The sequence below is a fragment of the Podarcis melisellensis genome, assembly GCF_964234715.1.
Source record: "Podarcis melisellensis genome assembly, chromosome: 10".
NCBI classification, from domain to species: Eukaryota; Metazoa; Chordata; class Lepidosauria; order Squamata; family Lacertidae; genus Podarcis; species Podarcis melisellensis.
The window spans coordinates 62,641,155-62,751,320 of NC_138542.1; the positions used below are offsets into that span (position 1 = coordinate 62,641,155).

A 110,166-nucleotide genomic window follows, 5' to 3' on the forward strand; every position below is an offset into this window, starting at 1 on the left:
ACTCGGTAAGGCCTCCCTAAGCTGTTCGGCTTCTGTCTCTGTCTCTCTGCTTCTGAACATGCTGTGGACAAGTGGGGGGCGTGACTCTTCCCCCTCCAGTTCTCCATCGGAGAGAAGCTGGTCTGCTATAGAATGCCTTCCCCAGTCCTCATCTTTAGACCATTCCCTGACAGTATGTATGCATGATGGTGACCTTTCTGTGGTTCTGTGACCATGATCTGGTGGAACACTCTGTCACAAGAGACTAGGGCCCTGCAGGACTTGACATCTTTCCACAGGGCCTGCAAGACAGAGCTGTTCCACCAGGCCTTTGGCCAAGGCACAGCCTGACTCCCTCCTTTGGTAATCCTCACAGAACTCTAGCCCAATGGTTGCCATTAATTTGATTTTGAATTGATTTTAGAATGGATTGATTTTAGAATGATGTGTTACTTTTATTGTTGTTAGCCGCTCTGAGCCCGGCTTCGGCTGGGGAGGGCAGGATAAAAATAATAAAAATATTATTATTATGGTCAGAACAACAGTGATAAACAAAGTAGGTCTTCAGGGTTTCAGACTGACATCTCCCACAACTCTACCTGGCGACTGAACCTGGAGCCTTGTGCGTGTAATGTAGATGTTCTACCACTGAGATGGGGTACTTAGCTTGACCTGATGTAAGGCAACTTTCTAGGTTTGTATGGCTACATCATTGACTGAATTGCAGAGTGGGTCACAGCTGAGATGCGTTGTTCCACACCATGTCGCCAGTCAGGAACTGGAGAGATGGAGTAATGGATCACACATCGGTGCGGCGCAGCATCATAAAACCTGTTGCGATCTACACACTCCAAAGAAGGTGAAACGAATACCACCATGTCAGTTCAAGAATCGGACTGCACCTGCTATGTAAGCTTCCAAAAACTATAACTGAGCAATTAAAAGCAAATGAGCAGGATTATATAAAGGTCATTTTTTTGTGGGGTGAAGGGGACCACCATCTAAATTCTCAGGAATAACTGAGTGAGTGGATGGTATCAACACTGGAGAAGATGACTGGTAATGGAGATATGCACATTTTCTAGTCCTGATTTCTCCCGCTACCCAAGAAAGAAAGAAAGAAAGAAAGAAAGAAAGAAAGAAAGAAAGAAAGAAAGAAAGAAAGAAAAGCTGCAACGTTGTTCAAAACATTGCAAGACCTAATAAGGAAGCTTCCCATTAAATAACGGGGGGGGGGGGGGTGTGCTGGCTTTGCAGACAGATTTCCGTGTAGGCAGAAGAAAGTTTCTTCGTTACACCACCCACCCTCCCCTTTGGTTGGCAGGTTCCCCCCCATGAAGTCTTTTATTTCCTGGGAACCAGCAATTAAGAAGATCAGGGCTTTAGAAGGAAAAGAGAGAGGGAGAGAGAGGGAGAGAAAGAAAGCTTTATCACATGCATGTTGTCCAACTTGCTGCATGTCGCTAAGAAAGATCTCAAGAACTTTTAAAACCATTTCTGCTGTGAAGAATTCCAGCTCCTGCTTTGCTCATGTCCTTTGTGTGTCCCGGAATTTGTAGTGGGGGAGAAGAAAGACCAGACTTGAAGGTGGAGGAGTAAACAAGAAAAGACCGAGTGAGAGGGTGATACTGACCACACAGGCAAAACAAAGAACTGTTCTCCCCACCCCTTCGGACTTTCTTGTCTCCTCTTTCTACCTCCAGATATAAGATCTACCTCACTGGATCGTGTCTCAGACTGGGGTTTTGCTCAAAATTCTTCCATTTTAAGGCTAGGAGAAGAGATACGTATTTGTTTCTGAGTTCACCCCCAGAAAAGAACTACCAGGGACTGGAGGTCGCTACTGCCAAGGTAAGGTTGTGTCTTCATCTGCTCTGCCTTCATCCTCTTCTCAAAAGTTGTCTGTCTTCTTTTGTGGACAGAGGCCTTTCTCCTCTCATCACCTGTGAGTAAGAAAACACACACACATTCATTCATTCATTTATTCATTCATTTCATTCAATCAACTAAGGGAACTGTCTAGAAATATGACTTTTTCTATAATGTCAGTGCTTACAAAGAAACGAATGGTTCTTTAGAGAAAGTTGTTGTCACGCTGGTGCCGAAGAACGAGAAGGAGGGAATGGGGAAGCTATCATTTGCAATCGTTTATTGGTCGTGGCAAAAGCTTGAAAATGATTCTGGTTAATGTGAAAGCCACTGCATGATTGGAAAGCTCCTGTGCCCTTGGCGTTCTCACTGATACTTTAGAATTTTTAGCAAAAGCACTGCTGTATGGTAAGCTCCTTGGAGACAGGGACCTGCTGCTTTTCTTTTTTTAGAACAATTTTTAAATTTATTTTTTTAAAAAATACAAAAAAAATGTTATCCTTTAAAGGGCAGTATACATTGATGGCACTTTAGAAATGTATCTTGATCATGGTTGCAGTCATCATCAGCATTATTATTATTATTATCATTTTTAACTGCAATCTTCTGAAGTGTTCCTTTAGAATTAATAACACCAGTAACCACAATTTATTTATTTGCTTCTTCTTTTATTAAATTTGCATTCCAGTTCTTTGTCCAAAGATTGCAGGGAGGTTTACAACACAGAACACAAAAGTCAGTACATAAAAACAGTACCTATTTAACACACACACACACACATCAGATGCAATTATAGTAAGAAATGCCTAACAAAATACAGATTCTTACAAAAATCACAGCATGGTCCACAATATTTTAACAATTATTATGTCTTCAAAATATGGAACTCTTCAGAGAAGTTTACTTTGTGAATAATAATAATAATAATAATAATAATAATAATAATAATAATAGGATTTTAAATTGTTAAAGGTTCTTTTTTAAAAAACAAACCCCCCAAAACCCATGGAGCTCCTCCACTCTTTGAATGTTCATAGGCCCTCTGTCCTTCTGTTTGCTTCTTGGCGAAACCGCTTCCCATTCAAACCACAGTTTGGGAACTTCTGGGGTAGGGACTTCAGGTGGGACACCACGTCTTCAGAGTGGCAAGAGAGGCTGAATTATCTTTTCAGCAGAGTGCTGGATACCCTTGAGAAGTGAAGGTGTGCGGACCCAGGAAGAGAAGGTTGCAGTAGTCTAGCAAGAAGTGGCCATGGTATGAGCCAGACTTTTTGTGAAGGGCCAGAACAGCTATATTTTTGTCAGGCTATCTATTGATGTTTTTACTGGTGTTTTTATTGACATTATAATTTTGTATGCTCTATACCACCTTGCTGTATTTTTATGAAAGTGCAGCCTATAAATATTCCAATAATATGATATATCCAGCTATTTCAGTATTGTCTATTCTGCTTATCAGGTCTCAAATGAAGCCTTTCTCATCACTTGTTACCTTATTTTAATTTGAGTAGTTGGGATGGCTACCGAGACCTTTCTGAATGCAAGTCAGGTGCTCTGCTACTGAGCTATGATCCCTGCAAAGGAGCCTGTCTGCTTTGTCTCTGCATGATTATCTGCTCTGGCTTTGAATCTTCCCTATCAGCCTTGGCTGGAGACAAAATGTCTCCATCTCCATCTCTGCATCCGGTGTCACTAGGTGACAGGAGCAAGCCACGCAAGAACTCTGCATAGACTTGTCAGAGCTTCAGCCTTAATGAGCACAGCATCTCACCCCCAGTAGGTCTTGCCCCATGGATCAGTTGCCGAGGCTGAAAGTCCCTGCCTACCCACAGCCATCTCTTCCCACCTCTCCAGGGTTTCCCCCCAAGCAATCAGAGACTGTGCCTATGTGAATTCAACCTCTCCTCCACCATCTCCATGCCTCTTCTGGTTCTAGGTGACCAGGGAGGAGGGAAGCTGGAGGGAGAGACACCCATGCCTCTTCACCAGTTGGACTCATCTCTGCCTCTTGGCCACCTTCTGCTTCAGCTTCTGCCTTTGATTCTAGACTTCTCTCTGCCACTGACTCTCCCAGCTCACTAAGTACTGTTACCTCTTCAGCTTCCGACACCTCCTCCTCCCAGCCTTCTCCCTCTTCTCCATCTGATCACTCGTCATTTCCCCACTCCACAGGCTCTAAGCCATCTTTGCTTGGTGCTTCCTCCAACCATTCCTCTGTGTCCAACTAGTCCATGACTCCTCGGGCAGAGCTGCAGCAGAAATGTCTGCCCTCTGAGGAGGTTGGCCACTGGATCTCTGAATGAGTCTTCCAGTCGGTGACTCCTGCAGAAACATGACAGGGAGAGTGTCCCCTGGGGGCAGGTCATTCTTCCTCCTATACATACTCAGAAGTGCATTTCCAGGTGTTCAGTTGATAATGTGATTCCTTAGGAAACATCTTTCACATTACGGAAAGATCTCCCTGGAAGCAATAATAATTAAAAGGGCCTATATAACCATTTATTTACGTCTTTCAGATTGATTGAAAGGGAAAATTCCGATGGAGAATTCATCCAAAGAAAACACTCAGCTTTTTTCAAAAAACACAATCCTGCCCATTGACAGGTCTTCTTCAAGATCAGAATCCTCAGCTTCAAAGGAGAAAGGAACAATCTGTGGAGGAATGAAGGTATAGTATAAAAGAGCTGTGGATTGTGGACTTGGCTCATTTGAAGGGGCTGAGAATTCGTCACTGGGCACATTATTTCCCTCATACTTTTCAGCCAAGCCTTTTCTTCTTGCAGCCCAACTCAAATACAAAGCATCCAATCCCAATCACAGCATCCATTTAAAGCTCACATTTTCTCCTGGGTACTGTTATTTACTCCCTCACAGAGCTATGCTTCCCAACCAACCTGGGAATTGTAGCTCTGTGAGGGGAATAGGGGTCTCCTAAGTTCTCTCATCGCCCTTAACAAACTACACCTCCCATAATTCTTTGGAGGAAGTCGCGGCTGTCGAAACTGGTACCATAGTTTTTCAATGTATGGTGTGACAGCGGCCTAAGTCTGTCCCAATACAAATGGAGCCAAAACTGAAGTTTGCTGCCACTCTGGTACTACAGAAGTGAGTTGGGGAAAAGAATTGTTCAGTGCCTGTCAGGTGTTCAGCTTGGCCGACGCAAAACAGCACTTCAGACTTTGAAAAGCATCAAGGCATCTCTGAACTAGTGTTATCGTTGGTGCAGCTGAGTCGTATTGCAAGACATGCACACAAAAACTCGCACACAGAGGTCAACACCTTTTCCCGGCACCAGAGCACACGCTGACACAAAGAGACCAAATCGTCTCGTCCAAGTCTCGGTGCAGAGTGGCACTTAACTACTTCCCTGGTTTGGAGAATTAAAAGCAAGTTGTGTTCATTAAACTTGCATTATGAGACAAATAAGATCATTCCTCCCTCTGCCTGCTTCTGAGGTAATCCGATTCCTTCACTGAATAAACCTTCAGTTGCCACTGAGCCATTAAGGAAGCGGCTTATTGCCTCCAAAAATAGACAGACAATCATATTAAAGCGCCAGCAATTTCCCCAGGGTTGGCGTTCTCTCTGTGCTGCATATAGGATTGCTGGCTAACCAGAAAAAAGGAGGCTTTTTGTTGTTGTCGTCAATGGATTTCAGCTATTTTAACAGGTCAGGGACATGGAAACTCAGGCCAAGGGGCCAAGCCTCTCTATCTGGCCCTCAGGACTCTTCCTATACCACATCCCTTCGCTAGCCACACCCCTCACTGGCCCTGCTCCCAACCCCACTCCACACCAGACCCAGGAGAAACTGGGCTTTATACCCCAGGAAACCTGGGGAATTTGCCACTGGGTCTTAACTCTTGGATTTGCCCCCCGTGCCCAGGAATCTCTGCTCCTAGGCATCCTTCAGATACCAGACCTTTATTTAATTTAATTCCTGCTGCTGAAAGAATGAGAAAGATTCAGTGCCTACTTGTGAATATTAGGGAAGATTACATATGGGGAAAAGTTCATATAGTACAATAAATTCACACTAAAATCCTAATGAATTTTCACGGTTATTTTAAAATTGAGGATATTTTGATGTGATCATGTAATTGTTATTTTGTAATTATTTTTTGTAATTATTTTTTCGCATTGATTTTAGAGCTGTGAACCACTTAGAAGCCATTTTGGCATCTAAGTGATATATTATTCATTCAATCAATCAATCAATCAATCAATCAATCAATCAATCCAACACTGGTGACACATTTTTAAAGCGCTGACCCGTCTGTTTGCTCATTGCAGATTTTTCTTGCTGCCTTATCGTTTGTTTACTTTGCGAAAGCTCTGTCAGGAAGTTACCTGAAAAGTACCATCACCCAAATAGAAAAAAGATTTGATATCCCTTCATCCCTGGTTGGCCTGATAGATGGCAGCTTTGAAATTGGTATGTGACACACACCAAGATTTTGTTGCTACATAGGCAGATGACGAGCTAAGTGTGCCTAAGTCAGTCTCTCCTTGCTTCTTAAAGGGAACCTTTTAATAATAATCCTGGTCAGCTACTTTGGAGCCAAACTTCATAGGCCAAAGATCATCGGAGCCGGTTGCCTGATCATGTCATTCGGAACATTTCTGATAGCCATGCCGCAGTTCTTTATGGGACAGTAAGTACGCCACAATTTGTAGCTGCCGTTTGGCAAACAAATGTGTAAAGCTTAATCATTCCTTCTATTTCCAAAGTTCAGGTGTGAGTGCCATTGCTTGTATAGATAAAATTGCACCATTCATGCTCAGGGAAACTCCAAGGTTTGCAGAACTATGGACAACTTGGGGGGAAGGGCACAATACGATATGATATTCTTTATTGTCATTGTCCCATACAGAACAACGAAATTGAAAAAATCTATGGGGAGGGGGAGCCAGAGAACAGTCTGAGAGTGCTGAATGGCCATGAAATATTGAGTGGCTGTTGGAGGGACACCCGCACCCAGAAAAACAGGTGGAAAAATAAATGGAATAGAGTATTCTTTTAAAAGGGTGCATGTCTGGCTGGCTTGCATTTCATACTGCAATGTTTTGCACTCTTTTCCTAGGACGCAATTTATATGAGGGTGACTTAGAATGGAGAATAAGATTCTATCCCTGTGGAATTCCTTGCCACTTGTGACACCATGCAGCTCATGTTGACAGCTGTGGAAATTCAGTACAGGGTACAATACGGCGACCAAGACTCAGGCCGGCTCTACCATTAGGCAGAATGAGGTTCACCAAAGTTGATATATATGAACTATTCATTTCAGTGTAGCCCTTGCCTTCAGTTCAGGTAGCCTTCAACAGGAGCCTGGAATAAGCTTAAATATATACCCCCCTCCACCATGTAACAGGTGGTAACTCTGTAAAGAAACTGTTGGTTTTTACACAGCTATAGGTATGAGATATTTTCTTCCTCCTCCAATTCAACTGTCAGCATCTCCCCGTGTCTCCAGGATCAGAAGCAGCTGCCTGTCTCAGTCTTGGAAAGAGCTCAGGCGCAAATTCATGCAGGTAAGGATAAAAAGATAATGGCAGCACTGCTCCAGGAAATACAATGTTGGTGCAATTTTGGCAGCTGCTTTGGTGTGATTTGATGGGAAAGGGTGTGTATATGTTGAAAGTCCCATTAGTTGAGTGTATTGGGAGAGAATGATGTCAAAATACAAACGATGGTCTCTTTGTGTGAACAGGGTGTGAAAAGGAAGCTGGAATTTCCATGTGGATTTATGTTTTGCTGGGAAATCTGCTACGTGGAATTGGGGAAACCCCGATCCAGCCTTTGGGGATTGCGTACATTGATGACCACGCCACAGAAGAGAGCGCAGCCTTTTACATTGGTATTTTGTTTTTCAAACCAGGTCATATTTCTTCTCGTTTCTCCCTCTGCCATACCAGATGGTTTGTCCATTCTTATTGACCAGGTCTGGGACGCGGGTGGCGCTGTGGGTTAAACCACAGAGCCTAGGACTTGCCAATCAGAAGGTCAGCGGTTTGAATCCCCGTGCTGGGGTGAGCTCCTGTTGCTTGGTCCCTGCTCCTGCCAACCTAGCAGTTTGAAAGCACATCAAAGTGCAAGTAGATAAATAGGTATCGCTATGGCAGGAAGGTAAACGGCGTTTCCGTGCGCTGCTCTGGTTCGCCAGAAGCGGCTTAGTCATGCTGGCCACATGACCTGGAAGTTGTACGCCGGCTCCCTTGGCCAGTAAAGCGAGATGAGCACTGCCACCCCAGAGTTGGCGACAACTGGACCTAATGGTCCAGTTACCTTTATATTGACCAGGTCAAAGTGTAACTTTTCAGTCTAATGTGCCTGTTCTGCTTCCTTTTCTCAGGGTGTGTGCAGACGGTTGCAATAATAGGCCCCATCTTTGGCTTCCTCCTGGGGTCCTTGTGTGCCACTCTGTATGTAGACATCGGCTTTGTAGACATGGGTGAGTCTGAGCAAGGCTGCAATGAGTCTGTTGAACACATCCCAATCTCTGAGGTGGGTTTGGCTGAAAGGCCCTGGGTCGTCCAGCGAGCTCCGTGGCCAAGTGGAGATTTTAACCCTGGTCTCCTCCGTCCTAGTCTTGATACTCTGACCACTGAACCGTTCCTACTGGTGGCTGATGTCTTCATTTCTTCTTCCCTCCCCAGACAGCATAAGTATAACTCACAAGGACTCCCAGTGGGTAGGAGCTTGGTGGCTTGGCTACTTAATAGCCGGGGTGGTCAGCATCCTTGCCGCTATCCCTTTCTGGTTCTTACCGAAACATCTTCCAAGACCAGACACTCGAAAGGATTCCAGCACTTCCTCTGAGCAGTCCAAGTTCATCAACGAAGATAACAGAGAACACCGCATCACCTACCAAGAGCAAGTGAAGTTTCTCGAGATGGCTAGAGGTGAGGCCATGTGGCTGGTGAACTGAGTCACATTCAGACTTTATAAAATCTCTTTTTTCAAATCAGCTAGTTTGGTAACAGTCTCTACTAATTACCCTGACTTGCTTTCCTACCCTTGGGTGATGAACCATCAAATGAGCACATTGAAGATGTGGCTGAACCACATTGCATTGAGCTTAGTGTGTGTTGGAATATTCTGAACCCTGCAAGGTCATTGAAAACAATTTTGCATTGCATGTTGTTTTCCAGTCACTTTGTCAACAGCAGGCCACCGTTTTGTTTTGCAGATTTCCTGCCATCACTGAAAAGCCTCTTTGGGAATCCAGTGTATTTTTTATACCTCTGCTCCAGCATCACCCAGTTCAATTCTCTCATTGGTATGGTGACTTACAAAGCAAAATACATTGAGCAGCAGTTTGGGCAATCATCTTCGAAGACCAATTTTGTCATAGGTATGAATGCCGTGCTTTTTCAAAATGATTACCGTAATTTTTTCGTGTATAACATGCCCCCATGTATAAGATGCCCCCTACTTTGGGGGACTACAAATTAAGAAAATAAGGGGAGATTGCTCAGAGTTGTTGAGCTTTTTTAGGGGGGATTGCAGAAAATAGCTCACCCGCATGATCTGCACGGCTACTCGCATGCGTTGCAATAGCCGCTTACCGTCTGTTCCCTCTCCGGCAGAAGCCGGGAGTTGTCTGCCCAAATGATGCAGCAGCAGCCAATCAACAACAGCCCTTGCCACAGCCACCAATAGCATGCCCAGTATCCACTAACAATCTCTGGATCGCGGCAGCAGCCAATCGCACATCCCCCCCCATGCACTATCTGTGTATAAGATGAGCCCAAATTCTGAACCTTATATTTTAGTAAAAAAACCCACCTCGTCTGATACACAGAAAAGTAAGGCATGTAAATAGATGCCACTCTGTGCTAGCTTTGCTGAATGGAAGCTAGGTATGGAAACAAAGCCTGGTTTTCAGGTCAGAGTTTTCTTTGGGTATGTCAAAGGCTGCAGAATTGCGAGGCAAACATGGAGCTTCTTATATATACTGAGGGTTGAAGCCCATGCTAGTTCTCTTCAAAATATACCCAGCTGAAATTAATACCCCTGATGGACTTGGGTCCATTAATTTCAGTGGATCTGCTTTGAGCAGAACTTAGTTGGATGCAACCCAAGTGTTTTATTTTTGGACCAGCTGCATTACACTTTGTTGTTCTCGTTCCTCGAAGATGGAAGTTGGAATTTCTTGGCATGGCACCTATTCAACTAGTATAATCTGTGAATGCTGTTTAGGAGGAGAAAAGGCACTCAGCAGCAATTATTGCCCATAACACAGTGCCTTCCATTGTATGTCAAGCTTTTCTTAGTGCTAAGCCTCTAGCTATGTGTGAAACAATTTAAGATTATGCAAAGCAGAGGAAGTGCCACTTGAGAAGAATAGGCAAAAGGTTTATTGCTGTTACTATAGGACAACAGTCACTGATCCGGTGCCCTCCAGACTTTTTGGACTGTTGACCATGCTGGCTGGGGCTGATGGGAGTTATAGCTCCAAACATCCAGAGGACACGAGTTTGGCAAAGACTGCTATAGCATAATAATGCAAGACACCCAAACAGGTCCCGATATGTTGTCTTTGGGCAGTAGGGAGATGAGAGGGGATGGGGGTGGAGAAAAAATGGTCCACCTCAGATATTTCCACATTCAGCAACTATAAAAGTATATTAAAGCTAGAGGGGGGTGCCCAGTGCTACCCAAACATATTGTGATTTTTAAATGGACAGTGCACCGTATTTTTTGCTCCATAAGACGCACCTGACCATAAGACGCACCTAGTTTTTTAGAGGGGGAATGCAAGGAAAAAATTTTTTTTAAGGGAGCGCTGAGCAAAGCCTGTATGCATCCCAGGCTCTGCTCAGAGCTTCCTTTCACAAGCTGCATGGAGCGTGTGTGTGACACCTGTAGGCTTTTCCCCAGGGGAGAGAAAAGCCCCCAAGAGCTGCACACATGCTCCACGCGGCTCGTGAAAGGGAGTGTGGCTCTTGGGGTTTTTTCGGGAGGTGGGGGAAGGGACTGAGGGGCTGCCCTCTGTCCCTTCCCCCACCTCCCGCAAAAGCCCCCAAGAGCCGCGCACCCTTTAAAGAGCGTGCGGCTCTTGCGGGCTTTTCCCCGAGGAGGGAGAAGGGACTGACATGGCCACGCTCTCAGGGGCTTTTCCCGCCTGCCTCCTGCCTGCATTCGCTCCATAAGACGCACACACATTTCCCCTTCCTTTTAGGAGAGAAAAAGTGTGTCTTATGGAGCGAAAAATACAGTAATTTATAAGCTTGGACCCATCATGCCAAAGAAAGTGGTGAAGTCAGACCAAAGTCACCATCTTGAATCAAAATGGCATCCAAACTTCAATTATCCTCTAGTCCAGGCACGTCCAACTTCCAAGAGACTGCATTCTACTCCCACTTTTAAAAAACAGTAATCTACCCATCAACGTTGTTGAGAGTTTTTTGGGGGGGGGATCAACCTGTTGGACACGCCTGCTTTAGTGGATATCAGGGTTAATTCAAACCAGAGGTGGGCAACATGAGACCTGGCATGAGTGCCAGCTTGGCCCTGTGGCTGTAGGTGCCTGGAGCCATGGGTGCCATGCAGCGTTCATGGCCCTAGCTCTGAAATTTGTGGGTGCCTTAATGCAAGAGCACCCAGAGCCCCGGGGAGTTGGCACCTATGAGGCCCAGGGACCAACTCCAGCCCTCCCAGCTTCTCTATTTGACCCTGAGAACTTCCCCCAGGCCACATTTCTTACTTGCTGTGTTTCATACCCTCTCTGAACCTTTCTTCCTGGCTGGAATGTATCTTAACTCTGATATTGCTTGTTGCTTGCCTGGGTAGAGACTAGAGAAGGGCCTCTGAGTGTGTGCAGGAACTCGACTATTGCATAAAGGCAAAACTGACATGATTTGCTCCACGAGTGTTTCCCTCTGGGTCCAATTCAGAAGGTATGGAATACCAAAATCATGTACAAGTGCAATACGGAATGTGTCTCAAAGCCAAAGTTCCATCCAAATGACCATTCATTCAATAAAGAGAATTGAATTTTTTTACACAGCTGAGGCACTGCTACTGCAATTTGGGTGATTGAGGGCAACAGTACAACACTCCCGGGGATGTGAATAGGTTTTTCCCGCCCAGTCTGCGGATTATCCTTTAGCAACAAGTACACTTGTAGGAAATCAGCCCTGAGTGATCACTGGAAGGACAGATCCTGAAGCTGTGTCTCCAATACTTTGGCCACATCGTGAGAAGAGAAGACTCCCTGGAAAAGACCCTGATGTTGGGAAAGATGGAGGGCACAAGGAGAAGGGGACGACAGAGGACGAGATGGTTGGACAATGTTCTCGAAGCTACCAGCATGAGTTTGACTAAACTGCAGGAGGCAGTGGAAGACAGGAGTGCCTGGCGTGCTCTGGTCCATGGGGTCACGAAGAGTCGGACACGACTAAACAACAACAACACTTGTAGAGATTCTTTGCTCTTTATGGAATGAATAACACTCATACACTTGTACCTGATTTTGACATTGCATACATTAGGTAAAGACTATATTTAACGAAACGGACACTTGGTGGAATGTAAATGTCTTATTTTTACATTTTGCCTTTGGGAAATTCTATATAATTACATACAGAGTTATGTGAGCTGTGTTTCTGTATTTCTCTATATTCCTTTATGTTGTGTTCCAACAGAAGGAGCAATAACTGGTACTGGCAGCTTTTTAAAAATCCAGAATTTTTCAGGGGAATTCTGTAGGTTGCTAAAAACGAGACCACGCCGTATTGATTTTCCTCTTTGTTTGAGGGGCTGTAGGTCTCATCAATATCCCTGCTGTTGCTTTGGGGATATTCTCCGGAGGGCTGATCATGAAGAAATTCAGGCTGAACGTTTTGGGGGCAGCCAAGTTGTCCCTGGGATCCTCTTTCTTTGGCTACCTCCTCCTGCTGCTGCTGTTTGCCATCAGCTGCAAGAATGTTGACGTGGCAGGCCTGACTGTCTCCTACAAAGGGTACGTTCAACTGGGCAGGGCTGGGGAGTGGCTATGATGAAATCCTGTTCTAAATGGGCTTTCAAGGGCACCTCCTTCTTATACAGTGGTACCTCTGGTTGAGAACGGGATCCGTTCCGGAGGCCCGTTCGCAACATGAAAAGAGCGCAACCTGCAGCAATACGTCTGCGCATGCGCAGGTTGCGATTCGTCGCTTCTGTGCATGCGCGAGCGGCGAAACCCGGAAGTAACCCTTTCCGGTACTTCCAGGTTGCCGTGGAACATAACGTGAAGTGGAGGTAACACGAGTTATGACTGTACTTGTGTGGACTAACTTGACCACTTTGATCTAGGGAACTCACAGCTTTCCAAGTGCCTCATCATTTACAATCTGCACTGGCAAGAACTTGTTTTTCATTAGTGTAGCGGCACCTGCTCTCTCGAACTCCCTGCCTTTTGAGATTAGGCAAGTGCCTTCATTGTAGTGTTTTTGATGTCTGCAAAAAACGGTTCAGGTTAGCTTACTAATACATGTGCTTTCATTACATACATGTGTTTTTAGAAAAATCTGTGGATTTTATCTGTATTTATGATTTTCTTGCTATTTTTAATGAATGTTTGGTAACTGCTTAGAGACAGGGTTTTGCTTTTTTCTGATTCAGTGATATATAAATTTTAGTAAATAATAAAAGAAAAAGCTTTGAAAATATACTGCAGCTAATGTGCTGCTTTTCACTGCTACTGAAGTTTCCATCAGTAACTGCAGTACACAGAGTTGACATGTGTGTGATCTGCTGGTTGTGTTCTTGGCCATGTGAATTTTTCAGACAGTCTTAGTATCAGCACCATGCATTTAGAGCACTCTTGTGCCACTTTAAGGGGAAACACATCATGCTCCTTCTGGGGTAGTTCGTCCACCTTTGGTCCCCATCCTGCACTCAGCTCAGCCCTCACCTGTGGTTCCTAGAAGCTATCACCATACAACAACACAGGAAGGGCTTCGACTGGGCAGCTAATCAAGTGAGGGTAGCTGATAGGTATTAAACTCTTGATGAGTTAGGGCAGGCATCTCCAAACTCAGCCCTCCAGATGTTTAATAATAGTAATAATAATAATAATTTATTTATTCCCCGCCCTTCCCGGTTCAAAAACCGGACTGAGGGCGGCTAACAACAAATTTAAAACACTTAAAAACACTTAATTATAAAAGCAGCATAAAATACAGTATAAAAACATGAATAACAATAAAATTCAAAAATTAAAAATCAATTAGATAATCCCCAGGGCTACAGTTTTTGGGGGGACTACAATTCCCATCATCCCTGACCACTGGTCCTGTAAGCTGGGGATGATGGGAGTCGTAGTCCCAAAACATCTGGAGGGCCGAGTTTGGGGACGCCTGAGTTAGGGGCTTCCCCTGCATGCATGACAGATGGAGTGGATGAGACCAATAGTGGGTCCAACATTTAAGACAGTGGTTTCTGCATAACCTGCAGAGGGAAATGAGGGGCAGATGGGGCTTGTCAAGCTGGAAATGTAGCCCATCTAGGAGAAGGAAAATTCTAATTCTCAACCTCCTTCACCTTGTGGGATATCTAAGGAGTAAACTCTGCACAAATCTGGGGTGGAGTCCCTAAGACATTTGAATGGCGCCTTGTACGCCTCCTTCTGGCAACTCCTGCAGCCAAGCTGGTGCCAAATGTCTTGCTCTGCTTTCCTTTGGACCACATTGGTAAGGTCGAGAGAGGGGGTCATGTCATATGGGCAGTCCAAGACCTCCATACACACTGCCAAGGCTTGCACCCAAAGAAGGTCACTTTGGTGCTGCTAATGCAGCAATTTGATTTCACCCTCCATTGCCTATCAAGACAGAAAGATGCCAACAATTGTTGTTGTTTAGTCATTTAGTCATGTCCGACTCTTCGTGACCCCATGGACCAGAGCACACCAGGCACCTCTGTCCTCCACTGCCTCCTGCAGTTTGGTCAAACTCACGTTGGTAGCTTTTATAATTCTGTCCCACCATCTCGTCCTCCATCGTCCCCTTCTCCTTGTGCCCTCCATCTTTCCCAACATCAGGGTCTTTTCCAGGGAGTCTTCTCTTCTCATGAGGTGGCCAAAGTATTGGAGCCTCAGCTTCAGGATCTGTCCTTCCAGTGAGCACTCAGGGCTGATTTCCTTCAGAATGGATAGGTTTCATCTTCTTGCAGTCCATGGGACTCTCAAGAGTCTCCTCCAGCACTATAATTCAAAAGCATCAATTCTTCGGCAATCAGTCTTCTTTATGGTCCAGCTCTCACTTCCATACATCACTACTGGGAAAACTATAGCTTTAACTATATGGACCTTTGTTGGCAAGGTGATGTCTGCTTTTAAAAAAAGTCACTGCTTCCCTCAAAGAATTCTAGGAGCTGTCATTTGTTAAGGGGGCTGCCGAGAGCTACAAGGCAGCCCCCTTAACAAATGGCAAACCCCTATTCCCCTCACAGAGCTACAATTCCCCGAGTTCCCTGGGAAGAGGCGTTGATTGTTAAATCACTCTGGGAATTGTGACTCTGTGAGGGGAATAGGGGCCTCCGCACAATTGTCTGCACTCTCAGCAAACTACAATTCCCTGGATTGTTTCAGGGAAGGTATAACTCTTTAAAGTGGTATGGCATTGCTTTAAATGTACAGAGCAGGAGGTTCTTTAGTCAGATGGTAAATAGCTTTTCAAAAGATTCCCCCCCCCCCCGGTACACATATTATATAAGCCTTCTAAAATTCTGACTCCGGGATCAGTATCCCGAAAGGAAAAGTGATTTCCTCAGTCAACCCCTGGTCTTATAAACACAGCCTCTGGTGTACTGGAGATGTTAGCATCTTTGCCTTCAGAGAGGTTGATGACAGCGCCTGGAACAGTAAACATGGAAAAGCTTTTCTCGGATAAAAGGATGTCATGTCCTTGAAAGCAGGCTTGTTGAGCATGTTCAACATTAGAGGCGGGGGACAAGGAAACAGAGCTTGAATTAATATCCAGTCCATAGGCCTTCCTGTAATCTTTTGAAAGGTTGTGGTAATCACTGTTGGCAGTGACCCCATCAAAAGAGACTAATATAGAGTGTCGCATGGCTTCACCTGGCTGCTATTGGCCATTCTTCGATGAAGCACTATTTCTGGAGTATTTTCTGATAACCTCTGCAACCTAGTCCTAGTCATTCATAGCCCTGTGCACCTAGAGCCAGGCGTAAGGAAACCTTTTGACTAGATAAAGACCGGTTCCCACCCCACAGTTGAACTCTGACAGGTGGGCTGTGAAACCCACTTGTCAATCGGGCAATGCCATGATGACATCATATACTGTAAAAATCCCTTGCGTGGATTTGGCGCTGCCTAGTGGACAACTGGGAATCACAGTACAAGGGGCAGAATTCCCCAGGCACTGATTGTTAAAACAGTTTTGGGAATTGTATTCCTGTGAGGGGAATTTATTGTTGTTGTTTAGTCGTTTAGTCGTGTCCGACTCTTCGTGACCCCATGGACCAGAGCACGCCAGGCACTCCTATCTTCCACTGCCTCCTGCAGTTTCGTCAAACTCATGCTAGTAGCTTCGAGAACACTGTCCAACCATCTCGCCCTCTGCCATCCCCTTCTCCTTGTGCCCTCCATCTTTCCCAACATCAGGGTCTTTTCCAGGGAGTTTTCCTCTCATGAGGTGGCCAAAGTATTGGAGCCTCAGCTTCAGGATCTGTCCTTCCAGTGAGCACTCAGGGCTGATTTCCTTCCGAATGGATAGGTTTGATCTTCTTGCAGCCCATGGGACTCTCAAGAGTCTCCTCCAGCACCAGAATTCAAAAGCATCAACTCTTCGGCAATCAGCCTTCTTTATGGTCCAGCTCTCACTTCCATACATCACTACTGGAAAAACCATAGCTTTAACTTTACGGACCTTTGTTGGCAATGTGATGTCTAGGAGCCTCCAAACAACTCTCAGAACCCTTAACAAACCACAGCTCCCAGAATTCTTTGGGGTAAGCCATGACTGTTTAAAGTGGTATCACCACAATTTAAATGTTTGGTGTGAATGGGGCCGTCGATGAAATTATGGACACCTAGCACATCATTGTTTTCTTTTAGAAAACAGATGGAAGACATGCTTTTTTCCATCAGGCTTTTGGATGTGGAGAACGTCAAGGGTTGGAATTTTATGAATAGTTTGCTGCTGTTGTTACGGGTTGTATTGAAAAGTTTGCTTTTCAGTTCTTGTGTTGTACAGTTAGGATGTGGTTTTGTGTTGTAAACTGCCCCACAGCCTTTTGGTGAAGGACTATAGCTGCGTCTGTTTTGGATGCAGAAGTTCAAGTTCAATCCATGACATCTCCAGGTAGCACTGGGAAAGATAATACTGAAGAGCCACTGCCAGCCAGTGTTGACAGTACTGATCTAGATCGGCCAATGGCCTGACTCCATATGAGACACCTTTCTCTGTATATTAATCAATTACATTTCCGTTGACCAGGCTGACTGGGGATAATGGTTACTGGAGTCTGCAATGTTGCCCACTTTTTTTTTAAATAATTTTTATTTTGCTTTAAACAAATACAGATAAATATAAACAACCAAGAATACAAAAGAAAAATCCTTAATAATAATAATGGAAAAGGCTAAAAAACTACAAAAATATCAAAGTACATGGCATAGAACATAAGCCATTATGGGAAAGAAAAAAGAAAAAGGAAAGGAGAGGGAGAAGGAAGAAAGGAAAAAAAGGGGGAAAGAAAAAAAGGGGGGAATGAGCCAAAACACAAGAAGGCTCATCTATTGTATGCTTCTGTCAAGGTCACAACAGATCATTATTCTTATCAATTCTCTCTATCTGCTTTCCATAGAATCCCTCATCTTGGTATCAGGGAAGATTTCCCTATGCGGTATCATTCAAAACATAACCAGGTCTTTATTGATGAACTCTTATCCCCTAGATAATTATTTAAACATTCCCATTCTTCTTTCACCATCTTTTTAGGTTTATCTCTTATTGCATCTGTCAGCTTCGCGAGCTCCAAGTACTCACACAATTTGACTACCCATTCATCTTTGTGGTTGCCCACTTATTTCTGTGACATAAGTGGAAATTCAGTGACTATTGGGTTGTATCCAATGGAGTATTAGTGGCAAGGAGACATCTCCCCTCCTCTCTCCCTACACAGACACAGCTGCTAAGTGGGGCATAGCTGCTATGCTATCTTTTTGGCTGGTGAGACCCTGTTGCTTACCAGGAGGGAGGCTGTGGGGAGGTCAGCGCGGTGCAAAAGCACCTGGAGGACTGCGGGACTGGCTCCTCCAGTGCATTTGCACCATGCTGACCTCTTTGCTGTCTTCCTCCTCTCCTTTCTGGAGAGCCCAAAAGTTTGCATAGTGGCTGCACCCCACCTGCAGAGCTGCTTCTCTCCCCACAGCAGCCTCCTGCAGCCTCCGAAAAGCCTCTCCTAATTATTTTCCCCTCCCCTTTCTCCAGCCACAAACAGGTGGAACGAACTCTGTTTTCGGAGTGCAACTCCGGCTGCATCTGCTCCAAGAATGAATGGGATCCCATATGCGGGGAAAACGGAATCACCTACATCTCAGCTTGCCTTGCTGGTTGCAAAACATCCAATGGAAGTGGGAAAGACATGGTATGTGGCTGGTCCTTCCTCTACTTTGATAAGTAAAGGACCAATTTTTGCAATGTCCTATGCTCACAAAGTTTTGGGAGAAAACGGTGAATTGTATAAATATGACTGCACACACAAAAAAGCTAAAAATTTTGGAGGATATATATAGATAGATAGATAGATAGATAGATAGATTATATATATATATATATATATATATATATATATATATATATATATATATATATATATATATGCTTTCGTAGATTTTCACGGGTACAGGAATGCAGGTTTTGGTGTCCTCGGGTGTCTTCCCGTGTAAAAGTTGGGGTGTCTAGGCGACGTTTCGACGAGGTCTCACTCGTCATCTTCAGGCTGGTGCTTTCGGCTTCTTGTTACTGGAACAGAGCAGGATCTCAGTGTTTGAGTTCCTATAAATACTGTTGAGGGGGTGTGGTGTATAGCCTCCAATGTTCTGGGCAGAGAGGAAGTTCCCAGGCTAGTGTGCCTTTTCTTCTTTTGTTCCTTAATTACTTGAGGGATATCTTGAGTGATTTCTTGAGTGATATCCTGAGTACCACTTAGGTGGGTCATTAGGTGTGGATTAGTTGCTAAAGTCTTTGTGTCTTGACCTCTTGAACTTTGTGAAGAGTTTTTCTGAGAAGATGGCTGTACTGCACTTAGTTGTGCTCTGGCTTGGCTTCGTGTATAGGGGCGAGCTGTGGTTTTGTGGCCTGTGTCAGCCAGATCTGTGTAGGGATTGCAGGGGATCACCTATGGGATCACCCCTCTCACCGGTCATCGCAAACCTGTACATGGAACACTTTGAAACCAATGCTTTAGACAAGTCAGAACACAAACCCAAACTTTGGCTCAGATATGTTGACGACACCTTTGTAATTTGGCCACACGGGAAGGAAAAACTGGATAGCTTCCTCACACATCTCAACAGCCTACACCCCAAAATACAATTCACTATGGAAATAGAAGCCAACAACCAACTTCCCTTCCTTGACGTCCTAATCTACAAAAAACCTGATGGCTCCCTAGGACACACTATCTACCGGAAAAAAACACACACCAACCGCTACTTACATGCACAATCACACCACCACCCTGCACAAATAAACTCCGTAGCCAAGACTCTCATCTCCAGAACCAAACGCCTGGCTGACAAAGACCACTTGACAACTGAGTTACAGAATCTCTCAAATGTGTTAATTGCCAATGGATACCAGCAAAACAGGGTTACGAAGCTAATCCAAAAAGAAACACCCCCCAAAAACCAAGACACAGAAGAAAACAATGGCATGGCCCTCCTTCCTTATATCAAGGGCACTACAGATAAAATTAGCAAAATCCTCCATAAACACAATATCAAAACAGCCTTTTGCACCAACCAAAAAATAGCCAATATCCTCAGAAACCCCAAGGATAAAATCCAGTTGGAAAACCAAGGGGTCTATGAAATACCCTGCAAAGTCTGCCCAGCCACGTACATTGGACAAACAAACAGACGAATAAATGCACGTATCGCAGAACACAAGAATGCCGTCAAAAAAGAAGAAAAAACTTCCTCTCTTTTCCAACACATGAAAGAAACAGGACACGAAATTAATTTTGCAGATTCCAAATTGCTCTTTAACATGGAACATCACCACAAGAGAATAATCATGGAAGCCATCGAGATAGAGAAACACCCTCACAACATGAACAAGCGTGACGACACATCCCGCTTGCCAGACATCTGGAAATTAGCCCTCCCCACAAAAACTGACACCAGATCCAGAGGCACACAGAACGCCATCACCAATCAACCACACCAGACCCAAACCCAGACCCTCTCCACAGATAAATTACAGACACCATCCAGTAGCCAAACCATGGTGGCACCTCCGGATGCTGCACTCCCCTGCAATCCCTACACAGATCTGGCTGACACAGGCCACAAAACCACAGCTCGCCCCTATACACGAAGCCAAGCCAGAGCACAACTAAGTGCAGTACAGCCATCTTCTCAGAAAAACTCTTCACAAAGTTCAAGAGGTCAAGACACAAAGACTTTAGCAACTAATCCACACCTAATGACCCACCTAAGTGGTACTCAGGATATCACTCAAGAAATCACTCAAGATATCCCTCAAGTAATTAAGGAACAAAAGAAGAAAAGGCACACTAGCCTGGGAACTTCCTCTCTGCCCAGAACATTGGAGGCTATACACCACACCCCCTCAACAGTATTTATAGGAACTCAAACACTGAGATCCTGCTCTGTTCCAGTAACAAGAAGCCGAAAGCACCAGCCTGAAGATGACGAGTGAGACCTCGTCGAAACGTCGCCTAGACACCCCAACTTTTACACGGGAAGACACCCGAGGACACCAAAACCTGCATTCCTGTACCCGTGAAAATCTACGAAAGCATATATATATATATATATATACTACATACCTGCTATATCAAATGTGACAACTGGACAATATCAATGGATTCTCTGTGACCTTACTGTGGTCAAAAGGTCGATGTTGCTGCATTGGAAAAATAAAAGTGTCTGGCTCCATTTATTCAGTGGATTGCAGGCATGACTACACTTGCCACCTATGTGTGGATTGCTTATAGACCTAGACTTTCCATGGACAAGTATAATGGAATTTGGAACTCATTTATATGAAATGCAGTAGGTGAAAATGGTAATTGTTAACTGTTAACAATTGGTATAGTGATCTAATACACCTTTTTGCATTTTTCTTTCTTCACTAAAAAAACCAAAACACCGCTTTTCATGTGTTGTATTTAAATTCAATTTAATTATTTTTTTTTTAAGTAAAGGAACAATTCTCACAACTCTTCTAATGCTCATTTGCAATGGTGGAATCAAGCTGGCTCCAGGTCAAGTATTAGCTGCCAACATGGAATTGCAAATGTCAGGGCTCAAGGGCTGACAGCTCCCCCTTTTTTTACAAGAACAGTTGGACCAGTGGCAGTCAGATACAGAGGGTAGAGTGAGACTGCAGCTCACCCCTGCACACACACTTCCTGTTCTCCAGAACGTCCTCTCCATAGTCTGCTGCCTTGGTCGTCTTTGTGCTCTGCTTATAAATGCCACCAGCCCTACTGCCCTAGCGTCAGGGACTGGACTGAAGGTGACAAGACTGAGGAGGAATGGTGGAGCTTGCCCCTGCCTCACTTCTCTTCCCGAAGCTTCCAGAGAAGATGAAGGCAGCATTGAATTACAGCAGTAGTTTGAGGAAGGTCACAGCTCAGAGACAGGCAGAGACAGAATAGTTGGGAGGTGTTGGGAGAAGACAAGCTGAGCAGCCAGCTGACAACTTGTCACTGGAGAGTATTTCTGACCCCCCTTCTCCCAGAACCCGGCATTTATTGAGAGTGCAAGAGCAAAGGACTCAGAGACAATTAGCCCCTGGTGGCCACCATAAGGGGAAGTGCTGTTGCTAGGAAGGGAGGGGGCAATGCCATTAACGGGAGACTAACTGCATTCCTTTGTCTCTCACTGTGATGATTGAATAAACTCATTAGTAAGAACTCTTCTTTGTTTTTCTCTGCTTCTTGCTGCCACTGGGGGAGGGATAGAATTCCTCAAAGCCTGACACCTAGTTAAGAAAGGAAAGAAAAATGGTTGTCCATGTCTGCTGATGCAACATCATCGGGTTTTTTATTAGTGAGGGGAGGTAAGCATCAAAGTGGAATAGGATGTAGGATCCACCATATAGAGGTTGGTTAGACCTAGAGGACACCTTGCTCAAGATCCCTTACAAGTGGCACTGGCCCTGCACAGACCAGGTTGATTCCACCCTGCCCTATAGCCATGGATGGCCATCTGTCATGGTTGCTTTAGTTGAGATTCCTGCATTGGACTATATGACCCTTGGGACCCCTTATGATTCTATGATTTCGGCACAATGTAGCTCATATCTGTGCTTGTTTCGGGATCTCTTCCCATTGCAAGTCCATTGGTTGGATCCAGAGACATGGATAAGACACAGTCAGCTCCTGTGAATGGATGGAGTGGGTGTCAATCTCTGCTCCCCACTTCTCTATGCCCCTAAAAAAATGTAATGGAGGGGACCTCAAACAGTGCTGGAAATGGCATTCATGAGGAATATGGAAACAGCACCTCTGCTGTATCAAACCTGATTTCATTCCTGGAAAGACAACTTTCTTCAATAGAAGGACATTTTTTAATCCAACCCGTTTTGACCTTAGTCAAATGTGATGGTGTCAAGCTGTAATGCCAGGACTTTTGCAAATGTGTATTGCTACCTGAAGTCGTCGCTGTGGCCCTTCTAGCATTCAAGAACTTCTCACAGTGTTTGGGAATGTTTTGCTTTTTAAACTGTTAGGAACAATGTGCTGGTTTAATTTTAATTTTTTTAAAGGCCTTGATTTTCTGTAACTTTGGTCCATGATTAGCCTTGCATGTCATATTTACCATTCACCAGTTTCTGAATCCATATTTTTATGTGCTTCATTCCAGATATTTTATAACTGCAGCTGTGTGGGGATCACGGAATTGTCGTCAAGGCAGTCTTCAGCTGTGATGGGACCGTGCCAAAAAGGAAACGAATGCCCCAAAATGTTCCTCTATTTTCTGGTTGTATCAGTAATCACATCTTTCACCCTGTCCATTGGAGGGACTCCTGGATACATTTTACTCCTACGGTGAATAGCTTAGTCGTTTCCACTGAGCGCAATACGTATCCCCAAGTGCTAAAGGGAATTATGTAGGAATGGAAATTTAGCAGGAGTGGACAGATCAGTCTATAGCTGTGTCATTGTCTCATGTGCTCATTGATTCCATCCTATTTCAGCATTAGTCTGCATTTTGTGTGTGTCATATTTATATATATTATTTATATCACACACACATTCACATGCATACCCAATTTTTCAAAAACCTTAATTTAAATATGTAAAAAAAAAATTGCCATATTTTTTGCTCTATAAGACTCACTTTTTCCCTCCTAAAAAGTAAGGGGAAATGTGTGTGCATCTTATGGAGCAAATGCAGGCTTCGCAGCTATCACAGAAGCCAGAACAGCAAGAGGGATTGCTGCTTTCACTGCGCAGCGATCCCTCTTGCTGTTCTGACTTCTGAGATTCAGAATATTTTTTTTCTTGTTTTTCTCCTCCAAAAACTAGGTCGTCTTGTGGTCTGATGCGCCTTATAGAGCAAAAAATACGGTATCTCATTGCACACAGCTCTCAACATATTTTATCCTAAAATGTGTGCTTTAATGCTTTGTGGTAACTTTTTTTTTCCCACCCAGGAAGTGTGGATCAGAAATCAAATTCCTTAAGCATCCTTTGCCATTGGTGTCAAATTCCCCCTCCTCAACAGCTAGCCCAGAAGTAGAGCGCCTGATCTACGTCTAGCAAAGGGCCTGAGGTCCCCCAGATTTTGTTGGATTTAAGTTCCCACCATCTGGCTGAGCCAACTGGGGCTTATGGGAGGTGGGCTCCAGCAACACCTGGAGGGCAACTGGTTTTCCAGCCGGGATCTAGTGAAACTTGCCTGATGTTGACGTGATGGTTTTCTGCATTTTTGACATGAGAAGTTGAGTCAGACCATTGGTCTATCAACTCAGCACTTATCTATCTCAGGGTTTCCCAAACATGGGCTTCCAGCTGTTTTTTGGGCTACAGTTCCCATCATCCCTCACCATTCATCCTGCTAATCAGGAGTGATGGGAGTCATAGTCCAACAACAGCTGGAGACCCAAGTTTGGGAAACTCTAATCTACACTGGTGGCGCTGTAGGTTAAACCACAGAGCCTAGGACTTGCCAATCAGAAGGTCGGCGGTTCGAATCCCTGCAACAGGGTGAGCGCCCATTGCTCAGTCCCTGCTCCTGCCAACCTAGCAGTTCAAAAGCACGGCAAAGTGCAAGTAGATAAATAGGTACCACTCTGGCGGGAAGGTAAACGGTGTTTCCGTGCACTGCTCTGGTTCACCAGAAGCATCTTAGTCATGCTGGCCACATGACCCGGAAGCTGTATGCCGGCTCCCTCACCCAATAAAGTGAGATGATCGCTGCAACCCCAGAGTCTTCCATGACTGGACCTAATGGTCAGGGGTCCCTTTACCTTTACCTTTAATCTACACTGACTGAAAGTGGTTCTCCTTGATTTCAAGCTGGGTTCTCTCCCAGCACTACCTGCAGATGTTGGGGGTTGAACCTGGATCATTCCTTATGCAAGACAGATGCTCTACCACAGGCATATCCAACTCCCAAGAGACTGTGACTTTTTGTATGTGATAAGAAGAAGAAGAAGAGTTTGGATTTGATACCCCGCTTTATCACTACCCAAAGGAGTCTCAAAGTGGCTAACAATCTCCTTTCCCTTCCTCCCCCACAACAAGCACTCTGTGAGACTTCAGAGAAGTGGGACTAGCCCAAGGTCACCCAGCAGCTGCATGTGGAGGAGCGGAGACACGAACTCGGTTAACCAGACTGCGAGTCTACCGCTCTTAACCACCACACCACACTGGATCCTGTGATCTACCAGGATCAGCTGCGCATCTACCAGTAGATCACAATCTACTGGTTGGACATCCCTGGTCTACCACTTGAGTTACAGCACTTCCAGCATTCCATATCAGTGGCTGTCAGTGGAAAGTGGGGCAGGAAACCACAAAACATTTTGTATTTATTTATTTATTTCACAAAATTTATGCACCACTTGATTGCAAAACGAAAACAGCAACTCCTCAAAGCGTTATACCGAAAGCTAAAACGAGAAAACTGAGAGAAAATTACAACCCTACCTATGAAGGTAAAATACTGAAGCTGATTAAGATTATCTCAACTTTCTAAACATCTGGGTAGCCTTGTTGGAATGAGAATGTCTTTAGCAGGCGCAGAAAAGAGGTTGGCAAAGGAGCCTGCTTGGTATCAATAGGGAGAGAGTTCCAAGGTTTAAGGCCTGCAGTTAAAGCCATGGTTATCCCAGTAGTGAAGTATTGAAGTGAGAGCTGGACCATAAAGAAGGCTGATCACCAAAGAATTGATGCTTTTGAATTATGGTGCTGGAGGAGACTCTTGAGAGTTCCATGGACTGCAAGAAGATCAAACCTATCCATTCAGAAGGAAATCAGCCCTGAGTGCTCACTGGAAGTACAGATCCTGAAGCTGAGGCTCCAATACTTTGGCCACCTCATGAGAAGAGAAGACTCCCTGGAAAAGACCCTGATGTTGGGAAAGATGTAGGGCACAAGGAGAAGGAGACGACAGAGGACGAGATGGTTGGACAGTGTTCTCGAAGCTACCAGCATGAGTTTGACCAAACTGCGGGAGGCAGTGGAAGACAGGAGTGCCTGGAGTGCTCTGGTCCAGGGGGTCACGAAGAGTCGGACATGACTAAACGACTAAACAACAACAACAACACCACACTAAATGATTGAGTTCTTACAAATGCGGAACATTGTGGGGCTGTGAGGCAAATAAGGTCTGTGAATTTGATAACAATGCTGCCGAGTAGAAGCCAGGCATTTATAGTAAAGGTAAAGGACCCCTGGATGGTTAAGTCCAGTCAAAGTCGACTATGGAGTTGCGGCACTCATCTCGCTTTCAGGCCAAGGGAGCCAGTGTTTGTCTGCAGACACCTTTCTGGGTCATGTGGCCAGCATGACTAAACTGCTTCTGGCACAACGGAACACTGTGACGGAAACCAGAGCGCACAGAAATGCCATTTACCTTCCTGCTGGAGCGGTACCTATTTATCTACTTGCACTAGCGTGCTTTCGAACTGCAAGGTTGGCAGGAGCTGGGACAGAGCAATGGGAGCTCACCCCGTCGTGGGAATTCGAACCACCAACCTTCTGATCAGCAAGCCCAAGAGGCTCAGTGGTTTAGACCACAGCGCCACCCACGTTCCTAGGCATTTGTAGGAACAAGGGCTGAACCTACCAAGTCAAAGTCTCTCATTATAGGCCTTCACTAAATGTATGGGTATCGGGGTGGAGCTAGCCAAGTGCAACATTAGGGGCAGAGGGTCTTCTTTTGCATGCAAGTGTCTTACAGACAAATCATAGGTTCACTGAGTTTCTGTTACTGGGATTTGCAAGGGGGGGGTTATATCGCATCTGAGCCGCCATTGGGCGATACCAACATTCTATCCGCATTGTCGAATGTGTGCTGTTTCCTAGGTCCCTGATTTGCCAGGCGCACCTGATAAGCTGATCAAAGTTTTACTGCAGGTGGTACATTTCTTTTGTTACCATTTGCAAGATTGGAAAATGCCCCAATCCCTCCTCTTTTAAATTTGAAGGCTTTCTTCAGTTGTGGAAGCTTTCTGGTTTTAAATTAAGCATTTGGGATTAAAAAAAGACTAGCAGACCACCTGATGGAAGCCTGTTTCTGAAAATATTTCTTCATATTAGATCTGAGAAGGGGGGCGGCGTTAATAATGTTGAACTTCCAAGTGTAATTCATCTTAGATTCCTAAAGGTGGCAGTATAACGCCAAGACTAACTCCTGGGACTTTCAAAGGGGAGGAAATTTTATTTAAAGATATAGCGTATGTGAAAAGGTTTATGCAGACGTAGAAGTGTAAACACCCCGATAAATTATTGGTTAAAAATTAGAATGAAAGGGAATCACACATACAGAAATCTAAACAGATCCAACAAGCCTGATGCCTGCGTACCACTGGGCTAGAGTTTACTAGCTTCTCTAACTCTCTTTCCACCTCTGCAAACCTCTCTCACTTTCTTTGCTGAGTCACAACTGTCCTGTAAAAAGTACAGGCAGTTCCTCCTCGAGATAAGCACACCTTTGCAGCTAAGTTCCCGCAACAATGTGTTTTGAACGTCATGCCTTTTATAAACGAAGGTTCTGTGCTTCGTGTATTTCAGATGCATCAACCCACACCTCAAATCTTTGGCATTGGGCATCTACACTTTAGCCATCCGAGTTCTTGGTAAGTATGAGTCAGAATTTGCGTCTCACTGGCATTTATTCATTTGTTGCATTTATCGCTGTTGTTAATTTAATTTGCATGCCGCCTGTCACCCGCAGGCCTCAGGGCAATTCGCAACAGCACCCATTGGCATAGCTGTCAACGTTTTCCTTTTTTTAAGGGAAACTCCCTTATTCCGAATAGGATTCCTTGCAAGAAAAGGGAAAAGTTGACAGCTATGCCCATTGGATGATGCCACATCATGACTCTGGATTGGCATGAAGTCACCTTAGTGGCCGCGTGGGGTGGGAAGGGGGAAGCTCGGGGGGGGGCAATCTCAGGGTTGTGGGTTCAAGTGACACATTGAGCAAAAGATTCCTGCATTGCAGGGGCTTGGATGAGATGATCCACACCGTCCCTTCCAACTCTCCAATTCTACACATGACTCTATGAATGGCAGGGGAGTTGATGGGCAGAGTGAGCCGGGACATGACCCCTAATATATATCTGTTTTTCTTTGTACAGCAGGAATCCCGGCTCCAGTGTACTTTGGAGTCTCAATAGACACAACATGCCTCAAATGGGGAAGCAAAAGGTGTGGAGGTCAGGGGGCTTGCAGGCTGTACGATTCGAATGCGTTCAGGTAACTGCGTTTGAGATTTCTTTTCTGCATTTGTAACCCTCAGGTCTTCAGAATCTTCTCTTAAGAAGGTAAAGGGACCCCTGACCATTAGGTCCAGTCATGACCGATTCTGGGGTTGCGGCGCTCATCTCGCTTTACTGACCGAGGGAGCCGGCCTACAGCTCCCAGCATGACTAAGCCACTTCTGGTGAATCAGAGCAGCACACGGAAATGCTGTTTACCTTCCTGCCAGAGCGGTACCTATTTATCTACTTGCACTTTGACGTGCTTTCGAACTGCTAGGTTGGCAGGAGCAGGGACCGAGCAATGGGAGCTCACCCAATCGCAGGGATTCGAACCACCAACCTTCTGATCGGCAAGTCCTAGGCTCTTTGGTTTAAACCCACAGCTCCACCCGTGTCCCTTCAGAAACTTCTCTTAGTTTAGTAATAACTGGAGAACCTAGATCCTTTGGGAATCAGCCGTCAGTCGGTTGCTGGTCGCCTCTGATGTTATAGAGGATGTGAATAAGCAAGAGTAGTCCCCTCTGGCTGCCATTGGCTTAGCTGCTCTGAAGTCACAGAAGGGCATGGCAGCCTACATATAAGCCAGCTAAATGCTGATAGAGACCTGGAGGACATTTGCCTCTAAATTCTAAGGTCAACAAGCAGGTCATGGCCTTGCGTGGCAAGTTCCCGCCTCCCACCAAGGATAAATAAAGACACCGGACACCAGAATTAAGGTTAAATGGGCAAATTAGGCCACAACTTTATTGAATTCAGGAATGAGAGGCATTGGCTTAGGCATTGGTCCTATCGACTATCCGGCTCCAGCCCATTTGCTGAAGACCGGGAAGGGTTAACACCATAGAGGGGGAGTCTCCTGCTGAGGCACGTCAACTAGGAGCTCCCCCGGGTCACCGCTCGGGGGTGTGCCTTAGGCCCACACCTCCATAGGCTTAGGACAGGGCCACGCCCCCTGGAGTCCTTTATTAGACCACCCTTTGCTCTCTGGGGGGAGGTGATGGCGTTCCTCCCCCCCACATCCTCTTAACCCCTTCTTACCAATGCCTAACCACCACACGAGTTCATGGCCTTACAAATAGCATGGGAAAGCCATTTAACAGGCAAGCATTTGCTTATTTCTATTGATGTGGAATATGTTTCATATTTCCTGGAGCGTGCCTGATGAAGCTGGACTCTCAGCAGAGTTGATGGAAGGATGTGCTGTAAATGACCTTACAAGAAAAACAGTTCAATTCATGTTGATTCAGACCATATATAGAACAATGGAATTGTTTTATTGCATGTTTTCAACATAGATCTTTACTTCTTGATGCTTGTGTAATTGGGTTTTTTCTACTTGTAAACTTCTCAGAAGCCCATTCTCATAATAATAAAAATAATGATCATAATCAATAATAATCACAATCAACAAAATATAACAATTATATTAAAATTAGTTTATAATTGATAAGTACAATAAAGAATAGCAATTTTATTACCATTAACTAATAATAAAGAATGCTTGTTAATTATGAATAATAATTAATAACAGCAGCAACAACAATACATTATATTATATATTCAACTCGAACCAATGGTTTCAAGTTACAAGAAAGGAGATTCTGACTTAATATCAGGAAAAACTTTCTGACAGTAAGAGCTGTTCGACGTTACAGCTGACTCCCTTGGAAGCTGGTGATTCTGCTTTTTTGAAGGTTTTTAAGCAGAGGTTGGTTAGTCATCTCTCATGATGCTATAGCTGAGATTCCTGCATTGCAGAGGGTTGAATTAGAAGACCCCCAGGGTCCCTTCCAACTCTAAAGTTTTATGATTCTATGATTCTAATATCGCATCTGAGAATTAGCACTAAGGCCAATCCATATTTTATGGTAGTTCAGGTAATTATGAGTTTTGGCAACACAATCAAGCAAAGAAGCACCAGTGCAAGTAATGGATTCAAAATTCTTCTTGCCTCACAGGTATATCTATCTGGGCTTGACTGTTGTTCTGGGCACCATGTCTACCTTCTTAAGTGTCGCTGTCTTGATCATCCTGAAGAAAAGATACACCCCACACAACGAAACCATCCCAGCCATTGGAGAGCGAGAGAGCACCTCTGTTAAAAGCAGGAAATGCGACTTCGTCAATAGTGACCACGTGATTCAGACAACCTACTGGCCAGAGAAAGAAACGCGACTTTAGGAAGACTATTTTTAAGCGGTCTCTCTTCCAACGTGGAAAATTCTGGCCTACGTTTCATTATAAGTTAACGAGTTTGAATGAGAGAGCTGGGTGGGCGGGCACAACTTTTTGCTAAATACAATAACCTTCCAAACACCTTTCTAGAACTTGTAGAGGCCTTTAGAAAATGCAACATTGCATTTGCCTTTCTCAAAATGCAGAACAAAACTCTTCCTTCTCCACATGAAACACAAATATGGCTTGATGTATGCAGCATTCCTTGAGAGAATCTTCCGTTTGGAGTGTTTGTGGCTGGTTTGCCATCTCAGCATGACTGAGAAGCCATTGTGCCGTTGTAGCAATTGCTCCCAGTTATTATTATTATTATTATTCTGTTGATGTTAGAGCAGGGACAAGAAACTTCCAGTGCTCCAGATGTTGTTGAACTACAACTACCATGATCCCTGGCCATTGACCATGGGGGTGATGGGAAGTGAAGTCCAACAATATCTGGCACGTCAAAGACTCCCCATCCCTGTTTTACAGGGCAAAATGTCAACTCCGAGGCACTCATAGGATGACGATTGCTCAACGCTACACTTAAAACGTAGGGCAAGCATCTTAGAAGCTTTCTGCGTCTGAGTGAATTCAGCCTATGGTGGACAACTTAGCTGTCTAATCAACTTATTTTTGGGGTTTGGTTTCATATAGCACTCAGTATGGTGGCCAGGAGGGACATGGGGAGGGGCAAGGCAGTGGGGAGGTCAGCGCAGTGCAAACACACTGACAGGAGCACTGGCTTGGCTCCACTGGGGTGTTTGCAATAGCATCTCCGACACCTCATAGCTCATCGTCCCACTAAGCTGCAGCAATTCCGCTGCCCAGAAGCTATCGTTGCAGCTGCACCCCACCTGACGAGCAGCTTCTGTGGAGAGGGTAGCTGCAATGTATCAACCCTTCTTCTGCAATAGGTCGTCATTGAAAAGATACCCCTCTTTGAAAAAAGAAGACTGGCGTTTTAATCCCAAGCCTATCTGCTATTAAGTAAGAACCAACTCACAAGTGAACATGGCTAGGTCAGGCTGATGAGGAAATAACTTCTGTGACTCTCCTACAGGCAGCTTGAAGGGCAGCTATTGTACTCCAGAAATTTGGAAGGGTTTGGGTGACTTTTTGGTGTGGTTTATTGGGGTATGAGGGTGTCGGCTGCTAACTAACAATGCAATTTCCAATCTGGGTTGTGTACAGTATATACTTTACTCCAAATACATAAATAAGCAACACAGTTCTCTTTCAAAGTAACCCAGCTTCTTTCTAAGAAAAGTTGCATTCTACAGTCTCTGTCAGTAATGCAAATTTGCACGTATTTTGCTATTATATATAAAGGATTGTACTTTCATAATTTGCAGTCTGATCCCATAATGTTTATTCATATGAAGGTCAGTGGGGCTTATTCGCAAGCAATTATTCATAGGATTGCTGCCTTAATCATTGTGAGGGACAGGAAGCCACTAGATCACTGAATCTTCTGATTGGGGGTAGGAAATGACTGAGAACATTTTGGTGGGTGGGGTGACCTGGGGTGCCCAATAAATCCCCCCTTTTGTACATTTTTTTTAAAAAAAGCTTTGTAGTTGCTCCATGCAGCTAGGATGCTTTTTATTTTAAAAAAAATCCTAGAAAGTAAAGATAAACACAACCTCTTGCCTATTATTATTCATTTGTCTATCATACTAAGCAAGGTAAGTCAAGCCTACCAACTCCATAAGTCTCTAAAATTCTCAGAAATTTTTCCCAAAGCAGCCAAAATTTACCCTCCAACTTCACAGGGGACAAATGGTCCCATGAAAATTGAGCAGGAAATAATAAGGCTTCCACGATTCTTTGTAAACTAGTGGTGTTTATCAGATTTAGATAAATTCCAAGGTGATTTTGGGCTTGTCAGAGGTGAAGTGGGATCTGTATGAGACAGCACACACTGAAATAGGGAGCCCTGAAGTGCTTTGTGGCCCCTCAGTGATCCAGGCATTTTTTTAAATGTTGCAGGCAAGTGTCTGCTCAAAGTGATTGTGGTTCTCTAAATGTACCATTGTGCCAAGGTGGAGTGATTGAAGGAAAAGAGAGTAAATGTCACAATGAGGAGAAAGTCGTGGAGGAACCCTGCTGACTGATCAACAAAGTTTGTAATCAGAGGGAATCATTTTACTTGGAAAGTGAATCCCTTTTAGTTCTTTCCAATCCCAAATCTATTTTAAAAGTGGCAATCACAAAAGCTCCTGGACTTATTTGTCTCAGCTCATACATTTCTTACTCAGGGGCACCTCGTGTCTGTAATTTTCAGACCAGTTGCCCACAAAACCCATGAGAAGATGAAGAGCTTCCATCCTACAACTGCAGTTGCTGTCCTTTGTCCAATACCACCTCAACATACAAAAGTTATCCATATTTCCTTTTGTTTTTTTAAAGAAACTTTACAGTTGCCCTACACAAAACCCGCTATTTGGATATAAATTGGCAGGTGGCGCTGTGGGTTAAAGCCTCAGCGCCTAGGACTTGCTGATCGAAAGGTCGGCGGTTCGAATCCCTGCTGCGGGGTGCGCTCCCGCTGCTCGGTCCCAGCGCCTGCCAACCTAGCAGTTCGAAAGCACCTCCGGGTGCAAGTAGATAAATAGGGACCGCTTACCAGCGGGAAGGTAAACGGCGTTTCTGTGTGCAGCTCTGGCTCGCCAGAGCAGCGATGTCACACTGGCCATGTGACCCGGAAGTGTCTCCGGACAGCGCTGGCCCCTGGCCTCTTAAGTGAGATGGGCGCACAACCCCAGAGTCTGTCAAGACTGGCCCGTACGGGCAGGGGTACCTTTACCTTTGGCAGGCTTTATCCACTCTGGAGGTGGTAGTATGCCTGATAATTTCATCCACTTCTGTCTAAAGGAAGGGGGAGTTATAGCCATTTTCAGATTTCCCAATTGTAAATGGGGTGTGTGTGAAATGGTGGACTCAGTGATGGCTGCCCTTGTGCGGAAACCGCTGCAAGCTATCCTTGGGAAATCTGACAGGATATATGCCTTTAGGAGCTGTGACCTTGTCTGCAAATTTCATCAAATTCTGCCAACCCAAAATAAAGTTATAGACAATTCAATTTTTTGGAGGGGGAGGCACATTTTAGTGGTGTCCAGAACAGAAGCCCCTGCAACTATATGCTTTCAGTTTGGCAGGCTTTATGTACCCTGGATGGGCTAGTATCTCTGAAAATTCAATCCACTTCTGTTCACCCGTAATTTCTCAATAGTGAAGGGGGACAGGACAGACCCCAAGCTGAATCAGGCAGCCTACAAAGTGCCTTGGGCCAAGATGGACTGTCTCATGAAGTGCTAAACTGGGATCCAAACAAAATCTTGTGGTTGGTGCACACCACTTTTGGAAACCCTAATTTCGCTTATGGAATATGAGGAATTGGTAAGGCTTTCAGTACCAATTCTTGCACTTTGGAACCATGACAGAAGAATGCACACAGATCTGGCTACATAATTCCACATCTTGGGGGTTTTTTGTATACAGTTTCTAGCTATGATGTAATAAGTGATTTTGAAAAAATCATTTGGAAACAAATTAAAATATATTCTAAGAGCAATGCCTATGATTTTCTTTTTCTTTCAATTCGCGTGTTCCATTTTTATTAATTTTTACATTAATATACACAGAAATCTCTGTTTATATTTGCAGTTCACCTTTCCCTAAAATTTGTAAAATCTCCTTTGCCAAATACAATCTCCTTTGAACAGCTGGATGGATAATAATAATAATAATAATAATAATAATAATACACCCTGCCCATCTGCCTGGGCGTCCCCAGCTACTCTGGGCGGCTCCCAACAGAATATTAAAAACACAATGAAACATCAAACATTAAAAACTTCCCTAAAATGGTAGAGTGATTTGATGGCATTGAAAAGATTGGAACTGAGCTTGAATCAAGCCATTTCATAGGACCTTGTCATATGCAGTTAGGCTAACACTCTACCCAGCCCAGTATTTTCTACAACTTTGACAGGCAGTGCAAGATCTTTCCAATCACCCGCTGAGGGCTATATTTGCTTAGGGTAAGTAGTTGGGGGCACATATTGGAAGAGAGCAGAGCCTATGCATACAGCCCTCATCTGTGTACATTTAAAGCAGTATAATACCACTTTAAGCAATCATGACTTCCTGCAAAGAATCCTTGGATCTCTGGCTTTTTTAAAGGTGTTGAGAGTACAGAGGTACAGAGCTACAGTTCCTAGAGTTCCAAGGCAAGAAGAATTGCAGCTCTATGGAGCGAATAGGGGTCTCCTAAAAACTCTCAGCTTTAAATGTACTATTATTGTTATAAGTTTGGTGCCATCTGCAAATTTGTTGACCTAATTAGTCTTTAGATTTGCAATTTGAACTCTCAGCTTTAAAGGTAATAATAATCTATCAGTATTCCTATTATTAAGGGACGTGGGTGGCGCTGTGGGTTAAACCACAGAGCCTAGGACTTGCCGATCAGAAGGTTGGTGATTCGAATCCCCACGACGGGGTGAGCTCCCGTTGCTCAGTCCCTGCTCCTGCCAACCTAGCAGTTCGAAAGCATGCCAGTGCAAGTAGATAAACAGGTACCGCTCTGGCGGGAAGGTAAACGGTGTTTCCGTGCACTGCTCTGGTTTTGCCAGAAGCGGCTTAGTCATGCTGGCCACATGACCCAGAAGCTGTATGCCGGCTCCCTCGTCCAATAAAGCGAGATGAGTGCCGCAACCCCAGAGTCAGTCACGACTGGACCTAACAGTCAGGGGTCCCTTTACCTTTATTCCTATGATTAGCTTGGTGTCATCTGCAATTTGATGACTTAATTAGTCATCAAACCTGCAACTTAAAAAGATTTGTGAGCCAATGTGGAGAACTGAACGTAAGGCTGCAAAAACGAGAAACCAAAATTCCCCCATCCCTAATAAAAGATTTGCTCGTATATATCTGGCCTGTCGTCTAATTTGCCAGCCAGCTTATTGAGACTGAAATTCCTCCAAGGTGAAAAATAGCCCACTCTGCAGCTGAAGGACGACTATCCAGGTAATCCCGAACACTTGCAGATTCTGGCACGACACAGTCCTGGGCTTCGGGTCCCAACCTCGTACACGTTTAATCTCAGCCTACCTCCAGCCTCAGTCAGGGCACCAGACATTGGCAGCCTTCCCAGTTCAGAATGCCAGGCATTAATTTACCCCCTGTTTCCAGGCCAAAGGGGTCTGGCTACCTTCCCAGTCTTCTGCTTAGAAAAAGTTCAGCTAATCCAAAAGCAACGAAACAACTTCAGATGGGGGGGGGGGCGTTTGGTGAAAACAAGTGCTTTGCTCTCGTTTGAGGGCCTCTGTATATACACACACGGCCGGGTGTTGCCTGCCCCCCATCGCCACCACTACCACCACAGAAAGACGCAAAAGGTAAAACTGATTTTGAGGTCTCTGCTCAAAACCTTCCTCCCCCTCCTCCCCCAAACACCTCCTTTGGCACCTCCTCTTCCTCCCACTGGTTACAGAAGAAGTAAGGGGCCATTAGGTTGCACTCCGTATTTGCCCTTGCATAAAATAATTGCTTTTCTTCTCATTTCATAACACACTAAACAGCAGCGCTCAGGACAAGGGACGACAGCTAAATGTTTGCCTGCTGGCCTTGAGTCTTAAACTGCAAAAGGCCTTCGAATTGGGAGAAAGTCCCATCCTTGTTCCTGGGAGATTGGACTTCATTTCTATTCCCCCTGCCCCCTTGGGGGATACCTATATATATTTTTGATAGAAGTGTGTGTGTGTGTGTGTGTGTGTGTGTGTGAGAGAGAGAGAGAGAGAGAGAGAGAGAGAGAGAGAGAGAGAGTTTCAGGGTGGTAATGCCCTACTTTACAAAGGACTGTCCTTTATTTGAATGAATCATCTGTCTGAAGAGTTGTCTGGTCCAAGTCCAGTTTCAAGATCAGGACCATCAGAAGGGAGAGCAGCCGGGGCCTTGAAGTTGCCCATCATCCCACCATCAACAGTTGGCACCTGGACAGCAGATTGAGCCACCTGGTCACAGGCTTCCTTACTCTGGTGAGATGCATTTCTATTTCAATCTTGCTTATTCTTTCAAAATGCACATTGATACCTAGCGTTTAGCACCTGCAGAGCTTATGCCCATCCTTCTCTTATGCTCACGATCCTCTTTCTTGGTGATGCAGTGCTTCTTTTCTGGTGAAGTGTTCAGCAGCAGCCCTAGAAAGAAGGCACATTATTGTCTCTGATGCACATTCACAAACATGCATGCGCAGGAACGCTAAAGCAACATGTGCCTTGAACACTAAGTCAGTGTGGTGCATTGCTGCTTGCCATCTTGCACACAGCAAGTGCAGGGGGAATGTTTTGAACCATGGTAGCCTTTTGTCTGACACTTACGCATCATTTCCGTTAGATTCCTTGGCTTTTCTGTCCATGGAGAACGGGATATTGCAAATAAGCGAACCAACAGGGTAGAGCCTTCAGCAATGCAGGATAGAAAGTGGGTCTCCCAGGCAGTGATCAGTTGCACGAGAGCAAGTTTGTCACAAGCGTGGATCTAATCTTCTTCTGCAAAATGGAGGGGATGTTGACTTTGTCAGTGATCTATAGTATTTGGATTCTAGCACCATTAGCCTTGCAAATTGGGGCCAGTCTAGGATGTGTTTGCCACAGAAGTGGAGCAAAAGGAAGTGGACAATAAGAAGTTTCTTGTGGCCACAAGAAAATAACTAAGGGTGCTAGCAGACGGTGGCTATTTTCTGGTGGGATTCAATTCCATAGAGGCAAACCCAAACACCCTTAACAAACTACAATTCCCAGGATTCTCTGGTGGAAAGCACGACTGTTTAAGTGGCACCATACTGCTTTAGGTGTAAGGTGAAAGTGGCCTCAGACACCCATTAAGCTTTGGAAGCAAAGAAAGATGGAAAGACCACCTGAGACCTTTGCTTGATTGATACCCCCAACCCATTGTCCTGCTTGGCTTTCAGTTTCTATATGCAAACTGACCCCATTCAGGAGTAGGCTATGGATACAACATGTTTCAGTGGCACCACAACATATCTGGGAACCTTCTGTGTCATCAGAAGCTCCTCTGTTCTGAAACTGCTTTTCTCAGTTTCCTTCGGTTTTCCATGTGTGAGTTAAAGTTTTCAGTCGGCTTGCTTTCCCTTTGTTTAGGGATTAGTTCCAGAAGGGTTTTAAGAATGGCCTAAATAAAGGAGCCAAGTTGCTCACTGCGGCGCTCTCTCGATGCCTGGCTAGAGACTGCAGTCGCGAACGTGACCGGCTTCCAAGTCCGCTGAAGTATGCGCAGGGGAACTGCTGGCTCTGGTGACCTCTCTCAGTAGGGCTGCGCTGCCACCTTCTGGCTGGAGGATTGTACTAATCACAGAAGTTCTAAAAGGGTTGGAACAGGGTCATTCTGCTACAGTGAGGCACTAGGCAGCATGATCCTTATGCAAGTCCTGCTGAATTCAGTGGTGACAGCTGCCAAGTAAGTGTGCACAGGATTACGCTGTAGTTATCAGGGTGAGCTCTTGAAGAGCTCCAGCTCTGGATTTTTCTGCATTGAGCTGGGGGGGGGGGGGTTGGACCGGGTGGACCAACTCTACAATTCTCCCATTTCTTGTTTTATTTTAGCAAGTGACTCCAAAATGACTCCCCCTCTCCTCCCAAAATAGGAACTGTGACTGACCAAACCAGGACTTTCCCGATAAATAGTCATTTGGGGGAAAATATTTAATAGGGGAGGTAGGGGACTTTTTTCAAACCAAGCACTACATACCAGAGGCAAAAGTCGGGGGAGCAACAGATACAGATTTTACCTCTTTACAGTAGGGTAGTTCTATAATGAGGCACCCCTCTGTCATCCAGCAATAAAGCAATGAACAGGGTGGTGATACAATGACTACTGCAATCGACACAAGATAATGTCACCAAAGCAACTATCTGTAAACAAACAATAAACACCCATAAAAATGGCAAACGTTGTTTCTTTCCCAAATAGGTGTTATCTTAAACAATAGCAAACACAGTAAATAAAGAGCTCACTTCTAATATATCAGTGGTTCAGTGCTCATTTCTTCACTTTCCAAAACAGATCTTATCTTAAGCATTTGCAAACACAGTAATAAATAGTCCACTTGTGATATACCAGTGGTTCAGTGCTCGGACGTCTTTCCAGTAATCAGACGTTTCGTTGCTAAAGAGCTTAGTCATCGAGCTTTGTAGTAAATAATATACAACTTAGGAGGTTTAACTAACTGAATGACACTGTTCTCTTTCTATGCTCCTCCCAATGGAAACATGAAGATGGGGACAAATATACCCCTGCTTTAAGTCGTTTACATACTGTCTTCTCTTGTGTATTATTTGGGAAAGAAACTACTTTTGCCATTTTTATAAACACTTATTGTTTGTTTGCAGATGGTGGTATTATCTTGTGTCAATTGCTATATTCAGCAGAGCAAGAGGCATTTTCAGAGTGCAAGGACATATTCCAGACAGGCAAAAACTCTGAAGGTTTGTGCAGGTCTGGTGAGGGGGTGTGGCTTGAGGAGAGGGGGTGTGGCTGAGGAAGAGGAGGAGGAGCCTGAGGGGAGTCCAGAAATAGATGCCTGGTGGGCAATTCTCTATCCTCACCTTCATTGTTCCTGCTTAAAATACCATTCCTCTTTATCTCCTGTCTCTAGAAACATAAGCACTCACATTCCCAGATAAAGCAAAGGAAATTGAAGCATAAAACTCAATAGAACACTCTAAATGCAACAGATTACCTGCCAGGACTGTAAACTTTAAAAAGCTATGAACTGCTGCAAAAACACAGGACTTTCCATTTTCCAAAGTCAGTAGGGGACTACTCTGGAGTAGCTGGTTTAAACACTTGTTTAGGCAAATGGGACATTATGCTCTCATCTTTATTTATTTTGTCAGTGATTAGATGGATACATCTTTTTATGCACTTGGGTGCAAGGAAGAATTTAGCCATAGAAAACAATGAGTGTTTCTGTCTACAAACAAACCACGGGGCGCTTTCAAAGCAAGGTTGCAAATATGCCAGGATCACATTCAGAACATTTTCTGCCTAAATCATTTTTTTTATACCAGAGAGAAATGCATGAATTTCCAAGAGTGAGAGCAGAAAGCTTGGGATTACACAAGTGGACCCTAAAAACAAATTGGTTTTTGTTTGCTTAGGAAGTCGGGAAAGTTAATGATTTCCCATATGGACCTCAGAACCACCTTGTTTTAGGGGGAAATGCTGTATTGTATTGAATGATGCCATAGCTGCTGCTGCTGCTGACAAGAATCCATAACGCAGGTAGGCTAAGCTTTGCTTCCTATTGGGCATGATGAAGTACACTGATTCTCTCTGGGAAAATGGCAAAGCCATGTGGGCTTTAAAAAATACTTAAGTGACCTATGTTGCTGAAGAAAGAAAGACTGTGTTCTTTTGTTCCTCTGGTTCAAGAGAGCAACAGAGGATAATAGGCTGATTCACACATGCAAGTTCAACACTTGATGTGTCATCATGTGATGGCTTCTCATTGGATGCCTTTCTGCATACCATGTGTGAACAACCTCCATGAAAAAGTAGTGTGTGAAGTTTCCTTGCCACCCACTTCCATATCCCCCCCCCCTTCTGTGTAGTGTCTTCTCAATAGGAAGCCTTTTCCTGGCTGAAATGTTGTTATGCTCACCCTAATCTCCAAGAGCAGAGAGATTTCGCAGGTGCCAACACTTACCTTGGGTTTGAGTCCCTTGGGATGAAGGTCACTGAACACCGTACAGTGGTACCTCTGGTTATGAACGCTTCTGGTTACGCATGCTTCGGTTTATGAGCTCCGCTAACCCAGAAGTAGTTGCTCCTGGTTGCAAACTTTGCCCCAGGGTGCGAGTGGAAGTTGCGTGTCAGAGGCGCATGCAGCGGGAAGGACCATTAGCGAAAGCGTGCCTCAGGATAAGAACGGTTTCAGCTTAAGAACGGACCTCTGGAACGAATTAAGTTCATAACCAGAGGTACCACTGTAGTGTCTTTCTGAAATCTAGCTTTATTTGCAAATGTGTACAACCTGAGCATAAGACGGTAGGGCTAGCAATAAATACTACCCATAGCTTTGGTTTTGACACAGAGAGCAAGTGTGTTGCCTTCACTGCTGCAAGTTCCAGGCCTACCTAGAATGTTGCCTGCAAAGTTCTGGAGAGCTCTGGAATCATAGACTCATAGAATCGTAGAGTTGGAAGGACCCCGGGGGATAGATAATCCAACCTCCTGCAATGCAGAATCTTAAAAAAAGCACCCATAGCCTCTGCTTAAAAACCTCCAGTGAAGGAAAATCTGTAACAACTAAGGGAGTCTGTTCCATAGTCAAACAGCTCTCCCTGTCAGAAAGTCCTTCCTGATGTTTCGTTGGAATCTCCTTTCTTATACAGTGGTACCTCGGGTTAAGTACTTAATTCGTTCCGGAGGTCCGTTCTTAATCTGAAACTGTTCTTAACCTGAAGCACCACTTTAGCTAATGAGGCCTCCTGCTGCTGCCGTGCCGCCGGAGCACGATTTCTGTTTTCATCCTGAAGCAAAATTCTCAACCCAAGGTAATGTTTATGGGTTAGCGGAGTCTGTAACCTGAAGCGTATGTAACCCGAGGTACCACTGTAACTTGAATCCATTGGCTTGGGTCCTATCCTCCAGAGCAGCACAAAACATGAGTGCTCCAGCTTCCATGTGACAGCCCCTGATCCAGCTTGGGATCCTTTTATTGACATTGTGAATTAGACTGTCTTTTATTGATCATTTTAATATTTAGCTTTATTTTTCTGTAAACTGCTTTGAGGTGTAATTGCAAGCAAGCGGTATATAAATTTTCTAAAATAAAAATAAATGCAAAAATCTGAATTTAAGATGGGGGGGGGGGGGAATGAGAAACTGAAATTGACACGATGCACCCATTCCTCCTTGGGATTAGGCAAATAATCCCACTCTATTCTGCACTGGTCAGAACACACCTGTAGTACTGTGTCCAGTTCTGGGCCCCACAATTTAAGAAGGATGTTGACAAGCTGGAATGTGTGCAGAGGAGGGCAATCAGGATGACCAAGAGTCTGGAAAGCATGCATTATGAGGAACGGTTGAGGGAGCTGGGTATGTTTAGCTCGGAGAAGAGGAGTTTGAGAAGGGGATAGGATAGCCATCTTCAAATATCTGAAGGGCTGTCACATGGAAGAGGAAACATGCTTGTTTTCTCCTTCTCTGGAGGCTAGGACTCAAACCAATGGTTTCAAGTTACAAGAAAGAAGATTCTGACTAAACATTCGGGAAAACTTTCTGACAGTAAGAGCTGTTCGGCAGTGGAACAGTCTCCCTTGGGAGGTGGTGGACTCTCCTTCCTTAAGCAGAGGTTGGAAGGCCACCTGCCATGTATGATCTAGCTGAGATTCCTGCATTGCAGGAAGCTGGGCTAGATGATGCTCAGAATACCTTCCAGCACTACAGCCATCATCTCAGTCATGATGCTGAGATAATAATCAGCTCTTAAAACCAGCACTAGGGAACCATCACAGTTTAGGTCTATTGTGCTGATGTCCTCCTGTGAGCTTTGGATTTGCATCTAGTTGGCTAGACAAGTACGGTACTAGATGATGCTCTTTTGGTGTTCTTACATCCACAGCAAGAAGGGACTATGATTGTACATGATGGGGTAGGTTTGTTTCCATCAACTTTATTTTAGGAAGTTAAAAGCAAGCATTCATGTACTATGAAATCTTGGCTACCCAAAGTCAAGGGCAGGGAGTTTAAGGGTCAGCTAAGGATTCAACAGAAACAACTCCCTTGCACAGTGGTCTAACTTTGCCTAATGGTAGGGCTGGTCCCAAAAGCAAAGTTTGCCGAGCTTGCAGTGGTGCTACGGCCCCACAGTCCAACTGCCAAGATGCTTGGTTCAAGACTTGCTCCCTCACTGCTCTACAGCATCCAGTAATTGGTTGCTCACAACACAAGTCAACACATGTTTCCCCTCCCAGTTTTCACATTATTCAGCATTAGTATGAAGAAAAGTTCTTGAGATGAGACAATTACAAGTAATTCCTGACCGAATGGTTTCGAAGACCCCCACTTCATTCCATGTGAAATAAAAAGTACAGGGAAAATGAGGTGTGTCTTATGTTCTCTTTGCAGGAAACGGGGAAATCACTGAAGATAAGAAATCGCAATCATGAAGGTTGCTGAGTCAGGAAATGTGAATGGAGTCGTTGTGGAAACTAAGGCAGCAGACCTGTCTAAGGAGGATGAAGGTCCCAAGGAACTCACAGCCAGGACAAAAACCTCGTGCTGCAAAGGGCTGAAGGTCCAGTGAATTCCTTACTATTACTATTTCTTTTCTTTTTTAAAGTCTAATTTTCTGCTTTGCAACAGTCTTTTTTAAAAAAGACTCTTCCATTTGGAAGTTTATGGTTTTCATTTGATATCCACCACTGATAGGGTTGGGGTTCTGCCTTTTTCAGTTTCATAGACCTGGGGAGTTACTAAGCTACAGATGAGGAGTCAATGACTCTCCAGGTGTTTTCAAATTTGGGGGGGGGGGTGGAGCTGATACCTGCGTAGCCACTCCTCTATTCACGTTATGCCTTCTCTTGTTCTCCTGAAAACATGAAAGGGGGTAGAGTTAATTTCAGGACATAGGCATCAAAGGAAGCCACCAGGGTGCCCTCCCCATGGTGTTGGGTTCAAACTCCCATCTGTCGCAGCCAGTTTGGCCAATAATTAGGGACGATGATGGTTGTTGTCTTGTAACATGTTCCCCATCTCTGTTCTAACTCCAAATAACCCTGGATGCACATCTTGTTGCTTTATGCGTGAGATGCAGAATCACCGCATGGGAATCATTAACGCAAAGGATCGTTAGATGTCAAGGCTAGGTCTGTGCACCCTGCCAAGGCAGTTCCCAGACACGGCATCATCAGCACACGACAGCCTTGAGCAACTGCCAGCCACTCATGATGCAGGCTCTATCCGCCACGCCATAAATATTTTTTTCACGAGGTTCCCTGGGGACTAAGAGTGCGGTTTTCATTTCCCTCAGTGCCCCAAAGCATCATTACAACAACCTCACCCTAATGTGGGTCCCTCCAAGCATTCGGGACCACAACTCCCATCATCCATGATTATTGGCCATGCCAGCTGGGGCTGGTGGAAGCCAGAGTCACAAACATATGGAGGGTACCACATTGGGGGGGGAGACTGGGTTATAATGATAATCAGCAAAGAACTGATCAATATGATCTATAAGGATGAGGCCAATGAATTTGCAGATGACATCAAACTGAGAGGGGTAGCTAACACTGCAGAAGACTGAATCGGAATTCAAGATGGCCTTAAATGATTGGAGAACTACGCCCAAACTAACAAAATGAATTTCAACAGGGACAAATTTAAGGTTCTGCACTTAGGTAGGAAGGACCAGTTGCATAAATATAAGATGGGGAACACATGGCTTGCCAGCAATATATGTGAAAAGGATCTAGGAGGTCTTAGTAGCTTAGCCTGTGGCAACAGTGTGAGGAAGCAGGAAAAAAAGCTAATGCTGTTCCAGGCTTGTATCAAAAGAAGTATAGCATCCAGATCAAGGAAAGTGATAGAATCACTCTGTTCTGCCTTGGTCAGACCACACCTGGAATACTGTGTCCAGTTCTGAGTGCCACTGTTTAAGAAGGATACTGACAAGTTCAGAGGAAGGCAACCATGATGATCAAGTGTCTGGAAACCAAGCCTTATGAGGAACAGTTGAAGCAGTTGGGTGTGCTTAGCCTTGGAAAAAGGAGACTGAGATATCTATCTTCAAATATCTAAAGGGGTGACAGTAAAAGCTGTTCAACAGAGGAATGGACTCCCATGAGAGGTGGTGGACTCTCCTTCCTTGGAGGTTTTTAAGCAGAAGTTGGGTGGTCATCTGTTGTGGATTCTTTAATTGAGATTCCTTGAGGTCCCTTCCAGCTCTACGATTCTGTGATTCCAGGAACAATAACAAAAAATATTGTTGAGCCTCACTTGTGGTGTGAAATATTTGAGAGGGAGGACTACCCACTAAACTTCCTAAATGGCTCTTCATAATACTGTTTCTTGGGCATGGCTTGATAGCTGCTCAAGAAGCATTTGCAGATGACTTAAGTCACACACAGCCTATCGGATCCTGGGAAAATACAGTTGAGGGACTACTTCATATCTCTGCTGCTGGAGCAGAGCCTAGTTCCTTTATTTCTTTCCGGGAGGAGGAGAAACAAATCTAGGGGTCATTGTAGTGGCTTAAGACCTGTCCCACACCTGTTTAAGACTTGATATTGAGGGACTACTCTGGAATCTAAGGATCTCAACATATCACAATTCTCATGGAACATCTGAAAGACGGCTTGTCTCCTGATATTTTATCGTCCCAATAAACCGAAAAATAAACCTGCCCGAGGAAAAAAAGCCTATGACCTTTTGACTGCAAACTCTCTTCTCCCTTTGCACAGAGAAGTCAACAGCGCCCCAAAGTTCAAAACCCAATCCATGCTGTTTACTCACTTGTAACTATGTTATTCAAGCACTTCTAACTTTTAACCAGTGCATCAGAACTTTGTTTGTTTTGGGACCAGATGAAATACCAAGAGGGCTGTGTTGACAAAGCTGGAGACTATTTGGATAAACATTGAACCCAAGACTACCCACCTGAACTGGCAATGGAGAGAAATCAGCTCAAAACATATATTGGCTTCTGTTTTGCATAAGTGTCTGTGCCTCTCTGGGAGAGGGAATTACTAGCTTGCAAAATACATCGGAGGTGTCTTGTGACAGCCAATCAAATAAGGATGTTGTAGCATTCTTGCATAGTTGAAATGCACCATCAATGATTGCATATAAAGAGTTTCTGACTTCCATCTCTTTGTCACACTGTGCCATTACCAAGAAATAGAACTCAGGGCAGGGCTATGCTAATGAGCAGGAGAGAGAGATTGATTCTCAGTTGTTTGCGTTTTTTTTCTTGTGTTAACAGCAAGGCTGTTGGAGATGATAGACATAACCCATTGAAATGAATGACCTCAGGTTTGTCACATGCATTAATTTCAATGAGTCTACTCTGAGTAGGACTGACATTGGCTATAAGCCATCGACTGCATAAAACTTTTTCTTCTGAAGGACAAAGGGTTACTTCTAGAAGGACTTTGATCTCTCAGAGAATAGGGAAGCATGGCTTCCATTATCATGGAGAAAGCTCATTGATGATGTGACATTCCCCAATCCCACCCCCTTTCCCATCTTTCATTAGGCCTTCCTTGCTGCCCTGGCATTCACCTACTTCAGCAAAGTGTTTTCTGGGGCTATGATGAAAAGTTCCTTCACCCAAATGGAAAGGAGGTTCGGCATCTCTTCCTCTACGGCTGGCTTCATGGATGGAAGTTTTGAACTGGGTAAGTAGTCAGAGAGAAGCCATGTAGTGGGGAGCAGGAGGGGAGAAAGCCCTTGGAGAGGTGAGCTGAGAATAACGTGGATCACCATCTTCCATTCCTTGCTCTTCCTCAGAACACTATATACACCTTCTGGGAGAGAAAGTTTCATTCTTGGTGGATGTTGATTCAAAGGATCGCGAGCGATAGGGACATAAAGAGAGTCCTGCTGGTTCACAACAAAGGCCCATTGTCATGAGAGCCAGTGTGGTGTAGTGGTTAAGAGCTGTAGACTCGTAATCTGGTGAACCGGGTTCGTGTCTCCGCTCCTCCACATGCAGCTGCTGGGTGACCTGGGGCTAGTCACACTTCTCTGAAGTCTCTCAGTCTCACTCACCTCACAGAGTGTTTGTTGTGGGGGAGGAAGGGAAAGGAGAATGTTAGCCGCTTTGAGACTCCTTAAGGGAAGTGAAAGGCAGGATATCAAATCCAAACTCTTCTTCTTCATGATTGGCTGGACACAAAGAAATGGTGGGAGGCACCAGCTGGGGAACCCCTAAAGGATGAAGGCTCAGAGCCTGGGGATTGATGGTGGAACAATGATGAGTGGTCACAGGGAGAAGAGGGAGAGATCTAGGAAGAGGAGGCATTGGAAGCTGAAGAGATATCAGTGTTTAGTGAGTGGGAAGAGTCTGTGGCAGAAAGCCAGAATCAGAGGCAGAAGAAGGAAAGGAGGGAGACCAAGAGGCAGAGATGAGTCCAGCTGGTGAAGAAGAGTCAGGGTGTCACCCCCTCCTGCTGGGACAAGCTCTCCTCCTCCCTGGTTTCCCAGGACCAGAAGAGGCATGCAGAGGGAGGAGCTCAGACAGGCATGCCGGCAGAGTCTCAGATTGCTTGGGAAGGGCCTGAGGGAGGAGGAGATTTAGGCAGCTGTAGAAAGGTGGGGACCTTCAGCCTCTGCAACTGTTTCATGGGGCAAGACCCACCAAGAAGAATTGCTGTGGTCATTAGGACCCTTTGTGACCGTTGCAGGGAACCCGTGTCCCTCCTCATGTTCCTGGACTACAACTCCCAGCAGCCCCAGGCAGCATGGCCAGTGGTCAGAGATAATGGGAGTTGCTGTCCTAGAACATCTGGAAGTGCATCCACGCCGTAGGATGTGATGCAACAGCCTCATCCACAATGGTAGCCAGTCATTGACCAACTGTGTAGGGAAACCAATTTTACCATAACTTTACTATCCCTGTTTCCTTGCAGTGCCCCCCCAAAGAACACCAGCAGGTTCTGAGAACAAGTGCTAAGTGATTTAGCAACGAATAAATACTCTATCATTATTTACATTGTTTTCCAGGGAATCTGTTGGTGATTGCTTTCGTGAGTTACTTTGGGGCAAAATTCCATCGGCCAAGGGTGATTGCTCTTGGATGTTTTATCATGTCTCTTGGGAGTTTCTTAACAGCAATGCCTCACTTTTTCATGGGATAGTAAGTACAAGCGTGTTTACATTTAGTTTGTTAGATTGGCCACACCGCTGTCTCTGAAGGACATTATTTGAGATGCAGAATGAAACATATTTAAAGATGAACAGTAGAGGTGAACATATATGTCCCTTTCTGGTTCATAACAATTTCAAATATGTATTGGGACATGTTTCATCCCAGTATAAACGTTTCTAAACATGTTGGTTTGTATCCAATGCTGGTTCAACTCAGGACAGACACATTGAAATGAACGGCCATGTCTAACTTAGGTCCATTAATTCTATCGGGTTTACCCTGAGAAGAACTTCATTAGGTACAAACCCTTTAATATTAAAATATGCATTTTTGTACTTTTTCCCAAAAAGAAGAAGCTTGAGGCTATATTGCAAAATTCAGTGAAATGTGAAATAAGAAGGATATAATTACATGTAGAGATACAGGACATTCACCACCACAAACGCGTCAAGGCAGCTTACAACAATCAAAACGCAAAATAGAGTAAAAATAACATTGCCGAAACAATAATGAAATGTAGCAGATTGGAGCTAGGATAAAACTGCAATCCTAATCCTCTTTGGTTATCCTTCCCATGTTGTCTGTGTCTGCTTAGAAATTAATCCCACTTATGACTTGGATAAGTGCTTTTGGTGTATCTCCAAGATGGCCAATGTCAGCTAGAGCTACCAAACTTCTTTCCAGCCACTTTGACTAAGCAACTCTTGACAATGCATTAAATAGTTCTGAAATTTAGAAAGAAATCCCCATTCTTTACTTCTCCTTATCTACATTGTCTATAATTGCAAATGGTCACCATGCTATTCCCACTCTCCAGTGCCAAGGCATCTCTCTGCATCTTTCTTCATTATTATTATTATTATTAATAATAACAATAATAATAATAGTTTATACTCCGCCCATTTGGGCTGAGTTTCCCCAACCACTCTGGGCGGCTCCCAATTGAGTGTTAAAAACAATACAGCATTGAATATTAAAAGCTTCCCTAAACAGGGCTACCTTCAGATGTCTTCTAAATGTCATATAGTTTATTTTTGACATCTGATGGGAGAGCATTCCACAGGGCAGGTGCCACTACCGAGAAGACCCTCTGTCTGGTTCCCTGTAACCTCACTTCTCGCGGTGAGGGAACTGCCAGAAGGCCCTTGGTGCTGGACCTCAGTGTCCAGGCAGAACGATGGGGGTGGAGATGCTCCTTCAGGTATATATGATTAGGGGCTTATCCAAACTTGCTTTTGTACCACACTTCTAGGCACAGGTTCTTGTTTTAACACTCCTCATCCAAACGCCTTTTTGGGGGGGGGGGAGTGTTTCCTCCATGAAAACCCACTCAACAATCTGTGGAAATCCCGAATTGCCATTTGCTCTGATTCAGCATTAAAGAGTGTGTTTTCTTGGAGAAAGCGGGTAGCTCATTTTGTCACAGAACCTTAAAGTGTGGACCTGTGCCTAGAAAGGAACTGTGGGTTGAACCTCTGGTTTACCTTTCTTTTCAGTTATAAATACGAGACATTATCACGAGGGTCTGAGAACTCGACATCCAACCTCTCTCCTTGCTTACTGAACCAAACAGATCCAGAATCACCAGGGATGTCTGTGTCGGGTAAGGTTGTGGTTTCTCCATGGAAGTTTGTAAGTAGCCCCTCAGAAGTGCTGGGGAGGGGGCAGAGATATGCTGGCCCTGATCCCAATATCCATGCATTGAGCATGAAGTTTGGGCAGGGGAGCTTCTAATAGTGCTCACTTGAATGCATTTGGTAGCCTTCCAACCTTTCCATTCAATGTGGGGAGATCAGGGGTTGAACAGGCAGGAGCAGAGATTTGGGGAGCAGAGCCGGTGCCTCTACTCAGTATTTGCCCACTCTTGTTCTTTTGAACACTTGGAGAAGGTTAGTGTAAAGCGCTGGACTGTACAACAGGTAGCCCACATGTTGCCCTCTGGATCTTGTTGAACTCCAACACCCATCAGCCCTAGCAATCAAGGCCAAAGGTCAGGGTTCATGGGAGTCGTAGTCCAACAATATCTGGAGGGTCACTCGTTTTCCATTCTTGCTATATGGTGAGCTCTGAGCGTTGATCCTTATGCAAGCAAAATGGAACCAATGGATGGCCTTAGGGAGCTCTAGACCCACCTCTATGATTCTCCATCCTGTCACTTATTCCATGTTATATTTTACCCCACACCAAGTCCATATCATTGGCTACCGCTAGTGGATGTGGGCATGGAACCGCAGATAATGACACGTGAAAGGGGCTGGATTGGGGTATTTCTTTTGGCATTTGCAAACACCAGGTTCCTCATCCCTCATCCATAACAGGTGCACATGTATGTACTGCTGTGCTCAGTGACTGAGGAGTGCTTACAGCTACTGATGGTGTGAAATATGGTGGCTCACTGGGACAGGACATTTCCACAATGTTATGATGCTGCTGAAAGAATTGCATTGGCTTCCAATTAGCTGAGTTCAATGTGCTGGTTTTACATCTACAGCTTGGGACCAGGGTGCCTGAAATATCATTTCTATCCATATGTGCCCTGTTAATCGCTGTGCTCTGGAACTGAGAGCATCCTGCAGATACCAGGAAGTCCACTCCACACAGCTTCAGTGCTGTGGCACTTTTCCTTTGCAATTCCCTCCTGTCAGAATTAGACGGACACTATCTCTCTTGTCTTTTTGGTGCCTACTGAAAACCTTCCTTCTGCAACAAACCTTTTAAACAGAGATCTTTCCTAGTCTGCATTATTTTTTAGATGTTTTCATTGTTCTGCAAAACCCAATTAAGCCTTCAGAACCCAGATCAAGGGGTTTCCTCCCTTCCCATGGAGACTGGTAGAACTTAGGCAGATGTACATTCTCACGCAATCAAGGATAGAAAGCATTTCAAAGGGTATGGTCACAGCTTCAAACACAGGTGTTTAACCTTCAAATTAGCCCAACAATTCCTTTCCCATAGAAGTCCTCTCACGCCCTTGGAGCCAGCGGGCCCACAAATTAAAGCAACAGGACAGCTCTCATATTCCTTACTGGTTTCCCACAAAGCCTCACTCTCCACTTGACCAAAGAATAGCTACTAGGGGAGTACTAACTTTACTACACCGGGAGCATAGGAATTGGACATCCCACCACCAGAACATCCTTGGTGAACATCTCCTGTTTGGGACTGCTTGGGAGGATATGTGTTTCTGTGCAAAAGGCATGACTACGTACTCCTGCTATAACTGCTGTTATTTGCAGGCTGTGCAAAAGAAGTTGTATCTTATGCGTGGATTTATGTCTTGATGGGGAATCTACTACGTGGAATAGGTGAAACACCAATAACTCCACTGGGCATATCGTACCTGGATGATTTCTCGAGAGAAGAAGACACTCCTTTTTATATTGGTAACGTCTCATAGGAAAATCTCATCTCTAGTACTAAATAAAGGTAACCACTAGGTCCAGTCGCGGACGACTCTGGGGTTGCAGCGCTCATCTCACTTTAGGGAGCCGGCGTACAGCTTCTGGGTCATGTGGCCAGCATGACTAAGCCGCTTCTGGCAAATCAGAACTGCGCACGGAAACGCCGTTTACCTTCCCGTCGGAGCGGTACCTATTTATCTACTTGCACATTGATGTGCTTTTGAACTGCTAGGTTGGCAGGAGCTGGGACCGAGCAATGGGAGCTCACCCTGTCACGGGGATTCGAACCGCCAACCTTCTGATTGGCAAGCCCAAGAGGCTCAGTAGTTTAGAGCATAGCGCCACCTGCGTCCCATGTACTAAGTAGTGCCTGACAAAAACAAAGGTAGATTTTTCAAGCTGCAGCACTCAGATTTTGCACCTGAGTTGTATAGCATGTCAAAAAGCTTCTTTATAGTAAAATCTGGCTTCAGTCATCGGCAGAGTTAGAAGCATTTTGCATTCATGTTGTCTAAATTTGAACTTTCTGTCATTATATTTTGACTCATTCACAATTTGATTTTTAAAACAAAATCTGCTTTGACCTGAGAAGTGTACAATTTCTTCAAAAAATTCTCAAGCTTTGGAACCAAATGAGGTAAAAAGTCATAAAGACAGTATCGCAATGCTTTATTACTCAGGAAAACGTTTGTGAATCTCTTTAAGATTCACCAGTTCTGACAGAGTTCCCCCTTGCATTATGACACCTGCTGAAGGACACTATCAATGTATGTATGTTGATAAGGCTGCAACCCTGTAACCACTTACCTGAGAGTAAACAACATTGAAGTCTATGGACCTTACTTATTAGCAGACATGTGTAGAATTGCACAGTTAAATGTGTGTTCGGAAATGCAAGCTTGATCCCAATTATTCATAACGTGATTCTTTAAACTAGGTGAAATATACTCGGAGTTGAGAGTGGATTTCATGCTCTTTATTCAGCTCATAGTGGTGAGGAGGAATGGAAGTTCCCCCAGAATGTCTGCTTTATATACATTATTTACACAATGGGCCCCACATGATTGGCTAGTTCCGGGGTTCACCTGTAGGCCAATCTGGTTGCAGATTCACTTCCACCTGTAGCTGGATTGGGTGGCTCCTGTGGACCAATCAGACTGCTGCATTCTGAATCCTATTGTTCTAGGACCAATCAGACTGCTGCATTCTGAATCCTATTGAACTCAGTACATAACACTAGGGCTGTGCTACGTTTTCATCAGTGAAGAGTGGTCTTTCAAAGAGCATGAAATATAGGATATCCCATCCTGCTCTGCAGTCCCAACCTGCTCTGAAGCTTGTGTGCACTGGAATATACTGATAATATTTTCTTTATAACTGCAGGCTGTTTGCACACAATAGGAATGATTGGCCCAATGGTTGGTTTCCTTTTGGGATCTCTGTTAGCCAGACTGTATGTTGACATTGGCTTCGTGGATCTAGGTGAGTTGCAAGCTGAAGATTGGTGATTGTAACATGTGGCATGCAGCGTAGCTTGACTTACGGCTTTGAATCATATGGAGCTGTGAGCTCTGTAGCCTTCACATTTGGATAGCTCCCAAGCCCAAGTGGGATGCTTTGGAAAGATTCGGAGTTCTTGTTATTAAATATACCAAGAAAAAAGCACACCAAGAACTTAGGCCAATATAAGTTTCAGTAGTGGGAGATTACAAGCTCAAACAGAGATTACAAACTCAAACTCATAAGGATACGTATAACACAATAATTTGTTACAGAATTAAAGATAAGAGTTTATGAGTAGAGATAAGTTCATGTTAGTGCATAGTCAGATTCGATGTGAAGGTCTTAGTTTCAATCATTGAGAAGAAGTCAGAAGTCAATTATGGATCAGAAACCAGGACAGGGCCCTGCTTTGATGTATTCACCTTCATCAGCTGGAAGTATCAAATATTACATTAGAATATATTTAAATTCTAAATTATCATAAATTATAAAACATTCAGTATTATACAACATTTGGTTCCTTACCTAATTTTTAAGGGGTCGTGTAAGTTTGAAGAATTTGTATAAATATATCCTGTTATTTTCTACATTTCTCAGAGATAACAACTGAAAATAATGAATATTAATAATTACATGTGTTGAATCAAATTGAAAACTCTAGGGCAGCATATAATCATAGGATTCCTCACCTAAGTATGGGTAGATCAACGTGTATTTTGAGCTTTTCTGTGTGTTTGCATTTTAGAAGTGAGCCTATTACCTTTTATATGCCCTTAAAGGTGTAAATGGGATCCCCCTAGATCTTCTTAAAGGCATAGAGTTCTAAAGTTCAGAGGACAGCTGCAGTTTGATTTAAAGGTCTTAAAGAAATGGTGTATAATCCTGATAACTATTCAGACCCATAGGGGCCGTGGTCTTAAGTAAATGAATGTACCGGGCTTCCTGTTGTAATAACAGTCCACCTGTCCTTTGTCAACAACAAATTGTCGCTGTTTTTTTGTGTTGAATATATGCTATATGGTAATTTATGGACCTAATAGGTATCTAAAGCCATTTGCAAATAACAAAATATGTGATATTTTAGGGAGCAGGCTAGCAGGCGGGGGCCATTACTTACATCATAGGAGCCTACACAACACAAAACACTGTTGCTGTATGTAGGTTTTATTTTATTTGTTTTTTTATCTTATATTTTGGAGATGTACATCCAGTTCTTTTCTTTTAATTTTTTTGGGGGGGCCCAAGCGAGTGAGGCCCTAAGCTATAGCTTGTTTAACTTATACGTAAATCTGGCACTGCTGCCAGCGTTTGTACACAGTTATTTCCCATATATTCAATGAATGTTCCCCAATCTTCTCTAAACATATGTTCTTCTTGTTCTCTCATTCTATATGTTAAGTCTGCAAGCTGCACATATTCTGTCAACTTAAGTCACCATTCTTCTTTGGTTGGGACCTTGTTGGTTTTCCATTTTGGGGCTAACAAAGCACGGGCCGCAGTAGTGGCATACATTAATAACCTTTTTTGACACCTGGGAATTTCAGTCTGAATTATCCCCAACAGAAAGGACTCTGGGTTTTTTTGGGAAAGCGCTTTCTCCCTTATCGTTTCTTACTATGGATAGTTGATGCACAGATGGACTTTGACCTGTCTCTTACTCTAGATACGGTAACGATAACTCCGACTGATTCCCGCTGGGTTGGCGCGTGGTGGCTGGGCTTTTTGATCGCTGGCGTCTTCAATCTGATTTCCGGCATCCCTTTCTGCTTCCTGCCTAAAAGCCTGGACAAAGAAGGAGCGAGCGATCCTGAAAAGAAAAAACTGGAAAGTCATGCTGATGAAAGCCATATACAGAAGCCTGAAAGTCAACAAGGAGCTCGCTTCTCAAAACTGAAAGGTGAAAGATCTGCCCTGGCGGCCCAGGACCTATTCCATGGGTCGGCAAACTAAGGCCCAGAGGCCGGATCCGGTCCATTTGCCTTCTGGATCTGGCCCACGGATGGTCCAGGAATCACTGTGTAGATCAGCGTGGGGATTCTGATCATTCGGGCCGTGCCATTTCCCCCCTCCCTCACACACACCATGGTGGCGCCTCCTCCCTCCCTCCTCCTGGCTTCTCCCTGCCCTGCCTAGAGGGGGAAGGGGGTTGGGCTTTGTTGAGTGCCATTTTAAGCAGCCCCTCTCTGGAGCCAGCCCTTTCGCGCTGCTCATTGTCCCGCCGCCAGCCCCTGCCGCTCGCAAGGCACAGGTAAGCAGCCACCGGTGCTCGTCTGGTGCTGTGGAGAAGGGAGGGGAAAGTCGTGGGGGGATTCCCCCCCCCAAAATATAGTCTGACCCCCCACAAGGTCTGAGGGACAGTGGACTGGGCCCCCTGCAGAAAAAGTCTACTGACCCCTGACCTATTCAGTCGTGTCAGGCTCTGGATGGTTGAAGCACTGCAACAAAGGAAGGCTGTTGGACAGTGGTAGGCAGGGATGTTAGAGAGAAATAGAAATGAGAGGGGAAATTATTATTATTATTTTCATAAATTTTTATTTAGGTTTTTTTTTCCATAATACAATGCAATTAAAAACAAACCAAATAAAAGCAAAACCAGAAAAAAATTCTAGTGAGCTGCAGTTTTGCCACTTATTGCTGTCGCAGCTCAGAGATACAATTAACAGCAGCAAATAAACTAGGATATCAGTTCATGACTGGGTAGTGACTCTCATGGGTCCAAATGTTTTCATTTCTTTGAATTTGATGTTTTATAAAATGATGTGCAGATCATTCATAAAATGTGCAGGTCTGGCCTGCACTAAGCACCACATCTCTCTCTCTTTCAGAGTTCTTTACGTCCCTGAAGAGAACACTGGGCAACCGAATGTTCTTTATGTTATTGTGCTCATCGTTGCTGCAGTTCAGCAGCTTTATTGGTTACTTTACATACAGCCCGAAATACATAGAGCAGCAGTACGGTCAGCCAGCGTCCAGGTCTAACTTTATAACAGGTGAGTCCTGTGTGTGTGTATTAATGAAAGGGACTTGAGCAGTAAATGTGCATAGTAACTGGCCATTGTGCACATTCACCAGGCCTCATGATGAGTGTGCACATAACCCTTCCTAGAAGAGGGTGCTGTGTACATTTCCCAGTCAATATACATAACCTCCAACAGGCTTTGGGCACTGTGCATAACTTGAGTGATCTTTGTACATTCTCTAGCCAATATGCCTTGATTTGTGGGAGGAGGTGATTGGTTTGTTTTGGTTCTTGTTTTTATTATGCATTTTGTGTTCTCATTTTGTATTTTTATGTTGTCAACCACCCACTGACCTTTGGATGAAGTATTCGGATGAGATTTCATTAATAACAATAGCAGCAGCAGCAATAATTGCCAGTCGGTATTGGGGAATGTGCATATTTCACATGTGTTTTGTACATTCTCCAGGCAATTTGCAGATTATCCAGTCAGTATGCATGCTCTCCAAGAAACACGTGGTCTTTGTACCCCAAACTGCTTCTGGAACACTGCCTAATCCTCATGGCCCACCTGAAGAAGTAGGAAGAAGGCAGTCCAGTCCCTTTTCACCACTCTCTGTTGTTCCCGATTCAGATTACTTTTGTATTTCTCCCACATGTGTCTAACAGGAGGTTAAGATCTAAATCTACAGATTTAATCCGCAATCCATTTCCCACAAAGAGGAGGAGCAATACTGTATTCTTAATGTTGGTCCTTTCATCCTTTTAACATTTCCAGGGTATCCTTTCAGTCTCCCCATCCGTTTGCTGTCCCTGTTAAGTCATTTGCAATGTGGGGGGGACAGGACATGATCCTTATTTCCTTCTTTGTCTTTTATTCCAGCCGTCACAGCCATACCAGCAGTCTGCCTTGGTATATTCCTAGGAGGCTTCATCATGAAAAAATACAAAATTGGCATAGTCGCCGCAACCAAAATGGCATATGTACTGTCATTTCTAGCATTTGTCATTTCGCTATTCTACTTAATAGTGGGCTGTGAGAACCGCACAGTGGCTGGATTGACAGTATCTTATGATGGGTATGTGATACAGATGCACTCGTGTGTGTGTGTGTGTGTGTGTGTGTGTTGCAAAGATTGGTACGTAGCTTTGGAGGTACATTGGTACCTCGGGTTACAGATGCTTCAGGTTACATACGCTTCAGGTTACAGACTAAGCTAACCCAGAAATTGTGCTTCAGGTTAAGAACTTTGCTTCAGGATGAGAACAGAAATTGAGCTCCGGCAGCGTGGCAGCAGCAGGAGGCCCCATTAGCTAAAGTGGTGCTTCAGGTTAAGAACAGTTTCAGGTTAAGAACGGACCTCCAGAATAAATTAAGTACTTAACTTGAGGTACCATTGTATTCCTGGATCCGTCTTTGCCATTGGAGGCCCACATGACCTTGGCAGCTAGGAGTGTCATTTACCAGCTTCCTCTGGTACGCCATCTATGATCATATCTGGCCAAGGTGGCCATTGTAGCATTTGGTAACCTTGAAATGGGACTTCTGCAATGTGCTCTGTGTGGAGCTGCCCTCAGGCCTGGCCTGGAAGCTCCAGCTGGTGGGAAATGAAACAGCTAGACTGCTGGTGGGAGCAGACTATGTGTGGCACCTCTGCTAAAACATCTCCACTGGTTCCCCCATGTGGGATTCCCAAAAATAGACCAGAGGCAGTTAATATTTCATCCAGAAGAGCTTTACTGCTACTGAAGGCAAATGAGCATAACGGTCACGAATCCAACATTCAGGATTGTAAGAAATCCAGTTGCAGCAGACTTAACTTAAATTTACAATAAGTTATAATAAGACTAAACCATAACACTAAGCATACTGTGTACAGAACACCACACCAGAAGGACAAGAGACAGAAAGAGAAAGTGAAAACGCAGGCTCCTTTTGGCCTTACTTTTATAGTCAGCATGACCTTGACTGAAGAGATAACAAAAGCAGTTTAAGCCAGCTGTGCTCAGCTTCTCGGAAGGAATAACCCAAACATCATGAACCTTCTGCTTGTTTCTTTTACGCAGAGAAGCTTCCAGAACCCTCTTGAATTAATTAGAATAGGAAAGATCTCTACACATCAGATCAATACTTTCTGTACCTAGAAATGCAAATTTCTAGGTGGCCCAACACATTTTGCCACCTGAAGCAAAATAGAGAGTTGCTGACTTCCACCTCCTCCTTCCCCCTGCTGAAGACGAGGTCCTGGTCCGCTCCTCGCTTTTCTGGCAGCAGAGGCAGCAGGTGGGCTTGGTGGCAGGGCAGACACAGCAGTGGGGTTTGCCACCTCTGGATCCCAATGGAATCTCACTTCTTAAGACATTCACCTCAGTGTGCCTAAGGGTAATGCCAGCTTTGCTACCAGGCCAGGTTCAACGTTCTCATGTTCAGAGACAAATTTCTGCACAACCTGGGTGGGTCCAGGGTACCTTAAGGATCCGTGAGATCCTCTGGAGGAGAGCTCTTTGCTGTTCCCTGTGTGTCATGGACTGGAGGGACACAGAAAAATGGTGGGAGGAACCAGCTGAGGAGCTCCTGAGGGAAGAAGGTTCAAGTGATTGATGATGAGACAACGAAGAATGGTCAGAGGGAGAAGACTGGGGAAAGGGGGTCTGGAAGCTGAAGAGGCAACAGGGCTTAGTGAGCTGAGAGAGTCAGTGGCAGAGAGAATTCCAAATCAGAGGCAGGAGCTAAAGCAGGAGAGGAGGTAAACCAAGAGGCAAAGATGAGTCCAGCTGGTGAAGAGGCACGGGTGTCTCCCACTCCTGCTGTGACAAGCTGCCCTCCCCACTTATCTCCCAGAACCAAGAGAGGCATGAAAAGGGCCAAGAAGAAGTTGACTTCTCATAGGTGTAGTCTCAGATTGCTTGGGGGAAAACCCTGGAGAGCAGGTGGGGAGGTGGGGACCTTCAGTCTGTACAACTGCTTCATGGGGCCAATATCTGCTGGAGATGAGCTGCTGCGCTCATTAGGCCTGCCACTCCTGTGCAGATTCTGTTTTTGCTAATAAAGAGTTAACACCAACTTGCTCGGTATAATTTACTGCTGTCTCGCTTCTCTGACCAAAATCGCTAGAAGTTGAGTATTTAGTCCCATGCTGTAGAACACTCTTCCAGCATCTGGAGGGCACCCTGTTGGTTACCCCTGTGCTAGATGTGCCTTAGGATGAACTAAAGGAAAACCTCCCTGCTTATTCCACAAGGCAAGCGGTTGCACAGGGCGTAACTCCTTTATCTTCAGCCTGTAACCTGAATTGCAACTGTGCCGCAAACCAGTGGGATCCGGTCTGTGGAGAAGACGGGATGACGTATGTGTCGCCCTGTTTCGCTGGATGCAAAGCTGTGACAGGATCCAGGAAAGACACAGTAAGATCTTTATTTTCCAGAAAATAATAATAATAATAGTAATAATAGTAGAATAATAATAATAATAATAATAATAATAATAATAATAATAATAATTATTATTATTATTATTATTATTATTATTATTATTATTATTATTTATACCCCACCATTTGGGCTGGGTTTCCCCAGACACACAATAAAACATCAAACACACGATAAAACATCAAACATTAAAAACTTCTCTAAACAGGGCTGCCTTCAGATGTCTTTTAAAAGTCAGATTGTTGTTTATTTCCTTGACATCTGGTGGGAAGGCATTCCACAGGGCGGGCGCACCACCAAGAAGGCCCTCTGCCTGGTTCCCTGCAACCTCACTTCTCACAGGGAGGGAACCACCAGAAGGCCCTCGGAGCTGGACCTCAATGTCCGGGCAGAACAATGGGGTAGAGATGCTCCTTCAGGTATACAGGACCGAGGCCATTTAGGGCTTTAAAGGTCATCACCAACACTTTGAATTGTGCTTGGAAATGTTCTGGGAGCCAATGTAGGTCTTTCAGGACGGGTATTTTATGGTCTCGGTGGAGGCAGTGCTGCCTTTTACCTTGCAAGGGGATTGGGGGCGGAGAAATGAACTCTTTAAAGGAATTTCTGGTGTCCCCTACTTCTTTTTCTTTCAAAAAAGGTGGGCAAAGGCAGAATAGATAGGCATATGGAGTCCAGGATTTAGCTTCTATTCATTTATTTACCTTATGCCAAAAAAACTTTTAACCTTCTTTTCAGGTTTTTCAGAATTGTAGCTGTATTGAAAAGGGGGATTCTGGGCTGAGGAATTCCTCGGCAGTTTTGGGAGAATGTCCAAGGACTGACAGTTGCTCAAGAAATTTTATTTATTACGCAGTGATCAAAACAGTGTCTTCCTTTTTCTATGCGCTGGGAGGGACTCCTTTTTACATGATCATGATTCGGTAAGTAACAAGTTGTGCCTGCCACAAGAAAGGCCATACAGGTAATATCCGCTCCTGTCCTTGTTTCATATTAAAAGTTCCCTGAAAACAAATACCGTAATTCCATTGCCCTCTGCTGCAGATTTCCAACCCCCCGGCAAGAGACCCTTAGTATTCTGTGGCAACTGAGCATGCTAATTTCTCAATTGTTGCCTACTTATGTACTGTATTTTTCGCTCCATAAAACGCACCTGACCATAAGATGCACCTAGTTTTTAGAGGAGGAAAACAAGAAAAAATATTCAGAACAAAACAGTGGATGTATGATTTTTGTGGTTCATGCTGTTGCCACAGACATGTGATTTGATGGTGAATTTGGGGTGACCCAATGCAAAAATCCTGAGGATCCATGTGGATCCGTGCTTTGTAACCACGTTTTAGCACCATTGCGGCCCCACGCAACAGTGGATGCATGATTTTTTTGGTGCAGGCTGTAGCCATGGACATGCTATGTGATCTGATGGTGAATTTGGGGTGATCCAATGTAAAAATCCTGAAGATCCATGGGCTTTTACCTCCCCGCTCCCAGGCAGCCTCCTTTATCTCTATTGTCCCTTATCTCCCTCCCGATTGCTTACCAATCAGCTGCTTCCTTTCAACACTTCCTTCCCTCTTGTTTGCCTTAGTGTCTTTACCTTACCTGGAGCAGACAGGTAATTCTTCTAATTTCTCTTATCTCCCTTATCTCCCTCCCGATCACTTGCCGATCAGCGGCTTTGTTTCTACACCCACTTCCCTCTTTTTTTAAAAAAAAACCATGATCTGCTTATCGCCCCTGGGCAATTCGGCTCCAGGGACCTAGCATCCGCTCCATAAAATGCACAGACATTTCCCCTTACTTTTTAGGAAGAAAAAAGTGTGTCGTATGGAGCGAAAAATACGGTACTTGAAAAAAGAGAAAAGAACCTATTTGTTTAATTACTCAGTTTCTATCCTGCCCTGCCTCCCTAAGGAGGCCAGGGTGGTAAATTGCACTTTGGCAAATCTTGAGATTCCCCCCTCTTCTTTCACAGTGGCCCAGTCTTCCATCAGGACCCCAATTCTATTGGCACTCACAACCCAAGTTCAGTATTAGAGGGAGTCGTACCAATAATACACTGCAATTCCTCTTTCTTTACCCCAAATCCCAGCCTTTCGGAGCTGTCCAAATTCACTGGAGGCAAGGCTTGAGTTCACACATCTGCCCTTCCTCCATGGTCATAAAGTTTGCTGAATCGGGCAAACTCCAGAACTCACCTTTTGCACCAGGCTCACTTTTGTCACACTTTTCCAACATCCCATCATGCTCTGCAATGACTATGTCGATTAGGTTGGAGGGAACATTAGAAGCTCTCTTATTCTGAGTCAGGGTATTGGTCCATCAGCTCAGAATTATCCACACTGATTATCCATGGTGATTGGAGGTCTTGCTGACCCTTGCGTTGCACTGGAGAGGCTCACAATTGAATCTGGGACCATCAGAATGCAAATTGTGCTCACTTCCAGTGAGCTTCCCACCACAATTGCTGCATAAATGCTAGGAAGGAAGGAATCTGCTGTCAGTTTACTGCGCATCACATTGGGACGCTTATGTGGAAAGCAAATAATAATAGATGATGACACAGCCAAAGCACTATCAATGGATTGCTCACTGTGTTAGTAACATCACAGATAATTTATAGAGACTTGCAGGAATGTATAGAAGCGAATTTTCCACTAAGGCTGATTTCTTCCATTATTTAGGTGCGTAGATCCAGAATTGAAGTCACTTGCAGTTGGACTCTATATGCTTGTTATGAGAGCTTTGGGTAAGAAACATCACCATTTTTGAATATCACTGGACATTCCCCCCCCCACCCCAGTTCTTCACACACTCACACAGGCAAGTGAGCAAGCAGTATGGGGGGCAGGCTTCTGTTGGAGCGACACTGACATTACTCTGATGTAGGCCAACTGGGTTGGGCAGAAGGAACCAGTCCAATGTAAAGAAGATTTGGATTGGTCTCTCTGTGAAAGAGATGTATGGGGTGTGTGAGGGAAGGGTGGGAGAGGGAGGTATGTGTGCACAGTCTGTGCATGCCACTGAGATTGCTCCTCATCAGGCTGATTTTGCCCCCCCAAAAAAACTTTTGTACTTTTGCAAATGTTGGGGTTTCCCTATCTAACTGAGATCACTCCCTTTGTTTGTGGCTGTTACCAGTTTTGCTCCATACCTGAAGAATGTTTGCTGTCAGTTATCTGTTAAGATGATTCGGTTGAGCAATCCCCCAAGTGGCTTATGAAACCTGCATGCTCAGAGGTGGTGGTGGGGGGTTGGGAGGGGGGTGTCTGTCTCAGAACTGTGGATGTATAAGCTGATAAGGACCATCAATTCCATGCTAAAGGCAACTAGTTGACCACTGCTGGAAAGAAATTGACCTGAGCAAGGGAGGCCATACATTATTGCAATGATCTGCTTAGTATTTTGGGTTACTGGGCTTCTAAGACTTACACACATACAAACACCCTGTCTCTACTATCATCCTACCCAAGAATATTGTCTTAAAATGTGCTTTAGATGACAACCTATATTTAGTGCTTGATGTTTTTCAGCTGGAATTCCAGCCCCTGTTTATTTTGGAGCAGTGATAGACAGGGCTTGTTTGAAGTGGGCAAGCAGCAGCTGCGGCAAGCGAGGAGCTTGCATGCTTTATGATGCGACAGTGTACAGGTGAGCTCCACTGGAATCCCACATCTTCCCTGTCCTCTCAAGGGGAGCCGTCTCATTAACTTAATGCAATGGCTGGGCTCAATCTAGATGACTTCCTGCCTGGCAGCCATCCAGGTAGAGTCCTCTGAGCCTAGCCGTCTCTCTGTCAATTAATTTTAATGCCTGGCGCCAGGATCCATCTCTCTTGGTCAATTTGTTAAGAGAACAATAGAGCTTCAAGTTATCGTTGGCTAAATTACGTTGATTAATGGACTAGAGCTTTGGGGTGCAACCATAGAAACGTAGAATTGAAAGGTCTCATGCAGAAGGACTCAGGTTCAATTCTGGGCACCCCTAGGCAGGACTACGAGAGATGTCTGTCTGAAATCCTGAAGAGTCACTGCCAGGCAGTGTAATCAATGGTCTGTCTCAGTATAAGGCAGCTTTCTATGTTCTTATCTCCACCTCCGGTGCTGGAAGAGGAATCGCTTAACCTGGCCTGGTAGCATATGGACAGCCAGGACAGATGTCTTAGGAAAGATGACACACGCTGTTTAGTCACTGCATTCTGTACTGACCGTAGTTTCTGAACCAGTTGCATGCCCAGCTGCAGAGTCCCCATCGCCACCGAGCGTGCCCAACTAGGGTATATGAATAAAGGGGCACCACAACTGTCTGGGATTAAAAGGCCACAACTTTATTGGTTAAAGAAATAGGTAAGGTAAAAGTAAAGGGACCCCTGACCATTAGGTCCAGTCGTGGCCGACTCTGGGGTTGTGGCACTCATCTCGCTTTATTGGCCAAGGGAGCCGGCGTACAGCTTCCGGGTCATGTGGCCAGCATGACTAAGCCGCTTCTGGCGAACCAGAGCAGCGCATGGAAATGCCATTTACCTTCCTGATGGAGCAGTACCTATTTATCTACTTGCAGTTTGACGTGCTTTCGAACTGCTAGGTGGGCAGAAAGAGGTAGGTAGGCATAGGTATTGGACGTGTAGCCCTGTCAGCCTCCTAGTGGGGGTATGGAGTATGACAGGGTCTGCTTGGGGTGGGGGGGGGGAGAGAAGGGGTCATGGCAAAACACAGGTTTACACTAATGGCCCGACCCTAAGCGTTGAGGAAGCTCTATGGCCTGTTAGCCACCCGCTTCCGGCTCTATGGACAGAGACTTGCTCCTGGCTGACTGCACTGCTGAGGGCTGCCTCAGCAAGCTAATTTATGCCTGGGGAGCGGACCTGAGGGAAGGCTGCATCCCTCAGGTCTGCTCCCCAAGTTGCACCCCACCCCCCGACTGCCATGGATAGGCTGATTTGAATAGTGGGCTTGGCAGATGAATCTGAATGTGCATTTTCTCAAAATTAGCAAAGTTTCCCCCACTTTGCTGCTTTAATGAGGCTGCAATATTTGGAGGAGCACTGGGTTCACCCCCTAATCAAGATTAATTTATTCCAGTGATCTTTTGTTTTGTTTAGCAATTGAACCTTGTGGCTGCTACGATCTGTTTTGCTTCCTGCTAAATATTTTGCACATTCTCACACTTCAATTTCAAATTATTATATTGTGCTGCAACTTACACCGTAAGCTGCTATTAGGATTTTTTTGTGTTTGTGATATATAGATAGATTTAAAAAGGAATGAAAAAGTCAAATATAAACACAATTCCTTCTCTTATGCAGACATTATTTCTTCGGTCTAATATTTGTCTTAAGAGCTCCATCCTATCTGCTGGGCATAGTCTTCTTCTTGTTCGTGAAGAAACATTTTGGAGCAAAACAGGCTGATTCCCCCGAAACCAGGAGGAAAGAAGACACTCTGAATGGGGAAACAAAGCTTAATAGCGCCGAAAATACGGCAGGCCTTTCAGATGCAGAAATGGATACCTGTATATAGCGCAAATGAACCATCACACTGTACTTAGGCAATCATGCACAGACCATTGGGGGGGGCATCTTGACTATATCAAAGATTAAATTGTCCAACACAGCAGTGCCTTATTTAATAGCATTTGTTGTCATTACTTTCTGTGTGCATAAGACGGTCCTTGCTGGATAGAACCAATGTCCTGTTTAGCATTCTGTTGTCGCAATGGCTATCCAGATACCCAGTGCTATTTTCCCAGGAAAAGAGGTGCCAGAACTCACCATGAACGCCTCCTTTGTTCTCTTATAATGGCAATGGTGCCCACCTGAGTGGCGCCGGAACTGAATTTCAGGTGGGGGAGCCCTATGCAAAACCCGCAAAGCAGGGCATATGGGGGGGGGGACAGCTATATAGAGAGCTATAAGGAACAGTAAAGCAACAGATCAAAATGATGCTTTGTGAGGGCTCTCATTTGGTACCGAGTGTGGCGATCACACAGGGTCCCTGGACATTTCACCGTCTATTGATCCCTGTGCCACCACTTTATTTCTCGCTGCCACCGCCCAAGCCCTACCAGGTACAATACTGAGTCCAGTCAGGGTTAAATTGGAACATAAACTTCTGTTTATTTATTGCAGTTTAACAAGCGTGTGGTTTCATAAAGGGTATCAGTCAATTACAATCATAGGGTGCCTATCCGGACCTATAACATCCGCTACCTGCTCTCGCTCACTAAACCACCTCTCAGATATTTACTTGTCTTCCTAGCTCCTAACTGTTCCTGACTCAGCTTATTTCGCTACACTAACTCAACCTCCCCACAGACTCTATCCCAATTCACTCCCACTCCAACCAACCACCCAACTCCCAATGATCTCTCCCCTTTGCCCCTCCCAGAGCTGGTTTTATAGTCCCTCTGACTCCACCCCCCCGGGTTCTGATTGGGTAACCTGTTTAACTATTTCACCTCCAGCACGCTCATATGTTAATGTCACACCAAGCTTCAACTTAGAAGGGTGGTAATAACTCGAAATCACCCTGACTTGCCTCATTTTGGCTCTCTGCAGAGCCCATGTACACCCCTGTATTACTAGCCAGTACATCTGAGCTGAGTTCACACATGAAATGCAGCAAATCCAGGTTGACTACTGATGCACTTCGGATAGGGATCTGCAGCCATTTGGGTCTCCCTTATGAGTCTACCTCTATAATAAAACTAGTTGGCAAATGCATGCATGTTGTTGTCATACATCGGTCTTGGCACACATTTATATATTTGGTGTATCGCTAAAAATGCAAAGTGTGAACTGATTTTTAAATGCCCCAAAGTAGCTTCTTTCCATCTACGTGCTAGGAAGACACCCACCTGCAATTTGCAATGAAAGAAAGAAATGAAACTTGGGGAAATATTTCCCACTGCCCCATGGTAAGGTTTTTTGTTTGTTTGTTTGTTTTTAGTTCTCTTAAGACAACTTGGAAGGATGGATCATGTGTGGGGGGAATCTTTGGCCCTCCAGATATTGTTGAACAGCATCTCCCACCAGCCCTAGCAAGCCTGGCAAATGACCAGGCATGATGGGAGCTGTAGTTCAACAGCATCTGGAAGGCCAAAGGATCCCCACATCCCTGTTCTAATTTAGTTACATGTGTCAGGCAACTCCTTCAGTGGAATCTGGACTGCTTCACCTGGGCTTGTCAATTAAATTTGTAGCCTAATGCTCTTATGTGAGATGTCTTATCTATTTTGATGAGTAACTTCCATCTGATGATAAAGTTGACATCCTGGCATTTCTGTCTTCTGTACTAGCACTAATGAGCCACTAGGATCCTCTGCAGGAAACATCCACACTAATATTAAACAAAGAAAAACAACTCTCTGCAGACTAGAGACAGAAGTCACACTCTCTGCAAGCAGCTTTACCTCCTTATAGATCTTGATCCCGATTTGAAATGAGCTCCGTCTATCAGAGCACCAGGATAGCTTCAGAAACAAGCCATCAGACTGTCAAGTTAGAATTCAAAAAGTCTTCTGATGGTTGCTCCAAAATAGCATTGGGGAGGTTATATTTTTACAGATGCCAATCCACTTTTCTTTGGGATGTATGTGCTACTATCAGCGCTCACACAAAGTCTGAAGAGAGCCTGGGTCCACCAAGTGGCGTAGCATGGGGTGGTTGTCCAGGGCGTAAAATTGTTAGGCGGTGCAAAATCTAAACACCTAGTTCTGCCTCAATACAGCTGTGTGTTTCCGTTGCTGGGCTCTGTTGAAAACGGCTTCTCCATAGGAACCAGGAAGTGACCTCTTCAGACAATGGAACGACCCTACTTTTCTTATCTCTGTTGCTGCAGTCTCCTGGATGATGCAGATACCGCTAGGCAGTTGAATGCACATGTGTACTCTGTTTGTTTCCCTTCGTCCCCACCTCCATGTGGTCCCGGGCACTGGCAACCCATGCTACGCTACTGGGTCATTGTCATTCCACAGCAAAGGAAGTTTTCAATTTGCATCTGGCCATTCTAAGCCTTTCTAAGAACTGCAATACATCAGAATGTGAGGAGGGGAGCTGTGTCTGGTAAAGTGGTAGTTAACCAATACAACTGCCTTTGGTCTCACCCCCTTTGTAACCTGCTCCAGTTTCTGGTTTTGGATTCGTAACTTCTTTGGGTTGCTACTGAACAAAGGTTGGCTAGAAACTGAACCAATGAATAAATGTTCTTTAAGGCTGTTCCTTGCCCCTAGTTTTCTCTCGGTTCAAGCTCTCCTGCCGGCATCTCTTGTGCAAGAGGAAATTCCAGGCTCTTTCATTCTTCCAAGTTACTAATGAGAGGGATACATTCCATTCAGCCTACTGCGTGCACATCGTACAATGTTGTGTTTTTTAAAAAACAACATTCCGAAGTAATTTTACAGGACGTTTCATTTGCACTACAGTGTTTTCTGTGGGGCATTCTGGGGTCTTATAGGGAGGGAGGGGTGGATCTGTCAATTTCAGTTTCTCTTACTTCCTCATTTTTTTCAACATTGATTTCAGTTCATTTCCATGTCAGCTGGTGATTTTTTAAAAAAGCTTTCATGTAAACCCATCAGTACTTTTGAGCGAATTTCTCCTAATCCCAATTTTTCATAATACATATTTGCAAAGCAATTTCCCCTAAAACTCGGATGGAGAACTGCACAACAAAACTCAGAGAAGTGCAATTTTCGAATCATACTAGCAGTGGCTTTCCATGTTTTTGGACCAGGAATCTCCCCTATGTCTACTTGGAGATGCTGTGTGGTGAATTCTCTATTTGGCCTTATCCTCTTTTAAAGCCATCCAAGGGTCTGCATTGTGTGAGCAGAGCAGAATTTCTTTTCCAGTCGCTCAAGACACCTTTTGGAACTCAACCCTTGTTATTTTTTAACATTTCTTTTCCAACTCTCTGATACCACCCCCACCCCTTCAAAAACAACAACTCTTAAGGCATCTGTAAGAGAAGGAATTAATGAATGATAGAAGGAAAGGGGCTGTAGGAGGAGGAGATGGAAAGTAAAAGTGCTGGATTCAGGGCAGTGCAAATGGTTTCCTTACAGTGAGTCGGGCCAAGGGGCCCCAAAATATTATTATTAGTAGTAGTAGTAGTAGTACCTGTACTTGTCCTCCGTTCTTCCCCAATAGCCTGTTGTTGGGAAAAACTGAGGGCACAAGGAGAAGGGGACAACAGAGGACAAGATGGTTGACAGTGTTCTTGAAGCTACTAACATGAGTTTGACCAAACTGCGGGAGGCAGTGGAAGACAGGAGTGCCTGGTGTGCTCTGGTCAATGGGGTTATGAAGAGTTGGACACGACTAAATGACTAAACAACAACAAAAGTAGTACCTGCTGAGAAGATCCATTTAAAAAGCAACTTATTTGTGAAAATAAGAAATATTGTGTGTGTGTGTGCACGCGCCAAATTTTGCCCTCACTCAAGGTGCCATCATACCAAAGTCCACCCCTGAGAGGAGGAAAGGGTCAGAGGGAAGCGACAGGTGGAGGGGGGGTCTGCTGAGAAGGACAATTCAAAGAGGCCCTCAAAAAAGACCTGGGGAAACGTGGGAGGAGGTCAAGAGAGTTAGGCAGTAGGCAGAGGAGTTAGGTATGTTGAGTCGGGAACATGATCTCCTGTTCCTCATTGAATGATTGCATGTTCCTCCTTGCAACGTTCCCTAGATAAATATGACTGTTGGTTTCAATAGTTGTTGTGTTTTGTCCTGGGTGGATTCCAGGCTAATAAATCACATTCTTACTGTTACCAGCACAGTCCAGCAGATTTAAGGAGGCATCTCCTCCTGCGCTATTCCTCTTGTTTATTCAAGCGTTTATAAGCTGCCTCCCAATGAATGTTTGCCAAGCACTGTGTGAGGAAAATATTAAAAGAACAACATATACAGTAAAAATGAAGTAGGCAGAATCGAACGCACCTGTCTTTAAAACATCAAATTATGAGGTTCAATATCAGTTTAAAATGGTTGAATCATATTTCTTGGAATGCCCTCAATGGCCTAGGTCTTCAGCTGGTGGTTCGGGAGCCACAGGTGGGCTGTGAGGCCTCACCAGGTGGGTCACAGCTAAGTTGCTGCCGCCATGTTGGATTCTGGCTAAGGCTGACTAGGCCAAAGGAACACTATTTGCAATGTCTAGGCTAGGACATATTCATCTGACAAGACACACATTTCTTCGATTACCATGAGTGCTGCAATATGGCACGAGAAAAGCATAAGCCATGAAAAAACAACATATTTCTGGCCAGCCACATCTCCCACCTTCCTTTATTTAGTCTAGTTTTATGGCTTTCTAGACTTCTCCTACAGTGCAAAATCACTGGTTTTCAATAGCTTTTCAGCTAAGATTAAGTGTAAAAATCACAGTATTTTTTCCCTAACCGTTCCCCATCAATTAAAAAATGCATTAGGAAATTATCAAAGGAAAGAGAAAATTTCAGTGTGAGTCTCATGGGTGGCATGCAAGCTTTTTGTTTTGCCTTGCTGCCTTTTTCGGTGGCTGGGAGGTGTTTGTGGGTGTCCTTTCATTCTACAAAGCCTCTTTCTTGTGCTCTGCACTCTGCAGCCTTCCTGGGTGCCCATGCTTTGATGAAAGCCCTGGAAAGAATGTCATGATGAGGTAATTCCTCCCATGGGGCTCTTTCAACTCAGGAAGCTTGGGCAGTTGGGGAGGCCTCAGAGCACCAGACAGAAAATTCAGTAGAAAGAAACACACACACTCACATTCGGCCACCACACAATGGGAAGCCAAATTCAAAACACAGCAAGGACTGAAATTCTGAAAAGATTGCACCTTTGATGGAAAAGGGCCGAAAGCCTCTTTGAAATGGGAAGACGACTTTGGAGAAATCAGAGTTCAGCAGTGAGGAGGTGGTGCTTACAGCCCTTCCTGAGGCCACTCAGGCAGCAGAGAGAGTAGGATTTCTGCCTCCTGCTAAGAACCTCCCATGTTTTGGTTCTCTGGTGAAGCAACCCAGGAACATCCTAATGATAGGCTTTCTTGGTTTTCTTTACACCCGCTTTCAGCTTACTCTGTTCTCGGTGCAAAGGCATGCTCAAGATGCATTCTTCTTTGGCATAAACTGAAACAAACCCATGCAAACATTCCCCATATTGTCCAAAAGGGTTTTATTCATGCACATATTTTGCTCTTTAATAAAGTGCATCTGCTTAGCAGGAGCAAGACAAAGGAGGTTTCACAGAAGGGGAAGAGTGCTCTTGTGCTTGCGAGATTCCCACAAGCATCTGTTTGGCCACTGAGAGAACAGGATGCTGGACTTGATGGGCCATCGGCCGGATCCTGCAAACTCTTCTTGTATTCTTATGCCAGTGGATGCAATCCCACTCCCCACTCCTGTTTACTGAACACATAACAGCTTGATTTTTATGATGTGATGTGGGGACAGCAAAATGCCGAATGTGAAGAAGTCAGAACCTGGAAAAGTACTGATACCCACTGTGGTGGAAATTCCAGTTGAGGGCTGCCATTTTGGGCAACATCCCTATGTCTGATGCATAGCCAGGTGCTTAGCTTTGATTCTGGGTGGGATGAGTCAAGGGAAGCCTGCTCATTACTCTAGCAACCTCTTGTCTCTCCTTGATGGAGGGGACACAGCCCAGGTCATGTGTTTTGCATACGCATGGTCCCAGGCTGAACTCCTGATTCCTTTAGCTATAAGGATCTCACTCAGGTGGTCTTTGTCACCCCTGCTATCTGTGCTAGAAGAACCATTGGTGTGACTCCATATAAGGCAGTTCTGCATAGCCTTGAAAAAGGACGCAGTCATGAGCCAGAACTCTTCTATTTCACAGAACCATAGAATTGCAGAGCTGGAAGGGACCACTAGAGTCAGCTAGTCCGAACTCCTGCAAAGCAGGAATCTTTCGCCCCAAATCAGGACTCAAACGCATGACCCTGAGATTAAAAGTCTCATGTTCTACCGACTGAGCTATCCCAGGGAGGTCTTCTATTTGAAGGATGGAAGCTCATTTTAGTAGAGAGGACTTGGGCTAACTAAGTAGTAGCTTGTGTGTGCGTGTCCAACAACATTTGAAGGTCCACAGATTTTCCAGCTCTGCCAAAATATTATATAAAAAACACCGGACCTAGGTCTAGCATCTCAACAGTTTCTGTCTCCAACAACTGTTAATCATGCGCATGGAAATCCATTCCCCATGCTTGTCATATAATTCAGTGATCAGACGCAATTTTGTCCAGCATCTCTCTCTGACACTAGCGTAACTAGGCCAGTGGCTGTCAACTGTGACACAGTTGCGTATTATAAACAGAAATGGGTCAGGTAGGGAGATCAGCGATTGAGGAGGTGATTATGCACGTAGAGAAGTTACAGGATCAAAAGGAGGTGGAGACCTGTGCTCGAAGGTATCCACACAGTAACCCGTTTCCGAAATATGTTGGCTCTGTGTGGACACTGCACCATAGGAGCTAACACCAGGAGCCATGGGTGCTTCAGAAGCCACATTAATATAATTGTGGGGGCCGGGCACCCACAAGTCAATAAGAAAAGCTGCCAGTGGCAGCAGTGCTGTCTCCAAGAGAGAAGCAGTTCAGCTCCATCCTCCTTAGCCAGTGAGCAAGGCATCCTTTTCCCGGGAGTAGTGGGGGCTCAAATATGAAGGCAGAGGCGTGTGCAGTGTGTGCATGTGACGCCACATGTCCACATTACGGTGGTGGGCACCTACAACCCTGAGGGCGAGTTAGCACTCCTGCAATGCACCATGAAACCTCCACAGAGAGGATCAACACTGAATCAGCTCGAACACCTTTGTGGCTGGCATGATCTAGCTGGGTAGGCTTGGGGGGGGTGGAATTGACCAGGTGGGTCCCATGTAGTAATCTGTCTTGCAGGACAGAATGGTGCCTACCGCCTTGAAGGAGGCAATGGTATTTAAAAAGAAAAACACATTGGAACCGGGAGTTTGTAACACCAACCCCCACCCCACCCCAAACCAAATAATTGCGTGAGAGATAATACTTGAAACCCATTTCTACGCATTTACCATGTGAGTAAAATCCACTCTCCGTTAAAAGCTACAGACGTTCTTTTTTGTGGCTTCAAGGGGGTGTTCCTGTCATTATCTGGCTTACTGTTTTCCAAAAGGGAAGAGGGCTTCCTGCCCCCCACCCTCGGCCCCATAACAAGAAGTAAAAAGCCTCTATCTGTACAATAGACCTTCTTGTTTTTGGAAGCTGGTCTATTTGGAGAGCTTTTAGCACATGGCGGTAATTTGTCAGGAAATGGAGGTGTTTCTTGACAGAAGCAGCTGCTTTTCCAGTGGGTCACTATAATACGGCTTATGAGGCCCTATTTCCCATCACTGTAATGAGGCTGAATGATGACTGCTGATCTCTGGAGAATGCTTTGAATATGGCAGGAAATTGCTTCCCTTCCAAAAAGCGAAAAGGAAAGAAAAAGCATCAAATTTCTGCGGCTGGATAGTCAAGCCAAGAGACCGATTTGCACAGCTAATCCGTGCTATAAACGGCAACAGATAGCACAAGGAGTTTTCACCCCAGTGGCAAAGTTAAAAAGAAGAACCCCACGCACACGGAGGTTGCTCAGAGATAACAGGGAACCGGTTTGTGGACTTTCAATGAGCGCTTGTGAGGAGGGAGGAAAATGTCCCCCAAATACAGGGTCACGCAATCCTACCCACCAGCTCTTTAGCTTAACAAGATAAATATAGCTTTCCCTCTAGGTTTGATGTTTTTTGGGGGGGCGTTACACTCCAACCCTGTTGAGGACTGTAGAAGGAAGGGCAGTATCTCAGTGGCGGGGCATGAGGAATGTTCCACGTTCAATTCCCGGCACCTCCACGTAGGGCTGGGAACATCGCCTGCCTTGAAACCTTGGAGAGCTGCTGCCAGTCCGCGCAGACAGTACTGGGCTAGATGGACCAGTGGTCCCACATGGTACAAGCGAGCTCCCTTTGTTCCTAAGCAAATGTTTTATATCAGTCTCTCTTCTGTATTTTAAAACTCGCAGCCTCTTTTCCAGCTTCCATAGTGCTCTGCTGCATGAGGAACTTCACATGTAAACAGGAGCACACTTAAAGTTTCCTGACGTTACAAAACACAAACAAGCAGCTGCATCGCAGTCTTGGGTGAATCACTGGCAAGAGCACCAACCATTCAGTTCTCTCTTGCCCCTCTTCTAGGTGATTGGTGCTCTTGCCACAATGATCTGCTACAAATAACTGATGCCTTTGCCTGCGGGCGACTGGTGCAATCTGAGCAGGGCTGTATGTATCGAGCTCTGATCGCAGGATAGGGCTTTGGCCTGGGTGAGGAATGGCTCATGCTATGGATTGCTCCTGAATGCCCAAACAGCAGCCGCTCGTGCAACGATCCAAACCAGCTTTCCTTTCTCACAAGCGAGTGTCGCCGTTGACGGACGCCTCTACGCAATAGGTCTCTCCTTTGTTCAGTTCAGGCGCTGGCAACTTGGCGGCAGACAGCTCACAGTTTTGGGTTGCCGTTGCCTCTTCCCCGCCTCGTCTGAATCGCTTCGCAATTAAAACGCAGAGGACGATGTACAGGAGGCAGGTTGCACCTCTTATCGAGAGAAGGAATCCCACATAGACGTTCCTAGGAGTTGGGTAGACAGAACAGCTCAGTGTAACAGAACTTAAAGAAGAACAAAAGATGTCATTTAGCCAGGCTAGGGCCATTCCACTCCTCCAATGGAGATCACTTGGGGGACACCCCAATTTGACGTAGGTCTTGGGTGTTCTCATACAATAGAATCATAGAGTTGGAAGAGACCACAAGGGCCATCAAGTCCAACCCCCTGCCAAGCAGGAAACACCATCAGAGCACTCCTGACATATGGTTGTCAAGCCTCTGCTTAAAGACCTCCAAAGAAGGAGACTCCACCACACTCCTTGGCAGCAAATTCCACTGTCGAACAGCTCTTACTGTCAGGAAGTTCTTCCTAATGTTTAGGTGGAATCTTCTTTCTTGTAGTTTGGAACCATTGTTCCGTGTCCGCTTCTCTGGAGCAGCAGAAAACAACCTTTCTCCCTCCTCTATGTGACATCCTTTTATATATTTCTCTGCTAGTTGGCTTCACCCTTAGAGACACCAGAGTGCTATTTGCGTGGCTTATCCCAATGCCTATGGCCAAAACCTACACATCTGTAACTAAAAAAGTTGTGGCCTTATTTGATCCCATAAAACCAACATCCTGCGTACTGTCTAGTTTGGTGGTTTTCAACCAATGTGCCGTGGAACCCTGGAGTGCCTTGAATGATGGTCAGAGTTGCCGTGGGCAACGCTGGTCTCTATCCCTCTTTCCTTCCCTCCCTCCTGTGATACCCTCTTATGTCTCTGCCCCCAAAGGCTTGCTTGTCTGTTTGTTGCAGCAGCCCTGGCTACAACCTCGCCAGGCAAATGGTCCTCTGGGGCTGGCCAGGGGGTGCTTCCCAGGCCCCTATGGGGCAGTGTGAGGAGGCACCTCTCTTTGGGGCGGGGGGGGAGGTCAGAGACCAGGGGTGGCAGCAGCAGCTGCCTGGAGGACTCCCAAGGAGAGGGGAGAGGAGAAGGGGCTGAGGGAACACTCTAGGGCATGGGTAAGCAAACTAAGGCCTGGGGGCTGGATCCAGCCCAACCACCCTCTAAATCCGGCCTGTGGACAGTCTGGGAATCAGCATGTTTTTACATGAGTAGATTGTGTCCTTTTATTTAAGATGCATCTCTGGGTTATTTGTGGGGCATAGGAATTCATTCATCTCCCCCAAAATATATATATATAGTCTGGCCCCCTACAAGGTCTGAGGGACTGTGGGCCGGCCCCCTGCTGAAAAAGTTTGCTGACCCCTTGCTCTAGGGTGTTTGAAAAGGGGTGAGGGGCTGCCGGCTCTGCAGACAAGGGGTGACATAACTGGGCTCCTGAGCCCCACAGGGGTGCCGCAGAAAGAATGTAGTTGGTCAAGGGAGCCATAGACTCAAAAAGGTTGAAAACGTCTGGTGTAGTTATTTAACTCCCAGAGAACCAGGTGGTTACAGGGCCTTGACCCACAAACAGTGCAACAAAACTTAAGGAAGAACAAAACAAGCCATTTAGGACTTTCGGGGGAGGGGTGACATACTTAAGAATTCAAAGCAGTTCATGGTTAATCTACCCTGGAGAAAGTGGGGCAGGGAAGGTATCAAAGGAACTCATTCTGGAGAGCTCAGTTGGTTGGAGTGTGGTGCTCATAATGCTAGTAACCCTTATGGGACAGCCACGTTGCAGGGGGGTTGGACTAGATGATCCTCAGAGTCCCTTCCAGCTCTACAATATGATTCTATAATGACCAGTTGGTTTCTTCTATATGCAATTAACCCAGCAGCTGCCAATGTGGGGTATTGGTTGCAGTGCTGGACCAGGACCAGGGAGAGCAGAGTTCAAATTCCCACCTAGCCATGAAGCTCATCGAGTCACCTTTACCTACCGCTCACTCACAACCTCTCCTTCCTCACAAGGATAAAATGAGGATTTTTGTTCTCTGCATTGTGAAGTTGTATGAAAGGCAGCATCTTAATATATTATCCCAATAAATAAATGAGAATAAAGTGTTGTTGTTTTTTGAAGCTTCTTTCTTGGGACAGGCTGGGAGAAGCAAGCGATATGATTGAGACCGTTTAAGAGGTTTAGATACAGGGAGGGAAACTAACTTCAACTGCCTTGCATATTAGTAAGATGAACCAACCCTCACGCCTTAAACAAATGCCATAGGAGTTTCCTCTCCCCTGAGAAAGGAGCCAGTGTAGTGTAGAGGGTAAGAGCAGTAGACTCGTAATCTGGTGAACTGGGTTCGCTTCCCTGCTCCTCCACATGCAGCTGCTGGGTGACCTTGGGCCAGTCACACTTCTCTGAAGTCTCTCAGCCCCACTCACCTCACAGAGTGTTTGTTGTGGGGGAGAAAGGGAAAGGAGAATGTTAGCCGCTTTGAGACTCCTTTGGGTAGTGATAAAGCGAGATATCAAATCCAAACTCTTCCTCTCGGTTTTCTCACGCTGAGAATGCTTGCACGAAAACAGAGAGGGAATCTCAGCTCCCGTTGAGACTCACCTGAACATCTCTGTGCTGTACGCTCTGCAAGACCCCGATTCGCCACAGCTTTTCACACCCCATTTCAAGCAGGTTGTATCGATCAGAGCTCCAAAATAAAGAGGCGCGGGAAGTCCGCCTGAAAAGAAGAACCACCACATGCAGAAAGTCTTGAGACTTACTGTATTTTTCGCTCTATAAGACACACTTTTCTCCTCCTAAAAAGTAAGGGGGAAAGTGTGTGCGTCTTATGGAGCAAATGCAGGCTGCGCAGCTATCGCTGAAGCCAGCACAGCAAGAGGGAGAGCTGCGCAGCACCTCTTGTTGTGATGCCTTCCCAGCGATGCACCATGAGGGATGGAAGGAAGCCCTTACAGAGCCCCTTCCATCCCTCATCCTGCTTCGCTGGGAAGCCAGCAGACCAAGAGGTGCAGTGTAGCTCTCCCTCTTGCTCTGTTGGGTTCAGTAGAGCAGCGCAGTCCCTCTTCAGCGAAGCGGGAGGAGGAAAATAAGGGGCTCCGTAAGGGGTAAGTCTGATCCTCCGTCCTCCTCCCTCTTCAACAACATTTGATTCGAATTTTTTTTTTGTTTGTTTGTTTTCCTCCTCTTAAAAACTAGGTGTGTAATATGGTAATTCCTGACTTTTCCAGTTTTTTAAAAAACAACAACAACAAGGGAGATAAAGTACAACAGAGGCTGACCCGGAAGAGAAGGAATCTTTGATATCAGTGTGATATATATGGAAAAACTCCATCCCCACTGCTCTACAGACTTTGTGTCGTCTTTGCCCTTAACTTTAGAACACACTACCTGGAAGCCTGTTTAAAGCAGTGGTTGCCATCGTGATGACCACCCATGGGTGCCTTTGTGCCTTCAGAGGCCTTGCCTGGGACCCACAGCATTCCCTCCCCAACCCCCAACCCCCTGGAATTAGCCTTCCAAAAAGCAGTCTATTGTAGGATGTCAGAACCCTGCCTGAAGCCCTGGAGAGCAGCTGCCAGTCAGTGTAGACAATACTGAGGTATATTGGCCAACGTAGAAGGCAGCTCCCTTTGTTCCTTACTATGTTTCTGATCTTCAAACAAAAGGAAAGGGAAGAAACATTTACCAAGTGTCCTTCCACAGAAAGCTTCGAAGCCAACAGCAAGGGATTTTAATTCTGGAGAAACCGATCTGGAAAAAAACAGGATGCAGAAGTTCAAAAAATTCCCTTCGACATTAATCAGATACACTTTGCTACAATGGCTGCAGTCCAGAAACACTGAAATAAACGGAATGTCGTGGCTCAAAAGGATATGGGGTTGTGCAAGCTGCAGAGCGTTAAATAACTGGAACTGCAAATTTTCAAGGGCAAGACTTACACCTCTCTTGTTAGAAACCAATCAATCCACTGGAATTAAAGAGGCCCAAATGTAGATTGATCCAAATGTGCAGAATTTGAAAATCCACACAATAATGCTGTTGTTGTTTTGTTCCATGTATTTATTTAGCAAGATTTATATAATGCTTATTTTTTTAAAAAAACAACAACTCTAAGTGCTTTACACAAAATGGTAATAATATTATTATAAAATATAAAAATATTTTTATTATTTTATTTTATTATAAAATAAAACACTTTAAAAAACAACAGTCTGCGTAATGAAATTATCAAAATATAGATAAAATCTACAGCTTTGAGAAGAAAGGTCTATGATGAAATTTCAAACAGATTCCTCCCAGGCTTGGAACATACATTACGTGGCACTTGTAAAAGTGTTAATTCCACAAATCCAAGTGCTTTAAGAGGCATGTGTGGGATAAGTCAATCCTTCCAGCACATTCGTTCCAAGCTCTTGATGTCTTTATACATTAGCAGTAACATCTTGATTTTGTCCCAGTAACAAAGCAGCAGCCAGTCTAGAATTTTCCCAGTAGTGATGTATGGAAGTGAGAGCTGGACCATCAAGAAGGCTGATTGCCGAAGAATTGACGATTTTGAATCCAGCAAGGGTTAAAATCTAATAGAGGATGCAATTGTCGGAATCGCCAGGCCAGCTCCTTGGTGACTTAATAGTCCTCTAAGTATGGGTCCGTATAGTAAAAGCTATGGTTTTCCCAGTAGTGATGTATGGAAGTGAATGCTGGACCATCAAGAAGGCTGATCGCCGAAGAATTCATGCTTTTGAAATATGGTGCTGGAGGAGACTCTTGAGAGTCCCATGGACTGCAAGAAGATCAAACCTATCCATTCTTAAGGAAATCAGCCCTGAGAGCTCACTGGAAGGACAGATTCTGAAGCTGAGGCTCCAATACTTCTTCATGAGAAGAGAAGACTCCCCGGAAAAGACCCTGATGTTGGGAAAGATGGAGGGCACAAGGAGAAGGGGACAACAGAGGACGAGATGGTTGGACAGTGTTCTCGAAGCTACTAGCATGAGTTTGACCAAATTGTGGGAGGCAGTGGAAGACAGGAGTGCCTGGCGTGCTCTGGTCCAGGGTGTGACGAAGAGTCGGACATGACTAAACGACTAAACAGCAACAAAGCAAATTGGCAGACACTGCAAATCTTTGGGAGCAGAGATGAAATATGTTCCCACTGCAGCCTTCTACACTAACTACACTTTCCAGACCAAGTGTAATGGAACAGAGAACAATTTAGCCGTTGCCTTGTGCCAGAGCCTTGAAGAACACAACTAAAAATGACCAAAACACCCAATATTACTTCAATAGAAGTAAACGTAAAAAACAGAACACAGCAAACCGGCAGCTTAAAACAGCAATAGGAAGCCCCACCACAGGCCTAAGCACCATGGTGACAACCAACACTAGTGGAACCAGACTGAAGAATACCACCACCAGCAGTAGCAAATAAAAGACGTTAAAATCATTCCAAGGCTTGAAGCAAAAGGCTCTGCCCAGTGCCCAGGAAAGATGTCAAAGTGAACACCTGGTGGGCCTCTTTGCTGGGAGCCACAACTGAAAAGGCTCTGTCTCATGTCGCAAGCCTCCTGGCTTGCCTCTTAACTATTGGTGCTATTTCCAAGCATGTCTGAGCCGGGGCAGCTGGGGAGAGGCAGGCAGACAGACAGGTAGAAGAAGCATGTGGTGGGAGGCAGGCAAGCATGCAAAAACTTCTTGTGAGCACACAGGGAGAAAGAGGCAAGTGGGGAGTTGTGAAGGGGAAGCCTGCACCCGGTTGTGCATGGCAGAAGAAGATGCGCTCCACAGCAATTCAATCCTATCCTCTAAAGAACACCTTTGAATATGAACCTTAGGGCCCTGGTAGTTTTGTAGAAGATTTTTGGAATCCTGATTGTAAATGCCTTTAGGAAAAGGAGAGCCAGTGTGGTGTAGTGGTTAAGAGCGGTAGTCTCGTAATCTGGGGAACCGGGTTCACGTCTCCGCTCCTCCACATGCAGCTGCTGGGTGACCTTGGGCTAGTCACACTTCTCTGAAGTGTCTCAGCCCCACTCACCTCACAAAGTGTTTGTTGTGAGGGAGGAAGGAAAAGGAGAATGTTATCCGCTTTGAGACTCCTTCGGGTAGTGATAAAGCAGGAGATCAAATCCAAACTTTTCTTCTAGCAAAACGGCTTTATTTTGTCCTAGATTTCAGCTGCAAGCATTCAGATTTTCAGTGATGCACCCCCAGCCAATGTTGGCTACAATTATTATTATTATTTTCAAGCAGAAATTGGCACCTTTTTTGCAATCCAGGGGCATTCTGCAAAAGCAACCGCTGAAATACAGGAGATTTGATGAACTATGCTGCGGAGCTGACCTGCCCCAAAACTTGAAGGAGACAAACAGGGGGATTTTTAAAAAAAATGTGCTCACCTGAACATAATCATGTACGTCGGAGTTCCTCCCAAGGAAAAACCAAACGCAAATAAGAATGTCAAGGCTAAGAAATAAGGGAAGCTTTTAGTACAACTATCCCTTGGGCATTGACCCAAAACTGCCGATAGATTTCCAGGACCCGAAACTCCCACACAACTGCAGTTGTGAAATACCTGTGAGAGAGAAGAGGGTGTGCGTCATTATCAGGGTGTCTTGCATTTTTTCACATTCCGCACCTCCGCTCCCTGTGGATTTTCCCCTGTGGGCAAAACATGTGGTACAAGATGTCCTGAACCCTCTGCAGTCTATCTAGTTGAAATGAAATACTTTATTGTCACTTGTACAACTTGTATACAGTGAGATTACACAAGCACCCCCACTCAGCTCTCTTAGTCTTAATTCCCCTCGTTTACTGACGCACACACACCAAACCCAAAAGTCAGTTGCCCTAGGCACAGAGGCTTGTAATTTCTAAGGAAGGGAGACTACCAAAGACTTTTTTTGAGATGACTGACACCATGGACTTGATTGACATTTGGAGAACGAGGAACCCTCTGGAAAGAGAGGGAACCTTCTTCTCTGAAGCAAAAATGACATGGACCAGAATTGATCAAATTTGGATTTCTAGCAACCTGGCACCAAGAGTTAAAAAAACAGAAATCTGCCCAAAAACCTGCTCCGACCATAATGCAGTAAAGATGGAGATGAAACTAACAACAGCTGGAACCTTTAGATGGAGAATGAATGACACCCTATTTAGAGATGAAGAAATTTACAAAAAGGCCCAAAAAACAGTGAAAGATTACTTTGAGATAAATATGAGAACAGAAGTGGAGAAAAGAATAATATGGGACGCAAGCAAGGCCGTGATGTGCGGTTTCCTAATCCAGCAGAATTCTATAAAGAGGAAAAAACAAAATGAAAGGAAGGAAAAAATCTTGAAACAGATGAAAGAGGGAGAGAAGAAATTGAGATCTAAACCAAAGTCTCAAGAGATTCTAAGAGAAATAAAGTATTATCAGACGCAATATATGGAACTGATGAACCAAGAAATAGAATGGAAGATAAAGCAAATGAGACAAAAGACATTTGAATCGGCAGATAAATGTGGGAAACTGCTGTCATGGCAACTGAAAAAGAGACAAAAGTTGAATACTGTGACATCCTTGGAAATAGATGGGAAACTTATTAATAAACCAAATGAGATAAGTAATTGTTTTCAAAGTTTTTTCAAGAAACTGTATGCACAAGGGCCAACAAATGAACAAGAAATAGAGGAATTCGTCAAAAAATATGGACTATCAAAGATCTCAGAACAAAATAAAAGGATTTTGAATGAGAAAATTACAGAACAAGAAATAGAGGGTGCCATTCAGAATATGCAATTAGGGAAATCACCAGGACCAGACGGTTTGACTGTGAGATACTACAAAGCACTGAAGGAATGGTTAATACAACCATTGAAGGAAGTATGCAATCAAATTTTGGAGGGGAAAAAGGCTCCCGAATCGTGGAAAGAAGCATTTATCTCACTTATACCGAAAACAGAGGTTGGGAAAAATCAAGTGAAGAACTACCGCCCAATATCACTACTAAATGTGGATTACAAAATATTTGCAGACATTTTAGCAAAGAGATTTAAGAGAGTATTGGTAGAGGAGATTCACAAGGACCAAACAGGCTTTCTCCCAGGGAGACACATGTCAGACAATGTGAGGAACATTATAGATATTTTGGAGCTGTTGGAGGTGGATATTAACAAAAAGGCAGTTTTGATTTTTGTGGACGCGGTGAAAGCCTTTGACAACATTTCTTGGAATTTTATGAAGAGGAATCTCCAAGGGATGGGGGTAGGCCAAGGTTTTGAAAATGGTATAGGTGCAGTATATTCTGAACAAAGAGCTAAACTAATTGTGAACAGTGTGGTGATGGATGAAATACTAATAGAAAAAGGTACACGACAGGGATGCCCAATATCCCCCTTACTATTTATATCTGTCCTGGAGGTTTTGTTAAATATGATTAGAAAGGACCAGCTGGTTAAAGGAATACAGGTCGGAGCTAAACAATACAAATTAAGGGTATTTGCAGATGACTTAGTGTTAACTTTGCAACAGCCAGAAGCTAGTACCAAAAGAGTTAGAACTAATTGAGATATTTGGTCAGGTAGCAGGATTTAAATTAAACAAACAGAAAACAAAGGTGTTGGGAAAAAATTTAACAATTGAAGAAAAAGATAGGTTTCAGAGTGAAACTGGTTTGGAAATAACAAAAAAGGTCAAATACCTGGGGGTGAATTTAACATCTAAGAATGTGAATTTATTTAAAGACAACTATGAAAAATGTTGGTTAGAAGTAAAGAAGGATCTAGATATATGGTCTAGGTTGAGACTTTCCTTGTTAGGCCGAATTGCTGTTATCAAGATGAATGTATTGCCGAGAATGCTGTTCTTGTTCCAGACGCTGCAGATCCTGGACAAGATGGACTGTTTCAAGAAGTGGCAGAAAGATATATCTAAATTTGTCTGGCAGGGCAAAAAGCCCAGAATAAAATTCAAGATTTTAACTGATGCAAAAGATAGAGGGGGCTTTGCCCTGCCAGACTTAAGACTTTATTACGAATCAGCAGCATTCTGCTGGTTGAAGCAATGGCTACTTCTTGAGGATACAGACATTTTGGATCTGGAAGGGTATGACAATAACTTTGGCTGGCATGCGTATCTATGGTACGACAAGGCAAAGGTGTACAAAAGTTTTAAAAACCATATTGTTAGGAAAGCATTGTACAACGTTTGGAACCGATACAAAGATTTGTTGGAAAGTAAAACCCCCAGGTGGTTGTCACCAATGGAAGCTAAGGCAGTGAAAAAACTTAACATGGACTCTAATTGGCCAAAATATTGTGAAATCTTAGAACAAGATGGTGAAAAGTTGAAGCTTCAAAGTTATGAGAAGCTAAAGCATAAAGTTCGAGATTGGTTACATTATCATCAGATAAATGAGACATTTAAACAAGACAGGAAACTTGGTTTTCAGAAGGAGAGGTCAAAGTTAGAAACAGAATTGTTAGAACCCAATACTAAGAATCTATCTAGAATGTATAATTTGCTGCTGAAATGGAACACACAGGATGAAACGGTGAAATCAGTCATGATTAAATGGGCACAGGACATTGGTCATGATATTATGTTTGCTGACTGGGAACAGTTATGGACCACCGGTATTAAGTTTACGGCATGTAGTGCCTTGAAAGAGAATATAATGAAAATGATCTACAGGTGGTACATGACCCCAGTCAAGCTTGCAAAGATCTATCATCTGCCCAATAATAACTGCTGGAAATGTAAGGAATCTGAAGGAACTTTTTGCCACCTTTGGTGGACCTGCCCAAAGATTAAGGCCTACTGGGAAATGATCTATAATGAAATTAAGAAAGTCCTTAAGTGGACATTTGTAAAGAAACCGGAGGCTTTTCTCCTGGGCATGGTCGGCCAACTGGTACCAAAGAAGGATAGGACATTCTTTATGTATGCAACTACAGCAGCAAGAATCCTGTTGGCAAAGTATTGGAAGATGCAAGAACTACCTACTCTGGAAGAGTGGCAGACGAAGGTGACGGAATATATGGGACTGGCAGAGATAACCGGCAGAATCCGCGACCAGAGGAAAGAGACAGTGGAGGAGGACTGGGGAAAATTTAAAGTATATCTTAAAAATTGCTGCAAAATTGTGGACTGATAAGATGTTAAGGGGTAAGAAACAGAGAATTACAGCTGTAAATGTTAATCTTAAGAAAATCTAAAAAAGAGTTAATTAGAAAAATTGATATAAGGGTTGCTAAAAAATGGTAAAACAAGGATGCGGTGAAAGGGAGGTATGGGGAAGTCAAATTTTATTTGTATGTATTTGTTTTTTGAGATATATGTGTTTTCTTTTGTTTTGTTTGTTGTATGTTGTATGTTCTGAAAATCATTAAAAATTATTATAAAAAAAAACCCAAAAGTCAGTTGCCCTGTTGTTATCTTTTCATTCAGCAGCCTAACAGTCCACCGATAGAAGCTGTTCTTTACCCTGTTGGTGCGACTAATCATGCTTCTATATCTTCTGCCCAAGGGCAGAAGATCAAGAAAGTGCTGGCCAGGGTGTGAATTTTCCTCACTCTCCTGAGGCAACGTTCTTCCGCTATTTCATCCAGAGGATTCACGGGACAGCCCATAATATCTTGTGGTGTATTCACCACCCTCTGTAGGCACTTCCTATCAGTTGATGTCAAACCAGCGTACCACACCGTGATGCAGTATGAAAGGACACTTTCTATTGTGGATCGGTAGAAGGAGGTCATCAAATGTTGTTTGACATCGTTCTTCTGCAATACTCTGAGGAGATGGAGTCTCTGTTGGGCTTTCTTAGCGACCTGGGTTGTATTGATTTTCCAAGTAAGGTCTTCACTGAGATACACTCCTAGGAATTTAAAGGAAGAGACTCTCTCCACACAGCCCTCCCCAATGTACAGCGAGGCTAGTTCTCCTCTCTTCCTCCAAAAGTCCAACACCATCTCCTTTGTCTTGCTTACATTAAGGTGCAAGTTAATATTTTACATACTCCGGAGCCAAAATAGAGAAAACTATATCGCATATCTGCCAACTGTCCTGTTTTAAGCAGGGCACCCTGGAATCACAGAAGCCAATCCCAGCTTCTGTTTGCATCCCAAGATATCCCCCCCCTTTTTTTTTTTTGGTCTGGCACTCTGCCACGAGTCCTCATGTCGGAACACCGGACCAAGTGACCCTCACTATGGTGCAAGTCAGCAGTGTTGCCAGAAGGTAGGACCCAAACCAAAGGATTCAAAATACAAGGAAGGCGATTCCAACCAAACTTTAGGAAGAACCTCCTGACAGCAAGAGCTGTTTAGCAGTCAAATGGAAGGTGGCAGACTCTCTTTTATTGGAAGGTTTTAAGCTGAGGTTGGATGGCCATCTGTCAGGGAGTCTCCAGCTGTGATTTCTGTGTTGCAGGACATTGGGCCAAATGAAACTTGGGGTCCCTTCGAACTCTATACAATCCTACGAACGCATGAACCTCTTAAGAAGCAAACCTACAAACAGGTATCTGCATTTACCATATCTTTTCCACTTCCCACTGATGCTTTGCAGCCAGCTAAACATGCGCTCATGTAGGTGACCCCGTTGCTTCCACAAACGGGATCCCAGTGGCTTGCATCACAGCTGCAGTCAGAGTTGCAGGCAGCTAACGATACTTCCTTAGAGGAGGATGGTTCTTTGATGCTAAAGGGAACAGAAGCAAAGCCTTCAGGGAAAAGGAAAACAAGGCCAACACACACATATACACAGTCAGTTGGGTGGGGTACAAGTAATAAATTGCTGTTGTTGTTGTTGTTGTTATATCTGCATTTTGGCAAAGCATGTTTTCTCAAACATAACCCATTTTTGCATGTTAGTTTCACCAATTTATTTTATGCAACAAAATTCATATACCACCTGATAGTGATGAAACCTCGGCAGTTCTCAACCTGTGGGTCCCCAGATGTTGTTGGACTACAACTCCCATCATCCCTGAGCTCTGGCCTTGCTAGCTAGGGGTGATGGGAGTTGTAGTTCAACAACATCTGGGGACCCACAGGTTGGGAAAGGCTGCAAAGTGGTTGACAAAAAAGCAAAACATCAGTAAAAGATAGTTAGCATGCATTCTTACGCACATTTTACCCTCCTATATGCTCTGAGCCCGGTTTTGGCTGGGGAGGGTGGGATATTAATATTATTAATAATAATAATACTGAAATGCATTGTAAAATTCAGAGTGGCACTATGATGGCTGCATGTTAGTTCTCGTCTACGTTTGGGTAAGTTCCAGGCAGGTAGATTCACCAGTAAATGTGAACTCAGGAGACCGTAGATGAGTAGATGATCAACAAGTAGACAGCAGAGGAGCAGGCATGAAGAGACATCTCCAGCAGACGGTACTCAGTTAGATCATTATTCTTTATTAAATTTGTATATCACCTATCATCTGAAGATCACAGGGCAGTTCACAACATAAAATGCACCAACGGTCTGAGTCAGTATAATATAGAATCTCCCACCCCACAGTCCCAAAAATAAATAAGGCAACTTACCCAGAGTAGTTGATGTTCAAGCCAGCCACCTGAAGGTCATTGCAGTTGAATGCAAAGTAAAGCAGATTAAGTAGGAAGGTAATCAGAAAAGTGACACAGGCAAACTTCGCCATAGTTGTGACGTGCATCTTGAACTTCTTGATGATAAAACCTCCAAGGAACAGTCCCACAATTGTAGCAGGTAAAAGCAACACACCTAGAAAAAGAAAAGGGAACATTGACATAGGTTGCATGTGCTTACACACACACACACACACACACACACACACACTCTTACCCCAGCAAGCCAGAAACGCAACAACAAAGAGAGGAGTTTACGTACCAATATAAAAGATGGCGTTTGAAACAGGTATGTTAAATTGCTGTTCCATAAACTTTGGCTCATATGTTATCATGCCAACAACAGAATTGTACAGAAGGACAATGAGGAGTAAATAGACTGGGAAGATAGTGTTTCCAAGTAGCTTCTTCAAAGTGGGGAAGAAATCTGGAAAGGAAATATAATATATCTAAAATAAACATCAGCAAGTGTATTCGCAGAGGAAAGGCTTAGGATCATCTCTATCGTCACCCACGGGATCAAAAGCCATTGCTGATTCTGTCTACTGCTGAGCCTAATTTACATTGCCTAGATTTGTGTGTGTGTGTGTGTGTTCAGATTTGTAACTTCAGATCTGCAGTGGTACCTCAGGTTAAGAACTTAATTCATTCTGGAGGTCCGTTCTTAACCTGAAACTGTTCTTAACCTGAGGTACCACTTTAGCTAATGGGGCCTCCCACTGCTGCCGCGCAATTTCCGTTCTCATCCTGAAGCAAAGTTATTAACCCGAGTTACTATTTCTGGGTTAGCGGAGTCTGTAACCTGAAGCGTCTGTAACCTGAAGCGTCTGTAACCCAAGGTACCACTGTAGTTGCGAATTGTACAGATGGGAGAGAGGAACGCAGTGTGTAAAATGGTTCCCATTCAGCAAATTGTTAGTTAACTCTTCTTAATGAGTTTTGAGTGAAAAATGTTAAGGTTATGATCTAGGTCTGTGGTCAAAATCTGAGAAGACCTCCTTGGAGGATGGAGCCCATGGCAGATATCAGCATGTACCGGGAATCAGGGCAGCTTGAGAGGAATCCTGGGACCACAATTCATGAAGGTACCCCACCCAAGAAACCAGCGGAACTGGGTGACTGTATGTACCCTGACTCAAGTTACTGCTCCTGCATCTGCTTTACATGCAGAAGGTCCCAGGTTCAATCCTTAGCATCTCCAGATAGGGCAGGAAGAAAGCCATGGAGGGCCACCCCCAATCTGTGTAGACAGTACTAGGTGGATCAGTGCTCTGACTCAGTAGAAGGCAGATTCCTGTGTTCCTTCCTGACATGCTTATATGGACATCTGCTTACAAAAAGAGACCATGGAGACCAATTATCTGAATCACCACACATTTTTCACCACAGATCCCATCTGGAGCTGCTGTTTTCAAAATAGTAGGGGTGAGTGCCAGCTGTTAATAAAAGGGATCGTACCCTTCCAATAATATTGGGGTGTATGTTTATGCTTTAAATTGCAATCACCCCAGAATAAGGACACTGTGTTTCTGGTCTACAAATCCCATCATCCCTGAGCACTGGCCATGCTGTGGGAGTTGATGGGAGCTGGAGTCCAGAAACATCTGGAGAGTCAAGTTTCCCTAGTCCTGCTCTATTTTGTTTAAGGAGGTGACCGCATTGCAAAAGTGGGCCACCCACCGAGCCGATTGCTCTTATGAAGCTCAACATTAACTAGAGAAGGAGAGCCAGAGGAGGAGGAGGAGGAGGAGATTCAGCAGTCAACCTTTTGTTGCTTTGGAGATCTTCAGCCGTGGTGGTTTTGGAGATTCCATTTTACCACAGCTATCCTTGGAGTTTCCGTAAACATCACCCGACTTCTTAATTATCCTTTCTTCTCCTTGTTTTGGCAAAGAGTAAGGCAGGAACCAGAAAGGGAAGGAGGCCACGACACTGATGGCTCCACATAACAGTATTCCAAGCCACCAGGCACCAACCCAGCGCACATCCTTAGAATTTATTGTCAGTGTATCTGGGAGAAAAGGACAGAGATTGAACTTTTAGCCTCTTTAAATGAAAAAAAAAGATGATCTACATCTTTTGCTCTACTTTGCTTATTCATCACTGCAGTTCTCAGTTGGCTCCCAGTTTGACCTTTCACCTCTCCACTGTATGGTCCAGCTGATAAAAAGTTAGATGTGGACCTAAAAGATCTAAATTGAAATCACAGCTCAGTCATGAAAACCATGGGTGATTTTTTAGGCATATTGTAAGAACTTCAGAAGAATCCTGCTGGATCAGACCAAGGGCCTATTGAGTCCAGCATCCTGTTCTCACAATGGCCCACCCAATGGGCACAAATGCAATAGCACCCTTCCAGCTGTGATCCATACCAACTGATATTCAGAAATATTCTTTCAGTGTCTCAGTGGGAAAAGGGATTGACCATTCAGCCACAATAGGAATTGTAGCTATGGGAGGAAAATGAAGGTCTCAGCACCGTTAACAAACTACAGCTCCCAGGATTCTTTAGGGGAAGCCATGGCTGTTTAAAGTGCTATAATATTGCTTCAAATGCATAGGGCAGATGGGGCCTGAGAGACAGGCTAAGTGGAGGCATAGCTGTCAACTTTCCCCTTTTCTTGCGAGGAATCCTATTTGGAAAAAGAGAATTTCCCTTAAAAAAAGGGAAACGTTGACAGCTATGAGTGGAGGTAACACTGTAGGAAGTGAGGAATTTAGGAGATGGAGGGTGTTAGCGCCAGAGAAGGGTTAAGAGGATAATATCCAGCAACTGGAGAGATTGTAGGAGAATGCACTTAAAACCACAAATGGGAGTTTAGTTTAGTTTAGCAGGGAGTCTGAGCAGGAAGCCTGAAATTTATTTGTGTGCAATAGTAAATCTTCTAGGAAGTGTCTATGGATGATAATATACAGCTTTCCTCTGATGGAAGAGAGCTGGTTGGATGCTGGGTTTGTCCACACCACAGCAAAATGTGGACCTTCCTGTCTCCCCACTAATGTAAGGACATCCACAAGACATCCTACACACCCCAGTGTTGTCCTGGAACTTCCACCCTTTAAATGCAGGGCTTTTCAATCTTGGCCACTGCAGATCTTCCAAGGATAGGAAAAGCCCACATTCCCAGGGAGGCCTGGGACAAAACTGGGATGGGGAAGAGCGTCCTGCGATCACATCCCCCCACATTAATGGTGAGAGAAAAGAGGGGCAAGTCCACATTTTGGTTCTGCGGGTGGAGAAGCTCTCTGAGAACCTTAATTTTGTGAATTCCTAACAGTCCCTTTCTGCATCATGGGATGAAGTCACTGGAACCCAAAGCCTTGCCCACCTTCTTCAGTCTTCTGATGGCTGTGGTCCTTTGCTGAGACAGAGCTCAGGGCTCCAGAAGGACCTACTGGGGATTGTCTAGGGCAGTGTTTCCCAACCTTTTTTGGGCAAAGGCACACTTGTTTCATGAAAAAAATCTCGAGGCACACCACCATTAGAAAATGTTAAAAAATTTAACTCTGTGCCTATATTGACTACCATATTTTTCGCCCCATAGGACGCACCGCCCCATAAGACGCACCTAATTTTTTGGGGGGAGAATAAAGAAAAAAAAAATTTTCCCCTCCCCAGGCACGGGGCAGGCGCGGGGGAAGCCCAAGCTTCCCCCGACCCCAGCCCCCAGAACAGCCTGATATCCGCAAGCCTAGGGAGCCACACTGGTCTCCCCAGGCTTGCGGAGAGGTGCGTGAAGCCCGGGGGCGCTCTTCAGCATGCACCAGGCTTCGGGATGCAGGCAGCTCTGCGCTACCCTCCAGAGCCCCGTGCGGCTTCGCGCTGGGATCCGGGGGGTGGCGCGGAGCTGCAAGAAGCCCTGGAGCGCAGGCAGCTTCGCACCACCCTCCGGAGCCCCGCGCGGCTTCGCGCCAGGATCCAGAGGGTGGTGCAGAGCTGCAGGAAGCCCTGGAGCCCAGGTAGCTCCGCGCCACCCTCCGGAGCCCCGCGCGGCTTCGCGCCGGGATCCGGGGGGTGGCGCGGAGCTGCAAGAAGCCCTGGAGCGCAGGCAGCTCCGCACCACCCTCCGCAGCCCCGCGCGGCTTCGCGCCGGGATCCGGGGGGTGGCGCGGAGCTGCAAGAAGCCCTGGAGCGCAGGCAGCTTCGCACCACCCTCCGGAGCCCCGCGCGGCTTCGCACCAGGATCCAGAGCGTGGTGCAGAGCTGCAGGAAGCCCTGGAGCCCAGGTAGCTCCGCGCCACCCTCCGGAGCCCCGCGCGGCTTTGCGCCGGGATCCGGGGGGTGGCGCGGAGCTGCAAGAAGCCCTGGAGCGCAGGCAGCTCCGCACCACCCTCCGCAGCCCCGCGCGGCTTCGCGCCGGGATCCGGGGGGTGGCCCGGAGCTGCAAGAAGCCCTGGAGCCCAGGTAGCTCCGCGCCACCCTCCGGAGCCCCGCGCGGCTTTGCGCCGGGATCCGGGGGGTGGCGCGGAGCTGCAAGAAGCCCTGGAGCGCAGGCAGCTCCGCACCACCCTCCGCAGCCCCGCGCGGCTTCGCGCCGGGATCCGGGGGGTGGCGCGGAGCTGCAAGAAGCCCTGGAGCCCAGGTAGCTCCGCGCCACCCTCCGGAGCCCCGCGCGGCTTTGCGCCGGGATCCGGGGGGTGGCGCGGAGCTGCAAGAAGCCCTGGAGCGCAGGCAGCTCCGCACCACCCTCCGCAGCCCCGCGCGGCTTCGCGCCGGGATCCGGGGGGTGGCGCGGAGCTGCAAGAAGCCCTGGAGCCCAGGTAGCTCCGCGCCACCCTCCGGAGCCCCGCGCGGCTTCGCGCCGGGATCCGGGGGGTGGCGCGGAGCTGCAAGAAGCCCTGGAGCACAGGCAGCTCCGCACCACCCTCCGCAGCCCCGCGCGGCTTCGCGCCGGGATCGGGGGGGTGGCGCGGAGCTGCAAGAAGCCCTGGAGCGCAGGCAGCTCCGTGCCACCCTCCGCAGCCTCCTCCAAAGGGCGCCCCGCGCTCCGCGCTGCAGGCTGCCGCCCGCAAGCCTTGCGCGGGGGGGGGAGTTCCCCCAGGCGCCCAAGGCTTGCGGACAGCTGCGCGAAGCACGGGGCGTCTTCCAAAGGGCCCCCCCGCGCTCCGCGCTGCAGGCTGCCGCCCGCAAGCCTTGCGCGCGGGGGGGGAGTTCCCTCTCCCGCCTCCCTCCCGCGGCACACCAGGCAAGGTCTCACGGCACACTGGTGTGCCGCGGAACACCGGTTGGGAAACACTGGTCTAGGGTCTGGCCTGACAATTGCTACCAAGCCACAGCAGAAGAGGACAATTGGCACTCAGCACTCGCTGGACAGGAGAGTCAACGTTAACAGAGACGAAACACTGGATATGATTATGGGTATTTGTTCCTTACCAGTATCTACCAGTCCAATGTCAACCCACAGATTAGCACAGTAGGATCCAAGCAGAAAGCCAGCTGAGGGTCCAAACATTCCCAGCGCTCTCACTATTCCTGTAAAAGATCACACAGCAGCACAGTGACTTATTTACAGTGCATGCAAAAGATTATCTATGAAGAGAAGAGGCGATCTTTGGGCATGCTACTCTCTGCCAGGGTAGAAGGCTGGGCAAAAGTCTGGGTCATCTGCTGTCCGCATTGCAGAAGAACAGGGTGGGGAATCAGAGCGACCTGCCGGGGCCCCTCTCTGCCCTACCAGAAAGCAATCCCAACCTGATCAAAGACCCAGAATGCAATCCTATATATGTCTCATCTGAAAGAAGCCCTAGAAGTTCAGTGGATCAATTCTTCCAGGTAAGTGAGAGTGGGAATGCAGCCAAAAGTCTTTGGGAAATGCTGTGTTGAGACCTTCAAAAGGTGAAGTGGATCTCCATCCAATTACACAGGTGTTGTTGTGTTTGGGGGATGGGGAGTGCTTATTTCCAACTGGGGTTCTGGGGGGAAAGAATGTAAAGGTAAAGGGACCCCTGACCATTAGGACCAGTCGTGGCCGACTCTGGGGTTGCGGCGCTCATCTCGCTTTATTGGCCGAGGGAGCCGGCGTACAGCTTCCAGGTCATGTTGCCAGCATGACTAAGCTGCTTCTGGCGAACCAGAGCAGTGCACGGAAACGCCATTTACCTTCCCACCGGAGCGGTACCTATTTATCTACTTGCACTTTGCTTTCGAACTGCTAGGTTGGCAGGAGCAGGGACCGAGCAAAGGGAGCTCACCCTGTCACGGGGATTCGAACCGCCAACCTTCTGATCAGCAAGTCCTAGGCTCTGTGGTTTAACCCACAGCGCCACCCGTGTCCCTAAAAAGAATGGTAGTCTCCACTAAAAACCATCATCTCAATACAATCCCAGGTACCCCACCTTGGAGCAATGCTATCCCATGACTCGGGTCAAATCCACACCATACATTACTCTTCCCTGGATTATTATTTTTTAGGGAAGCAGTCTTTCCAATGTGTTGGGAATTGCTGCTTATTTGGGGGAAGTCATGTGTCATTCTGGGGTAGAAAGGATGGCAGCTAGCAATTGGAGGCCACTGTGAGGCTCTCCATTGCTACCCAATGATAGTTCCCCCAATTTTATTTTTCAGAAACCTGACAAAATGCCTTCTTTGATCAAAAGCTGCAAATGAGGCAGGGAGCAGGAATACGAGGCCCTTGCCTCTCCACACGAATTTTGCTCACTTTTTTATCAGTTTGCCTCAGTGGTTGATATGCATTCTTAAGCTGCCTTAAGAAGGCACAAATATTTTAAACCAGAATATAAACAGCCTTAAGATATTTTAAAGCAACCAAGAAACAGCCAAGAGCTGGTAAGACGATGCAGACCTTCGGAAGGCTGCTTTTCAACCCAGTTCTGATCTTTAATGGGATGGGATCGCCTCGCTTATTTTACCTATGTAAAAGGCCGAGTTTTGTTCCGTGGCAAAATCATCGATGTACGACAGCCCCAGGGGCATCACGGGAGCTTCACCGATTCCACGAAGAATATTCCCAGCAAGGACAAACAGCCACAGGTAGGAGCTCGTCGATTTTTCACAGCCTGCGGGCAAAGGATGGCACACAGCTTGGTGAACGAATCTGCTGTGCCCTATTCGTTTTCCCTTGCAGGGCTATTGGCAGCTTCGAAGGGTCAGGGGGGCAGAGATGCAAACTGTGGAGGTGGCACAGAGCAAAAGGTGGACTGCCACTGCCGTGCCATTGCACCAATGAAATCTAGAGCACCTGTCTCACAGAACTGTAGAGATGGAAGGGACCCCATGGGGCAATGCTGGAATCTCAGCTAAAGCATCCATGGCAAATGGCCACCCAACCTCTGCTTAAAAACATCCAAGGAAGGAGAGTCTATGGATCACAGCATCTGCTGTGGCTGCAGAAACTGATAACTCATAACTGCTGCCTCCCATGTTGTTTTTGCTGCCTTAGCAGCACCAAAGTGACCTCCCCTGGGCGCAAGCCTGGGCAGTGTGTATGCAGGTCCTGGGATGCCCAGATGACAAGACGCCCCTCTCGGCATCAGTGATGTAGCCCAAAGGAAAGCAGAGCAAGATGCTTGGCACCAGCTTGGCTGCAGGAGTTGCTGGAAGGAGGCGTCCAAGGTGCCATCCAACCAGCTTAGGGACTTTGGGTTTGCCTAGGGCAGGGGGCGGCAAGGCTTATTGGGCATGGGCTGGATCACTCCCGTGGAGATCCTCCATGGGCCAGACCAGCACAGTGCAATGCCCAAAATCACGTCTGCACATATCCGGGGCGCCAAAAATCGCTTCTGCATATGCCCAGATGGTGAAAATTGCAGGGGCGATTTTTGGCATCTGGGCATGCACAGAATTGATTTCTGGTGCCGCGGACATATGCAGACGTTATTTTTGGTGTCTGGGGACGCGCAGAAGCAATTTCCAGAGCCGTGGAAGAGAGTCCCCGCGCCACGCTGCACCAGTTTAGCACAGCGCATGGGGACTTGCCAAGCGAGTGGCTCGGTTTGGGGACAGCTCGTGGGCCAGTTAAATAGTCTCCGTGGGCCACTTCTGGCCCATGGGCCTTAGGTTGCCGACCTCTGTGTAGGGTTAGCCCCTTAGCCTAATGGGAAATGACTGGCTTGGGTGTCAAATGTGGCCCTCCAAGTGACTCTCCCCAAGCCACATCCCATTGCTGTCTCCCTTGTACCATCCATGGGTGTTTTTGCCTGTGTGGAATGTGTCCCTGAACTTTGATCACGCTACTTGCTTGCTTGGGTGAGGATACAGGTGTGTCTTGGTGTGCGTGTAGAAACTAGCCTACTGTACAGAGGTGCAACGAGCATTTGCTGTTCTGCCCTCTTTTGCCTCACCCACCCAATTGCATGCTTCTGCTTAGTGACCAAAGGCTGGGACAGCAGCAAGAACAACTACAGAAACAAAGTCAAAGAGACAAAGAAGAAGAAAAGTTGCTTGTACTATCACTATTCCATGAGCACTGAATGTGCGGAGTCTTCACTGAGCCTTTTGCTTTTGTTTCCCCCTGCAGATCTGTTTCCCGACTTTTTATTTTGGTTTTTTTATATTCCTGTAAACCTTGGAGTTCCCCATAAGTCTGCTTGTTCCCCAGTGACCTGGTTCTGGCTTAAATCCTGCCGGCTCTCAGCCATCTAAGTTTGCTGTTAGAAAAAAAGGAGCTCGCAAAGTGCACTGTGGACACTCGACCAGTTAAAGAGAATGACGATGGGAAACAGATTTTTCAGCTACAGATGTTCAACGCCAGCCAAACCTGGACGCTGAAAACTGAAAGCCTTGGTCCGGCAAGCAATATTGAAGAGGAGCAACTGTAATAGCAACTGTAGCAGCAGCGGAGGGCACAAATCGATTGTAACTGCTGGTCTGGATGATACCCAGCAGTCCCTTCCAAAGCTGCAATCCTGTATCCTGTGCAGGTAGGATGTATAAGAGGAAAGCTGGTAAACAGGTCTATCTAGTTCCTTTGCTAAGGGAATGGTCATGCTGTAGCTGTCCAGTTAAGTACCACAGTTTACATGTCCAAAGACATGTTGCCATAGAGACAAATGGGTGGGCCTTTCCTCACCTCACTTGGCTCAAGCCACGTCAATCCTGGGATGGAGAACAATAGGCCAAGTGGAGCTGTGTGAGTTTTGGCTGGTGCTGGAAGCTGGAGACCCAAAGTAGGGGCTTGGGGCTAACCAGATGAGGAAGCAAGATCAGTTAGGGTGTGAATGCTGTGAGCCCCTCCATACCATGCTTGGGTTGTATAGATGTGCAAATAAAGGCATATATCCCAAAGACACCCGCATTTCCATTGGCCTTCACCTGGGTAAGCACAGAAACCGCTGAAGTCTCTTGCTGCTCAGAGATCAATGTGCATTCAGCAATACATTTAAAGCACATTCAAAACACACACATTCAAAACCCCAAAGAATTCCGAGAACTGTAGTTTGTTAAGGGTGCTGGTAATTGTATTTTTAAAAAAATAATATTTATTAAAATTTCCAGAAAATGGTAATTGTAGCTCTGTGGGGGTAAACTACAGATTTTGAGGGGTTGGGAGGTGTTAGGTTTGAATGAATGGTGCATATGCAACCATCGTTTCATACAGGGGTAGTTCTCTTATTGGGAACATGGTTACAATAGAGACTGATATTAGAGGGTTGTTGCGAGAGAATATGAATTGTTCAGCCTGAAAAATCACAGTACCAATTGCTACATAAAGAGGTGTTGATGGCATAAGGCCATACAGCAACCTGCCCAAAAGGTGTCGGGGCATGAGAGAGACTATAAGTCTACATGATGAAATTATGTCCTTCATGTGCACACCAAGAGACTGGGACACAGCCCACCTCGGGAGCCACCAAAGTTTTGCTTACCAAGAGCACTTGCATTTTGAAAACTTTCCAAGTCGTCTATCACGTGGTGGGGAGGAATGGTTGTTGAGCAAGCCGACACACTCGCAGAAGAATTGGTCACAGAAACCGCAATGCTCTTGTAATTGTAACTTTAAAAAGAAGGAAGAAACAAATGCCGTGTGATGGAAACATGGAAGGGTTTAAAAATATTTGTTAATAACAACAATGATGATAATAATGATGATGATGATGATGATGATGATGATACTATTAATACCCTTTAATTTTGAGTGGTACATAGGAGCACAGGAGCTAACTTATATTGAGTTAAAGCATTGTATCCATCTAGCTCAGCAGGCAGGGTGTTCCTCCCAGCCCGACCCGGAAATGCCGCTGAAAATTGAACATGGTATCTTCTACATGTGAAGCAGATGGTCTACTACAACCCTATTGGCAGCTGCTTTGTGAGGCAATGAGACAATTGATGGTTGCTTCATGGCAAATGGTGCAATGTCATAAGAATGGTGCACTGCTCTTTTCCAAAAAGTTAGGAAATGTTATTTATTTAGTTATTTACTAATTTTATGTCCTGGTTTCCTTGCGGGAGCAGTGCCATCGCAACCAGACTTTGGGGCCTATGCCCATGACCTCACAACCAAGGCTTCTCGACAACAGCCCAAACGCTGCCATGCCCAATGGCTATCCTTGGTATTTGGTACGCCCAAACTTCTCCAGCAGAGCCCCAATGAAGTGCATGATATCCAAGCATCCCCTGCCAACAACACAGGGCCAAAACAAATGTCTGCACTGCCCAGCAGAAACTCTCTGAGGCTTCAGATATGGTTGACTCCACTCAGTCCAACATTGAGATGCTGAGAATTGATCTGCTGCTTAATTATAGTCCTTCCCTCTACAAAGCATTTACAACACTCTGGTCCTCTTTTTGATGCTCATCTGTCTTAGCCCATGGACCACTCTTCCTGGTGACAGGCATTTCCCTAAGAATGCTAATGTTGGTAACTGTTAATGCTTTACTTACCGCCCCATTATGAAGTGAGGCACAATTGACACAAATGATCCCAGGGACATGATGAGGCACCCAACCGCAATAACCTTTGGACGATGAACTTTCGGGCCCAGGTAACTCACCAAGATCAGCACCAATAAGTTTCCTACATCAGGAGAAGAGATGTGATGAATTCCAGGGGGCAGGGAGAGGCAGAAGGCCTTTCCACTGTGAAACTACAGTAGGTTACCTCTTGTGGGGGGGGGGGGACAGGTATACCTATCTCAAAGCTTCCATCGATCAGTCCGACCACAAACGATGGGATTTCAAATCTCCTCTCAATCTGAGTCATCACACTCTTCATGTAGCTTCCCGTAAATGCTTTGGAGAAGAAGGAAAATGACAGCGCCCCGAGGAATATCTGGGGGAAACACAAAGGAAAACGTGAGTTGACAAAGGAGCTATTTTCTCAAGATAGTATAACATCTCAACCACAGAGATAAAAACAGACAAGTCTCTGGCCTCAAGGAGCTTACAATTTAATATGTGGAAGGAAAATAGAGGGAGACAAGGCTAGGGACCATGCTTTTGAACCATCTGGAATTTTTTGGCCATTTGTTGCAGAGAAAGGGAGGTTTTTACCTTTAGCTTTGAAACAGGGAGACACGCTCTCTTCACCAGATGCGACCCATGGCTTTTGTCCAAGAATGGGGGGTTGTCTTTAGCTTGCTGCAGAACCATTTTTCCATCCATGACGCCGATCTTCTAGCTTGGGAACACAGACCTTTCTGTCTGGGGGGGAAATAGGAACAACAGCTATGTCATTTCCTTAGTGATAGCACTTCATGTATTGGACTGAGTCCCAACCTTCAGCATGGCTTCAGTTTAGGATGCAAAACAGAAGAACCAGCAATCTGGATTTGGATCTGAGCCTCCTCAGCTGTTTACACAGAGCAATGTCACATCAACAGGCTGCCTCTGTCAGAGGTCCTGGTAGTGTCAGCTTTATGCTTGCCTGAATAGAGAACACAGAGATGTGCAGCCACTTTTGGGTGGCTGGAAAGTAGCTTTCTGGACACAGGTAAGAGCTGTACCTGTTGTCTGTTTTTGCAATTGTTTGCTTTTTGGTTGCACACCCCTTCACCGTTTGCTCAAGCCCTGCTTCCCATTGGCAAGCAGACCCTGGAAGAATCCCCGGCACAAAAGGAATCTCGTTATTGACTGCTCGGTTTAATTGCCTGTCACCCTTAGGAGGTGAGACGCAAGGAAGGGGAAGATCTTCCAGGGTAGGAGACCGGGAGAAGAAAGGGAAGCTCCCAAGTGAAAGCTGTGAGGCTCCACCCCTTTCTGTGTGAGACGAGAGTTAAGACTTTGCATTTTCTTTTCTTTTCTCTTTTCTTTTCCTTTTTGTTTTTATTTAAATTAGTACAGTGGTACCTCGGTTTTCGAACATCTCGGAAATCGAATGTTTCGGTTTTTCAACGCCGAAAACCTGGAAGTTAATCCTTCCGTTTTTAAACATGCCCCAAAAGTCAAATGGCTTCCGCTGAGTGTTTCTCAATTTTCTCAATTAAATTTGCAGACTGCCCTTTGCGCCTCGGTTTTCGAACGTTGCAGAAGTCGAACCGTCTTCCAGAACGGATTACGTTCAAAAACTGAGGTACCACCATATTGAATTATGAAATAGCTTCCATAAAATTTTATGGGAAAGGGAGAACTGTTTGCCACCCTTAATTCCAACTAAATTTGTTTTGATTGCTCTCTCTCACCAAGTTTGCCTCCTGAGATATAAATGCAACTCTGGATAACTTTGTGGTACAGTAATTATTTTAACAGTACAGTATGGGACTGTTGATGTCCAGGTAATAGACTCGGCACATGCTGCCAGTGTACAGTGGACCCTCGGGTTACGTTACCTTCGGGTAAAGCGTGATCTCCTCCATGGAGAGCACGTGTTGCAGTGGGGGCCGCCAGGACACTCCAAAGTTGGGGGCAGGCTAATTGATCGTTGGCCACTGATGCGATTGGGGCTTCCCTTGTTGTTGGGAAGAAGTTAATGTTGCCATTTGTTGGCCAGAAATGCTAAAACTCCTTGCACGAGGCTAGGGCTTCCTCTTTTCGCCTGTGCATCGGATTGCCCGTCCCCCCCTCCCTAGAATTAGGGTTGTTCGCTTTGACCTTGCTATGCCTGTCATGGGGTCGTCAGCTCTTGGGGCAGGGGCCTGGTAGGAATTTTGTCCATCTGGCTGATTGGCTGGGGCCATTTGGTTTTTGCCTACTGCGTAGCAAATCGTCACAACTTGTAAGGTTGCGGTTAGGCATTGGTTTATGGTTCGGTTGGTTGAGGGGAAGTGGTTGAGTGCCTAACCTTGGTAGGTTGAGTGCCTGCCCCTCTAATGCTGCTGCTGCAAGGGATTCCGTTAAAGGAATTGGGGGCTAACTATTGCTTGTCCACTCCGCCAAGGGGGCTTGGGCCATAGCAATGAGCTCCTGGTTGCATTTGGGGTGAGGGCAGGTTCCCTGCTCCGCGTAACCCCCAAGTGTATTCCCCCATTCTGACTTTCGCATCGTGCGGAATGTCAGTCTGTCCCCCATGGTGGGGGCAGATAGTCACAACCAATGCCTAAGCAACCACTCACAAATTTGTATTTCAATAAAGTTGTGGCCAAAATTATGCCAAAAATCTTAAACAAAAAATTCTGTGTGATGTGTGAGTTATTGGGGTGGGCCTGAGGACCTCGGCACGCAACATAATCCTCGGGTTGCGCACGCGGCATACCTGGAAGTGTATACTTCTGGGTTTCGCCGCATGCGCAGAAGCGCTCTGCACACCGTGCATGTGCACAGAAGCACTCAATTGCGCCACACACATGTGCAGAAGGGTGCCTCCAGTTACGAAATTTTCAGGGTATGGCCAGGCTTTCGAAACAGATCCCGTTCGTAACTGGAGGTACCCCTGTACTCTCTTTTCTCTTCTGCCTTTGTATGTATGGTGTATTACATTAAAAAAAAGCCCTCATACCAATAGCTAAACGTCAAGGCTCAGTTCTGCATAGGATAGCATTAAAAATTGCCATTAAAGTATCCCACGGCAGCAAGTTCCCAAGATACCAACTGTTCTTTTTTGAGCTTGTGTCAGTTTCAGCTCTGGAGCTGGGGTTTATTTTGACCAGCTCCTGTTGCCAAGTAGCTCTCTTAAAAAAAACAACTATTTATAATTCTGCTTGTAGCCAAAAAAGGACTGACTTCACAGTTCTGTGCCTTCAAAATTCAGCCACGTCAGCATTTTGTATGCAAGAGTTTTAACCTTTTAAACAAACTTCAGTTGCAATGCAGAGCAAACACACTTTGGGTCCCTTTATCTCCTGCTGATGATTAACCAGCCAGGGAATCTGACCTCTTAAAATTTTTTAATTTTAAACATTTTGACCAGCCCTCCTTTTCTTCCCACTTCAATTCCTTCCTCCCCTTCTTTGAATGGCTTAACAGCACAATTGTCGCTGCATTTCAGCAGAGGGCAGGAATGCACCCGAATTCTGCTCAAGATAAAAAATTAAAAAATTGGCAAGGTTCAGATGCTTCACAGAACTCTTCAGCACTTCTGTTTCGTTAGATTTTTGTCCAGCCCTTCCTTCCAAAGGAACTCAGTATTTTTTAAAAAAATTAAACAAACTCTAAACATTTCAAAAGCAAACAAAATATTATCACAACTAAAAACACAAGCTACATCTAACAAATAGTAACAATTGACGCAAGATGTTATATGATGACTGCTGACTTGGATGGGTTTTTATTATTATTATTATTATTATTATTATTATTATTATTAGAAAAGCAGGATTCTTTATTTAGGAATCTGCTCCATATTGCACAGAAAATCTCTGAGAGGATTTGCAACACCCTAAAAAGAAAATCACAAAGAATACACAATGTACAAGCAAAAGAATCCACATGTTAAAGTCCCACAGATTACAATTAGATAAGTATCTCTTTAAACATAAATAGAAACCGAAGCAGAAAACATGTGGGGAATTACATAGACCAGAAATACAGAAATTCCAGAGAGAACCACTTCTACCTACTAATTATGCCAAGTATGTATTTATAGGGAGTAGTATTGCTCTCTCCTCTGCTGCTCTCGCTCTCAAATGAAGCTCAGGCTAAAAAGAAGGAAAAGGCTAGCTCTCCCCACCCCTGGACCTCCCTGCTCTCACCAGGGAACACCCACAGTCATTCCCGTAACAGCACCATGTGTGAAGTGCCCTGACCCTTGCAGCAACTCAGAAGGGCGATTTGCAGAGGGACTGTTTTATCTCTCCATGGGAGGGGACTGGGAGGGATTACATCGGCTCAGGATCATGATAACCAGGGCCTCCTCTACCATTAGCCAAAGTGAAGCGACCTGCCTTAAGCAGAAGATGCTGAGGAGTGCGGGTGGCAGCCCCCGCTACTGTTCTTCCTGAGTGCCCCCACCCCAAGATGTTCCTCTGTAGGAAAACAGAGGTGTGAATGTCATGTGGTCGGTCTGTTCTCTCCGTATAGTTAAAGCTATGGTTTTCCCAGTAGTGATGCATGGAAGTGAGAGCTGGACCATCAAGAAGGCTGATCGCCGAAGAATTGATGCTTTTGAATTCTGGCGCTGGAGGAGACTCTTGAGAGTCCCATGGACTGCAAGAAGATCAAACCTCTCCATTCTGAAGGAAATCAGCCCTGAGTGCTCACTGGAAGGACAGATCCGGAAGCTGAGGCTCCAATACTTTGGCCACCTCATGAGAAGAGAAGACTCCCTGGAAAAGACCCTGATGTTGGGAAAGATGGAGGGCACAAGGAGAAGGGGACAACAGAGGACGAGATGGTTGGACAGTGTTCTCAAAGCTACCAGCATGAGTTTGAACAAACTGCAGGAGGCAGTGGAAGACAGGAGTGCCTGGCGTGCTCTGGTCCATGCGGTCACGAAGAGTCGAACATGACTAAACGACTAAACAACAAAAAAACTAGCATTTTGCTTCAGGTGCGGTGCTTCAGGTGTATACTACAGCCTCAAAGGCTTTGCTGGATCAAAACAAATGTTTTTCTGCCTAAGCCAAGACCGCTTTCCACATGCAGGTTAGCCACTGCATTGTGAAATAGCTTGCGTGTGTGAATGGGATGACCCAAATGACCATTGCTAGGACTTGCATGTAGCCTCCTAAGCAGGCATGTTTCCATTCCACCATGTTCTCATTGCATTCAGCACCGTTTCCATTCCACTGCAGTTCGTCTTAGGCCAAAAACCTGCATTCTTAATCTCGCTGTCCACTATGGCAAAATGGCTCGATTTGTGCAAGTTACATTGTCTTTGTGTTATTGCACCCCTTTCAACACAATGCAAAGGAAGCACAATGCAGATCTGGGGTCGGGTTGGGGAACACAATCAACTCTGCAGACTGAAAGCAACACCACAGAAAATACTGTTCATATTCCCTGCACTGATTTCTGCTCTGGTAACAACAACAACAACAACAACAACAACAACAACAACTTATTTATACCCCGCCCATCAGGCTGGGTTTCCCCAGCCACTCTGGGCGGCTTCCAACAGAATATTAAAATACAATAACCTATTAAACATTAAAAGCTTCCCTAAACAGGGCTGCCTTCAGAGAGAATAAGCCAACATCTACTTCCCTTTCTATTTTCTTCAGAATTCTCTAACATGCCTTGTAAGTCATTCTTCCTCTTCGTCCAATTGTCAAGTTCTAAAAATCTCTATAAATATCATGAATGGTGTGGAGGGGGGGAAACAAGGAGGAACCTCTTGCACTTATAAAACTGCAGCTAAATGAGACAAAATGCCCTTCTAATCCAGTCTCCAATAATCAGTGGCATAGCGTGGGTTATCAGCACCCGGGGCAAGGCAAGTAATTTGCGCCCCCTAACCCATAGATTTGCGCCCCCTAACCCGTGGATTTCCCTAACCCCCAGATGTTGAGCCCGGTGCGGCCGGCCCCCCCTGCACCCCCCACGCTACGCCACTGCCAATAATGACCATCCAAATGCCTCTGGGGCTCCCACAAGGAGGGCACAAAGGCAAGTGTTATAATTTAGCTCTTTATGCTTGTTTTAAATATTTGTGTATTATTTGTGCATTTGTGTATTATTAATAATTGGTTTATGTCAACCACTTACAAGTTGGTTTGTTTGATCAATTAAGCAGTTTCTATTTTTTTCTCTAAATGAAGTGAGAGTTCCCATTGCTGCTCGCTTCCCCCTGTCAATAATATTATTTCCTTATTCTTATTTAGTGTCTTCTTTCTTTCTTTGGCGATCACTCATAGCCGAGTAAGATTGTCTTCCATAAACACATTTTTAACAATGAGTCCGTAAGTGACTGTGGAGGCCAATTCTGGATCCACACGTCCTTCCACAGTGGGGACATTGGTTTCTGGGTGGGAGTTGATCATGGTGTGGACTTGCCAAGTGTTCCTTCTTCCTCCTAGCACATTTCTCCCTTGTGTCCTGAGTTCGAGTGTCTTCAAAGCCCATGATACCTTTGGTAAAGGCTGTTCTCCAACTGGAGCGCTCGCAGGCCAGTGTTTCCCAGTTGTCAGTGTTTATACTACATTTCTTTAGATTTGCCTTGAGACAGTCTTTAAACCTCTTTTGTTGACCACCAGCATTACGCTTTCCATTTTTAAGTTGGGAATAGAGTAGTTGCTTTGGAAGACAATCATCAGGTATCCACACAACATGACCAGTCCAACGAAGTTGATGTTGAAGAATCATTGCTTTAACACTGGTGATCTTTGCCTCTTCCAGTACACTGATATTAGTTCACCTGTCTTCCCAAGTGATGTGTAAAATTTTTCAGAGACACTGTTGATGGAATCTTTCGAGGAGTTGGAGATGGCATTTATAAGTGGTCCATGTTTCACAAGCATATAGTAAGGTTGGCAGTACTACAGCTTTGTAAACAAGCATTTTGGTTTCCCTACGAATGTCCTGGTCCTCAAACACTCTGCACTTCAATCGGGAGAAAGCCGCACTCGCAGAGCTCAGGTGACACTGGATTTCAGCATCAATGTTGGTCCTTGTGGAAAGATAACTGCCTAGGTAGGAGAAGTGATTGACATTTTCCAACATTACACCACTGAGTTGGATTTGTGGTGCTGCAGAGGGGTTATTTTGTACTTATTGGTGCAGCACTTTGGTAAGAAAATAAGAAATAAGAAAACCCCTGCTGGATCAGGCCAGTGCTCCAATCTAGTCGAGCATCCTGTTTTCACAATAACAAACCAATTGCCTGTGGGAAGCCAGCAAGCAATACCCATACACAAGCAAGATTTGTATACCGCTTAATCAAATAATCATGTGAGTGCTTTACAAATGGTGACACATCTAGGTAACTCAACCCACGGTTCCTGAGATGGTGTCACAAGGGCCAAATGTAGCATTAGACCTTCCTCCTTGGATGCAGAGAAAGAAATTAAGCAGATAGTTGGTAGAGTATGAGACTCTTAAGTTCACGGCCATGGGTTCGAGTCCCATGTTGGGCAAAAGATTCCTGCATTGCAGGAGGTTGGACTACATGACCCTTGGGATCCCTTCCAACTCTGCAATTCTATGATTCTATAAAGTACCTATAACTTCCCCTAAACCTGCCTTCAAATCAAGAAGGAAACCACAGCAACCCTGGAGCCGGCATAATGAATATCTCTTCTGCCATTGCCCATGGTGAGGAAATCATTGCATGGAGGCTGGACTACTTGGGTGAACAAGGTTCTGCCCCACCAACTGCTGCCTCCCTTCTTACTTTCAGCAAGTCCAGGGATGGGGTCCTGCCCCCTGCAGATTGCCCTCTGCAGAACTCAGCAGGCAAGGAGGATGGAGACAAGACTAAAATCAGTTGGCTTCTCTTCTCGTTGGTTTTGGCTCCACCTACTGTTGGTCTTCCACCCTCCCAATGGACACCACTCCACACAATCCCTGGGAAGGGATAGGAGTTCAAAAGTCACTTTGTACTACAGTGGTACCTCGGGTTAAGTACTTAATTCGTTCCAGAGGTCCGTACTTAACCTGAAACTGTTCTTAACCTGAAGCACCACTTTAGCTAATGGGGCCTCCTGCTGCCGCCATGCCTCCAGAGCCTGATTTCTGTTCTTATCCTGAAGCAAAGTTCTTAACCTGAAGCACTATTTCTAGGTTAGTGGAGTGTGTAACCTGAAGCGTATGTAACCTGAAGCGTATGTAACCTAGGTACCACTGTATAAGAAACCCATCTTTTAGCCTAGCAGCACTTTGGAACTCACTGCCACTTGATAGTAGGCAGGAGCCTTCACTGTATTCTTTTTGGTGCCTGCTAAAAACTTTTTGGTTTAGACAAACCTATCTGGATGTTTACAATGCTGGTGTGTTTTTAGTTTATTGCTGGTTTTAATTCTTTGAATGTTCTAATTGTTTCAATTAATAATATTGCTCTATTCTTTTTGCTTTGAGGTTGGTTGGTTTTGCAATCTAGCGGGATACAAATCTCATGAAATCAATAAATAGGAAATAAAATACTGCTCTGCCCTACATCTGCCTGGCGCAAGGCTGGTTCAACCACCTTTGGTTTCCTTTCTCTCCTCCCCCCTTTGCTTTATGATTCCAAACTTTGGACTGCATGGTTTCATGCCCCTGATTTAGATGGGTTGTTTTTTTTTTAACTTACTCCAAAAAGTGGTAAACCAGAACCAATTAATTTGGTGGCCTTCCTACTCATTGTGCTGGACTCTGGACACCTGCCCCAAAGTCCTTACCTGATCATGCCAGTGCCCCAACAATCAGGTTCCAGGGTCATTCTGCCCCTGAATTTGGAGACTATCAGTCAATGAATAATCCTGCATGATTTAAAGGGGATTGGCCAACAGAACGCAGCCGGTTTTTCTCCTTCTTTTCTTCAAAACGTTGCCTATTTATTTTTCTCATTTTTGTGTGCATGCTCTCCCACCAAGAAGTGCAAACAGGTGCAAAATCTGAAGAATGATTCCATTCCGGATCTGCAGATTTGTGCATTTCAATCCACAGAATTGCAATTCCTCAGCACAGCCCTACTGGCAGGTCTCAGGGTCTCAGGTTCAAAGATAAGCCCCTACGTTTTGAATTGAACAGACTGGAAACCGGGGCAGTTCTAGTTTGCATCGATATTCATAACAAAGGAAGCTGCCTTATCCTGACTCAGACCATTGGTCCACCTAACTCAATATTGTCCACACTGACTGGCAGCATCTCTCCAGGGTTTCCAGCAAGGGACATTCCCAGTCATAGCTGGAGGTGTCAGGGATTGAATCTGGGATCTCCTGCATGCTCTCTCACTGAGCTACAGATCTTTCCCTCCAAAGAACATGGGGAAGCTCCCTTATACAGAGAACACCCAGCTCTATATAGCTTGCACTGACTGGCAGAGGGTCTCTGAGAACTCAACCTGGGACCTTCTCCATGCAAGGCAAGGGTTCTGCCCTTGCTGAGCAAGTAACATAAAAATAGGCATTTAAAAATAAGACAACAAACAGTGGCCGAGAGGCCTGATCAAGTCACAATTCATGAGCATGCTAAAAAAAGAGGCTTTTGGAGGACGGAAAGAACAACAGTCCCCTGTCCATTTAAAGCGAAGCTCAGTCAAGAGGTCATCATGCATTTGCTCAGCAACACATTCCTCAGAGCATTAAATGGAAGCGACAGAAAGAGCTGGGCAGAAGCAGAGAGAGAGAACTTACTTGGACCCCTGGTCAGTCAAGCAATGTTCCTTGTTGCTTCTGGAGCAAGGAGAAGAGAGCTCAACGTCACTGTCAGGGACCAGCCTCCTTTAAAAGGTGGAGACCAGCCCACCGTGTTGCAACACAACTGGCTTCCCAAATTCCCCTATAACCACCAACGCAAAGGCATTTTCTGTTGTTGTTGCTGCTGCTGCTTGCTCAAATGAACTGCAGATTATCTCACGGCTGCTAAGCTGGCAAGTTGCCCGCAAAGTTAGCAAGCCGAGCTATTCCAAAGAAACCACATGTTTTCAAGGTTTCCTGTCCTTTTTGAAAAAGGAAAGGAGAATAGAAGGCAGGGAAGGAGGGGTGGGATCCTGGAAGTTCTTCAGTCCTGAAGGCATCAGGTGGAAGAGAAGGTGGAACTGTTCCCTCTACAAAGACAGGTGATCGTCTCATGAAATCCACGGAGAATGGGTGTATTTGTCACCCTGGCTGGAGGCCAGAGCAGAAAAAAACGAGCAAACAAAATTTAAGTAGGCAGAAGTTTTTGCAGAAAGACTTACGTCTAGAGTTTTGGGAGCATATCGCACTGCTAGAGTACATTGCAAGCCAGAGGTCATGCGGTTTCAGGAGAGACACAAGCCTGCCTTGTTGCTCACATGAATCAATTGCGGCTTGTAAGATGAAGCTTGCTAAATTATATCTGAAGCAGAAACAAGGCACAGCCTTCTCTCCGGCGTGTTTTAACATGCTGTCCTTGTGACCCAATTGTGGCTTGCGAGATAACAGCTGAGGACCTCAAAGCAAGCTGTGCTGTTCAGCCGAACCCTATCAGAGAGAGAAGCAGGTGGAGAGAATGGAACCGTAGAATTGTAGAGTTAGAATTGACCCCAGCGGTCATCTAGCCCAACCCCCTGTAATGTGGGAATCGAAGGGTGGCGGCTGTGTGGCAGAACATCTGCTTGGCATGCAGAAGGTCTGCTGTTCATCCCCAGCAGAGTAGAGAAGGCCCTGTCTGAAACCTCTGAAGAGCCACTGCCAGTCAGTTTAAGACAATACAGTGGTACCTCAGGTTAAGAACTTAATTCATTCTGGAGGTCCGTTCTTAACCTGAAACTGTTCTTAACCTGAGGTACCACTTTAGCTAATGGGGCCTCCCGCTGCTGCCGCTGTGCGATTTGTGTTCTCATCCTGAAGCAAAGTTCTTAACCTGAGGTACTATTTCTGGGTTAGTGGAGTCTGTAACCTGAAGCATCTGTAACCTGAAGTGTCTGTAACACGAGGTACCACTGTACTGAGATTCCTGCATTGCCAGGGGTTGGACTAGATGAACCTCAGGGGTCTATGAGGTACAGGGATCTGTGATGTGACAATTGCCTACGTCCCTATGCATATTTTATTAAACCACTTTAGAGAACACAGCTGTTCCCATTCCCAATAATTTTGGGGAAGAGCTGTAGTTCAGGGATATTAACTTAATACAGTGGTACCTCGGGTTACATACGCTTCAGGTTACATACGCTTCAATTTACAGACTCCACTAACCCAGAAATAGTGCTTCAGGTCAAGAACTTTGCTTCAGGATGAGAACAGAAATCGTGCTCCGGCGGCGCAGCGGCAGCAAGAGGCCCCATTAGCTAAAGTGGTGCTTCAGGTTAAGAACAGACCTCCGGAACGAATTAACCCGAGGTACCACTGTATCATTAATATTTGTCATCATGATCATCATCACACCTAGCCCTGGTCTGGAGTCCTCCAAGGACAAACTGAACACCTCACAGGGCAAGGGTCTGGAGGAGTTAGACATGACCTCCTGAGTATCTCCTGGATGGGTGCTCCTGCTGAAGAATTCTTGACACTCTCAGAGCAGGAGGTGGAGCTGGGCCACAGTTCTTGAGAAGGCCCTCAAACGCCCAGGCTGAAGAGCATGTGTCTACAGCCATGGACTTGTGTGAGAGATGCCTACTTGAGAGTAATCAAATAGATTACTCTCTTTCATTACCTGCAGCTGTTTTTCAGGTGTGGCCTGGGAGGGCAGAGTGTATGAGGTTCTGCTCTTGAGCCTTCTCCAGTGTTGGGAAAAACACAGCCCTCCACTTGAAGCTAATACCTCCCTTGTCACTGAATTCCTTGTGATATTGATTTTGGACCGCTGCCCACCCTCTTCTCAGGATCAAGTCTGTTTCTCTGTGCTTACTGTGGTTTGTTTCGGCTTGCCTGGAGGTCCAACCCTCCCCTTTCATGAGATTTGTATCTCCTAAGGCTGGGCTCCTAGTTCCGGAGGTCAATCCCTGGTGTGTGTGTGAGACACAGCTTGTTAGGCTTTCGCCTCAGTTGATTATTCTGTATCCAGCCCATTACTGGGCGGTGCAAGTACTGCTCCAGGGTCTGCACAGATTTAGATGACCCAGAGAAACAGCTATGGATGTATGCATTGTGATGGCCCCTTGTTCCAGATTTATTTATTTATTGCATTTATAAAGCACCTTTCTCTCTCCAATGAGCTCAAAGTTGAGTACGTGGTCCCACCCCAATTTAATCTCAACAACAACCCTGCAAAGTGGGTTAGGCAGGGTCACCCAGTGAAATTCATGGCCGAGTGAGGGTTTGAACCCTGGAGCCCTTACAACCCCAGTGGCTCCAGACAGATGCTGAACAAAAGGGAGGGGGAAGCAGAATCTTGCCTGTCATACGTAGCAATAAAACTGCACCAGGATTTGCCATGTTCAAATACCGGCATTGTTTGGGTTATTATCTTATCAAATCGCTTACAACCCTTTGAAAAGAGCTCTTCCCTTATTATGGTTTAATCTGATGTGTCGGCAGTTGGATTTTTTTTGGAAGGAAGAATTATCTGCAGGGCCAGTTTCAGAAGGTATAATGGGGAGGTGGGTCATTGTCCCACCCCCTCCCCAGCCCCACCTCTTTCTTTCTTTCTTTCTTTCTTTCTTTCTTTCTTTCTTTCTTTCTTTCTTTCTTTCTTCCTTCCTTCCTTCCTTCCTTCCTTCCTTCCTTCCTTCCTTCCTTCCTTCCTTCCTTCCTTCCTTCCTTCCTTCCTTCCTTTCTTTCTTTCTTTCTTTCTTTCTTTCCCTTTTAAATAATTTTTTATTGAATTTACATAAAGTTATTCAATTGCCATAATTGTTCCAAAACATAAAAATAAAAGAAGGCTTTTTTGAACCTTCAGACCTCCTTCCCTCCCTCCACAGGTTCCATTTCAAAAAGTTTAACCTTTCTTCCTGCATCTTTTACCGTTATCAGTCTACTATATAATCATATATATAACATTAACCAAAGTTCATTTCACTTTACTAGTATCATTGTTATCCCTGCCAATGATTTCAACTGTGGTCTTTGAAATATATTAAAAAGTTATTCCAATCTTTTAAGAATACTTTGTCTACCTGGTTTCTGATCTTTCCTGTCAGTCTTGCCATTTCTGCATACTCCATCATTTTCGTCTGCCACTCTTCTCTGGTCAGTAATTCTCCATCTTTCCATCTCTGGGCTAGAAGCATTCTTGCTGCGTCGCTGCACACTTAAACAGCCCCCACCTCTTTCGTGACTTCCCTGTGTCTGTTTTGGATAGTAAGCCATGGATTGGGAAACTGAGCCCTGGGATGTGAATGCAACTTCCCAAGCCCCTCTATCTGGTGCTGGAGATCTCCTGCCCCCCAAGTCCCCTCCTCAGCTATACCCCTTACTGCTCCTGCTTCACCCTCTCTGTAACTGTCATTTACTGGCTGGAATGTGTCCTTGAAGTGGATTTGCACTGGCTTGCCTGCATGGGGGCTTGCGAGTGGCATGTGTAGAAAAGGGTTTATAACTTTTTTTTGGTACAACCTCATGTTCCTTTAGCTTAGTTAGATAAACCTTTGCCTAAAAACAAAGGAATGAACTGTCATTTCCAAATCTTTTGAAAAAAGGTCACCCCAAATCAATAGATCGATATTTGTATATGTAACTGTATAACGTTTTGTGTCATGTGCATAGCCTGTATTATATAATACAGGAAAAATAGAGTTTGCAAAAATTTTCTAATACAGTGGTACATCGGGTTAAGAACTTAATTCGTTCCGGAGGTACGTTCTTAACCTGAAACTGTTCTTAACCTGAGGTACCACTTTAGCTAATGGGGCCTCCCGCTGCCGCCG

The 110,166-nt window shown here is 45.3% G+C and overlaps 3 protein-coding genes across 5 annotated transcripts; 2 read left to right on the forward strand and 1 right to left on the reverse strand.

Annotated features, from left to right (window-relative positions):
• The first annotated feature begins 1,359 nt into the window (after positions 1-1,359).
• SLCO1C1 (solute carrier organic anion transporter family member 1C1) lies at positions 1,360-33,784 on the forward strand. Of its 2 annotated transcripts, none has more exons than XM_081926980.1 (16): positions 1,360-1,830; positions 4,365-4,516; positions 6,142-6,283; positions 6,371-6,503; positions 7,262-7,383; positions 7,563-7,709; positions 8,205-8,303; positions 8,509-8,754; positions 9,042-9,206; positions 12,623-12,818; positions 18,292-18,448; positions 22,923-23,107; positions 27,302-27,366; positions 27,871-27,988; positions 29,952-32,671; positions 33,026-33,784. In XM_081926980.1, the coding sequence occupies exons 2-15, from the start codon at positions 4,388-4,390 to the stop codon at positions 30,172-30,174; spliced, it is 2,127 nt and encodes a 708-aa protein (XP_081783106.1). In that variant the 5' UTR covers positions 1,360-1,830; positions 4,365-4,387; the 3' UTR covers positions 30,175-32,671; positions 33,026-33,784. The 2 variants fall into 2 exon arrangements, with proteins under 2 accessions (XP_081783106.1, XP_081783107.1); XM_081926981.1 differs by having other exon boundaries at positions 7,307-7,383.
• Positions 33,785-42,363: 8,579 nt separating this feature from the next.
• Positions 42,364-64,030, forward strand: LOC309378609 (solute carrier organic anion transporter family member 1B3-like). The gene is made up of 14 exons (XM_081926994.1): positions 42,364-42,538; positions 45,497-45,638; positions 46,966-47,098; positions 48,607-48,713; positions 50,347-50,493; positions 51,895-51,993; positions 53,678-53,911; positions 54,840-55,004; positions 55,857-56,052; positions 58,216-58,378; positions 59,141-59,325; positions 61,087-61,151; positions 61,936-62,053; positions 63,708-64,030. The coding sequence occupies exons 1-14, from the start codon at positions 42,407-42,409 to the stop codon at positions 63,919-63,921; spliced, it is 2,100 nt and encodes a 699-aa protein (XP_081783120.1). The 5' UTR covers positions 42,364-42,406; the 3' UTR covers positions 63,922-64,030.
• Positions 64,031-69,528: 5,498 nt separating this feature from the next.
• LOC309378607 (solute carrier organic anion transporter family member 1C1-like) lies at positions 69,529-106,549 on the reverse strand. 2 transcript variants are annotated; one of them, XM_081926983.1, is made up of 15 exons: positions 106,031-106,549; positions 96,939-97,084; positions 96,576-96,717; positions 96,330-96,462; positions 95,312-95,439; positions 92,357-92,503; positions 90,861-90,959; positions 87,252-87,497; positions 85,749-85,913; positions 85,427-85,622; positions 84,413-84,578; positions 79,291-79,466; positions 76,581-76,645; positions 75,494-75,611; positions 69,529-73,026 (listed from the first exon to the last, which is right to left on the reverse strand). In XM_081926983.1, the coding sequence occupies exons 2-15, from the start codon at positions 97,047-97,049 to the stop codon at positions 72,807-72,809; spliced, it is 2,112 nt and encodes a 703-aa protein (XP_081783109.1). In that variant the 5' UTR covers positions 97,050-97,084; positions 106,031-106,549; the 3' UTR covers positions 69,529-72,806. The 2 variants fall into 2 exon arrangements, with proteins under 2 accessions (XP_081783109.1, XP_081783110.1); XM_081926984.1 differs by having other exon boundaries at positions 96,939-97,088.
• Positions 106,550-110,166: the final 3,617 nt, after the last annotated feature.

Excerpts from the sequence above, each read along its gene's own strand:
- SLCO1C1 (XM_081926980.1), top strand. The coding sequence starts at position 4,388 with ATGGAGAATTCATCCAAAGAAAACACTCAGCTTTTTTCAAAAAACACA. Across the intron at positions 6,284-6,370 it reads AGATGGCAGCTTTGAAATTG|GGAACCTTTTAATAATAATC; the intron begins GTATGTGACACA and ends TGCTTCTTAAAG. Across the intron at positions 7,710-8,204 it reads GAGCGCAGCCTTTTACATTG|GGTGTGTGCAGACGGTTGCA; the intron begins GTATTTTGTTTT and ends TCCTTTTCTCAG.
- LOC309378609 (XM_081926994.1), top strand. The coding sequence starts at position 42,407 with ATGAAGGTTGCTGAGTCAGGAAATGTGAATGGAGTCGTTGTGGAAACT. Across the intron at positions 53,912-54,839 it reads TCGCTTCTCAAAACTGAAAG|AGTTCTTTACGTCCCTGAAG; the intron begins GTGAAAGATCTG and ends TCTCTCTTTCAG. Across the intron at positions 56,053-58,215 it reads TTGACAGTATCTTATGATGG|GCAAGCGGTTGCACAGGGCG; the intron begins GTATGTGATACA and ends TTATTCCACAAG.
- LOC309378607 (XM_081926983.1), bottom strand. The coding sequence starts at position 97,049 with ATGGATGGAAAAATGGTTCTGCAGCAAGCTAAAGACAACCCCCCATTC. Across the intron at positions 95,440-96,329 it reads CCTCACTTCATAATGGGGCG|TTACAATTACAAGAGCATTG; the intron begins GTAAGTAAAGCA and ends TTCTTTTTAAAG. Across the intron at positions 87,498-90,860 it reads CATTGGACTGGTAGATACTG|ATACACTGACAATAAATTCT; the intron begins GTAAGGAACAAA and ends CTTTTCTCCCAG.